The 144,179-nt window shown below is 50.6% G+C and overlaps 5 protein-coding genes across 5 annotated transcripts; 1 reads left to right on the forward strand and 4 right to left on the reverse strand.

Moving 5' to 3' along the window:
- Positions 1–509: 509 nt before the first annotated feature.
- On the reverse strand, positions 510–38,432 carry LOC122364286 (cholecystokinin receptor type A-like). Its single transcript, XM_043334511.1, has 7 exons — positions 38,253–38,432; positions 30,206–31,075; positions 9,468–9,591; positions 8,865–9,073; positions 5,924–6,077; positions 3,904–3,984; positions 510–1,661 (listed from the first exon to the last, which is right to left on the reverse strand). The coding sequence occupies exons 2-7, from the start codon at positions 30,706–30,708 to the stop codon at positions 1,398–1,400; spliced, it is 1,335 nt and encodes a 444-aa protein (XP_043190446.1). The 5' UTR covers positions 30,709–31,075; positions 38,253–38,432; the 3' UTR covers positions 510–1,397.
- Positions 38,433–41,800: 3,368 nt separating this feature from the next.
- Positions 41,801–62,093, reverse strand: LOC122364280 (transcription factor TFIIIB component B'' homolog). The gene is made up of 9 exons (XM_043334504.1): positions 61,847–62,093; positions 55,958–56,532; positions 55,371–55,727; positions 53,636–53,806; positions 52,753–52,963; positions 52,137–52,269; positions 48,416–48,607; positions 44,535–44,687; positions 41,801–43,809 (listed from the first exon to the last, which is right to left on the reverse strand). The coding sequence occupies exons 2-9, from the start codon at positions 56,530–56,532 to the stop codon at positions 42,770–42,772; spliced, it is 2,832 nt and encodes a 943-aa protein (XP_043190439.1). The 5' UTR covers positions 61,847–62,093; the 3' UTR covers positions 41,801–42,769.
- LOC122364281 lies at positions 57,176–61,795 on the reverse strand. The gene is made up of 2 exons (XM_043334505.1): positions 61,518–61,795; positions 57,176–58,949 (listed from the first exon to the last, which is right to left on the reverse strand). Exons 1-2 carry the CDS (start codon positions 61,682–61,684, stop codon positions 57,671–57,673), a joined length of 1,446 nt encoding a protein of 481 aa, XP_043190440.1. The 5' UTR covers positions 61,685–61,795; the 3' UTR covers positions 57,176–57,670.
- A 518-nt stretch (positions 62,094–62,611) lies between the features above and the next one.
- Positions 62,612–70,470, forward strand: LOC122364282. Its single transcript, XM_043334506.1, has 7 exons — positions 62,612–62,694; positions 63,025–63,749; positions 67,133–67,439; positions 67,745–67,854; positions 68,187–68,337; positions 68,660–68,988; positions 69,274–70,470. The coding sequence occupies exons 2-7, from the start codon at positions 63,120–63,122 to the stop codon at positions 69,421–69,423; spliced, it is 1,677 nt and encodes a 558-aa protein (XP_043190441.1). The 5' UTR covers positions 62,612–62,694; positions 63,025–63,119; the 3' UTR covers positions 69,424–70,470.
- Positions 70,471–80,628: 10,158 nt separating this feature from the next.
- Positions 80,629–81,198, reverse strand: LOC122364283. The gene has a single exon (XM_043334508.1). It carries the CDS (start codon positions 81,196–81,198, stop codon positions 80,629–80,631), a length of 570 nt encoding a protein of 189 aa, XP_043190443.1.
- Between the last annotated feature and the right edge of the window lie 62,981 nt (positions 81,199–144,179).

Genomic DNA, 144,179 nt, shown 5'->3' on the forward strand with positions numbered 1-144,179 from the left:
TTTGGGTCGAAAACGGCAGAACATGACGTCACTCTGACGTCATTTCCGGCCAACCTATCATAGCCTTTGGAAAAATATTTGGTCACCTTGTGTAAAATTGATGTCCGGGAGGGTACTGAAAGTTTGGTGACGATCGGCGCAGCGGTTCTGGAGATATATCGAAAAGTCTGGAGGGGGGGCAAAAAATAGCCCCCCCCCCACCAGGTCGCGGGTTATATTCGGTCCCATATATGTGATGTATCGTGAGGAATACGAGAGTCGCAAATCTATAATTTCACTTATGACGTCACTGTGACGTCATTTCAAATGGGATCGACACCAAATTTGGACACACCCTCGGCTAGGTATTCAGAAAGATATGTGCAAAGTTTCGCTTCTCTATCTCTTCGCGTTGCGACGATATCGTCGCAGAAGTAAAGGGGGGGGCAACTTTATGCCCCTCCAGCGGCCGGCGGGTGGCGCGGAGGCCCAGCGGCCGCCGGGTTAATATAGGCATCATGCATGCTTTCCCATACATCGCAGCGTGCTGTGTTGGGTGCAGAACGTTTGCAATATTACTTTGTAGTACATATGTACTTATAAATAAAAAATACTTGCGTCAAATAGTATGTCTATGCATCGAAAATTGCTGTGCTGTGGATGAAATACTCTTAATCTACTGTGAGGACTAGAAATGGGACGAAAACTTCATAGCGTTACCAACACCGGCTAAGTCGTTAACATATAGTAGGTACCATTAGTACCTACGGTTCTACGACTGTCTACTAGTGTCTAGTGTCTATATAGTGGTGCGTGGCTGGGCCAATAGTGTGCTGGTGAGCTTAATTGTGATTATAGTTCACGGACTGAAGCGCAGCAGTATAGAAGGCTCGTCCAGCCTAGGTAGATCTGTAGCACTGACTCAGCAGTCATGCCTATACGTACTAATAGCTATGCAGAAGTGATTCGGCAGTCGCTGTGCTCAGTAGTGTGATTCTAAGTGGACTCGTGTGTGGCTTGAGGGTTCACCTACGAAGTCACCTTCACAGTAGCTGAGTGGGTTCTTCTACCTTACCGCGACTCTGCAGTGGGCCCAGCTGTGGCTCTGCTCACGGTGCCCTCCCCACAGCAGGTGGTATAGCCGTCTACAGTACCGACTCCATGGGACAGTCTGATGCGGCCGTCTACAGTACCGACTCCATGGGACAGTCCGGTGCGGCCGTCTACAGTACCGACTCCATGGGACAGTCCGGTGCGGCCGCCCACAGTACCGACTCCATGGGACAGTCCGGTGCGGCCGTCTACAGTACCGACTCCATGGAACAGTCCGGTGCGGCCGTCTACAGTACCGACTCCATGGGACAGTCTGATGCGGCCGTCTACAGTACCGACTCCATGGGACAGTCCGGTGTGGCCGTCTACAGTACCGACTCCGGGGGACAGTACGTGTGTCTCGTGGAGTCTGCCCCGGTGGGGGCCCCGGTGCGAACCGGGGGCGGGATCGGCTCCGCGGCCGCGGGGCAGGCGATGCCCATCCGCTGCAGCTGGCGACGCATCGAGCGCTGGAAGTTCTTCGACATGAAGCAGTAGACGAACGGGTTGATGCAGGCGTGGATGAACGGCATCAGGAAGAAGGCGATCCGCATGGCGTAGGACTCCCGAGAGTACGTCTCCAGTCCCACCTGCCGGACACGGGCACACACACAAACCGTCTTAGTAGCTGTTCACTCAGTTAGGTGTTTCATATCGCTCTTCGCCAATAAATATAAGATCGCCTCAGCCATTTGGTTGCCGGTCGGAGGACCAAGGCCGCCACTAAGGCACATATTTAGAGTTTGCCATTAAATGACACTGTTTTTAAGATATTTCATTGAAATCCTGCGGCAGGTTTTATAGACCATATCCACAATAAAAAACTTAATAAAGCCCAGGACCTTTCCGTTCAAATTAACGCCTACGTTAGATCTTCGCAGAACGACTTCAATCTTTTCAAATGCGCCTGTTACTGCCATAATTCACAATCAGACCTTGAATGTCTGTCCCATTTACATCAATAAATCTCATCCGATCCAAATTACAGCCGTTCGGCCCGAGGAAACAGTCTGGCTTCTCATTGGCATTCACATCTCCAACAATGGCGACCGGCGGCGGGCGGTGGTTAGGTCGCAGTCGCTCATCAGAGAGGACGCGGTCGCTACCTAATGGTCCACCCCGGCGCGGGCCGTCCGCTCGGCCGCCCGCCCAACCGCTCCGTCAAGCGACAATGCGCCGCTGTCTTTTGATACCGTCCCTGTCCCGAAAGGGCTCAGCGCAGCCGATGGTCGCCTGTCGAATCGAGCCCGAATCTGCCGTGTGATTGAGCCGTTCGACTGTCTAACAAATGTCGGTCCATGGTGCCGTTAAATCACAGCAGATTAGGACAGGTTCCGGCTCGGGACACGGCTCAATGTGTTTGAGGCAATCTTTAGCCTACACCGATCGGTTATTGACAGTTGTCAGTCAGTCGTCAGCTCCCAGATGTCATCCAGTGTCAACTGGGTCATTGTAAAGCCAGACTTCACGGCCTCGTAGCCGTCTTACATTTCACGGAACGTCTTCCATTGTCGACATTCAAAGAAGACGCGACTTCTCACCCGTTTGTTGAAGACATCTCTTCACCGAATCGATTCATAGTTCTCTAGAAGAGGAAGCGGATTAGTCCAGCAATTAAAGACCACTGATTGCATTTTTGCTGTGCTGAGAACTTTGGTCACTCATAATCAATGTTAAGTGTTATCAATGTAAAGGTCATCTCATTTCATAGCCATCAGGCAGACGGACACTGCATAAACCGAGATAAGTTTTCGGCCACAATCTCCGTCCTCAAACCTTGTCCATGTCAGTTAAAGACGTGTAATGAGTCATCAGCGCTGTTCTAAACTCTTCCAGAACAGAAAGGAATCAATACCAACTGCTCGTGAGCATTTCTGCTCCAGTGTTTGACTAATAAATTGTCTTGGTTGGCTGCGCCTTGTATATGCCATTTCATAAACAATATGCTACATATCCCTATCTGTTCTGTACGTCTGAAATCCCGCCAATAATCCAATATGTTTAGACTGTAATTAATGCTCAAATAGCAGGCCTATAGAAGAAATGGCAATCTGACATAATAGCAGGCGATTCCTCTCAGACTCATAAAAAACGCATACGGCGTCGGCATCCCTATTCACAGTCTTTTTAGCGCGTTATAATACGCCCGATACTGGTGAAATGTTGCTCTCACCCAGTGGCGACTGCTTACATTCAGCACCGCTATTATCCATCTATATTCAAGGAATGTATTTAACACAAAAGTGTATCAGTATAATGCGATAATATTTAACGGTCCGAATTTCAAAAGAATAATACCAGCTTTAATGAGGTTAGTGCTTGTGCGAGGAACATGTTTATAAATTGTAGAAAATGTAAAAACATGACCTTTTTTCCTCGATAATTACCAAAACTAATGCTGTATAAATATATACTTTATTTGAAAGAATGTAATATTTCGACCACAGGTCTTTTTCAAACAGTTTCAAATTAGAAAAGATCTCTTCTGCTTTATGTGAATTTTTACTAGCTTTATGTGAAGTGAATGAAGAAAGAATCGCACTAATTTTTTATCGAGCATCGTAGCGTTTGGGGAGTGTGGAGTGTCATCAATCTCTCTATCCCTCTCTCCCTCTTCCCTCTCTCTCTCTCTCTCTCTCTCTCTCTCTCTCTCTCTCTCTCTCTCTCTCTCTCTCTCTCTCTCTCTCTCTCTTTCCCTCGGTCTCCCATCTCTCCCCATTCGCTGGCCACACTACTGCCGACTGGAGCAGATGACATTGCAATACCCCTCCCCTTCAGCAATGCAGCGGTATATCGAACTTGTAGCGGTGGATGAGGGCTCAGCTCACATACCTTCAGAATCACGTCCATAATGAGACGCGGTCCCCAGCAGATCAGGAACAGAGCGATAACCAGCAGCAGCATCTTGATCACCTGGCCGATGAGAAAACAAACGCGATGATTTACCCTGGTAAACGGTGAACTGATCAACGATTCTGAAGCATTTCATTCAAAGAAAAAAGGTATTTGAAAGCATCGCCGTCACTTCAACCATCTGCATGCTGCGCTGGTCGTATTGTATGTCCATTGCCGAGCTCAGCTCGGACCATATCTCGGATGATTTAGCGAAGCGGTTGCTCGTAAGACAGTGAAATCGTGGCTTCCGTTTTCGCAACCACGAGGAGTGGGTGGTAGTAAATCTACGCAGCAATGTCCCAGATGTGTCATTGAAGTCTCAAGTTGGCGATTACGACACGAGTTGACAGGCTAGTTACACCTCGTCACAATTTTAAAGCTCCTCATGTGAAGTAAGAGAGCGAGTCTGATGCAATGAAGTAATTTATCCCGCAGTTTGATTAATAAATATCTTACTCAGGATAAGGCAATATCATAGGCGGCGGAACGATTTGAGACAAGGCGGGGGGGGGGGGGGCACCAGCTCAAGGAGCCAAACCTAGGGTACCCCCAAATCCTGTTTTCTCATCGGATTTAGGCCACTTATTTTTCGTCACAGCCCTGACACGATGATTTTTTATTTTTATTTTTTTTTTACTTAACGAAAATGGCAGTTCACCCCCGTATGTGTGGTTAACTTTAAACTGATCCTCAAGTACCTATGTGTTTGTCTCTTCCTTATTCTCGTTTGATAAATTCCATTAATCCTATATGTATCAAATTACCAAGAAGCCATCGCAGTACTAATCAGTGGCGAATCTCAGGGGGGAGGTCACATGGGTCATGACTTTGGGCCTGGGGTCACCACATGCCTGCCAGGAGCACCACAGGCCTGACAGCCGACAGGGGCACCACAGGCCCGCCAGGGGTACCACAGACCTGCCAGGGGCACCAGAGGTCTGCCAGGGGCACTATCGGCTTCACAGGGAAACCACCGGCCTCGCAAGGGCACCATGGGCCTGTCAGGGGCACCATAAGCCTGTCGTTGGCACTTTAGGATTGTCAGGGGCACCACAAACCTGTCTAGGGCACCTGCGTTCTAACAGGGGCACCACAGGCTCGCCAGGGGCACCACAGACCTGCCAAGGCCCAGGGACACCACAGGCCTGTCAGGGCCCATGGGCACCTAAGTCATGTGCAGGGCCCACCGTAGGCTTGTCAGGGGGCAGGGTAGGTAGGTACCACAGTCTTTCCAGGGGCACCAGCGGCCGAGCAGGGGCACCAGTCATCACACGACTAACCAAAAATAAAGAAAATAAAAACTGAAAATAGGGCACCACCAAAATTAAGTGGCCGAAATCCGTTGCGGTTTAAATTTTGGGTATAGGTAGGGGCACCACTTCGATTCATGACCCTCCCCTTGGAGTTTTCCCGAATCCGCCCCAGGTACTAATGCATGACATTTAAGGGGGCACCTTGCTATTGGTGCCCCCTTGCAGAATTCAAGGGGGGGGCACGGTGCCCCGGTGCCCCCCCCGTTCCGCCGCCTATGGGCAATATGCATATCATCCTGGTATTTCACCATCTCGCGATGTCCTGAATGTGCTAACCAATAGTCCTTGTGTTAACGACGTAATTTCTCACTCCTTACGTATAGTATCAATATACGTATTAACTGGGATCTGTGCCAACTAGTATCAGCATGTATGCAAACATGATTGAGCGTTTATGTTTGGCCGCTCTCCGATCAGCTGCTTCGTGAAGCGATTCTATGAAAAGTGAAACAGAATAACAAGTAATTACAGCTTAGGTGCGCTTCCGGAATCGCCGTCTTTGTTCCATATCATGTGCCAGTTGCAAGTAATCCTGCAATTATACCTTTACAATCTGCACGTCTGAGCACTCGCTATAAAGCCCTCACCCTCACCATAGAGCCCTAATCATTTCGTAGTTTCTGCATCACGAAATCTGCACCTACCTGTTTCCGGGTTTTCATAACGTCTTCTCCTTTGCTTTGGTTCGAGGACACGTTCTTCCTTCCGCAGTAGACTCGAGTGCTCTCCATAGTCGCCACCGGTGAACTGCTACTGGTCGTCGCTTTCCGACTGTTGGGCTTCGCGATCAGTGATGATCTGGGGAATATGCAGACAAATCGTCCAAATCAGGGCTCAGGCACACCATGCACGGATGTGACCAACATAATGGCAAATGTAGGATTGACAATATAGCCGATGTAACCCATCAGTCGAAATCACAACGAAAAAAGATAGACGGAAAGGTTTTGTTGGTAACTTACTTTTGCTTTCCATTGTGAAAGGTCAATAACCAAAACAAAGTTCTAAATATCTAAAAATCTTTAGTTTTATAGTTAAGAACGGCTGGTAGCCCGGGTCCAGGGTGTGATGATAGAAAAACGAACTTGAATACAAATACAAATTCGCACAAATATATTTTGAAGATGTGTAGCAAACTATGAAGTAATGATCACTATCAATATAATCAATTGCAATCAGTTTAAGACATTTCAATCTGGAAACAGATTTTCTTTCCTGTTCATGATATCATGCGAGGATGTTCTCTATTGCCTTTGTTGACCAGATATTGTTTTCATCATGCCTCTTTAAATGCATTTAGATAATGCATGCAAATAAAGAAATAGCACAGTTGAAGCCTTTGTGCAGCGTTTTGCATTATATCTACCCAAATGTCTTCTCACTAAATTTTCGTGCAATAAATGCTGCGGCAAAAATATTGCATATAGCCCTCTGCGAATGTAACACTTTTAACAGCAGCTGCAAGCTTGTAGCGTATCAACAATGAAAATATGACCTCAGATCGCTGAGTTTTTCGCTGCCTGATCTCGTCAGGACAGAGACGGGAGACTGAAGACCCCAGTCAACAGCATGGTAAGCCTGGGCTGCATTTTGCGATCTGCAGCAGCCAGCACATACAGTACATACAGCAGGTGTATTATGGGATCGGCTGTGATAAAGAGTTCGTGTAAAATATGATGTGGCTGATCAATAAAACATACACTTTTGCACATAATATTTCTTTGAATCTGCTGTGTTTAACCGATTGCTAAATGTTATTTCGTAATTCGTTAGATGCACAGTCGGATTATTTGAAAATCCCATCGAGACTATCTATGTCTCTTTCCTTTTGGCGTTTTTCAGATGAATATGTCACCTTGACCCGCGTCCCACAGGTCAGGTGCAGGTTATCCTACGCAGGTAAAAATATTTAACCCGATAAATAAACTCGACCCCAGAGGTCAACGCCTCCACACCCTCACGCGCCACGTGCGGAGCCCGGGATCGTCACAGCGCGACTGTGGGCGGCAGCAGCTGATTTGTGGCTGTACCGCTATCCTCAGGACTGAGCTGGAACCGACCACCGGCTGACGGGCCCGTGAGAGCGGGCACACGGCCAGGAAAGGGGCCGGGCGGTGCGGCGTGCTCACCGGCACAGCCTACCATCGCAGGCGTGTACTGCGGGCTAGTCTACCCTCACTGGGAGACGTGCAGTAGCGCCGGTGCTAACTGTTCTAATTCTAAAATTAAGGTGTCACCGGGTGTATGGTGATCCGAATCAGCCGGTTACTTTGCGGCGTCGGCTGTTATTGCCATTGTCGTCTCTGAAGTAGTCTACTTGTATAATACTATTTCTGATTTCTGATATCTGAGGCTATTGTTATAAAATAAAGTCGAGCCATTGGCTGTAAATAAAAATCGAGCCAAATAAAATAGCTTCTCGTTATCGAATTGCATTTTACATTAATGAACTCTGGTCGTAAGTCTCTGGTCTCTTACTTGTTGGTCCCCGGCCTTGGGTGGTCCTCTTCCCGTGGGCCCTCTCCACAATTCCACATCAACCGGCGTGCGATCCATCCGTGCCAGATCCTGATCTCTTTGGGAACATGGCACAAATCGGCAAGACACTCCAAATAAAAACACCAACGACCTTTAGACGACCGATTTAGCAAGCCCCCTCAAATGGTTTGTCTTTAGAAGAGGCGATAAGATGACGTCAGAGCTCGGCTGACGGCAGCAGAGACGTAGTTTGCTCAGCGGAGGTCCCACTCTCAGCACCGCGTGACGCGGCCCCTGAATCCGTGATCGATGCAGGACGCCACATCGGAACACGCCACTGCGAATCTCCGTCATTTCACAAGAAAAGGGAAGACGATACGCTAAATAATAGGGCGGCTTGCTCGCTGCGTCGGCGGGCTTAGTGTCTGCCTCGGTCTTTGAAATGAAAATAAGATAGGTTGATTGCACTAATTATATAATGACATTCTTTCCATTTTTATGTGTTTCAACATCTGAGTAGGTAATTTGCCAGCAATGTCAAATGAAGCAATTCCGCAAGGGTGACTAGCAGTCAGTGGTGACGTTTACACGATTGCATCGTTTCAACAGAATGGTGGAAACGTGTTCTGGTGGTAACGGCAAGGCGTAGAATAATGAGACAAGGCCCACTTATGATAATGGTACGTTATGCAATGGAAATTAACTCCCGACTAGTGGAAGAATAGTTAATTTGCTGTTACGTTCGCACACTACTTCTGCCATTGTAGCTACTACACTACTACAGCACCCACCGCCGATAAAAATGAGCCTAATAACTCTTCAGGAGAGAAGTGAGATATTTACTATCCCAATGTTTGGTATAGTCGACTACAGAATGATGTTCCACTTTTCACAGGCAATTATTTGCCTGGAGTGGTAGACTGTGCCGCATCACACGGACTGAGCTCATAAATTATAGCTTTGTCCCAATGCTCACAATCGACACGCTTAATTGCGTGATAAACGGCACAACTTAGCGCTCCGGTCAACTGGTAGCTTCTGAGGAGTGGAACATCATTCTGTAGTCGACTATACAATCATTCATCATCATGCGGCTCGAGAACTCACCGAGCACCGGTCATCTGTTTCATGGTTTTGGTCGACTTCCACAGCTCCGAGATGACCCGCGAGTAGAAGAAGATCATGAGCATGGCCGGCAGGATGAGCAGCACGAGCAGCTGGTAGATGGACAGCCACAGGCCCATCGTCTCCTTGTTCTTGCAGTAGTGGATCGTCACTATGGTAACGTTGTTTCCGAAGCGCGCCGGGTGAATCTCCTGTGAGGCAGAGAATGGTCGTGGTAGCGTGAGCAAACAGGGTTAGTGGCCAGAGTTAGCTCTCATGAATCGTACTGTGATACCAGGCTCAGTATGCGTCAAGGCTAGGCTTTTCATTGAAATGTTGGACCTGAATGAGCTATGAAAAAAAAAAATATAGAAAAACTGAATGTTAAATCGAGAGCTTTATAGAGTGGGCACACCTAAAATCTAGAATTTAATTTTGAGCTGCATGATAGCAGAAAAGATGTATTGATATGTAAAAATAAGCGAAAATACAACATGAGTTTATTTATTTTCCTGGCTAGAAGGTTAGTCATTTCAAATAAATCAAAATAAAAAATGAGTAAAAGCATCAGCAAAAAAAAAAACAGCTACCACTAGTCGTAGTTACCTTTGTGATGACCACGGGGGCGGCGAGCACCAGGGCGACACTCCACACCACAATCACGGCCTTCTTGCAGTTGCTCATCGTGCAGAGCGACCGGGACCGCATGGGATACACGATCACAATATACCTGCAAACAACAATCATTTTAATGCATTGTTTTCATTTGATCTGTGCATACATACATATCAATTTCAAGGAGTTTTATTGTGGGATCTGATGCCGGCTGCTACCCTTTCAGAAGCTCGGCTTATATCACGCGACAGGGTAAGGAGTGTCCTCGATTCAGCAACGACAATGGTGCAGCGAGACAAAGCAGCACTGCTATCACAATGAAAGGTGTCGGCTCTGGCACGGGCTGAGACTGGAGAGACAAAACTCACCCAGAGCGCGGGTCAAAGCACACACAGGAGAGCTGCCCTGCAGCGCGAGTGAGTCATGGAGTACTCTGTGGCGGTGTGACAGGGGTGGCAGGCTAGTAAGACTGGCCAGAGGCTGATATCGTTGAGAGAAGTTGGCAAAGAGCGGCAGAAGTGACGGGAGAAGGCAGCTGCTCATCACTACCCTGCCGACGCGACGGCTCGTGTCGTACCGTTAATTACGCTCCGAAACAGAAAACGTACTCTCGTGAGCGAAGCTTTTTGCAACGTGCAAAAACTGAAGGACAGTGGCGATACAATGATGGAGTTGGATAGTTTGAGTGCAATGGTGCTGCGTTTGCTTCCGAGTCTTGGATGTTTTATCCCATCAAGTTTCCAAACTCGAAAGGCAAAATGGGGTACGTTTATTGGTCTTAAGTGTGCTGTGCATGAGTCATGCCAAAAATAGAAGCGAAATAGCGAGGGTCATACTCATTACTCATAGCCAATAATGCAAGACTGCAGCAATGCGTTAAGAGCCATACCTACATACATGTTCAATGAAAATTACCCGACAGAATACTAATGAGATTATAGCACAAATTTCCTTGATAAATGTAGATACTTGTATAGACGTGCAATACTAAAAAAGAACTTATAACATATAAACTTTGCCTACTCGAACACTAAAATGACAATTTCGAGAACAAAACAGTGCCGTCAGACGTCAGTTGCTAATATCGAAGCAACAGCGCCACAATGCTGTGTTAGTCCGAGAGCTCAGCCCTGCCATAACCCTCGCCGGCACAGGCCATTTTGCATCCTTCGACGGCACAAGGGGGGGGGTACGACCTCCCCCTCGCGTTTGGCCCCTGATCGAGCTAGAGCTTCGGAAAAAACGAGCGTATTGCCCGTCACGAGAGGAAGCCGATGATACCCAATTTTAAGGTCCTAGGTCATCGGGTGACCTTCCAGGTCAGGTCAATGACCCGAAAACCGGGAAAATCGGGACCTGTTAGAAAGTCGTAAAGTGTGGCTGCTATGTGGTTTTCCGGGGTGCTGATCACGAATATCGTGTTAGTTTTGACCAGAGATGATGTCTTGAAGCATTTAGACCAGGTCGGGTCAGGTCAGGTCAGGTCAACCGGTAGGGGTTGTGACGGGTATTCGTAATACGTGTCAACCGCCTCTGACAGCTTCGTAACATGTTACGAAGGCACCAAAACTTCTTCGTAAATGTTCAAATGGTTGCTAAATTCGAAATCAGCTCCAAAAACTAGCCTAGAAACATGTAAAACTCGAAAAAGTGAACCGAGGTCACCCGAGGTCACCAAAGGTCAATGACCCGACCTGACCTTCAGGTGACCTAGACACTCACCCTAATGTATGGGAGCAACATCAAATCACATGTTTGAATGTTTGAAACCACGAAAAGCTTGCAAACGCGCGGCTAATGCGAGCCGACATACGCCGAATCGCGATTCCGGCCAAACATGATCTCGGAAAAGAGGTCACAGGTCAAAGGTCATTTGGGTCAGGGTCATGAAATTTTCAGGGTAGGTGTAAAATTGCTCAATGCGAGGGTACTGAAAGTTTCGTCGCGATCGGTCGCTTTTTACGCGAGTTATTCGCGAAAAACCTTAGGGGGGTATGCATCAACCCCCCCCCCCTGTGCCGGCGAGGGTTAACCAGCCCTCCAAGACCCTTGTCAACAATGAGCAGCGCCCATGTATTGCTCGCTATGATGCGGTCCATTGTCCACGTCATGTGTCATTACGGCCCGAAATTACTCCATACCATATAGCTAAGCTGGGGTATGACATGCTGCAAGACCGTCTGGCAACGAGAGAGGCAAGCTGACCTTCAGTGGTCCATGAAATTTCAACGGAGGTGGCTGTAGACGGCGGCATGGAAAAACCGGCTGAAATACAGTACCAACAGGCACCCGGGCGTATATTACGGCTTTAGCTTAGGACAGTTTGAAGATGGAAGAATGAAATACCCTAATAGGAAAATACATGGAATCGGAAAAATACTTGTCTGGTGAACGATGTCGAACAAAGTCAAAAATCTGCTCGTACACAATCCGCCACGCAACTGATGGCAACCAGCGGACACAGCGCCCCGCACCGTCTGTTTGAGAACACGGAGCGAGGGGGCAGACCAGAGAAAAGATATTATTACAAATAGTGCTCCGCATATCTGGCCGCCTTCAGAAGAGCGTGAGGAAAAGAATTAAATGCTGCCATTACTTATTCTGTTCCTTGAAGAGATAAAAGCGTTGAGATGTCTTGAACGACTTGCTAAATAGTGTTCCTCGCTTTCGTGGAATTTAGTGCCTTTCATAAATCAAATTAGTGCAAAAGTTTGAAAAGCAATTTCCGAGGGCTCTCATCTAACTTGCGTTTGAGAACGAGAAACTTCTAATCAGGTCTAATCATCGATGGCATGATGCATCAACTAAACCATACCACCGAGGGCTCATCACCTGGTAGCTAATGGAGCATATCAAAGCAGCACCATTGTGACTAAGTAATGACCCCTCCATCCCGTGTGCACTGGCGCGAACAATGTCTTCTGCAGGGCCGTCGTGAACAACCAGCAAGCCTCTTGACTATACAACCACTTCATCACCTCCTCCCCCATCAGCACTGTGTCGCTGACTCCTTCAGAACGTCTATCCTCCTCGCTATTCTCAGGGTCGGTGCCGCCTGTCGCCTTCCGCCTCGACAGACCCCCTCTCCACCTCCCCCTGCACGCGCCGGACTGTTTCCGCTCCATCACGGCGGCTTGCTCTCGCCATCAGTTAGTGCGGTTAGACAGCGGGGCCACTGCCCCGAGCGAAACCACAGAGCGCACAGTGAGACATGCAGCTTCTCCTATTGTCGCCGTAGCGAGCAACGCCCGAGTCAATGGTGCGCTCACGTCTCAGGCGCGTGTAATAAGACAAGGCGAGCGTCAAAAAATGAACGACATTGTCATTATTAGATATATTGTTCGATGACTAAATCTTTACAGCGCACATCATACTTTCTTACTCTAGAGAAAGCTTTTGCCTAGCGCTTGGAGCCTGGAGGACGACTATTTTCAACGACTCTATGTACAGGATGCAACGATTGCCCCTCATCCACGACCAATGTAGAATAAGTTGGATCTTCCGCAAAGCAAGTTAAAAAATTGAGCACATTTACATGCAAAATTGGCAACTGTATTTGATAAACAGCAGGGTTTGTTTTCAGCGTTTATTTACAGCGCTGAAACAGGACGAATAGAAAGTAAATTTGGCCTTCAGTTTCTTGAAGTGGCGCCCTACAACAAATTTACTTCATCTCTGTATGTACAAATTAGACGCACCATACGCTCATGTTAATTACACGTGAAACGGCGACAGGGAGCCCAGAACAATCTACGTACCGTCTGCCCGTCTGTATCGTAACATCCCGATTTCTTATCCAGGACAGCCAAATACAGCTATCTGCCGTCTAATTTATGGTCGTACTGCTGTGGTGTCCGCTATGACGGCCTGGACGTGGGGGCATGCTGTGCTCAGTGCGCGGCCCGGCCCGGCGTGGACCGTTAACAGGTGCCCGCCGCCCGGCAGGCCTGGCACGTGCCACCTCTACTGATAGAGATCAGTGCTGTTCGGCCAGCATACACAGACGGCCGGGGAGGAGGAGAGACGCGGCGGGACACAACAATCCTACGGGATCAACACGCCATTGACGAGGACTAGAAATCGGGCACAGATAATGCTACAGTGTCGTAGCTTCAGTGGCAGAGCTACTTACTTTAGAATGGAAAATATTTTTTCGTGGGAATACGTAATGAACCTTTATATTGCATCACGATTTCCAAAACAACCAAAGCAAAAAAAACTTTGGAGCATGCATAAAATATCATATAACTGAAATTTTACCTAGTTTATCTCTACTTCGGAGAACATCCATATCCGCTATTTACATATGTATGACTGGCACACAAGCATTTGTTACAATCACCTCTAGCGTGACACCAAAAGCAATTTAGCAAATTTAGCAGTCCCCACCCTGGCAACACACATAGCCTCGAAGCAGCACCAATCACCGCCGACCAGCCAATGCCAGAGACACCGCTCGCCCGTCCCAGCCTGCAGAGGTGACGGTGTCCGGTGGCCTGTCGCAGCGGCACCCAAACAGGGGCGTTCGCCGCCTGTCCGCCGCGACGGCCTCCAATTACCGAGCATCCTATTGTCGGCGGCTGCTCCGATTAATCCGTGCTTCGACCGGCGACTGTGGTCGTCCTCGATGGCCTGGGCCCGCTTTAATGGAAGCCGTCCGCCGGCAAGGATAAAAGCGCTACCACAGTGCAAGTTGCCTCTCTCTCCTAATGCACGGATTTTTTATCACGGCTGAAGAGGACATCAAAGGCCCTAGTAACCGAAAACAAAAAAAGAAAGTGGTGCTTTGCGGGAATTTCTAAGCCCTAGATCGCTTAATGCCTTCCAATTGTGAGAAAAGCTGCGGTGCCTGCGGGAAACCTTTGAACATGTAAGTAATTAGCTTTATTTCTGCTTACACTGAGCCGGCATTCCCCGATACCATGTTTGTAAGCTTCATATAACCAAGCGCTTAAAGATATAGGCAATTTTGGTATAGTCGGATCATGTCGGATTAAATCAAAGTGTATGAAAAATGAATTTATAAAAGAGCTCCCAAGAGCCTGTTTGATGTACATTGTTTAGAGATAATTTACTGGCCCACAATCGAGCACTTCATTCCGTCCGGCGCCCGCAATGGCGCCCACTCGACACTCGACTCACGTAACCGACCCGAGACCAGCCGAATAAATGCAGCTCGTGAATCTCGGACGGTCTCGGGGGCGGCCCTATCGTGGTCCGACCCGCCCCCGCCGCAGTGCAATGGTCGTAGGATCAGTGGCGGCGGAAGGTAATTTTGGATGGGGGTGCAAAATTTTCCTAAGGGGCCCCTCTGGAAGTTTTGGGCCCCCCTCCAGTTTTTTTTTAGTGATTATTATTGATTCATGAAAAATGCAGATTTTGGAAAACTATCCCCATACACACAAGCTGTGTAAAAGGTTTGAAATTGCAGTGTATCTACCTATCTCAAATAATGAATGCATTATGCATAAAGAAGCAAATGCAGCTATTGTTTATCGGTTAATCTTTTAGTCTAGCCACCACCCGCAGCGTCTCAAACCACTTTTCTGGATCCGCAGTGGACCATTGAGTGCCCTACGAGACCGTTCCAAGAATACCGTGTTTAGAAGCCCCTTGGAAACCGACCACATAGAGGCTCCTCTAGAGACCTACATGACTCCCCAGACTGAATGAGCCCTCCGATCAGGATCGGTCCCTTGAAAGTTGCTGAAAGGTTTCAGAAGGCAGTATAGGCTCGAAAGGGCTCTCAGAAACATCGTTTTTTGGAGGCCACAGGAGCCGATGTTTAGCCTAAAGAGCCGGTATGGAGGGCTGAGTAGAGGAAAGGGGTCTCAGTGGGGCCTTCGGGGGCAAGCGTTTGAGCCCCAAAAGTATGTGTGGGGTCTGAGAGGCAGGTAGACCCCTGGGGTATGCACGGGGTCCCAGGAGCTCGCGTGTGAGCCCAACTATTCGGCTGGCGGCTACTAGAACCAGCATGGGGATTCTTAGAAGCCGCTTATGTCCCACAGTTCCTGGGTCATGAGTTCCAAGAGTCGATGTAGGGGCCATGAAAGCCGGTGTAGGGCCCATTGCCCCTATAAGTCCAGACATTGAGACTCTCAGAGGCCGGCGACGGGGCACCAAGAGCAGATAAAGTGCCTCAACAAGCTGACATGGGGCCTGAGAGTCAGTGTGGAATTCCAGGAGCCTGCGTGAGCTCTCGGAGACCTTCGTATTTCGTAAGGTCCACAAAGGTCGTTGGATCCTCTGAATCTCTACTCTGTGGGGCCCTCAGAGGTCAGCATGTCTCCTGGCACCTGCCTGCGTTGAGTTGAGACCCTCTGAGGCCGTCGTAGGGTTCTTCAGAGGCCAGCGTTGGCCCTTGATGCCTTCGTTAGGCCCTAGAAGCCGTCAAGAGGGCCCTCAGAGGTCAGCATGGCCCTGGAACCTGCCTGCGTCGAGGCCCTCAGAGGCCGTCGTGGGGCCCTCAGACGCCAGCGTGGGCCTTTGGAGCTTGCGTTGGGCCTTAGAGACCATCGTGAGGGCCCAGAGAGGTCGTCGACAGGGCCCTCAGCCCATCAGGGACCGTCCTGGGGTCCTCAGAAGTTGTTGTGAAGCCTTCGAGAGGATCAGCAGAGGTCGTCATGAGGGTCCTTGACCATAGTGAGGGTCTTCATGGGCCCTCAGATACCTTTGCAGGGCTCTCAGAGGCCTTGGTAAGACCGCTAGAGGCCATCGTTGTTAGGGCCCTCAACAGACCGTTGTAGGGCCCTCAGATGCCAGCATAGCCCCTGCAGTCTGGCTGTGTTGGGGCCCTCAGAGGCCGTCGCTAGGCCGTCTGAAGCCAAATGGGCCCTCAGACTTGAGTTGGGTCTAGGGCCGTCACGAGGGCCCTTAGATACCGTCGTAGAGGCCCTCAGAGGCCAGTGGGGCCCCTGGAGTCCTGTGGGACCCTCAGCGGTCGTCATGAGGGCCCTTAATGGTCGTTATAGGGCCCCAGGGGACAGAGGTCGTCGTGAGAGCCCTCAGAGATCATCGAAGGGCCCTCAGAGGCCGTCATATGGGGGCCCTCAGAGGCCAACGTAGCCCCCGGAGTCTCCTTGGGGCCCTGGAATCTCTGTGGGACCCTCAGCGGTCGTCATGAGGGCCCTAAGTGGCCGTTGTAGGGCCCCAGGGGACAGAGGTCGTCGTGGGAGCCCTCAGAGATCGTCATAAAAGGGCTCTCTGAGGCCGTCGTGGGGGCCCTCAGATGCCGCGTGGAGCACCAAACGCGGCTCGGGACACTTCTAGGCCGGTATGGGGGCCCCAAAGACTAGCATGGGACGCTCCTTGTCCTGACCATAATTGGATATACCGGATGATTCCACATCAGTGTTCGTTTCCCGATCACTGGTTTTCAGGAGAAAATGTATTGGGTGATGCGACGGGCCCCTTGTACGGATTTTGGGGGGGCAAAAAGATATGTTTGCACCCCCATGTTCTTCGATGGGGGTGCAGCTGCACCCCCTGCACCCCCTATTCCGCCGCCACTGCGTAGGATACTGTCCCGAGCCACGACAGGCTAGTTGGCATCTTCAGCCCGCTGGTCATCCCGCAGCTTCACCAGAAGACCGGCGTAGACGATCGGTCACGTCTTGTCTGACCAGCACGTCTCACCAATCATCTGCCAGTTAGTTGGTCTGACCGACTGCGTGATGCTCGCTAACCGAGCCATTTGGAAGGCGGCTGGTCTGTCTTCCGGCGGACGGGCGCTCACGATCGGCGGTCGGGCGGTTGGGATGTAGGAAGGTCGGGCGTGCCGGCAGCACGAGCGGTGGCACGTCGTTAGCGGTGCATCGTTGCCGACGCGACGCCCGCTAATGGTCGTCGCTGACGCGGAGGGCGGGCGGGCCGGTTAGGATGCTATCGAGATGATGGTAATAGCAAGTCTTCAGAAAAGGCGTCATTAAATGACAAGTGCGCAGAAACGGCCGGGGTGCGAATGGAGTGAGCTCTGCGTGTGGCTGTAATATACTTGAAAGGGTGTTTCCGTGCTTTTTCGAAGTCTTCTTTGGAACTTCATTAGTTTGTTTTTGTTTTTTGTCTTCGTAATCATTTGAAGGCTTTCTCTGAAGTTGTTCTGTGGACGTGTAACATTTGGAGATGCAGTATTTGAAGATATTCTTGGTCTTTGAACGTGGCCAATTGTATCCCGAGTCTAACAAACTCGCTAAGTGCCACAGGTTCAGTCAAACCGTGATCCTGCCACGCCACAAACCCACGCCCTCGCTGTCGCCGTCTGTGAAGCCCACAGGCCAGCCGACAATGGCAACTTAGCGGCCCCCCGGCTAAGAGGCGTTGGGCGAGGGCAGACAGATGCCGGAGAGAGCGAGGGAGAGGGAGGGAGGGTGGGAGGGAGAGAGATAAGCGGAGCGGGCGGGCTGGGGCGGGAGGCACGAGGGGAGCGCGGGATATAGGACAGTCAGAGACGAGCCAGCGAAGGGGACGGACCATCGGTCATGGTCTCAACAATTTTTTGGCTTCTCTCGTTGTGTGACACTCGGAGTGACAGAGAGGCTATGAATAGTGACGGCGAAAGAGGGAGTGGTGGCATGGTACTCAGAAGGGCGGTGCCTTGCGATTCAGCGCAGCGCAGGAGCTGGGAGGCAGAGAACCAACCGCCTGTGACGACTCATGACGCGAGGTTTGTCAGTAGATGCCACTGACTACAGGTAAGCGAAGGGCCGAGTTCGCTGTTGTGTAACTGGCCGGGTGCCGCGACAGCTTGATGGGCGCAGTAACCTGCGCTCTCGAGAGCAGGGATGCTTTTGTGGGCAGACCGCGAGGGCGCCACTTTCCAGCTCTTGGGAGCTTATTGTCATGGCTGTCAGCTGTCGATGTATAATCAGCGTGTAGACAGAATTCGCGCGACTTGCGTCTTTGCGGAGTCACGCGCTGTCTAATCTGGATGGTGTTGTCCGACATCTCGTGCTACAAATCGAATAGGCTAGCAATATCGGCTTGGGAGAGACGGTCGTGGACGTTTTTTTTTTTCGTTGCTTCGTCAAGAGCTTTTGGACGCTTGAAGCGCGCCACCGCGGCAGCTGTGGTCGTGGGAGCGCTCCGTGAGGACCCAGACTGTGGGTTAGCGCTTGCCTGGTCTCCTGTTGTCACAGTTCGGTGACTGGTTGCCAGCGCGACTGCCGACTGCGGCGGGGGAGCGGGACGGGGTCAGACGTCCCTGTGCATATGGAGCGTGGCAGCGGCTGAGGGGCCTGCTGGTTGGTCTTTGACGCCTTTGGGGGCTGGTGGGTGCGGTGCGGTACCCTTGGGGGCGAACGCGGTCAGTGACTTGGTGACCTCGGGTGACATTTTCAGGGCTGATATCAGGTTTGGCCCGTGACCACCTGCACCCTGGTATCGCTGCGCGCTGCAACGGTGCAGCGGCGCTTAACCCCTGCGCGCCGGCTGAGCGAGCAGAGCCGGGTGGGTGACGTCATCGAAGCACGCCGCACGCAGCCAGATCTAGGCGCCGGGCCGGGGCCCTGTTTACGGCCGCTGCCAGCGTGCGCTATCACACGTGCTAATTGGGTTTCCATGACATCCGTACATCCCTATCTCCAACCCTGCCAAAATGTCGTCACATGTGTGACTTCAGCTCGCAAAATGCGATAGCAGCGTGGTAGCAGCATCGAGTGAAATACCGCTCAAAAACGGGAATGGCCCTCCCTTTGTCCGCGCGGTCCACGGGCCCGCCGGCGCCGCGGCGCGGCGGACCGGGCAGCGGAGACCCAATAAAGTAAACAGCCCGGCCTTATCGGTCACGGTGTCGTATGGCGGCGCCCGGCCGCATGGCTCACAGCTGGGGCATGGGTGACTGTCCGCTGGAGTCATGGGACGGGCAGTGGGACAGGGCCAAGGAGAAAGGAACATGGTGTTTGAGGGAGAGTCGAGGGGGCAGTGACCCTTCCGGAACGGGGTGATCGTGGTGGTCCCAGATGATGTCTTATTGAGTTTTTACAGACCTAAAGCGCGCGCAGCGGCGCGCCGTGTCGGTTCGCAGGCACACCACGGCTACCTATCGGCTGTCGCTGTTCCGGACCACGCGGGCTCTGACGTGCCCGCGTCTTTGCGTGGCTTGACCGCCTTTGCCGGGCGAGGAGCAGCCGCGTGAGCGGTCGAGGGTCAGTTTGACCGAGTGGTGCGGGTCGCTGGTTGTTGGCAGAATACAATGCGACGCCGCGGACCGATTAGTGGTGTCATCTGGGATTGGACCTTCGGAATTCCGTTTTGTCTAATGTTCATTTCGGGAGATGGTTGAACAAAGGTTACACTGGCTTGGACAGCTTGAACAATCACTTGCTCGGGGGACGAGAAACGCTATTTCTTCTATCCCTGCTTCCTGGTTGATAAGAATGAGCTTAGACAAGCTTCGGCAGGGTGCGCTGAAGGAGCAGAGCGCCGGTGGCGACCGGGCAAGCGCCGCGGGATGACCGGGGGGGGGAGGGTGGCAGACCGCTACGGGCGCCACTATCGCGGGTCTGACGGGCGGCCGTGGGAGCTCTTGGGAGTTTCCTGCCCTTGAAGGCGACAGTAGCTGTCCTAGCTCTCGAGCTTATTGCCCTTGGGGGCGAGCTTGCTGCTCCTTGGGGGCGAAGGTAGCTGTTACAGTCCTTGGGAGTTAATTGTCTTTGGGGCGACGATGGCTGTACAAGCTCTTGAGGAGCTTATTGCCCTTGGGGACGACTGCGGCTGCACGGACTCTTGGGAGCTTGTTGCCCGTGGGGGCGACGATGGCTGTGCAAGCTCTTGGGGAGCTTATTGCCCTTGGGGGCGACTGTGGCTGCACGGGCTCTTGGGAGCTTTGCCCTTGGGGGCGACGATGGTTGTACGAGCTCTTGGGAGCTTATTGCCCTTGGGGGCGACGACGGCCGTACAAGCTCCTGGGAGCTTATTGTCCTTGGGGGCGACTGAGGCTGTACGAGCTCTCGGGAGCTTTGCTCGTGGGGGCGACTGAGGCTGCACGGGCTCTTGGGAGCTTTGCCCTTGGGGGCGACGATGGTTGTACGAGCTCTTGAGAGCTTCTTCCTCTTGGGGGCGAGCTTGCTGCCCTTGGGGGCGACGGTAGCCGTACGAGCTCTTGGGAGCTTATTGCCCTTGGGGGCGACGATGGCTGTACAAGCTCTTGGGAGCTTATTGCCCTTGGGGGCGACTTGGGAGCTTATTGCTCTTGGGGCGAGCTTGCTGCCCTTGGGGGCGACGGTAGCCGTCCGAGCTCTTGGGAGCTTATTGCCCTTGGGGGCGACGATGGCTGTACAAGCTCTTGGGAGCTTATTGCCCTTGGGGGCGACTGAGGCTGTACAAGCTCTTGGGAGCTTTGCCCTTGAGGCGACGATGGTTGTACAAGCTCTTGGGAGCTTATTGCCCTTGGGGGGACGGTAACCGTACAAGCCTTTGGGTGCTTAATGCCCTTGGGGGCGACGAGCTTGCTGCCCTGGGGGGCGACGGTAGCCGTACGAGCTCTTGGGAGCTTATTGTCCTTGGGGGCGACGATGGCTGTACAAGCTCTTGGGAGCTTATTGCCCTTGGGGGCGACTAAGGCTACACAAGCTCTTGGGAGCTTTGCCCTTGGGGGCGACGATGGTTGTACAAGCTCTTGGGAGCTTATTGCCCTTGGGGGCGACGGTAACCGCACGAGCCTTCGGGTGCTTATTGCCTTTGGGGGCGACGATGGCTGTACGAGCTCTTGGGAGCTTATTTTTCCTTGGAGGCGGGCTTTCTGCCCTTAAGGCGACAGTAGCTGTACGAGCTCTTGGGAGCTTATTGCCCTTGGGGTGACGATGGCTGCACGAGCGCTTGGGAGCTCATCGCCCTTGGGGGCGAGCTTGCTGCCCCTGGGGCGACGGTAGCTCTTGGAAGCTTCTTGCCCTTGGGGGCGACGTTGGCTGTACGGGCTGTTAGGAGCTTTTTGCTCTTAGGGGCGAGCTTGCTGCCCTCGAAGGCGACAGAAGCCGTATGAGCTCTTAGGAGCTCACTGCCCTTGGGGGCGACGATGGATGACTGTATGAGCTCTTGGAAGCTTATTGCCCTTGGGGGCGAGCTTGATGCCTGCCCTCGAAGGCTTCAGCACACGTCCGAGCTCTTGAAGCTTGCCTTTGAGGGCGACGACGGCCGTTCGAACTCTTGGGAGCTTATTGCCCTAGGAGCGAGCTTGCTGCCCTTGGGGGCGACGGTCGCTGTACGAGCTTATGTGAGCTTTGCCCTTGGGGTGACGATGGCCGCGCAAGCTTTTGGGAACTTTGGCCTTGGGGCGACGATGGCTGTACGAGCTCTTGGGAGCTTATTGCCCTTGGTGGAGAGCTTTCTGCCCTTGGGGGCGACGGTAGCTGTACGTGTTCTTGGTAGCTTAGCGCTTGCTGCCCTTGGGGGTGACGGTAGCCCTATTGCCCTTGGGGGCGACTGAGGCGGTACGAGCTCTTGGGAGCTTATTGCACCTAGTGGCGACGACGGCTGTATGAGCTCTTGGAAGCTTATTGCCCTTGGGGCGAGCTTGCTGCCCTTGGGGGCGACGGTAGCCGTCCGAGCTCTTGGGAGCTTATTGCCCTTGGGGGCGACGATGGCTGTACAAGCTCTTGGGAGCTTATTGCCCTTGGGGCGACCGAAGCTGTACGAGCTCTTGGGAGCTTTGCCTGTGGGACCGACGGCAGCCCTACGAGCTCTTGGAAGCTTATTGCCCTTAGGCGCAGCTACTGGGTGCGGCACTGTCGGGAGCCCCCTGGCGCTCGCCGGACGCCGCCGCGCCTGACCCTCAAGGAGCGACACCCAAGGCCGTACTTGGTAGCCGGGAGCGGCCCGGTTCTCTTCCCAGATCTGTGTGCTTTTCGCCTTGGGCGGGAGTAAGAGGTCCGGTTATCTTACCCGATGTTTGCTGTTCGCCCTGTTCTCTCTGTCCGCCGCGTGTCCGCGCCCGCTGCGCCGCGACCGCCCGGCGCGGGGAGGGGCACGCGATATGGGCCGAAGGTCCACCGCGCGGCCACGCGCGGGTCCCGGTCTAATTACTGGATTGGAGGATGCGCCGCGGGGCGGCGTCCACCCAGCTGCGCGCCCCCATCCCTGGTGGGGGAGGGGGAGGGTGCGGTGACAGGGCGGGCGCTTGGCCGGCTCGAGTGGCGCGGCGGCACACACAGGGGCGCTCGCCACCCCCTCCCTCGTCACTCGTAGGGGGGGGGGGGGTAGGCGCGAACGGCTCGGCCATCTGCGGGCAGTGTGCGACGGTTCGCACGTGTCGCGGCGGTGCGGGGACCGGCACTGGATCGCAAGGAGGGCGTAACGCGCTGCCTTTTTCGGCGGGCTGCGTGCCAGCAATTCTTTCGTTTCACAACCGGGCCGCGGGCCGCGGCGGGTGTGAGCTCCGGATGTGTGGACGCGCCAGAGCGACCCGTCCGACTATCTGTATCTGCCGGCGACCTATACGGTCATCTGACCGGTGCGGGCGTTGGGGCTGTGCAAGCTCTGGGGAGCTTATTGCCCTTGGGGGCAGACCGCGTGGGTGCTACTGTCGGGAGCCTGGGGGAGAATGACGGGGGCTTGCGAGCTCTTGGAAGATCATAGTTGACGGTGCGAGGGCAGGCTGCATGTGCGCTACTGTCCAGAGCTCTTGGGAGCATGACGGGTGGCCGTGCGAGCTCTTGGGAGATCATAGTTGGCGGTGCGAGCTCTTCGGAGCTTATAGCCCTTGGGGGCACACCGTTAGTGACTCTACTGTCGAGAGCTCTGGGGGCATGTCAGGTGGCTGTGCGAGCTTTTGGGTGCTCTTGCCCTGGGACATACCGTTTTGGGCGCTGATGTCGAGAGCTCCTGGGAGCCTGACGAAGGGAGCTGCGCGAGCTATTGGGTACTACTGCCCTTGGTGCAGACAGCCAAGGCCACTGTTGTCGAGAGTTCTTGGGAGCCTGACCGGTGGCCGGGCGAGCTATTTGGAGCTTCTTGCCCTGGGGGCTAGCAGCTACGATAGTTTTCTGTCGCGACCTCCAGGAAGCATGACGGGTTACTGTGCGCGCTCTCGGGAGCTCATTGCCCTTGGGGGCAGACCGCTATGGGTGCTACTGTAGAGAGCTATTGGGAGCCTGAAGGATGGCTGCGCGAGCTCGCGAGAGCTTCTTGCCCTTGGGGGCAGACCGCTATGGGTGCCAATGTCTAGAGCTCGTTGGAGCCGGACGGGTGGCTGCGCAAACTCTTCAGAGCTATTGCTCTTGGGGGCAGACCGCATAGGCGCTACTGTTGGAAGCTTTAGGAGCACAAGCGACTGCTCGAGCCGGCGGGAGCCTATTGTCCTTGGGAGCAGACGGATACGGGTGTTACTGTCGGGAGCTCTTGGGAGCCGACGGATGGCCGTGCGGGCTCTTGGGAGCTTATTGCCCTCGGGGGAAGCCTCTATGAGGTTCGTGTCGAGAGCTCCTGGGAGCTTACAGTTGGCTGTGCGAGCTCTTAGGAGCCTCTTGCCGTTGGGGGCAGACCGCTAAGAGTGTTCACAGCGGGAGCTCTATTGAGCATGACGGGTAACCGTGCGAGCTCTCGGGAGCTTATTGCTCTAAGGTTGCTGACGAGAGCTCTTGGGAGCTTACAGTTGGCTATGCGAGCTCCGAGCTCTTGAGAGCATCTTGCCCTGGGGGCAGACCGCTACGTATGTTTCATGCCACGAGCTCTAGGGAGCGCAAGAGAGCATCACGGATGGCTGCGATTTGCGAGAGCTCTTAGGAGCTTAAAGTTGGCTAAACAAGCTCTCGGGAGCTTCCTGCCTTTAAGGACAGGCCGCTTCGGGTGTTTTCCCCTGCGCGAGCTCTAGGGAACATGACGGGTGGCCGTGGCAGCTCTCGGGAGCTCTCCACTTGACTGCGCGAGCTCTTGGGAGCTTAATGCCCTCGGGGCAGACCGCTACGGGCGTTTCCTGGCGCAGCTCAAGGGAGTATGATAGGTGGCCGTGAGGGCTCAATTGAGAACTTGCAGTTGGCTGGTTAAGCTTTTGGGAGTTCCTTGCCCCGGGGGCAGACTGCTACGGGGGTTTTCCTGTCGCGAGCTCAAGGGAGCATGGCGAGTGGCTGTGAGCTCTTGGGAGCTTACAGTGGGCTGGACCAGCTCTCGGGTTCCTGCCCTTGGGGGCAGACCGCCCCGGATGGTTCCGGTCCCGATCTCTAGGGAACACTACGAGTGGCTGTGGAAGCTCTTAGGAGCTTACAATTAGCTACGTGGCCTATTGCGTGGTCGCTCCGTTTGGCGGGGTTTGGCGGGTGGTTCCAGGAGCAGGAACTGCCACCAGTGGGCGATCGGCCTTTACTCAGCCAACAGAGTGTCTAGATCACGGAGGCGTCAGGCATGAGCCCAATGGCAACTTAGCGGCCCCCCGGCTAAGAGGCGTTGGGCGAGGGCAGACAGATGCCGGAGAGAGCGAGGGAGAGGGAGGGAGGGTGGGAGGGAGAGAGATAAGCGGAGCGGGCGGGCTGGGGCGGGAGGCACGAGGGGAGCGCGGGATATAGGACAGTCAGAGACGAGCCAGCGAAGGGGACGGACCATCGGTCATGGTCTCAACAATTTTTTTTGTTCTTCTTTGTTGTTTTTTTTCCTGTCGTGACCCCACTGTGGCGGGTGGTTCCAGGAGCAGGAACTGCCACCAGTGGGCGATCGGCCTTTACTCAGCCAACAGAGTGTCTAGATCACGGAGGCGTCAGGCATGAGCCCAATGGTGAGACCCCGAGAGTTAGGAGCCAGACCGAACACATCTAATTGTCAGTAGGCGACCGGCTCCTGCGCAGCTGTCATTGCAAACGCTTCACTCTGTGACTTGGAAGGGATTCGGGCAAATCAGATTTTGACTGTAGAAAGGAGGCAGCATCTGATACGTTAGTAGCTGAGGTACTTGCCGAACGCGGTCTGGCTCACTCAACTTATCACGGCTACTCTCACCAACGTCAAGCCGTCCCGAGTCTCATGCTCGTACATACCTCCAGCGCCGGAGCGACCTGAGCCCGGGCACTCGACACCGTGAAGTAAACGGCGCACTCGACACCGTGAAGTAAACGGCAAACGCTCTATCAACTGAGCTATGAAACGGACAAACGGATGCGTTTTATTCTGATTTTAAAGCCAACATTCGCTTACGACCAAACCAAGGTCATTAACCATTTGCATTGCTTTGACATTTGCTTGTAATTTGTGGAGTCACTAAACATTATGAAGTTTCATTTCCATTCAATAGGCCAACGCGAATAACCAAACACAAACCAATGCATAATTCGCATACAGATTAGTGCAACTAATCAGCTGGAGACTTATGGTATCATGTCTCATTTTCGTTTCCCGCCAATTCGGTAGATTGCATTTGTCACAGTTTCACAGACCAATCGACCTGTCTGCCGAATTTTCTCTCATCCCCTGCCCTGTAACACTGTTGGGCCGGAGGGACAGGTGTGTTTCGATTGTAAGCCACTCCTTCGTTTGACGGGAACAGTTCTGAATCGCTCGCGTCTCACAAGTGAGGCTGCACAGTGCACACCGTAAGACCCGTATAATCCTCAGCTGGAACCATGGCAAGCAAGACTATAACCATCTGATAAGCAGCCCCAGAAATGCAATGGGCCCTCATTTTCGGTAACAGCTCAATAGACGACGCCTTTGTTGGAGATGGTCTTACTTTTTTACTCTATTCACGGGTAGACTTTTTGTCGGTCGCCAAACATTATGCGCAAGGCGGTGCTTGTTGTCTAAATAAATAGAGATGTGCAATGCATGCAGTTTTCAGTGGTCTCCCAAAATATCGCAGCAATCAGGATCCATTATTTCTGTGTGAATGCCTATGCCATGCAGCGTTATAAGAGCTGAATTGAACACCGTATATGCACACCGCGAGGAGTCTGAGCGAGCTCCGGGTGTTCCCCACGATAATTGGAATATCGAGACTCTCAGCAGGGGGCGGGGGGAGGGGGGGGGGCAGACCGACAGCTTCTGTGCGGGTCGGGTCGGGTCGGTGTCTGTAGCTATCAAGCATGAGATCTTATCTAAAACAGTTCCAGTACTCCCCAGTTCCATCCATACAACTCGTTTTTAGCGACAGCTTTCACTAAAAATTGGTAATTGTGAATCGATACCGCTTCACCGCCATTATCAGATGCGGCGGAGAAACTTTTACCAACAGCCACACTTCGTTTAACTAATTAAAACACGGTGACCCGACTAGCTAACTTCTACCATACTTAACGATTCATGGGACACCACGTCACGATGAATTGCAGATAAGAGCGTCTCGTTTTCGTGCGATAACTCGCAATCAAAGGGCCCGCCGGGTCACACATGTCTGCAGAGGTGAAGACGGGCGGCGAAGTTCGACAGCGCGGCGGGGGCGCTGGGTGGTTGACTGTCTGGCAACAATGACATGAAGCCCCTCGCCATGACTGAGATTAATTGAGGGACTGACTAAATAGGACGGTTAGGCAAGGGACGGCCATGTTTTTTTTTTGTCCAGGTTTATTTGCAGATCGTTGGCATTTAGATCTTTCCTAGCGGTGATTCAATTCATCGAGGATAGCTTCGCATTTGGTGTAGGTAGACCATCTACGTGGCAAAGCAAATTCGTTATAAAATTTCCAATTCCTTTATGGTATATTGCTTATCAAAGATCGATTAACCCTCGCCCATGTAGGGGGGGGGGGTTGGTGCAACCCCCCCCCCTGAGGTTTTTCGGAAATAATGCAAAAACGGCGGCGCGCAGCGCCGCCAAATTTTGGGTACCCTATGGGGCAAACCTTGCGCATCTTTTGATAAAAAAAAATTTGACCGGGTCATGTCAGGTCACGGAGTTATGACGTCACAAAGGGAACAGCCTCCGGCCGGATTTTCACAAACTGAGTGCCAACGCCCGAGGTTTCCTGCCGGTGGTACGGACATCGATTGATGGATCGTGATGAAACTTCCCATGCATGTTGGAGCAAGTATTGGCTATCATATGGTATAAGAAACTTGACCGGGTCAGGTCAGGTCACGGAGCTATGACGTCACAAGAGGAACAGCGTCCGGTACTATTTTTGAAAAGCGCCCGAACCACTATTTTGCTAATTCCTGTCACCTCAATGGGAATATGCAGCAATATTAGCTTCTATAGGGAGCAAATGGACCTTCCAAATCCAAAAATACAATCAGATTTCAAAAATTTAAATTTTGATTTTTCGAATTTCTGCCGCCGACTGTGACCTTGCCGACTTCCGGCGCTCCCAACGCGCCATTTTTAGAGCTAGGGAAACGAAATACATACCAAACGATAGAGAATTGATCAAGGAACACGATAGTGAAGGTTTCAAGTCGATATCTCCCACCGTTTTGCCGCAATCGCCGCGGAAAGTTGAAAAAAGTCTATTTTTCCGAAAATTTGACCTTTGACCGGTCAAAAGTAGGTCAAATGTTGACCTAGGACCAAAAAATTTACCACCAATCGCGAGATCTCGGCGAGAGCAATCCGTTGGTCTTTTCCGCTAAGCTCTACGACGCTCCGTTTTCAAACGCCAAGGGGGGGTCGCACCAACCCCCCCCCCCCCTGCATGGGCGAAGGTGGCAGATCGCCGTTTACGGGCGAGGGTTAAAACGAAATGTCCATTTTTCATACAGAACCATCTAACATAATTTAACAAAAAGGCTGAACGGCGCCTTATCGCCCAAAAGCATTCATGAATATCTGCATTAAGAGGACATCAGCTTGTCGCAGGTGGTGAACGGTTCGCCCGGTGGCATAGAGTGCGGCTTGACGGTATCCCGCGGAACCCCATTTACTGCAGATTAAAATGTAATTAACAGCTCAACAGGCAGTGTCCTCACGCCTACATTACTGCCGGCAGGTGCCCGAGAACGCTGAATAGCCCAGCTCTCAATGACGGAACTTTTCCGGGAATAATTTTGTTATGCTAATAAGCTTTACTTTTCTGACTTCACTGAACAGTCGACTCTCATTTTTGCAAAAGTAAATAGTCATATATGCAACAACACATTTTCTCGATATGAATAATGAGATGCCTGCTTATGACCAAGCGCATAAGAAATCGTCGAGGTAAAAGTCGCATGAGACTAGTGTGAAAAGCTTTCAGAAGCGATTGAGTGAGAGATAGGTCGTTACTAAGGCGGTCCAAAGTCACTGTGAAATGCGATAGCCGGTATACTTGAACGGCCATCAAATGCATTATGCAGGAGATGCAATACTGGAAATTATCGCAGAGCTGCATCCGTAGAAATTGGTGAAGCAGCATTCGACAATGGACGATTCTTGATAAGCAGCGCTGTTTTGGAGAAGGGCTTTACCGCGTCATCAGCCGAGTTCCATCCATCATGCAAGGTATCTTCACACCGTTTTGGTGGTTGTGTCTCAGCACGGTCACAAACGATGGCTCACCTAATCAACCGGTGGCCCCGTTCCACACCACCCACGGTGAGAGATGGATCAATCGGCCTGCAATGTCGGCCAGGAGAACAGCAGCTGGTGCGATCCGACCACCGACCGACCGCTCAGCCGAACGGAATGGATTTCCGCTCCGTGACATTTACTAAACCGGCAATAGATACAACTGAGACTGAGCCACTTTATCCAGACAAGATGATTCTTGTTGAACCGATGTTTGCCCATGTGAGCTGTGAATGTAAAAATGCAATGTTACTGCATTCCAATGCATCTGAAGCGGCTAGCATGCACCAAAGTCTCTGTCATTATGGCAAAATATTCGCATCCGGGCTCGCTGCCTGAAATCTGTCCTATACAGCAGGACAGACTCTTACTTCCAATTAAACCGCCGACGCGCATCGCTTCTAGAGCTGTTTCAGACAGCTCACAGTGGTCAGTAGAGGCACAATGTGTTACCATGCTATTGTTGCAGTGGGGTATTGCCCCACATCGGCTTTAACCTCTCGAGCAAGACCATTACTGCTCTCAACGGTGCGCGGGTGATATAGGCAGAGCCGGACCGCATGAAATGGCCATGGCGAGAAGCATTTGGATCGAGAAACAAAACAAAACAAACAAACAAAAAAAAAAAGATCGAGCGTATTTGTAAAATCGCGAGTTGTGAAATAATTTCGAACTTATGATCTACTGTGTTACGATTCCAATCCCGTATTCACAGCATTGCAAAGTGAAACACAGAAGTTCAAGTATCCCACCTAATTAATACCTAATGCATATTCAGTTGACTTTTTCACAATGAATTTCAATTGGGATGGATCCACTTGGACGGCTCTTGGTTTTCCATACTGGAAACAAGCTCATCAGTTTGAAAATTCCATGGCTTCTTATAATCAGGATAATCATCCTGAAGGCGCCTCGCGTTTGAGCGCATAAACGAGAAACGATGGCTCTTTCAGTGAGCCATAACGACGTGAGGATGAAGTTGAACGCCGTCCACAGCCTTGAACGAAAGGCATTGCATCAAGCTGTTGGAGAAGTAACCCCCGAGGTTCCTTGTCGAAATGGCGACATATGCATGCGTGATGAGCAAAATGCATTCTGCTTTACAAATTGAATTGTTTCAGCTTATTTGAAACGCTGTAAAAAGGAAAACAGCTAAGTGCTGCTGCTGAACCGCTTCAAATAGAGACAGAGTTCGGTTAGGATATATAGACTCACAAGTCACAATTGTGTACTGTTTCTCTGCTAAAACTGTTTTCCATCACTCAGCAATATAGCGCCTTACGATATAATTTCCCTCAACTGAAAGTCTCCCACAACCCCATCCCCCGCCACTCACCTTTCCAGGGAGACGGCCGTCAGGTTGAGCACCGACGCCATGGCCGACAGTATCCCAAAATACGCCGCCATCTTGCAGACTGTCCCTCCGACGTCCCACTGGATGACGAACAGCTCCAGATTCTCCAGAGGCGCGCAGACGCTCAGCAGCAGCAGGTCGGCCAGCGAGAGCGACACCAGAAACATGTTGGTGGCCGTGCGGGACTTGCGGTCGCCAGCCATCACGAACACGACCACCAGGTTGCCGATAACGCCGATCAGAAACGTCACCGAGTGCGTGATGACGGTCGGTATGAAGTACTCGTTGATGACCCAGGGTCGGAGCATTTCCTCCGGGTTCTCCATCTCCCAGAAGTCGAGGTTGTCGTCGGAGAAGTTGTATGCGTCGTACATGTCCGGCGCCGCGGTGGTGGTGGTGGTAGTGTCGTTGGAGGCCATGCTGAAGGACTTGACGGAGGCAGTCGTGATGCCGAGATCTGTCATCTTCGGGCTCGAGACGTTCATGGTGGCGCACTGCAGCCACTCGTGTCTGAGCAGCAGCAACAGCGTCACAATACCGGATCAGAGATCTGGGTAGGGTGATGTCGGGTCTTCTCCCGCTGATTGATGAGTTCCGGGGCGGTCAGGGCTTGGCCGCCGAGCTGATGACCACCACTCTGCAAAGAGCGTGGGCAGCTCCGACTGGCAGCTCCGACTGACAAAACTTCTCCGGCTGCCGGGTCTCGCTGGGACGATGACGTCACTACGGTCCAAAGACGTCACGGCGGTCCAGTGACGTCAGCCGAGTGCGTTGCCCAGCGGTGTGCGTGCGTTGAGGCCAGCAAGCGTCGGAGGTCGGCTCACAGATGGACGGTCGCCGGTGACGGGCGCTCTGGAAGCAACAGCACAGTTGTCAGAGCTGGGAGACCAGCCAGCGGACCGCCCCCGCCCCTGCCCCCGCCCCCGCCACGGGACACCGGAGAATGAAAGCACACAAACGAGCGGGCCGTCAGAACCACTCCGAAACACTGTTGCGGCCCGGCCGCCCGCCGGGCTCCACCGGGCCGGCCGACCGATCGAATTCCACACATTTGTCACACTCGTATTGGCTTTCGAGGGCGGGCACAGAAAATGAATCTGTGAGGTGATGGGATGCTGCGAGCCAATTAAATGTGCGTGGTCCATGAGTGATTTTGATTGATAGCGCAATTAAATGCGGTGGCATATTCATTTGTTTCCTAAAACCTGCTTTACTCATTTTGCGTTACCTTGTTTCGTATGCTCAGCCTAGCTGTATCATTTCTCATGACGAATCAATCCTCTTCACTAGTTTTGACTATTAGATATTGAATTAAATGTTTTATTAGTCTAAATCACACCCGTCGATTGCCAGGGACTAGGGAGGTCGGTGCGGAGGCTGGTCGTAGTAAAGGCCGTCACGAGCCAAACACACGCCACCGAGGAAAAATCTGAGCATCTAATTATAAAAGGTCACCGAGGGAGCCGTTTGCATATACGCAGTCACCTCCGCCACACTTCTCTTGGGCGGTGAATTTCAACGGAGTTATAAGCCGAGGAGCTGAGTTTAGCAGTTTGTATATTTGCGGTATGCTGAGGCAGGACCTTGTCTAACACGCTAACTATTCCTGCCGCAACAATAGCTGCGTCTGTCACTGTTCTGAGCGGTGAGTCGACGCAGTCGTCCGCTGATCTATCGCCGACACCTGTCGCGCCCGCCCCTGTCTGGAGATTTGGCAACAGTTGCCAGCTGGAGGCGCGTCTGTGCGACACGCACAACACGCGTCCCAGCTGCCGCCGCCACTCCTCGAGGGCCGCCGGCCGCCAGCCGGGCCCGAGCCAGGATTTATCAATTGCCAGCGCCGCCCACTCGATACAGTGTCTGTCAATCACGGTCGTGAGAGCGGGCTCCATATATAGAACGACATGATTGACGGTTTCGTCAGATCAAGAGCACTGCTGTCGTTGTGCACTGTAGAGGTAGCGATTTATTGTTCCTGATGATGATATGAAAGATGGTTGGTGAATTTGGACGTGGTGCTCGAAATCCCAGAAATCCTATCCCAAACTCGGAGCAGAACCAGAAAAGGAATAGGCACTGTCGTCTGACCCTTGGCCACTGACCATTGCTGGCGGCTGTGATTGGTCACCCATTTCCCCGTCCGCGACATTTTGACCGTCCTATTCTGCCGTCCGCCGACCTCAGACATTGTCCTATCTCCTGACAATATCCCCCGCTTCTCCCCACCCATCTGTGGCCCATATGCCGTCGTTCGTAGTGTTCCTATGACGGGTCGTATCGGCGATCGTAACGATACGATCGTAACTGCGGCAGCGCTGTGCGACCGTCGCTCTCCGGCTGGCAGTGCCGATTTACGACCGATTCTCCATGTCGGTCGGTAGGTTCGTGGCGAGTGACGGCCCGGCCCGTGGTGGTGTGGGACTGTTACCAGGGGACGGAAAATGCAGTCCAGAAATGTAGACTTAGAGCGACAAACTGCGTGTGACCTGTGGAGCATGATTGACTCATATTCTTTTCGTTTCCATAGCGTAACTCGGCAACATATTTTCGATTTTTATATAAGTGTCATGGAAACATCACTTGACAAACATCCAAATATAATTTCAGAGTAAAAATATATTTATACTCTGAAATTATATTTCGATGTTTGTCAATGATATTATAATATCATTTTGTAACATAAAAAGAGGAAAGAATTGAAATGTTTCTTTTATCACCGAGCTTACATCAGCATGCTTACATCCTGCTCTATATCTGTCACGCTACCGTGATTCATATTCCAGCCATGAACTTGCACAGACGGGACCACAATAGTCGTAAAGGTCACTGCGGAGCTCGCCAAAGGACCATGAAGATAAGGGCAGTCGTTACGGCTGACCGATAACGACAGAGAACTCCGCATGTGCTCGACACTAATCGTCTGTATACAGACATGCACACATACATCAGACAGATAATTTTGTATCGCTATCCATAAGCAGTGACGGGAGCATGCAGTCTACTTCAGTTTCGTCTGAATAATGTTTCTCACAACAAAGCGAAAATACTGCATTTCAGTGATACTTGCCTTTGTTAGAATTTAAATCGCTGTGCTTGTTCACTGCCTGTGCCTTAGTTGACGGTGACGGCCTGGCGACTGGCACACATTTTAAAACTACCTGTATTATTTCTAAGGGAAACATCCCGTCAGAGCTGCTGATTTTGTTGGGCCGCCAGTTTTACAGCGGAGCCGTTTAGAGTTTCCGGTTACGCAGGCCGCGCTTCTCATGAGCCGGTCAGCTAATGAGAGAACTGGTAATGGACCCAGCAGTTAGTCGGCGCTCGGCCTCAGCGCCAGGGACAGAAATGGACCCCACAGCCATAAGATAGGGATGAACAACGACGTGCACGCCAAGAACATTCTGCAAGAGGCTTCCATGTAATAGCTACTTTTTGGCTTGAGGATTTTCAATTTGAAAAAAAAATCACTCGCAATAAAGCTGCACTGGGAAGAGCTGTTTAAAATGTTTTCGTTTCGTCACCGATTTTGTCACTATTTCGTCATCCTATATATTTCCCAATGGAAAGCCTATTAATTCCATCAGTCAGCCCCAAAGCAATTTTACTCTGACGACTGCGTGGCGCAATGACCATTTCGGGAAAATCCAGCCAACGCCCACGCCGACCCGGATCTGTTGTGCGGTCAAATTCCGAAAATGTCACGTCATGATCACCCTTTGAGTGGCAATCAACCCGTGTAAACAGGCCTCTAATCACCGACCCAACACAATCACCGCTCTTGAACTTTTCCGCCAAATTTAGAGACCTTCCCCGAAAGCGACATCAAACTCGAATACAGCTAAGCTACGAAGCTCACTATAAATCCCCATCGCTCCTTCATCGGTCACATACACACTGTTTCCGCGTAACCGGACGCGGCAGGTCGCCATCAGCCACCACCAGCCCCACGTCCGCTCACATAGCCGCGGCACCGTCCTGTCGGGAGCCAGCCGTCTGATTCGTGCTGGGAAGGAATCAGCGCCGCCTGTCCCCGGGGCATCGGTCCACTCTGTCCGGCAGATGAGCTGACCCGACCAGTGACACGAGACTGGCTGCCCTCTGCAGTATCGGCAATCAGAAGCTGCAGAGGCTAGTTCACCTTCGGGAATATGGTCGGGATATCTGACGCACGCATGATTATTTCGGGCGGATCGTATAAGCAAAAAATACACGCTATAGATAGATACTGTGAGAAAGAGCACGAGGGAGAGAGGGAAAGGGGCTGAGGGAGAACTTGTGAGCCACCCAGGACTCCGAATTTTACTTAACATTTGTCGCAAATAACGCCAAAATGAAAATTTACGAGATAAGGTTTGTTATATCCGAAATCACGCGTTTCCAACAAAATACTGTCAAGAAATCCCAATTGGAGTTTCACTCACAGCTCAAGCCAGGCCTCAATTCCCTTAGAACCTTCTCATATATTTCGAAAAAGCTGTTTTCGCACGTATGACTGGCGTTGCGGTGTCCCCTGGGATCCGGTCAGGATCCCAGGGAATGGATCCAGTCTGGCGCCGGGTATGTCCGTATAAGCCGCCCACACCATACGAAGCTGGTGAGGAAGCTCGGAGACGCGGAGGAGACACCGCTGCCGGGTCTCATTGGAGCATAAATACGCCCATTGTGAGACGACAAGGTGCCACCGCTGAGACGCCCGTGTTACTGATGTGAATATCATGGACCGATGGACCGGGCGATGTTGCAGCGATGGCGGCCGTTATCAGAGAGAGAAACCCGAGAACAAACGAGCATGTTTTATTTTATAGATGAGTAAACTCGTTTTAAGAAACGAAAACGTGTAGAAATAATTTAGTGTGATGACGTATTTTAATATCATGCGTCTTGCGCATCTTAAAGAGTCATAGTGAACACTAAGCAATTAGCAATGCTACTTTATGTGTCATTGACGACATAAGTAGGCATTGGTGACCTTTTCACTGCATCTCTTGGTCTAGCTTGAGAGTTATAGTTTTGTCTAGACCAATGATTTTTCACACATCACGTTACTGATCTACATATAAATTACACTTTTCCTTGCGTTGGTTATGATTATCCAGCTCGCCGCTGTGCGAGCAAGCCTTACATAGAGAAACTTAAATAGGCACTCCCATTAAAACACTCCGTAATGTTTAACGAGCTCTATTAATCTATTCATTAACTCTGATTAAAGTTGATTATAAACTTTCAGATCTTTCTTAGCCCTTCAATAAGCCCTTAAGAAACAACTCATATGTTCTTGAACAGTGAATTAATATAAACCATAATCGTCCGTAGAAATTAGTATGAGCAGTCACTCGCAACTGTGGGAAAGTTTGCCAACAAAAACACTTAGGACCAACGATTGAGTTATTCTGGGAATACTGCAAACGGCTTATTGAAAAACTCGGCAGTTATTGTGTGTATGCTGCAGTTCACAACACATTATTTATTTATTTATTTCATGGTGTCATAGACGCTATAATAAACTTTGCTTAGCTCGATACTTGATGTCAAAGTATCATATGAAAAAAACTGCAGTCGGTATACCAGTTTGGCTTTGGCTATACCAACCAAAAAATGTCATTCTGAAGTAAAAATGCAGCTCTTTGCATGTAAGCTATTATACATATCCTTGACAACAACCACAGGTATTTCAGAGCTTATTTCTCGAGCCCTTGATCCGCTATTTCGTAGATTATTGCCTCCTATAAAGCAAAGTATAGAGCGAATCAGCCACACAGTAGCACAAAAGTATACACATTTCACTGTCCGGGGTATAATGAGAAGGCCGTCCTATTCAACGAAACATGCTTAGCATTAGCTAGGTTCGTGTGGTCGTATATTGCACATAATGCATAACATATGTATATGTGGTGCTCATGGGTTAAGTTTGAAAGTGGTAATATGTACTGGTAAGTTTCGTACCTAAACCAGTTAGCACGCATCACAAACATAGCGAAATGCTGAGAATATTTAAGTGGACGATTTAATCATTGTATAACGAAACGTTCCTCCCTATGTCACAAATCAATGTCCTAGCGAGTAGCGTATGCCCATTTCCGCTCCTATAGTGTAGCATTCTTATTGTAGGTTTTCAATGAAGTTGTAGCTTTTTATCCAAGCCACTCTTATCGTCTTATTCAGGTATCTCTTATAAGTGGCATTTTGGTCGAGGGCTCAGCGCTTTCTCTTCCCACTTTTCTCACCGCAAACACTACACACGCCTGAATGCTTATAGGGGTCCGTACTGTCTATCAAACAAAAGTCAAGTTTCATTGAAAATCATCGGTTTAATAAATCAAATCTATTTTAAAAGGCCTTAAAACTGGGCGGTGTTGATTTCAAAGCATTTCATTCCATTCATCTTCCAGAGAAAAATGAGATCCAATCAAAAGTTCACCGAACGAATTAGCACTGGCAAGTAAGAACGAACTTTGATGCTAGCAAATGATAAAATTAACCATCCTTAGATATACTGATGAAATAGCATGCCATCACCTCTGCCAATGATATTCTTTGATCTCAGAGCTATGTCAATTTCAATTAAAAATCCTAAGGCAACATCCCTGCAAAACATAACCTAATAGATAGGTACGTGTTGCGATTCGTATTACGCCATTTTCTATCGTTAACAGATAGCAAAATGCTGCTTTGCTTCAGAATAGCGCCGAATGCAGTTCATTGCTACCTACCCAGAATATACATTCTTGGACGATACCGCGAAAACGAAATACTTCTATCGAGAGTTTTCAAAGGATTTCATGCACGAGGCCTTGGCCGAGTGCATGAAATTCTTTGAAAATTCGAGTTGAATTCGAGATAGAAATATTTCGTCGCGGTAGAGTCCTAGATATTCACGGTCATAGAATACTATGACTGAATACTGTAGATATTATTTCCTGTATGTTTCTTAAATCGTTCGTTTGTAGATATAAAACTTTATCGGAATTCACTGGGATTGTATTGCGTATGCAAGTCCAAATATTTCGGCCAATATTGTTTGGCCTTGGTCACTGGACAACTGGACAACAAATCGTTCGTTATTTGCTTAAAAAGGCCGAAATATGCATAAATAAAATACAGTAACATTAACTACACGTTAAATACTGAAATACTGGCAGTTCTGATTACTTAACAGTTCAGCAAAGCTTACAAATTTTCTTTAAAACAGAAGCCCTCGGTGAAATCAAGCTATCCAAGAAAACCATCCAAGAAAACGTCTCGCGCAAAGTTTTTTGGATGGCTGGATTGCATCAGGATTGCATTGCAAGACTGCATCAAACACAAGCATCAAACATACAGGAAAACACGTCACACGCTTTAGGCATCAGCAATGATCATAACCAGTATAGGGTAGGGATGCAATGAAGGAGGAAGATCGGGAGAATCAATGGAGACTCACTTGTCTGACGCTCCTTAGCAGATCGATTTATATTATGCCACAGGATTAAATTAGTGGAGGAAGTCGACATAGTGAATGTAAGATACGGGAACTTTGACCTTCTCAGATGATCATCAAAGGCAGTATAACCTTTACCGTTTGGTGATGACGCAACGGCCATCAAAAGCATTCACCAAAGTAGGTATTGTTGTCGTATATAAAGACTGGCTTTTTTTGTAACACCGTCGTATAATAAGAGTGTTTATTTTTTATCCATGTTTACTTACACCCAGCATTCGAAGTTGTCCAAAAATAGTTATTTCGTAGCTAACTGGCAATCTTTCGGGCACCAAAGGACCTGGCAGTGTTATAATATTTGACATAAAGCAAAACGTTTGTTTTAGTTCAGCGCTCAGTTGAAATTATATCAACCAGAGTCAGAGTAACTATACATTCATAAGTCCAGTCAATAAAATCGTTCCCGGGTTGTGTTCAAATTACGGAATACCCTGTCATACTTGCAACAGTCGCACTTTAAATGCATTACGCACACAAACACACCTACACGTACACAAGCACGTCGACACACAGGTGTTATCTGCCCGTAATGCGGGCGCTTGCCGCCCTTACCTGTACGAGGTTCAGTGACCCGCCTCGTCGTTCGAGACGAAGTCGTCACCAAGGGCCTGTTGATCTATCTCTTTCCCGCTGGGCGTAGTCCTCTCCACCGTCGTCTGTCTATTCTCGACGAATGCCGACGCTGATCGACGGTGTCGACGAGTCCCGACGGCGGGCGCCGGGGTCTCACCAGGTGCCCGTCCGTCGCCAACCGTCGCCGGCGTCTCAGCGTCGCTGCAGGCGCCGACTGCTGCCTCGGGGCGTCGCCGGGGGCAGCCGGGCGCCGCGCCCGCGCCGACACGACGCAGCTTTGGGGAAGACTGGAGCAGGAGGGATAGGGGGCAGAGAGAGAAGGGATGGGAGGAGGTAGGAGGAATAGAAGGGACGGGAAGGGAAGGGAGAAGTTAAGAACATGGATAGAAGTTGAGGGCCGCGAGGAACATAAGGAACGGGAGGGGTACAGGGACCGGGAGAGAAAGAAGGAACGAGAGTTATAGAAGGAACGGAAGACAAATAAGGAACAGAAAGAGGCCCGAGCTGCCACTTGAGAGACAGGAAGGAGTAAAGACATTAGACATAGATATACAGACGGGTAGAAGGGATGGACCGTGGGATAGCCGTCGTAGGAATACTGAGAGTGAGGGCGAGACAGAGATGATAGGAGTTATGTAGATGTAATAGGCAGAGCACTCTACAGCGGGCAGCTTCCCCCTGGCCCGCTCACCAGCGCTGCTGGAGTGAGCTCCGATACCTAGCAGAGTACGACCGGCCGGTGGTGACGTCACAGCCCCTCCGGCGAGGTCAGGTCGGGTCATTCCCCTGTGCCGGTAGCGACCAGTGCGAGATGCCTCAATGGAACCTTGGGTGGAAAGCCTTCAATGTAGGTATGTATAACAATAAGGCACAGTACCTACCTAAAAATGAAATGTCATCATGGACAAATGAGCGAAAATATATCGAACTTATCTCGGGTTCCAGAACAACTCCGGATCATCAATTTCAGGGTGACTGTGCTTTCGTAAAGGGCGAGCCATGGAGAGGCGCTAACTGAGCCGGTGGAGGCGATGAAAGTTTGTTCTGGTAACAGATGAGCGCCTTGGGTCGCACGGATCCGGACCAAGGTCCAACTGAAGGTCGAGACGACAGTGCAGTGGTCCGCAGTCGTCCCCCGAGAAAGGATATCTTCAACCACACCACAATCTACAATCCCTAAAGTAGAATAACATTAATTAGGAATTGGCCTAATCCAGGCTCTGTAGATAATTCCAGCAGCTACACTTCCACTCTGCCCAAGTCGCAACGCCCCCATCGGCCTGCATCGCTAATACATGATTCCGAGCTCAAGCTGAGAGAACTGTTCGCCGACGTGGGCTGTGTGAGAGAGTATGGAGGGTAAAGAGAGTACATACGAAAGTGTGGAGCGATTGACCTTAACTGTGTTTTCAGGGGCTGACAAATGAGTGCGTGTGTGGGGGGGGGGGGAGGGGGCAAACGCTATAAAGATTATGACTACGTGTGCTGATTCTCTTCATGCATTGCCGTAGTCGGCAATGTTTGAACGCATCCGAAACGGTTGAGCTCGGCGAATCTAACGAAATATGCATTCATTCAGCCACCGATTCGGCTCCACCGGACGTTACCGATCAGACTCGGTCGCTCAGACACAGTCGTCGCTATCAATGACAGACCAAGGTGTTACGGTCAGAATTGATAGTCTCAGGGTGAACCATTTGTTGCAGCTAGCGGCAGTTATCACACAATTCGCACTGTGCAGGATTCGCGGACGGCAAGTGATGGTGGAAAGTTGAGGACGAGCGGTTATACGAAACCGCTGAAGGGGAAGAACAAAGTCATATACAGCTACTCGTATATGGCATGAAATGATATGATGACGCCAAGTCTTGCCTTGGGACATCTTCATGGGCAGGTCAGCCTTTAGAGCTGCGGCTCATCCCAGTCCAGTTGGAGGACGTCAGTCGGGAAGACAGCCGTCGGCGAGAGACGGTGACAGGGCCGTATACGGCGGATCTGTGCCCGTTGACAGATGGCAAACCGACATTCAGTGACGTCATGAGGCGGCAGGGTGAACCAAGTGTCCCCGACAATCGATTTCCCGCTCTAATCGGCTGTCAAACGGGAATTATCATATAGATTACCGGGCCGGCCGGCTGTTTCTGACGACACCCCGTCAGTTTATATTTGCAAGTCGCTTTCTCGAACTCACGAAGATTCTGTTAAATAATTGTATACATTTATGTGGCGGCAGGGAAGCTGACGCGGCGGACCCCGTGCCACGGGTGACCTGGTCGCCAACCCAAGCTGCCCTCACCGATAATGCGGCCCATTTATCGGTGTCTGCTCGGCAGCTCGGATACCGGAAGCTGCTCCTCAGCTGCGGAGAGCCGGCTCACTCACAACCTGATCCGATCGGGGTCATCGGCTCTTCGCTAATCAGCGCACGCCCATGTGGATGGCTAAACCGCTGCCCTCCACTACGGCGCAATGGATACATGAGCTTTTGATTTGATTTTGGCACTTTTCAGCGCAGTGCATTCCGTTGAGTCCAACAGATAAGGAGCTAACTTAGATTAAATTTGAATAAACATGACCTGTGTCGCATGAAAACTTAACTTCGATGTTCTAAAAACCTCGTAATGTCTTTAAACAGGCTACAAGCTTAATGCTAAGAATTTAGTCACCCACACAACATTCCCCAACTTCTACTGCAGACAGGTCGGTAAGTCCTCTCCGTGGCCGAGTGGATAAAAGCGCCGGAAATTCTGCCATACAACTGGAATTGCGCGATCGGGTGGTGGGGCCAGGGTCAGCACAACAAGCTTTGCTTAGTGCGGGCTCTGATTCCTCAAATCCGCCCATTCAGCCATTCGGACTAATGGTCGTCTGACGGCCGGGCGCCCTTCGGCTATCCTCTCCGCCCGGTGTCGTGCGGTACAGTATCTCTCTCGGCTGCAGGCGGCAACGGTAGCCTGCTCACCGGCTCCGCCCAGCGCCGGCGTGCGGCCGCCAATATCGCAAACGACTGGCCTGCGTGCAGTAAATAACGTTTTCTGTGGCTAATTGATAGCGTGTCCGGCTCCATTTCACGCTGGGAAGAAGGCAATATGTGGGCAGCGAGCGGGCAACTTCTCTCCGCATGAAGAGCACGCAGCGTGTGGCGTTTGCCAGCTGGTTAGCCGTTAGGTCTTGGTGAGGGACGTAAGCAAAATGTCGATGGATCTTATGAGCAAACTTGTCTTATGGTTGAGGCAGCGAAACCATCCATATGAAAGAAAGGTAACTGGTTGCCTGCACTAACCAACAGACTACTTCACAGTCAACATGCAGCTTTCTAGTTACCAGGTATTGTCTGAGGCCCTTGCACTAGCTATTGCGTCGTGCCCGGTGTCAGCCGTCTGTTTGCCCCGACATACCAGCCACCCGACCACGGCCGCATGCAAGGTCACGTAACTCGTCACTTTTCAATCGTCTGCAACCACTTCACGCTTAGAGAAAAAAGTGAAAATATATCGGTTGCGCTACGACCTCAACCAGACACAAAGTGCTGCTGCATATTTTATTGCCCAAAACAGAGGTGCAAAATACAATGCATGTTTGACGCTCCGTTCTACACCCTTGGCCACAAAGTTACGTAGTAACTTTGCTCGCTACTCTTACCAGAATGGGTCCCTAAACTTACAACCAACAAAACGATCGAAATCCCCCTCTGTAGAAACTAACACCCAACCCGACGAAAACAGTACCTTCTAACAACCGGTATCCGGCCGTAGGTCCACAGCCAAAAACCATTCACCGCACCATCGCCGAAAAACGTTAACAAAAGCGACTGCCAAACTAGCCAAAATACCCGAAACCATCGATATGTCGTCCAGGCGGACGGAAACATCGTGCAAACCTGACTTTTCGTGACGGAGGAAAGAACAAAGGACCTTAGCTGATACCGAAACAACCATTTTTACGGCTGAAACCACGAGTAAACTGCCAATCATTGGCACCATGCGAGACTGGATAAGGCAAACGGCACAGAACGCCATGAAAACTGACTAGAAATATCAAACGTTTTTGGCAAACGCAATAACAATACTTCGGAGAATACCTTTGTGACTCGCATGGTGGCAATTGTTGACAGATTAAAATGTGTTTTCCTGTGATAATCTCATCTCCAGATCACCCCGGTCTATGTGAACATATCAGACCACCAGCGTCAGATAGCTGGACTCTCATCCAAAGAACGATTCAACTGTTCGGCAAAGTTGGCAAGGTGCATTGCCATCTGCTTAAGGGACACTCAAACGGGACGCAAATACCGTAGATAAAGCTTACAAATGGCAAATTGCATTCAGCTGGTGGCGCTATGTAATAAGTATATAAATAGTCAGCCTGCAGGGATAAGCTGTGTCGCCCCCATGGGGGAATATAATGACGCTCCATTGGTCAGCCTGAGTTGAATTCAAATCTCATGGACGTGTGTTTAACAGTCCGGGTTCTAACTAGGCAGTCGGGGCCGCCAGTTAGCTCTCGGCCGGTTCACTTTCGGTAGATGTTTTCGTCTCGGTGCCGATCGCTTCCGAGTCCTCCTTGACTGTTTCAACTGTCTCCAGTGCTGGGGGTATCGACTTAACCTCGCTCGAGGAGCCATGGGTGACTGATTCAGTGCCCAGCTCGTCCTCACGTGCTAATACAGGCGGCCCACCCGCCTGTTTCCCCACCTCAGTAGCTTCATCACTGTCCTCTTGAACAACAGGAGATTCGCTGTCGTTTCGTTGTTGACCTTCTAATGACTGCTCTGTGCTTATCGTGTCTCCTCGTTCGCTGATCTTATGCAATACCTTGCCACCCTCTCCGTCCCGCGTGGCCGTCTCACCCCCTTCCACATAGTCAGCTGCATCTCCCTCTCTGGTCCCCTCGCTCGGCGTCTTCTCATTGTCTGTCCGAACCTCCTCTGGCGCAGTAGGCTTCTCTGGAGCCGCACCGTCCGTCGTCTCCTCTATCACCAGCTGCCTCTCTTTCTGTTCCGTCGCCGGCTTCGGAGAGACCACAGTGATCTCGTCCTCATCCGGCGCCGTCCCCGCCTTCACATCCTGGGCGCTCGGTTCGTCACCGGCGGCCGGCGGCGGGCCGTGCGCCACGGTGAGGTTGACCTCCGGCGGCTGGCCGGCCGGCGGCTGGACCATGTACACGTGCAGCACCTGGCCGTCGGGACGGTCCGGAGACGGTGACGCGATGATGAGCAGGTTCTGCGGGTTGACGCCGGGCGGCAGCTGCAGTACGCCCGACTGGCCGGCCGGCGGGTGCCACGGCACGGCGCCCTGTGGCACCTGCGCGCCCGGCGCCGCCACCGGTACCAGGGCCGTCGTGCCGTCACCCTCGGTCGTCCAGTCGAGCGTCAGGCCGGCCTCGGGAGGCGGCAGCGGCGCGCCCGCGACCGGCCGCGGCCGCCGCGGACGCATGTTCTCCCGGCCGCGGGCCTTCTGACGAGGCGCCTCCTTCTCCTCCGGCAGCGGCTTCTTGATGCTGTTCAGGATGCTGTTGGCCGAGTTGGCCGCTTTAGCTGTAACACAGAAACAACCCAGGTCAGTCACAACTCGCAGTACACGACTGTTCCTGTGCACAAACAGCGGGATAATGAGATACCTGAGTGGAGTCGTACGACTACGAACGGCGCTCCACAAGACACAACTCCCCTGTGCGTCCACAACGGTGGTCAACGTACCGGAGGGCTGAACTACGAACAAACACAGATCAGCAAGACGCGAAATTGACCGCACCGACCAAAAACATTGGGACGCAGGCAGTCAAAACAACGTGCAAAATGGACTTAACTATAGGACCTCGGGAACTGGTCCCGCGGACAAAAGTGCTGCAGTAAGTCCAAGTTATGTCACCTTTCTTTAACAACACACATTTTCAAAGGTTTAATCGGTAAAACTCAAAAGGGAAAAAGTAAAAGAGGAATTGTAAATAGCTACATTAGAAACACTCGAAAAACAACTATAAAGTTTTATCCAATATGCCTTTCCTTGCATATTGGATATCTGTGATCATTTTAACTCGGATATGACTATAATAAAACGTTTTCCTGACACCGCTCAACAGCAGGTTTCACTAGGAATAAACACGTTGCTGTTTAAAACATTGAGCCCACTCAATGGTAACGGATGGATGCCATTTAGCCCGGACATATGAGATCCTCGTCCTGTCCAGAGAAAGTCTGAAATAAGCATCAGTTGCCGTCCCGGCTAAGTCGCCCGCTTCTATCGCAGTTCGCCCACTGACCTTTGCCGGGCTTGGCGGGCGGCCGGCGAAGGGCAGCCTTTTCATTTTTCAGAGCCTTGGTGTCCTGCTCGCGCTGCTGGCGGCGCTGCTGTCTCTCCGCCTCCTTCTTCTCCTGCGCCTCTGTCTTACATTTTTCCACCGTCTTCTCCCAGACTGCGGCGTGAGAGAGGCAGTAAGGTCAGGCCAGGCCTCGTGACATTCACACACAATTCACTTACACCAAACAAGAAGACAAATAAGTAAATCAGTGACAAGAAGTTACAGATAATTAATATTGCTTGTCACAGGCCACATCAGCCCGGGGGCAGGTCATGTGAAGACAACACAGAAAGGTGGGGTCACGTCGCAATGAGCCATTGTCGTTCATGGCAGCGCAGCAGGTACAGACCCAGTCGAATGGACCATAAACTGCCCGACCAGACGTGATCGGCTTCCCCCCAGGATCGGCGGCCGGTCCGCGCACGATTCCTATCTCCTGGCCCACGCACCAGCTGCCGGCAGTCACCTAACTGATGACCAGGACCAGACCACACCAATCATTTCCCTCCATCAGCGGGTGTTTTCCGATAAACATCCAAGGCGACTGGACAACTGGCTAAGATCTGGCCGGCCAGTCCCCCAGCGCGGGCACGCCTGGTGCTGTCAGCAGTTTCCACCCAATCAATGTGCACGGTTCACCTCCGCCGGCGCTCGAACGGTGAACACTATCGTCTCGCAGAAAGAACAGGCCGGAGGCATAATTACCTTCATCACTCAGCTGGGGAGACCGGCGCCGGCACCCCGCAGCGCCGAACGCCGACGCACCGGGTGATTACGTGCGCAAAATCCTATCTGGTGCGACGCCATCACTCGCAGTTTGTTTAATTCGAAACGATGGCCTGATAAACAGCGGCGCACTAGTGAGATCCAGTGACAAAAAAAAACAAAAAAAACAGAGGCAGCGGGGAAACCGGCCGAAAGAAGCGGCGACGAAGGAACAATCGGCTGCAAAACAATTTCACTCCGAGGTGCCACTCTCCAATAAAGATGGCCATAGTTTCCGGCGCAGCTACTGGCTCCCACTCCGGGCTCCTTCCCGGCGGCCAATGCGTCCCCGAAGAGTGCTCGGGCGGAGAGATAGTGGCCAGCTTTACGGCTGGTGAGACTGCCGGCGGCACAGATCACTGCCTCGCACACTGACCGGCCGACTGCCGACGGACCAATGTCAGGCCATCGAGGGACCATTGAGGACCGCCACCGGACCAATGGAGACTGACCCCTGCGACGGTAATGAGAATCGCCCCAAAATGCACACCCACGAGCCAGCCAAAGCCTTGGCTGGGAGTGAACATCTCCCAAACAGGCTATTTTACGACTCGCCCGGCAGGACGCAGCGTCGTTCCGTGGCAAAATTTCGACGCGAATAGGTTTGTTTACCGGACCAAAGACGCTGCCCGTGCATTGTACGTGAACCAGGATAACGAGGAAGGGCGTACCTCCCGGCGTATTGAGCAGATATTCTAACTAGAGTCACCCAAGAGAGCTAGGCATTGATTACTCCCCGCAACAGACAGGGGAGACAAAATCGCACACAAATAGGACCTCTTGAAAGATAAAAGAATGGGAAACTACGGTTCTCTCGCGAATTTCAGTTCTCGGGAGCTTAAATCCGTTAAAATTCAGCAAGGAATGACTATGCTCGTTTCAGCTCGTTTTTTATTCATTGCCGAATTTCGCAGTCATTTTCCTGTTGAACTAGGTCAATGCGCTGGGTTTGGACCGGGGCTGGCGCCTGGCACCCGCTGTGTTCGGCCCATATGCAGACGTTATTGGGCACCTTTGGGCTAAGGTGACCCGTGACCTTCCCTGGCGCCGCTGCGCCCCACACGGCTCGGGCCATTATTGGTCGACACTGCCCAGACCAGCCCCGCCAGCGCCGGAGCGGCCCAGCACCGGAGCGGCCACGGCAGCCCGCAGAGGAGAATGCAGGCCGGCTGCTAAATACTGAATACCGTCCGGCGGAGTGGAGCAGACGGCGGGGAGCACGGGCCGGTACCGTGTCCAAGTCAATTCTAATAACACAGACACCGACACGGATTGAATGAGCTACTTTGGAGCGGGAGGAACATGGGGCGCGGCAATGATCGAGGGAAAACACAGAGTGTAGGTGTACTTACTCTACATAAATGCATACAAATACACTAGCATTAATAGAAATATCCTGGTCCAAACACAAACCATCGATTGCCTTAGGCTTGAGGATCTCCCAACCGTCGCCAACCGCCGCCAATTGACTGACCCAGGCGTCCGCCGTCAGCAGCGCTCCGCTCTGAAGTTGCTGTCCCGGCCGGCCATCGGGCGCGTTCGGCATTCTGCTGCGCAGCGCGCTCAAGGGCCGCCACCTGACTATCAGCGAATGCCCGACGCAGCATTGTGGACCGAGCGGCGCCCACCCAGGGCCCGCCGCCTGTCGCGCCCGGCTGCGACTGACGTGCCTCCAGATGAGTTTATCGTGCCGGTCCGAGACCGAATACCTAACCCGGCGCGACGCAGTTCCTCCAAACAGCGCGCAGATTCGAATGTTTCAGCTCGGTTTCGACTGCCACTGAAGTACCGCAGCTTAGCTCGATTGTAGTTGTGAGCTTCAGATGCAATCAACTGAAGCCGGTGGACACTCGAATCACAAGCCTAATGAATTAATTAACATCTCACTCCAACTCGCACCGCTCCATACAGTCGCGTTGATTACCATCCAGCCTCTCTGTGTCGCTGTCGAGGTTTCAGCTCTAGGCTGTAAACATAACGAACGGCGGGTGTGGCGGCGGTCGGTCGGCCCCGGCCCGGTCGCCAGGTGCCGGACCGGTGGCTGCGGAACAGCCCAGGGGGTCCTTTACCGTCCCGATGTATTGGCAATAGTGCCGCGGGGAGGGCCGGTTAGTGCTGGTCCGACGCCGCAGGGGGTCAGAGCGGCCACCGAGCAACAGGGAGGCACCAGCCCACCCAGTCAGGGTGGAGTCTCGAACTAAGAGGGAATCAAGCGGCGGATCACGAGATATGAGAAACTTCATCACATCATAGTCACTATCCGACAGTGAGCTCACAGTCCATAATAACGGTATGTTACGCACAATCCACACGCGGCGCAGCAGACGCAGGCAGCAGCTGTGGATCACGGGCGCAACCACGTCCCGAACATTCCGACCCTCGCAGGTTGCGAGCTTCGCGGGCGCATAGGCTCTTAACTATGACAAGTATCCAAGCTATATGAAAATTAAGCTGCCGAGCCGGGCTTCCAACGGTCATCTCACTTCAGCGGCCTTTAGGGTTGGCCAGAGGCACTGCCTGATCCCGACCAGGGGCGTAGCGCCAAAATCTGACGCGGGGCGGAGAGGTCTGTTCAATAACAGGCGAACGAGAGGCATTGTAACAGACAGCGCAATTATTTGAGTGAAAAACGGCGGACGAATGACTGTGCCCGACAGCGGAGAGCATTCTCCGGAATACTTTGATAAGAAGTTGAGCTTTGTTATTAAATATCTTGTCCCTCACGCTCTGAAACTGAGCGCGACTTCAAAGGGATCCTCGATATTGAGAAACTTTTCCAAAGAAAGGCCAGGATAGACAGCATATCGAGTGTAAAATAAATCTGCTGAATGAAACTCGTATTTGCATAAGCTATTTGAAAGCACGTCAAGCGTTACTTCGACGATTTTCACTTCGATAATGAGATTTTATTTTGCTGACGTCCAAACATACGCCACCGAAACATCTGACCCTGTGTGATGTTTAGGTCGATATTAATGCTGTGTATGATGACTTTTGAGGCTCGTAGGTTAAAAGCCATCGTCATAGGTTGTAATTGGTGAAATAAGTGACTGTAACTCTCCCCCGGCGCCACTCACCGTCACCGTCGAAGATGGTGAGGTCGTACTGCATGTTGTCCGTCATGGCGCGCTCCACCAGGTGCGGGTTCTTGCGCTCCTCCTTCTTGAACTTCTTCTTGAGATCGACACGCGTCCGCTGCGGGAACAGCTGCTGCATGATAGAGAAGTCGGTGCCCACCGTACTCAGCGCCTTGTAGAAGCGGGCCGTCTCTGGAAAAATGACAAAACGAGAGTCACTCTAGATGTCCGCTGATAGACGTGCTTTAACCATAGCCAACATAAATACAGTCTCGTGGTGCAAAAACAAGGAAGAAACCAGCAATCTGATTCGTTTTGGGGTTAAGTATCCGGAGTGCGTTGGTCATCAAAACCAGAAAAGACAGGTCGCAACTACAGGTGAGACGCTGGGAATTCACGGCTCACCCTGCACTCAAGTTGACCCAGAGATGCAAGATTTGAGAAGCCCGAGAACAATAAAGGGCGAGGCACCGTTCAGGTATCAAAAGGCCATCCAGGCGGAGAGACCGACTTTCCAACGAGGTCCAGCTGCCGAAATAGAGTCCAACTCTGCGCCATTCGCAGCTCGACAGTCGTCAGACATTGTTTGGTCAACAGGATCAGCATTTCAAACGAGGCCCCACACAACTTAGAGACACGTTCTCCGAAACGGACTCAGCCGCGAGTGGCCGAGATGGCGAGGAGATGAGCGATAGCGATATCTCGGTCAACTTTTATGCTGATATGGGTAGTCCATCAATTGAGTGGGCGGTCTAGTTCCGCGCAGTGAATGCCCCAATGTATTCATTGGTTTGCCTCCTAGGATGCCCATGTCTAGCACGGAGATTCGAAGGCGAACATGACGATCCATGTAATTAATTCAATGCAAAAAGTATAGTTAGTAAACATGCAATTAAGGACGACTCAGTAATGCATTTCACTCATTAGGTACGCAAAAGGCATGTCGTCAAGCCACCCGAACGTCAAATACCTTTTACCATAACTATATCAAAGGTTTTAACTACACCAAGTCTGACGGTCGAACGAATTGCACAAAGGACTATCAAAGCGGCCGAATTCCATCACCACGCACAAAACTCGTCTGAGCTCAGCGGCGCCGATCACAAAGGCGGCGTAATGCCACACCCCAGCAGGGAGCGGCTTCCAGCACCGAGTGATTACCGAATCCATTCTGGCTCCGTGTCTGCGAGTCGAAAAATACGCCAACGGCGAGTCCGAGCTCGAAACGGTAGCGGCTCTCCACCGGGGCCCAGCCGGCCGCCTCACAAGTTATCGATGTCAGCGGTAATGGTGCTGGTAGAAGAGAGAACTGGGCACCTTTCTAAGAGTGGACAAAACATTTTCAGACCGTAAAGAGCAATCAGCAGGTGCGGAGGAGAGAAGTACGCGTACCTTTCAGTTCATTCGTAACAATAAGTAGAACATAGCTGCTGTGCGGTGACCACTGTGGAGAAATAATTAATCCTATATCAACGTAGCGTACCGTGTTATGGCAGTAAGGCACAGGCCAGTGCCTTCAAAGTTCAAATGTCACCAAGTAACGTTTATTCGATTTGCAGTGAATTACCGGTCTACGCACAGTACCCAGCTCGCAAACACATTCTCCCTGTATTCACGTCCACACTGTCCGGCTAACTACAGAGCAGGAACCACGGGGGTGTCAATCATCCAACACAGCTACACTGCACTACCGCTCTTCGAAACCAAAACAAAGACGAACAGAGGAGCCATCACTCGACTGCTACTAGCTGCAAACCATAACCACGAGGGCTTTTTGCGAAGAGCGAATAGGCAGCTCATGACAAATAACACAGTATCTGTGGAGGGGACGCTACTGGATCAATCCAGCTGCATAGACACTTCAGTCGATCGACTACTACATCCAGTCCAGTGTTGGTACCTCCACTCTCAAGTACCCCGACCGCCCCGTCCTGTCCAGTACCGTCAAGTGCGGCCGGCCAGCGCACTCACCGCGCACTGATAACATTGATTATCCCCACCCGAACCGAGCAGACAGGCCGCGAAACAAAGTTTGCGCCTCATCAATCACAGTCTGAGCGTCTCCGAGAGACTGAGCTGAGAGGTTAGGCGAGATAACCGGTCGGGGGATCGGTTAAGTCCACTTTTAGGTATACTACCCTGACCAGTGACCAGAGGTCACCTCTGGGTCACTGGTCAGGTTCATGTCAGGTAAGGTTCACGGACAGTGGGTGTCCACTGCCCGTGAAACCTCTCTGCTCTACGCGAGCGTCCTCCCGATATTCACCAGTTAATGTACGTGAGCCCCTTCTGCCTCAGAAGAGGATCCTCTGAACACCCATATCCCCAGTCCTTATCAGAGGTCAAAAGTGCAGTAGATGTCACCGCCTAGTGTTTACTCAGTACCCACACCCACCCACACAAGTCACGCCACCTTTTCCCCATCAACACAGAAGTGACTGAAGTATTGATATACCTACCCTGGAAAGCCAATGTGATGCTCCTACAATGAGCAGCCCGAGTGAAGTGTAGCATCCTGTTGCGCAATTTCACCGCGATGCCGAGTGCCTTGGGGCACCACGCAACAACGAGAGGCATGTCCTCCGGTGTTTTATGCGACTGGGTGGAGCCTATTCTTTCGACTTGTTTAATCAGCAAGCTTCACAAAACAGATTATGTAATATGCAATTGTTTGCGCCATTCTCTCTGTTGGCATTTGCCTAATGCAAATCTCCATAGTTGCATAAAAATTGAAGAGTACGTGGCTTCGACCATTCTCACGAAATCAACTAAAATATAGGCAAAAAAAATAGTATTCAGTTGTAGGTCGTGCTCATTTTGAGGCAGCATCCAAACGCCTTTCAGTCATGTGCAGGCCAGCTATAAATCACGCAAGTTATCTTCAACTCACGAGCTAATTTGTAGCAATCATGCTTCAACAGACTTTGGAACATTTTGCAACAACACTTGAAGCAGCTCTAACTGCACGTGACGGTAGCGAGAGTTGCCTCTCTGTGATAACGCGCCGGTCACCACGGCTCGGCTCTGTGCCCCGGGCCGGTCAGAGTCGACTGCCACATACTGCTACCCGTAATGAGGCCGCATTTTCAGTCGGGCCGCCTGAGAGAGCGAGTCATCCCCCGGCCATCAAACGGCACGCCTCGGGCTGCTTACAGGGCCGCTTTATTAACTCTTCAGAGAAGTGGCTAACTCTTCATCTCAGTCGCAAATGGAATAACTGTTGTGATAACATACAAGCCACAAACGTACGCAAAACGATTCGTTGGAATTGTTGAGCCGTACAACCGTAAACATGCAGCCTATCACTGCAGCTTACTTGACATGGAAATAGGTTGCTTCTAGTTCAAGGCCAATGGATTGAAAGCATGATCATCAAGGAAGCTCACGCTGTCCACCCACGCTGTGTCACGATCGCCTGGAGACAGGCCGATGACGCCGCAGCTCTTCCACCTTCAGGAACTTTGTCATTGTGTGATCTAGGCCTGATCTAGGCCAATGCCAATGCCATGCATGGTAAGGACGCTGCAGCTTCCGACTTTGACAATTCGCATCAGAACGACGCACCTCTCCCAGTAAACACTGTTACCCGCACATTACAATCCACAATTTCAGACTCGATTATCTCCCAACCACAATCCACCCACCCTCACTACCAGTTCCATCGCCTCGTTAAGTTCGAGAGCTCTATCAGCTCGGCCGGGCGCCGCCGGCGTCCACTAACCTTTGATGCTCCATTCGTCGATCTTTCTCCGCTGCCGGTAGCCGTTAAAGGAGAGCCGAGAGCCGGTGATGTCATTCACCAGTTCCGTGGACATCTCCTGGTCCCGCTGCTTCTGCTGGGTAGTCTGAACCACCTGGGAAGGGGACGGGTCAGAGGTCAGGTATGGGCCAGATGTCAGGTATGGGTCAGAGGTCAAGTATGGGTCAGAGGTCAGGTACGGGTCAGAGGTCAGGTATGGGTCAGAGGTCAGGTACGGATCAGAGGTCAGGTACGGATCAGAGGTCAGGTACGGGTCAGAGGTCAGGTATGGGTCAGAGGTCAAATCAGAGGTCAGGCTGGCTGGAGGGAGCATTTAGAAAGAAAAGAGGTGGTAGCTCGAAACATAATCGACAGAATTAGACAAAGATCACAGTACATCAAGGCATCGGAAACGAGCTAAAGATGGCTAGCTGAAGTGCAGCGGTAAGAATACCTACTTATGTCTTCAGTTGCTACATTGTAAACGGTAAACAGTTCGACTTTTGCCTCAGAACTTTCAACTCCCTGCCTGCCTCAGGCAGGGAGTTCCTCTCCCCTAACTCACCCCTCAAACAAACACACTACCGCCCGCACTCACCAGCGACTTTTCGTCGATGACAATATTGCCGTCTGGGCCGACTTTGAGCTGCGGCACGGGCATGGCATCCTCCTCCTCCTCCGGCTCCGGCTCCGGCTCCGGCTGGGGCTCCGGCTCCGGCGCCGGGATCTCCGGCGGCTCCGGCGGGGCGGCGGGCTCGTCCACCGTCTCCTCAGCGACATCGGTGCGGCAGGAGACCGAGCTGCTCGTGCTGGGATGATGGAGAAGGAGAGTCAGAGGCGCGAGAGGTGACAAATACGCCGTCAGGCATCGGTGCGGCAGGAGACCGAGCTGCTCGTGCTGGGATGGTAAAGAAGGAGAGTCAGAGACGTGTGAGGTGACAAATACGCCGCCAGCCATCGGTGCGGCAGGAGACCGAGCTGCTAGTGCTGAGACGGCGGGGACGGAGAGTCAGAGACGCGAGAGGTGACAAATACGCCACCAGCCATCGGTGTGGGTGAGGGGAACAGAAAGTCGCGAGAAAAGTTGGTCAAAGGGACCCTGCAGCTGTCGAGAGGCGGTCTTTGTCGCTCAACTCAACAGCTATCAGAAAATCTCGCCAGAAATATCTATGAAGTTCGGGGATTCAAGTTTCGATTAAGGCTTCAGGACTCTAATAGACGAAATGGTTCTAAATGTATGATACAGGACGTCTTTGACAGCTACGGCAACAGCCAGTGCTGAACGGGCACGCGCAAATATGAGGCCAACGACAAAAGAAATCGCGTAACTTAACTACGGTGGATCAACGCACTCTAACACTCCTGTCCGACATGAATATAGTTCACGCATGTCGCATAGGTCATGTTGAACATATTAAACAAAACGTCTTTGACCGTCACCCAAGAGTCAGGACCCTAATCCCCTAGTTCACCGGTCGTACCTGTCCCGCCGCTTCCGCCGCCGGCCGGCCGGTTTCTTGCTGTTGGACATAGCCTCCGTGGAGGGGTTCCACACGATCAGGTCCTGCATGCGCATCTTGGAGCGGATCGGCATGTTGTCACTGACACGCTCCGATATCTGGTCTAGCAGCTCGCGAGTGTTGTTCTTGGTTCTGTCGGGAGAGAGTGGGAGGGGGAGAGTCAGGCTTAGTCCTCACGAGGGCGGGAGGGAAGGTCGAGGTGAGGGACAACAGTCGGCAAACGAGACACCGGATCACGCATCCGTCCCATCCAACATACAAATAATTAACCCAACACGTAGAAAAGACAGCGCCATTTCGACAAACTGCACACAACCAAAAAATCATTCAAACATCGGATGACACATAACTACTGCACATAAGAAATCAACAAATACACAACGCAATTACACGGATAACGGTGTATTACAAAGGCGATCTGCCAAGCGAGGCCCCATCTGGAAGACGAGCGGACAACGGACAAAGACACTTCAGACAACACTCGTAACAATCGCCAAGTGCGAATAATCTCATCTCGAGCGGCAGCAACATGTTCAAAGGACATCGCTCGAAACCTATCAGAGGAAGATATTAACAGATGACAGTCATCAAATGGCAGGCTCTCAGAAAGATGTAAGACAAGAGGGAGTTCGTAACTGATTGCCACATTGGTAGCAAATCAACATTAGAAATTCGGCTTCGCGAAACCACATACAGGGGTGGACAAATGTGCCGAGTTGGGGTAGCACGGGCGCGGCAAATCCGCCGCCGCCCTAGCGGTGACTTTGACCTCCGCCGTCTGTTGCGGCTCCAAAGCCAAGCCGGCGTGGAATTAGGAAAGCTCGTGCTACCCCAACTCAGTACAAATATCCACCCCTGACCACATACCAAGAATTGTAAATACATTATAAATTTAACGCTTAACTCTTGTTCACACTTTATATACCCATGAAGGTATAAGACAGATGTCAAGTTAGCAATTTTTCTTCATTTTAGTTAAACCAGCCGGTCTGCAATGCGCAATGTGCATCCCTATATCGAACACCGCTGTGTTGATCCGCGTCATAGAGACGCTCTCCAGTCAGCGCCGCGTCAAATCAGATCGAGTCATAGACGCTCTCGAGTGTTTCGGCGCCTCTTCTGACCGCCACTACACGCGCGCGGAGTGGAGGCCGAGTGTGTCGCGATGAACCTGCGCCGCGGCGCTAGTCAGCGCGCACTGGACTGGATCGGATACACCACTCGGGACAGGCTGATACTCAGGAGTGACGTCATTACTGGCTAACGACCGCACTAACGTTAACAGACTGTGTCCTGATTACGAGTAGAATGACAGTGCTTCAACGTCAGGGTAGATCATTCGAAGTCAGTGGATCTTGCGTAATACCTTGCATGGCAACATTGGTGATGAATGTCTTTGTGGTGAAGGAACTCGCCCTAAATGAAACTTTTTAGCAGTCCTAATCCTTCTGGCTGACTTGGGGAAACCCTGATAATTCCATACGACCTTGAATATGCAAATTAACTCACGAACCTATTCATCGAACTTCGGCTTTAAGAAAGTGTCACCGCCCCAACAGGTTCCATTCAAATTTCCATCGTACCCACCCAGTCATTCAGCTACCGGCGATTGGTTAAGCTCCCGCAATCTCGTGATCGAAAAAGCCCATCCCACGCCACGACGATCCCCGACATCTCCTTCGCGTGCGCTGCTCACTTAGGCGTGTTGAAGCGTTTCCTTAGGAAGAGGTCGGTTTCGGAGAGCAGCGGCGGCGGCGGGCTGCCGGCCGTCTCTGACTCTCCGTCTCCATCTCCTTCTCTGTCTCCGTCTCCGCCGGCGGAGACCGGCGGTGTCGGCTCCGACATTTCCTGATCTGCGCTCTCCTCGGTCTTCAGGGGCCGCCGCCCGGACCGCCTCCCCTTCCGCCGCGGCTCCGGCTCGTCCGGATCATCCGGATCGTCCGGCTCCGGCTCCGGCTCCGGCAGCCGCGCAGAGTCGAGTCGCGGCCGTTTGACCGGCGCTGGAACCACGGCGGCTTCTCCCGTCGGAGCTGCCGACGGTTTTGGCGTAGCGCTGCGTGGGCACAGAGACAGAATGTCAGTGGGGGCAGACAGCGAACCACGCCGCAGCAGAGCATATTATTTAGGACTTCGAACGGGCATCAAGACTGAGAGTCGAGAGAGCAAGCAAGGTTGATTTTTCAACGAGAAGCACAAAAGTAGGAGGTGTTCCAGCTTAGAAAGCTAGCATAAATGCTAAATAATGAGCCTTTAAGCCTATTCAGAACATCGTATTGAACGCACCTGACAGGGCTGGAGGCAGGCGGAGCGCACGCTTTAGGTGTTGTCTCGTCAGCAGCAGGGGCGGTGGCGCCGGCCGCCGCCGCGTTAGCGCCGTCTGGCGGTGCGCTGGTGCTGCCCTCTGTCCGGGCTGGCTCGGCAGCGACCGGCGCAGTGACAGAGCGGCTCACGTCGAGCCGAGGAGCGAGCCGTTTGAAGCGGGCCGGCAGATGGGGACGCGGTTTGCTGGGGCGCGCAGCGGTGGCGGCGGAAGGTGGAACAGCATCTTGGGCGGCAGCGGCATCCGCCGGGGCGGGAGAAGCGGCATCCGCCGGCGCGGGGGAAGCGGCAGGGGTAGGATCAGGAGCGGCGGATGGGGCGACTGAAGGCACAGGTGCGGGGGAGGAAGGATCAGGAACGGACGCAGGATCAGGGCCGGGTGTAGGTACTGAATCAGGGGCGGAGGTAGGACCTGGAGCAGGGGCGGGGGCGGGAGCAGGGGCGGGGGCGGGGCCGGCCTTTCCGGGCTCCGGTTTGACAGCGCTCGGCCGCGCTACCACATTCGGCTGCAGCCGGAGCCGGGGACGCCGGAACGCCATCTGAAACCAGAGGCGGCCGGTGCTGATTAGACAACGACCACCGGCAGACGCGTGCATAGCTGATAGTAGCACGCCTGAAACGGGAGTGACCACTCCAATAGCGGCGGAGGGTAGATACGATCATACGGAGCATCACGATAAACATAACCCGACAACTCTGAATCACAGATGTCAAAACTAGGTAGCCTTGACCAGCCAGAACCTTGCTACATAACACTGACCCTTGTTTGTGCACATTCTGTACATGATGGATGTACCGGTGTATTGTGAATCGGTGCACGATTAAAGATGAAGCACTGACCTCTGCAGCAGGTAAATTGACATCAGATAATCACGGAAATACGCTGTCGTGTATGTCATTGCCAATGATCCAGCGTTAAATAAGTTTGATTGACAAAACGCATGCACGAATTATGTGAATCATCAGCTGGCCAGTTCAATCGCCAAGTTTGCTTGCTGATTAATGATTATCGTGGGGGTAACACAAGGGGAACCGCCGCATTCTGATAAGAAGCAAGCTTCATCAATATATGTGAAGTCCCTTTCATGATGACACATAACTAGGTATCAGCCCAATCAAAATATGGAGTGCATACCAAGAAGATCCCATTTTGATCTTCGTATTTTCTTTTAAAGACCTCAGTTCAGGCAGCTCAAAGTATATTTTATAATTACGTAGTTATTATGGAAGACATACAAGCAAGGTAGTACAAAACAATATCAATACAAACGTGCGACATAAATGAAAACATCACATCACAACGCCTACACAGAGTGGCACAAAACACGGAATCTGACAATGTCTATGCATTATGCAAACGAAACTAGCAAGTTCCAGGTCAAAAATCAATCGTCGGCATAACCCTCGCGACCAAAGATCTCTCGTTGCTCTCGCATGTAGCTGTGAAAGACAAGTGCGTGCAATCTGCGAGGAGTGGATCAAATTCAAGGCACATTGAGCGAAACTTTTATCTTGGTAAGCTGGTGCGGCTCAGAGAATCATTCACCGAGCTCACAGAATCACTCATCGAGCTCACAGACTCATCGAGCTCACAAACCCACTAGCCGAGCTCACAAAACCCACACACCAAGCTTACAGACCCACTCATCGAGCTCATCACTCACCGAGTTCACAGAATCACTCATCCCCTCCTCCGCGCTTCTGCAGCTCCCACGAGCGGAAGCGGCGCGCGCCCAGCGCCAGCTCCGAATCAAGCTCTTCCGGCGGCCTGCGCTCGTCACTGAGCGCCGCCACGGCGAACAGTACCGCCTCCGGCGCCATCACCTCCTCCGCGTAGATGCCGGGGCATTCAGGCCGCCGCCGGCGCAGTCCTTCGACCACGCGCAGCGCGCGGCGCCGGGCCCGCTCGGCCATCTCGCCGAATGCCTCCAGGTCTCCCAGGCAGGAGGAGGCGATCAGCTGGCGACGGGCGCCGCTCCGGTACGCGTCCCGTCGCCAGGAGGGCGCGCGGCCGGCGTGCACTGCCCGCAGGTGGCGGTCGCACTTATCGCTCTCGACAACCTCCAGCAGGCGCGCGGCGTACGCTCGCTGCTCCTCGAGCAGATGAGGCGGCAGCGGCGCGGGCGGAGGCTGTGGAGGTGGTGGCGAGGGCGACACCACGGAGATCTCTTCGTCAGAGCCGGAATCGGCGTCGGTGCCGGTGGGCGAATTCCGTGTTTTGTGTTTGAGCGGAGAGAACTGGAGCGCACTGACAGCAGCCGCCGCCGGGCTCGGAACCTGCGCCTTCTGCGGCGACATCGAGTTCCCGCGGAGCCGCACAATGTAATCACACCTCGTCTTGAGGAATTCCTCGGGGTCGTCCACCTCGCCGCTGGCACGGCTGGCCTCCAGCTCCTCCACTGCCTCCAGCGAGAGGCGGAGCGTCTCCGCGACGACCGGGTCGGCGCTATTAGCGGCGGACTCGCAGCGCACCTTCTCCTCATACGTGAAGGGGCGACAGGACTTGCGCCGCATGCCGATAGGGAACGCCTTTTTGAATTTCACTAGATCGTAAATGAACTTCACCGTCGCCTTCCTCCTCTCCAGCCGTGTCAAGAGCGCGGGGTACTCCACGCCGCGGTATCTGGCGACCACCACGTCCCCGACACGCAGGGTGCCAGCACTGCCGGCCAGCGCCAGCGCCGACTCGTCCTCGCTGTCGTCCGTCGAGTCGAGCTGTCGAGAGTCGTCCGGCTCTTCAGACGGCGCCAGGGACGCCGCCGACAGCCCGTTCACGGGCTCGGCCGCCGGGCTCACGGCGCCGCCCCCAGAGAGGACGGCCGAGTCACCGTTCGCCTCGGCTGGCAGAGGCGGCAGCACGGGGTAGGGAAGCTCCGGACTCGTCTGGCGCGCCGCCGGCGCCGCCGCCCGCCGCCGCCGCGACAGCTTGGCCCGCGCGGCGCGCTTCGGTGACATCCTGCGAACGACCGAAACAGCGACTGACGGCTGTGCTGAGACCCGCTCGCGCGGCGGCAGCGGCGCTGGCAGCTGTGGCGTCACGGCTCGGTCGCAGCCCGCAGGAGGTCCAGCTGACGTACCCGGCGCACTCGCGGTATCAGACGCCGCGCACACAGTATCAGCGCGCAGATGTCGGCAACTAAGCCAGATATAAGAGGCGCTGATAACTTTATCTTGGTGGTGGCATAAGCCTCAACAACTTTTAAAGCCTTTGATAATCTGATACCCACATAAGCCTCAAAACAGTGACAGCAAAAAAAATGCATTGTTGGCGTGAATGTAGCATAACACGAGCGTACACCAAATATCACAATAGGAAGCCTTCAGTAATATAAAGTAACTTATAAGGATTATAAAATTTGAAACTTAGGCCAACGAATTGATAGTTGTTGTTGATCCAATGTTTTGGTGCCCCCAATCATCCAGAGCCTGTTGTGCCTTTTCAAAATTTTAATGGCGTTAAATAGCCCCATCGGGGAACTACCATGTGACCAAATTTTATTGACCAGGGCTGCGTTTCAAGGCAGAGCGCTGCAGTGCGCTGCGCGCGTCGGTGCGTTGGGTTTCCATAGCAATATCAACAAACTTCACTCTGACGCTAAGCTATGACGTCAAACAAATGCTAGCGCACCGCGCCGCCAGCGCCGCATGGATCGTAAGCAACGTCATTCGAGTGACGTCAGGGGTATGCCTTAGCTCCCAGCGCAGCGTCCGCGTCGGGCGGTGAAACAGAGCCCTGGGCGCAACCGATGACGTCACAGGTCAGGTCAAAGACTGCAGACTGCAAAACAGTGCATTGTTGACAAGTTTTGTTGACACTGAGACACTCAGCTAGTGTGCAGTGCCGGTGCCAACAAACCACGACACGGTGAAAATTTAGACATGGTGAAAATTTAGAAGAAAGGAGTGTTGCTTGTCCTAAAAGGGCACTGCACTGACAGCTGAGCCACCCTGCTGGTGAAAAGCCAGTGGTGTTGTTCAAGATTAAAACATGTCTGTGTCTGTATGTCTGTTCTGCAAGTTTCTATGATTTTTTGAACATATGTGGTTTTCAGTCAAAAACAGAAATGATTTGACTTAAATCTCATTACCTGTCTCAACTTTTTTTTGAACAATTAGTCAAACTTCATCACAATAAACTTCCCGAAAATTCCGCAAGACTTCTAACAAAAGCAGGGCAAAAAGTGGGGCATATAAATGCTACCCCAGCAACCTGTGGCATATCATGCAGGGCACCTATTTGTCAAGATGAGGTCTACGCAGAGCATGGGGTCCAGCATGATGATGATCAAATGAGGTCCATGCATGCATGCAGAATTGCAGAGCCATGATGATATGATGACCAGGGAAATATTAACACCTCATTGCAGTTTTTCTACTCGATAAGACTATGATTTCATTACAAAACTCACAGGCATTGTTCAGTGCAGACTGGTTCAAATTTCCACATGGTGTCTCAGTTGGGGAAACTATGAGGCGAAGATCGAAAAATTGATGTCAATAAATACACTTTTTATGACCATATATGGGCATAAATGTAGCCCTCCCTGCTACGGGTGAAAAGCAGTATAATCTGCCGGTAGGTACTTGCAGTATAGCATCCACCTATTGGAGAGAAAAGGCTTCCATTTTCCACTAGCGATTAACGCTAGTTGATAAAATTCGGTGAATTCACTCGAAAATGGCGATCGGAAAACAGCTTTCCTGCAGATTCCGTTCTGGGCGTCACAATCAGCTAGCCATTCCATAAATGGATCGAAGATATTTAATTTCATAATCATAATTTAACCATAATTTGAAAAACCATAAACAAAATTATAGAAATAATGACATTTTAAAACCATGGTGCTGCTTACAATTTTTTGGTGTGTCTGTTTCAATCTGCCATCTTTGCCAATCCCTGACTGACCTTGTATTGCAACTCAGCAATTTAGAACCGCCAGGTGATCGTGCACTGAGTGAGTGAAGGCCTTGTGTGGTTGTTATGATGTCTTGTCGGTGCTAGCGCATGTATCGCTTAGCATGCTGGCTGTAAATGCTTGTTCTGTGTGTTGCATGTGCTTGCCGTTGGTTGGCCCTCTTGTTGCATGAGCTGTCGCCTGACAGTGCATGTATTTTCCTTTCAGTGTGTCTATCATTTCTTCACTTCTACAGAGGGGTGTTCACGGGCACAGTACACTGCTGCGTGCGGTGTGTGCGGTGCATCCAGTAGGCGTGGGGGTAGGGGATGGGTAGGCGGCTCTGACATCACGGCTGCGTGCGGTGGACGGTCTGCTGTGGCCAGTCCCGACCGGCCACAGCGGTCGCTGTGTGCGGTGACGGAAGGCTGACGTAGGGACGCAGTTGGCAGTGGGCGGAGCTTGGAGGCTGTGTGCGGTCCGACCGCACACAGGGCCCGTGAACAGCCCTCAGAATAAACTCAAGCTGAGCCAAGTGCTGCTTGGTTAAATGCTCTGAAAGCTTTCCAACATGGTTAAAACATTTGTATGCCTATTTTTTTCATTTCAATGCTAGGATGTATTCTCACCTGGATGGAAAAGGAAGTTTTCTGATTTTATTACCATACATGGTCATCGCCCGTCCACTCCCGCCGCTGATTGGCTGATCAAAATTTTGTTTGGCGCCTTGTAGTTTCCCCAACTGATGTATGGACTTGTCGCCCTGACCGGAGCGGACTACAATGTCAGTTCCCATGCTTTGCAGGCTGGGTCAACCCAGCCTAAAAATTCAATGAGATCTTGTCTTAAATCAGTAAAGGGTGCAAGACTTTGCTAGAGCATGATGCAATGTAAAACCGAGAAGCCTGGCTTCCAACACAATGACACATTAACATAAGGCACTCTATTTTTACATTACCTTCAAGTTGAAGTGTTCCGGCCTGGAATTGCAGGGAACGACAACGAAGCAAGTTGAAATGCAACGCAATATTGATATATACTATTTCAACACAAACTGAAACATTGGCTCGAAATTAGAAATGAAAATAAAAAAGTCACATGGCAATGGCATCGAAGACTTCCATCTCCCCTTGCATCTTCCCTTCTTCAACGAAAAACACATGCGCGATGCGCGTCGCCACGGTATGGGCCTGTTCCAGCGCCTCCAGTAGAAATTCTTGACTGGAGGCTCTACCAGAGGTTTTACTGGAGTCGCTGGAACGCAATCTGGAGATTTCTGGAGATTGGCGTCACAGATACCAAAAGAATGACGATTGGTCTCTCTTCAAACACAAAATTTGTTTTCAATTTTAAAAAGAAAGATTAACAAGATTATAGCAATGTAATTTTCTTTACAATCAAATTGTAAAATTATCAGTCAAAAGTCCTTTGTTTACATTCGTGGTTGTCACATGTGCGCCATAGTTGTAGACCAGAGCCTCCAGAGAAATTTGGACCTCCCAACTCTCTGGAGGCTACTGGAGGTTTCTGGAGCTTTGGGGAGAGCTTTCTGGAGCTTTCTGGAGGCGCTGGAACGCTCTCTGGAGGATTCTAGAGCTTTCTGGAGGTTTCTGGAGGTTTCTGGAGGCGCTGGAACAGGCCCTTAGAGAACTGCGCGTCGCGTTTCCCAACGTCGCGTCGTCGGCGTCGTTCAGTGACGGAAGCGACACTAGGTCGCAACCTCTAAATTCTTACAGTTGTGATGTTCGCTTATGAAAATCAGAAAATTTACTAACACCACTCACAAACTTTGTTCTTTTTAATAAGGTATAAAAAATCAGATTCATTAGATATATTTTATAATTTTTTTTTCAGCAAATGCAGCCCTACATCTTCAGTTCAAATGTATGGAATAAATCCAACAAGCTCCGACTTCTTTTCTCGGAACGGTAGCATTTGCATTTTGCTAGTCTAACAACTGGATCAGTTACACAAGTGGGCTTGTAAATGAAATATCGAATCGTAGAAAGAAGTATTCATGGTTGCATCTCATTCATTCTGCTATAACTTTTTAAAACTGGTAAGGCCGACAAGACTGTGTTATGATCTAGCTCGCGTCGTAGCTCCTACTACAAAACACTTTTACCCATAATGCAGTGGAGAGCCGACGGTGTTGAGCGTGAAGTTCAGTATGGCGATCGGTGCTCGTTCATTGTGTTGGTTAAAATTCGTTTGGTTTGTTTAGATAACATATGGCTTCGCTCAAACCACAGACGTTTTCGAAAAGTAAACAGTGCATCAAGGATTGGATTTTGACAGCAATTGACCAGCTAAAATTGCGCAAGGCCCGGCCAGACAGGTACCGGATTGCCTATGTTCTCAACAAGCAATTTGGTGTGGATATTGATGCCGTGAATGAAGTACTGGAGCAGATGACAGATGAGCATTCTATTGTTCGAGTTGACTACAAGGGATCAGTGAGCTACCGAGATATCAAAAATTGGCTCCGCATAAGCAAAGACATCGAAGTAATATCCATCTACGCTGGTGCTCTCGTGCTAAATTCGGATCGTGCAAGTGCTGCGCTTCAAGAAGCTGTTAAAACTTTGTCAAAAGTTTCAAAGTCACCCACTGTGACTCTTGCCGAGATCGAACACTATTTCAAGGACAAGAATCACAACCAGTTCACTACCGCGCCTTTGGCCGTCGCCCTTCAGCGGGAGGTCAACGCTGGGCACCTGCTGAAATCGGGGACGAATACGTTTTCCGTTAAGTCTAACAAGAAACTGAAGCAAACCGAAATGCATCGGATGGATTCGCCGACCTCGGATGTGACATCGGATGGGAACGACACTACAAATGAAAACGGGAAACGAGTGAAGGTTCGTATATCTTCAATCCCTCTTCCCTTTCCGTCGCGTTGCTTTACTTTGAGTAGGAAGAAGCTTTTTTATCAATGCTTGTATTCATGAAACAATTACAAACCAAACTTGGTGACTGTGGTGTATTCGCTTGTGAAAGTGGCTGAAAAGAACGATCCGTTCCCGCGGACATTTGGCCAGATTCCTCATTAGTTAGACGCTGCGACTGAAAAAATATCGGGAGCGGCACACGGCCGGATGCGATGCATTGTTAGCAGTGGATATTCAGCTACCCATTTATTGTGTTAGTGCCTGAGAAACAATTACAAATGTGTGCAGAGCGCACTCATAAAATATGCGGTAACAATGTTCCCATGCTTTGGGTGAGGTCCCGCGGATTGGAGAACAAAATAAACCGTAGGAGTACATATGCCGCAATGGTGGCAAATGCGCCGTGTTAGCTTTCAGCAGCTGCTGCCATATTAAAAATATGACTGCCATATTTGTGTCTTGGCGGAGCACGCATTCCTAACATAGAAGAGCCTTCGAACACACTGATGGGGCGGATTTATTTATTCGGACTGCATGTTTGATGCGATTTGTAATGGGAAAGGTTGTGGTCTGCTGCCCGCTTGGCTGGTAGCAATGGAGCGCTAGGCTGTAAAGTGTACCTAAGCTCTATGTTTGGCGGTGGGCACTGGGCAGTCCACTTCATGGAATTAGTTATATGGTTGATGGTGACTGGTTAGGTAGTGTCAGAGTTTACATCATTTCCTGATTTGCCTGCACCTTACTCTTACATACAATATTCTGCATCCTGTCTGATTTTCACAATTCCTGTCTGATTTCGCCTGTCCCATAGCTCAGTTGGTTGAGCGCTGGACTCCCGGTAGCGAGAGCCCGGGTTCGAGTCGCCGTCCGGCGCTCGATATTTGAAACTCCTGACGGAGATGGTCTGCGGTTGGTGGGAGCAGCCGCAGCCAGTTGAAGTCAGTTGAGTGGGACAGGCCGGGTCCGGCTTGAAGGGCACGTTAAACTTTGGCATCTAAATTCTCCCGTTACCCGGAATTGCGCGATCGGACGGTAGGGGTCGGGTCTACGCAACAAGCTCTGCTTAGCGCGGGCTTCGGCTCTGTCACTCCGTCCATTCAAACATTCGAGCTAAATTTATTAAAAAAAAAACCTATAATATTTACCCTCGCACTTGTATGGGAGTGGATGGACTAACCTCGGTTTTCCGCGAATAACTAACGCAAAAAGGGGCCGATCGCGACGAAACTGTCAGTATCCTCGAATTAATCTATTTCACACCTAGATACGCTGAAAAGTTCATGGCCCGGACCGAAATGACCTTTGACCTATGATTTGTTTCTCGAGATCATGCATGGCCGGAATCGCGATTCGGCCTGACAGCTCGCATTGTCCGCACGTTTCCAGCCTTTTTTTGTGATTGTAGACGCTCAGACATGTGAAATGATGTTGGCCCGATGCATTAGGTGGGTGTCAACTGTCAAAGTCACGTTAGTCAAGTCAAATTATCTTGTTTTTTTCGAGTTTTACACGTCTCTAGGGTATTTTTTGGAGCTGATATCGAATTTAGCATCCATTGGAACAGTTACGAAGTAGTTTTAATGCCTTCGTAACATGTTACGACGCCGTCAGTGGTGGTTGACGCCTACTATGGATAGCCGGCAGGACGCCTACTAACTGATCGGAACTGACCTGACCTGACCCGACCCGACCTGGCTTAAATGCATGAAGACATCATCTGTGATCAAAATTAACATGAAATTAAAAAATACACACACACACAAAGCTTCACTTTACGAAGCTCTGGCAGGTCCCGATTTTCCCGACTGACCTGACCTCGGGAAAATCGGAAAAATCAAAAACCGAAAGGCCGCGCGTTTGCAAGCTTTTCGTGGTTTCAAACGTTCAAACATGTGATTTGACGTTGCTCCCATGCATTAGTGTGGGTGTCAAGGTCACCTGAAGGTCAGGTCAGGTCATTGACCTTTGGTGACCTCGGTTCACTTTTTCGAGTTTTACATGTTTCTTCTAGGCCAGTTTTTGGAGCTGATTTCGAATTTAGCAACCATTTGAACATTTACGAAGTAGTTTTGGCGCCTTCGTAACATGTTACGAAGCTGTCAGAGGCGGTTGACACGTATTACGAATACCCGTCACGACCCCTACCGGTTGACCTGACGTGACCTGACCCGACCTGGTCTAAATGCTTAAAGACATCATCTCTGGTCAAAACTAACACGATATTTGTGATCACCACCCCGGAAAACCCCGTAGCAGCCACACTTTACGGCTTTCTAACAGGTCCCGATTTTCCCGATTTTCGGGTCATTGACGTATTCGTATTCGTATTCGTTTATTAGGGCTTTTCCAACAGAGTGGCTATTACGGCCCAGTCAGTACATGTAAATATCACATTGCTAAAAAAATATGCTAAAAACACATAGGTACACACATATATCGGCACAAACATGCAAAGAATAAAAGAGTATAAGTCAACCAATGCTGCACTTTAAAATGCTCCATCAGCTGTCGCCTTGAGGCGGTCGCCGCCACCTCCCGCGGCAAGCCGTTCCAAGCTGCGGCAGCTCGGTAGGGAAACTGCCGCCTGGCCACCGCCAGGCGAACTCGGGGCAACTCGATCACCGCCGGGCCCGCGGCGATGGCGCGCGTTGCCCTCTCGGAGACGGAAGCGCGTGAGGGAAACATAGCTCGCAACGACTCGGGGGCAGCGGCGGCGAACAGAGCACGGTGCACATTGAACGCATCACGACCTGACATTGACCTGACGGTGCACATTGACCTGACCTGAAAGGTCACCCGATTATCTACATAGGACCTTAAAATTGGATATCATCTTCATCGGCTTCCTCTCGTGACGGGCAACACGCTCGTTTTTTCCGCGAAGCTCTAGCTCGATCGGGGGCCAAACGCGAGGGGGGTCGTACCCCCCCCCCCTTGTGCCGTCGAAGGACGCAAAATGGCCTGTGCCGGCGAGGGTTAGAGTTGGGCATCATCGGCTTCCTCTCGTCACGGCCAGCGAGCTCGTTTTTTTCCGCGAAGCTCTAGCTTGATCAGGGGCCGAACGGCAAGGGGTCCACCCCCTCCCCCCTCGTTGTAAAACGCTGCACACAGGCGAGTGTTCACTGTTCAGCTTGTGTATATAGATCGTTCAGAAATGTCTAGGTGCATTGAATTTGAGACGTATGCACGTGAATAGTTGGCATGGAACATTGCTGGCATCCTACTGTACGGTTTGAGCTGCGACTCGGAGCAATGGCATCGTCTAAAATTCTTGAGCTCGTTTGCACTCGTTCATAAATGTTTTTGTTTGCTACGTAGTACGTACGTTACTCCGAAGTCCGTATGCATTTCAGAAAACGAAGGTGATCTTTGACCCGAGCGAGGTGCGGAGGCCGGTGGGCGGGCCGCCGGCACCCAAACGTCTGAAGACGGCCATCACCCCGATGAAGGTTGTTGTCTCGACTGGACGGGGCACCACCACTCGCGCGTCGGCCTCCTCCACGCCGGCCACCCCGGCCGCCGGCGGCCGTCAGAGCGCGGCCGGAGCCGCCGGCGCCGGCTCCGCGGCCTCTGCTGGCCCGGGGAAGCCGACGTGCCACTTCTGTAAGCGGCCCGGACGCCAGGAGGTGGTGCTCGTGTGTCGCCAGTGCAAAACGCCAGGTGAGCGGGACTGGGACGTCACAGGGCTTGGTGCTGCTCGACCGGACACTCGTGCCCCGCACTGGACTCTGTGGTTGAACCTGTGAATTGTGACACTTTTGTAGCAGGACTAGGTGTTTATCGATATTCTAGAGACGTTCAACAAATAATTTAGAATCAGCTTATTTAAATAACACTTTTGCGAAGTCCTTTTGCATTGAACAGCTTTTTTCCAGCCTTACTTCTCTCCTCGTTCTCAATCATTCCCGACGAGGTTGTGTTTGTTTCCGCTGAACTGATCCACCACCCTCACTGCCTCCCCACAGCCCACCCCAGCTGTCTGGGCTACAGTAAACGACTGACCAAGAAGATCCAGGATAAGCCATGGACGTGCATGGACTGCAAGACGTGCGTGCTGTGCCGAGACGTCGGCGGGGTAAGTACAGGGGGAGACGGGTGCGCAGCGGGACGCTGAACGCAGCGGATCGGAATACGGTGAATGTAGTTACTCGTATAATGAGAAACCACGGTGGGAGACACACTGGAGGGGTATGTTTATGGAAGTGTCATCCAACAATTTCAAAACGATAGTCCATAGTTTCATGTGATAAATTTTCGTGGATATTGTCGACACCTTTGAAATTCATGACTCCGGTTCAATAAAACTGTATGCCATGATGAACCGATAAACGATGTTCCTGTATCGCCCCAGTACCCTTTCTCCGTCGCCCTCACTGACACCCGGCCCGGCCGCGTCTCCGCCCCCAGGAGCTCATCTTTTGCGACCACTGCGACCTGGCGTTCCACATGCTGTGCCACCAGCCCAAGGTGCGCCGGAAGCCCAGCGGCGAGTGGATGTGCTCCGGGTGTCGGCGGGGTGCCGGCGCCCCATCCAGGATGGGACGGCCGCCCAAACTCGGTCAGTCACACGCAGTGTGGAGACCAGGGAGAGGATGCGGATGGGGAAGGAATGCTGCGATGTGATAGTAAAATGAGATCGTACAGGATGCTGAGATTGATGGCCATTATTTGGCTTCATAGTTGCATAGTAATATAATTATTTTTTATTACCAGAGATTATTTCAATAGCATAAATGGTGAAATATCGTTACTGCAGACATTTATACCGGATGTGCGATAATTTGTCCGTCGTTCTCAGAAATCTAAATAATAGTTGATCCATGGTTGCACCACATCACAACCTTTGCCTTACCCAGACATGCTCGCGTCTTCCTCCCCAGCCTGGAAGCCGGAGCCTCCCCCCAAGTCTCCCCCCAAGCCGGCCGACTCCAAGCCCCAGTCGGCGCCAGACGCCAAGCCCGTCGATGTAGACGTCAAGCCGCTCAGGACAGCTAAGCCGGCGGCGAGCTCGACCCGAGCGGCGACCACGGCGACCACGGCGGGGGCGGCGGGGGCTGCGGCGGCGACGCGTCTGGGCTGGCCCGCCCAGCTGATGGCAGCCCCCGTGGACCCTACCGTTCCGGATGTATCGGACTGGTCCGTCGCCAAAGTGGTTGCCTATTTCAAACGGCACGGCTTCGAGAAACACGCACCGGCCTTCGAGGAGCATGTGAGTAATGGAGGAAAGGGGACTGGGACGAGAAGTGAGAGGTTTTGGGTAAAATGGCGATGTTGATACGGGTATCGGTTTTGCAATATTTCAAAACGAAGTTGATACCACCGATGATAGAGAGGGTTTGTGGCGTTATGAATGATTTGCGAGCTTACTGCAAATTTACTGGCTTTATTATGATAATACAGACATGGAGGTTTTTTAATTTGAGCTGTGTGGCCCCTTCCCCTTCCCCCGAGTGAGCTAGCAGCCTCTTACCCCACTATCGCTGTCCGCCGACAGGAGGTGGACGGCCCGGCTCTGCTGATGCTCTCCCGACTGGACGTCCTCCGCGGTCTGGGGATCAAGCTCGGGCCCGCCCTCAAGATCTACAACCACGTCAAGCTGCTGCAGACTCGGCGTCGTGCCTGCCTCGACTTCTGCCTGCTCTGAGGAGGAGGCACTGGAGTTCGATCGATCTCGATCGGTTGAGGAAATAGGAGGGTCTGATAGGTTAACTGGACAGTGGAGCTTCACTGCAGGACACGCGGGTGTGAAAAGTGTGAGCAGCGAGCTTCCACGCGGGTCATACAGGGTCAGCGACCAGCGTGTGGGGGCGCGAGTGAGTGTCGCCAGTGACTGTGAGGAAGACTGATCGGTGGCGCCACCTTCCGCGCAGGTGCACAAACCTCTGCTTCTGTGACTTGCCGATAGACGACGGGCTACATTCGAGTTCCTGTTTCCGCTACTTACCGATAGGCGGCGGTCGGCCACTTTGACTTGGTCGTCGGTCAACGATCGTTGGACGTTGATCTGTGTGTGTAATGTACCCGAGAGGCTGAGACGAAACCGCTCTGAACTTCGCTGATGCTGTCTGACACTTGCCGGAGTTTTCCAATGGATGCATGCACGTGTAACGCTTCTGGGCAGCTGACCGCCACACCAGCATCGAACTATCATTTCATGTGATACCCTGGAAGTTGAGAGCAAAGCAGGTTGTGGCATTACCGACTGCAGAGACAGCCCGAACTTTTTGAACAGTGATGCTTTGTGTGAGCGTCATGTTCGGCTAGTGAAAGCCTGGATAGGTACATTTTCGGCGTTATGCTGACGCATTTTTCTCGTGTCCGTTGGTTGCGACTTGCGGTATGCCGAGACGAGAGACGTTCCATTTGAGCTCTTCTCCTGCTCAATTTGAATATGTAAACCGTACCTCTTTTCTAGTTGTCACTGTCATAGGTAAGGCAGAGCTGTGGCTTCATGTTGCCCTCATTCCCTAGTCCAGGGCGGGGGGGGGGGGATGATTGCATCCCGCGTCTTTCTCGAGCCGCCCTCTGCTGAATGCAGGGTCGGCTGTCGACTGTAGCACTGAAGCGCCACAGTAGGAGGCTCGGTCGGCATTCACGTTGTTGACTGTAGCTGGTGATGGCTAACTGATCGCTTTGTATGTATGCCTGTGAATCGCTCAATAGATCGTGTAAATATATGATTTATAAAAACTGCAGTTATTTTCGGAGGATAGTTATGTAGCCCTGTCGCTTTTGCTAGGTGGCAGCACTAACTAGCTGGATAGATGTCGCGGTGGACGAGGAGCTTCTGAGTAACGGCCAATGGGTTCATTGCGTACGTTAAGTTGGGTTCGTTGCGTATCGTATCGAATAAGTCTTATGCTCCCAAGAAGTCGGCCTCCGACTCTTCTTTTCGACTTATGCGACCCGCATATCCTCAAAGCCTAAGCACTCGTTCCGAGCTGGCTTTTTCCTGTTGGTCGTGATCATGACCTAAGGTGATAAGGTCAAATTTCCCAGTTCATTTTCACGGTCCATTAGATCTTATTCGATCCTTGAATACTGGTTGAATTCTATCAATCATTTTTTTCGGCGTCTATATCACTCACTTAACCCGCGCCCCACTTGGGTCTGCATGTAACGCGCCCTACTGGGGGAGGGGGGGGGGGAGCCTAGCCCCCTCCTAAATCCAAAAACACTGGACCGATCGTCAAAATTCAAACAGCGTCTGATAGGACCCTTGTTCACATTTTGGGCTCTGGCCGCTGGCTTACAAGTCCGATCAGGCTCATTTTTAATTTACACACTCGTGAATAGACGCTTTAGATACCCTGAGGGTACCAAACTTGTGCTTTGATTTTCAGGTCAGGTCAGGGTCACCGGTCAGGTCATCACAGGTCACGGAAATATTATAGCATGCGTCGGTTACGTGACACATGTTTTATGATCCATTTAGGTCATATATTTCGAATTTGATGTTTTTTGTGTCATTCGAGGTTATTTTGAGTTGAATTTAGCTTAGGTCAGGTCACTCTCAGGCCAAAAAGGTCAAATTTTGAAGTTAAAATTTTTCAACAAAAATGGTGTGTATGGGATGCAGTTTGAGCTCAGGAACACGATGGGGCTATCTATATTGGTGTACGATGTCAAATAGGCGTACTGAAAAATGATTTGAAAAAAAATTAGGTATAGGTACCTAATTGTGATTGTTTTGCAATAATGCGTATAGCTTGGCCATTTTTGAAGATATTTAGCTAAAAGTTAAAACTTGCTAGAGTAAGTCATAAGCATGTGTTCTATCACAATATTGTGGGACCGATTCCCTTCTTCCATATCATGATAAAGAGAGTACACGTGCAAGCTTTGTTACATAGAAATAGCCGTCACTTTCCCCACGTGTCGGCACCGTCCACCGACCCGGCGGGTCGGCGGACCGGTCCTTCATTGTGCAACCACCCTGCATATAACGCACAGGCACTGGCGAACCCCAATCAGAATCAGAACCACCGTTGCAATACAAGTCTCGGCCCGCTCAGTCGTCTCTCCTTCCGCGCCTCCGCGATAATGGTGGCAGCGGCGGTCGAGGGGACTTGTGCCCCTCACCACGGACCCCAGCCTCTACATCTGCTCTGACATCGCAGACTGGTTAGTCCGTGCTCCGTGACAGTGTATCGCCCCTACGTCGCGTCATCGACTAGGGAGCTGATCATCCTGGACTCGTCATCGTCCAGCAGCACCGTCTCCAGTGAGTAGCTCTGCCCAGCAAGACTATCTGCCCTGCGGCAAGGTCATCAGCTACCCTGGACTACTACGGAGCCCGCCGACAGCGCACGGCTCATCAGCCCGCGCCGTCCTCCTCAGCATCATCGAGTGATGGACACCACCTCGCTGAAGGACTCAAGCTCGGAGGAGAGAAGATAAAACAAAAACTTCAACGCTAAATTCAAGACAAATTGGCACCGAAATCAAGAAAATTCACCCATTATGAACTTTTGCTGTATTTTCGTCAAAAAGTGACAGTGAAATTGTGCTGTGAAATTTGTTTTAACTTCGATGTGTTTCAAAAACCGTACTGTTTCATTATCCGTTTTCGTCAGTGTTCTGTCGTTTGTTGTGCTTCATTGTGGTTGCTCACCCCAAAATTTACGGAGAAATTGCAAGTGCATTTAATTTTTGCCTGCACTTTGCCGTGTCATTTTGACACTAGTAAACGTAAAAAGAGCCTGCTCTCAACGGTATGAACATTCAAATACGTTAATCGTGGTCAATTCACTGAAATTATATTGTATTGATATTCGGCCAGAGATGCCGAGGGCCATGGAGATGCCCAGGGACGGTCCCCGCCAAGAGTGCGGAGGGATCGCCCGGTAGTAGGTGTAATTGTCACGAAACTTACTTATCTGTTCATACCATTTTGTGATACGCTCATATGAACATTTCTTTCTCCGTCAGCTAAACGTTTCCTCTCTTTGTTATGATCGCTTCGGTTCCCTACGCTTCCCTGGGGGAGGGAAGATAATGTGGGACCGATTCCCTTCTTCCATATCATGATAAAGAGAGTACACGTGCAAGCTTTGTTACATAGAAATAGCCGTCACTTTCCCCACGTGTCGGCACCGTCCACCGACCCGGCGGGTCGGCGGACCGGTCCTTCATTGTGCAACCACCCTGCATATAACGCACAGGCACTGGCGAACCCCAATCAGAATCAGAACCACCGTTGCAATACAAGTCTCGGCCCGCTCAGTCGTCTCTCCTTCCGCGCCTCCGCGACAATATTCCGTTTTTTTTCGAAAAGTCAAAAACTTTTTGAAAAAAAAAAATAAAAATATAAATTTTGAATTTTATTTTAAATAATTTTCAAAATTTAAAAATCTTAATTTTTTTATTTAAAAATTTTGAAAATCCGAGATAGCAGTTCGATAGCGCAGTCTATTCTGAGTCCTCTCATGCAAAGAAATTGGATCTATGAGCTCTTGGGAGCGATTGCCGTGGTTCAATGTTTTGCGACGAAATCGGCCGAACATGACGTCACTCTGACGTCGATTCCGGTCGACCTATGCTAGCTACCAAGTTATAGCTTGACACAAGGTGTCAAATTGATGCAGCCGAAGGTAGGTACTGAAAGTTTCGTATCGATACGTTTAGCGGTTAAGAAGCTATTGCAGAAAACGAGAGGGGGCTGTGAATAACCCCCTCCCCCAGTGGGGCACAGGTTAAGAACAGGAGCAGGTGTCATAACACGATAGGTGGGTTCCTACCATACTACGTCGTTGCTAAACGAGGCTCATGTCTAGGACACGCCTGCAACTCTAATAACAGTGTGTGCCGCACCGTCTGCCACCCAGTGCAGTGCACAACAATCGATCGGTTCTGGTTCCAGTGGGATGCTGCGCCTTTTGAACCACGCGGTGGGTCGCGGTCCCATCGGGCTGGTGTCAGTTCTCAGGCTTTTTAACAGCTAATTCCGGTTAAGCTAAATATAAACGGTGAACCGTGCGAGATTTAGCGTCTCCGTCAAATACTTTCATACTCCCGGCTCTCCGTAGTAAAAGATGTACAAGATTTAGAAGACGTTATTATTCAAAACAACATAGGGCCAAAACGACAAACAGACTGCAACAGTTAAAGAATAGACGCGCAACTAAAATTTGGACAAGAATTACCCATTGTGGGGGAATGCTACCCCCAAGCCAAAGAACAGGAGCAGTCACCTACCTCGGACGCTGCCAGCCACGAAGCGCCCCGATAGACGGCGAGCGCTACGTTTTAAGTGGTCCGAGGCGAAAGCATGTGACGTGGCCGGCCCGGGGTAGCGGCCGGCCCCGTCCCATGACGGCGGCTGCACCTGAGTCCTACCCAGGCGTCGCTGACATTACACAGGAGGTAGGTAATCAGGTGTAGTCATTTACACACCCTCTTCACTTCCCAACTAACTCCAAATTGGCTGAGACCTCATCGGGCCGCGGGCCGAATATCATAGCTAACTAAGCAAAACTGCAACCATGATGCTTCAGAGTCTAGTGATGTCAATTACGGAAAATCGGAATACCGATACCAAACCAAATACCAACCAAAACCGTGGGGAAATACCGAAACCAAACCAATTTGGAATCATGATGAAAATACCAACTTTTTACCAATTTTTTAGCCTCTTATACATTAGTGAGGGCTCATGATACGCAACAAAATGCCGATTACACTAGGATTGAAATACCAAATACCAAGTTGGTATCGGTTTGGTATCGGTATACCAAAAAGTTGGTATCCGATTGACATCTCTACTACAAACATTATATATCCATCACACCTCAGCCCCCGTCTCAGCGGTAAAAACATGAGTGGTTTCTATCGTCCGGCGCGTCCGGCATGGTCCGGCTTTTCTCGCTCGGCCGCGGTTGGGGTGTCGATACTGACCGCGACCGATGGCCGACGGCGATGACTGGCCCGTATTGCGCCGTACATACGACTGCGATCTGCGGTCCCACTCTGCGGTCAGGGTAGCGTGGATTGTCGTAGGATAACCGAAACCTGCACGCTATAGCCGACCATTATACTCGTATACAATCGGTCTATAATTGCGAGGCAGGGTTATGGCCTGGGACTATGCACTTTGCCGTATTCAACTAGATAGGTGATACCTGAAGGCTGAAAAGGTGTTAAGAATATTAACTAACTAAATTGTAAATAGGTAAGTGTAGCGGCATTTACCATAGTATTTTGCGTAACGAACATGACCGACATGACATGACCGAGCACACCCGAATCGAAATGAATCCTACTTCTAGGGATTGATCAGTGATCATCGCAAGCGGCAAATTTTTAAACAATACCTAGGCATGGGTCATAAACTCATAGGCCGGAGCCCTGAAGCTGTCCTGTCTCTGATTCCTGGAAACCCTAAATGTAGTTTTCTACTGGGATTCTCAAAACCAGTTTTGTAATAAACACACAAAAATGGACTTCCCGTTTGGCTAGATCGAGATTGTGGCAGGTGGCTCGGCGGGATGCAGCAAATCCGGTGGCTGGAATTCCCCCAGAATTAGCAGTCAATGCAATTTCAACGGAGCATAGTGCGAGGGTGGGTATCACTGCAGACCAACAAATATCAAGATAAATAGACGTGCAATGTGCATGCAAGGAGACATGCAAGCGCGAAACACTAAGTAGACAAGAGAACGGAAATGAGGAAGCGAAGAGAGGATAGAATAGAGAAAGGGAATGAGGAGAGAGAAGGAGAGGGAGAGAGAGAGAGAGCGAGAGAGAGAGAGAGAGAGAGAGAGAGAGAGAGAGAGAGAGAGAGAAAGAGAGAGAGAGAGAGAGAGAGCAGACACAAGATTGAGTACGGCGGGATATAGCCTTTCCGAGAGCCCCTCAGCTCCGTTATTGGCCGTTATTGTCTGTAGAAGAGCATTAGTACATACCAGGCACGGATGACTGGAGCATAAATAACGGACACCGTAAGTCACCGGCCAAGTCGCTGTTCATGGCCACCTTTATAAATGCCGCCGTAAACTGTAAAGGGCCTGAGACTGACCGTCGGGCATCGGTGTTCATGGGTGCAAATTGCAATGCTGACCGCTGACACTATCGCTGAATAATGCAGATAAATTGGCGAGGCAAATTATAAAGGATCGTATATTGCAGCATAGAAACGTCCACAATTATTCATCGTTACTGCTTAATACATAAGGTGGATTGGTTTATTTGTCAGCTTGCCTCGTGCTGGTGTCGCCTTCCATGACTAGTTTAAGTCGTCTTTCCTACCTGAAATATAGATTCAGTAACGCAACCGTTGAACCATGCACAATAGGCGACCAAGCCCATCTCCAGAAGCCTAACAGCTGTAAGGATCGAACAGCCTCGGTAGCTGCAGGAATTGATGACCCATTCATGCCAACTACCTCGCATCTCGAAAACTTCCGACGCTCTTCCCTGTCTCCGAGGTCGTGTATGCTGACATAATCATCCCATACGAAGTGACCTTCGCGAGTCATCGCCACACCATGGAGACGCGTGCACGGCTGAATGATGACTACCACCGTGCTCAGAATAGAGTCGTGTCCCCAGTCGGACTCCGCCGCTTATGGGGATGACTGGGCGGGCCGTGTCAGCGAGGAGACGATCCGAGGCGCGGCGCGGGGCAGTCCAGTGTTGACCCTGGCCATGAACTACACCCACGCAGCAGGGAGGCTATTTCCCGTCTGTCTAGCCTGTCGCCAGGGAATTAGGTGCTCATGAGTCGCGGTATGCGTGTTGAATGCGCCGGGGACAGGTTCTATCAGTCATTCTTTGTCTTTTGGGTGTCATGCTTAAGTGTCCAAACTAATGCTTGGCTATGAGGAGCAGTGAGATGCGTTTTCTTCTCTTGTGAAAATGACTTCCTTCATTACAGCCCCGATGAAAAGCAGCATTCAAACAAAAATACACGTGCCGCCGAAATGTTCAGCGGTTTCAAGGCCTAAAAGAGACCTATCCTGAATTCAAAAAGTGTTTTCGTAAGGCGTGGGAGTCATTTCGGATGATATCATATCCCATCGCGTGGGTCTGCACTGTAGGTTCAATAATGCAAACCACACATTGTCGTGATGAGCGACTTAGCACTCCACGATAGAGCCAAAGGGGAGGGACAATGGGTGCTGTGCTGCTTCTCAGTTCTGCTAAACTTCCCTGATTAATGATTATGCCCCGTCCTGAGTCATCTCTTCATAAAAGCGATGCACATACCGCCATCCGTCTCATCCTAGCAGATAAAAATGCTCCATATATCAGGGCATTTCTCCATAGATCATGCACACAAAGCCGCCCTGAGAGGACTGACACAGGTATTCACATAACTTGCGGTCATACTAAGTTCCCTGCGCTCTGGAGCGGCTTAGTAGTTAGCACAGCTGGCTAAGTCAAGATCACGGTCGTCCGCAGCGGCTTACCGCTGCGGTCCGGGCACCAGACAGACCAGTTCCAGGGCGCACCGACCCGGCCCAGTCTCCGCAGTTAGTGCCGTGCAGTGTTCACCACGGGCCACAAAATCCTAGTCCAGCCCAGCCCAGGCCCATGGGTTCACAGCCCGGCCCAGCCCGAGCCCATTCATAGTAAAAGCGTAAAAGCCCAGCCCGGCCCAGCCCGTCAAAAATGAATGGGTTAAAAATTATTGACACCACACAGGTACCCAAAGGTAGCAAAGAAACAATATTTTGCGAGCCGCATGCACAATGCACATTCCATGCGTGCTTTATTGACTCGTTTGTGAGTCTTGCACAGTAATAAGCTATGTATTTATAGTTTTTGTCTCAGTTGCGAACCCCTGACTCCACTTAACAGTTCCTGGCCCAGCCCATCCACAGCCCATCGATCCTTCATATTTGAGGGCCCAGCCCAGCCCGTAGCCCAGCCCAGCCCGTAGCCCAGCCCAGCCCACGGCCCATTGGGCTGGCCCGGCCCATGGCGAACACTGGTGCCGTGTCTCCCTGAGACAGCTCCGTGTGACATGGACGACGTCCTGTGACAGTGGTGTGACGCGCTCCCCACGCGAGCCGTGACAGGTCACTGACAGTGGGAGAGGTCACTGACCCGAGGTCATAGAGCTCGGCCGTAATCCTAGCTGTGACTGTCAGGTTGTCTGGACGGAGAAGCCGTAAATGTCAGTCAGAATCGAAAGTGCAGTACCGTAAAATGGGGTGTTAAGGGACAGTTTTGAGGTGTTTTGTTATATAACTCCAGAAGGGTTGGGGATAGAAGCATCAACTTGTCAGCATTTTATGTGGAATTTGGTGCTTAACACGCGCAGTGGAAGGGGGGGGGGGCGGATTTCGCCCACCCCTCCTGTTTTTCGCCAATAACCTCGCGCCGCAAGTACAATATCAATGTGAAATTTCGGCTACCTGTCCAGAATTGAATTGCGGATCTTCTCGCGCAAGAAGTAAGAAAATCGGTTCACAACTTTTCTAGTAATAGCGGTGTAAAGTCAAACATCATGCCGCCGCGGCGGCGCGGCGGCGCGGCGGCCGGCGCTAGCCGTTACGCGCCGCCTGAATTGTAGACTGTGCCGGGGCGGGACGGTTCCGTCTTTACATCGCGCTCCTTACCGCTGATTATATTAGATTCGCGTCAAATTCGGTGAGAAGACTGAGAAATGTACAGGCAATCATATGGTTAAAGAATTTTGAAAATCGGCCGGTAACAACTTGAGTTATGAGTGTGTAAACACAAAATTGTGATTGCCGCGTTTCCCGCGTCGGCCGATGCCGCTTCAGCCGGCGACATCTTACCCTTAGCAGGCTTCTAACTTCCATATTTATTGTTGGATTATCTAGAAATTCACCATACATACTCACAAATGTTTGCTCTTTCGTATAGTGAAAGTTTTAAAAAAATCGGCCGGTAACTTTTTGAGTTATCGGCGTGTAAACGCAAAAAAGTCGCCAATATGGCAGATTTGACCACATTTGACCTCATTTGACCTTGAAGATATTGACCTAGGGTCATGAAATTCACACACAACAGAGTTCCCCATGGCCTCCACCTACCCTCCAAATTTCGTCTTTCTAGCTCCAGTGGGAGCTGAGATCTTAGGGGGGGGCGACATCCGCCCCCCCCCCTTCCACTGGGCGTAGTACTCGCAACCCTTCCACTGCGCGTGTTAACATGCCTGCTACATTCTAGTTTTAAAAATATATACATGCATATTATTTTTTCTTATTTTTCATTACTGTCCCTTAGCACCCCAATGTGGGGTGTTAAGGGACACCTATATTATTCCAAGAAATGGTCACCAAATGCCCACAATTGGGGTGTAAATGGGCACACAATCTATTTATTGAAATGTTTTGCATATTCTGTCACAAAACAAGCCAGGTTCATTCACCACTAATGGCCTTTTCAGCCAATTACATGTAATGCAGTTTACGCTTCTGGAAAATGTGCTAATTATAAGGTAAACAAAACCAAAAAGTACCCTTCTGTCATCAACAAAAACCCATTTTGAAGCTAGTCACTTGTCATTATGTTGCCCTCTTTGTTTGGGCATTTTTATGATCACATTTACCTACCACATTTACCTACATCAGTCTTCATTGACCCATCATTGTAAAAGAGTGTTAAGGGAGATTTGAGGTGTTTTGTTATACATATAACTTAAGATGTGTTAGAGATGAAAGCATGAACTTGCCAGCATTTTATGCGGAATTTGGTGTTTTCCATGCCTACTGAAAGAAACTATGAAATTATATTTAGATATTATTTTTTTATTTTTTCTTCCCTGTCCCTTAGCACCCCACATCCACCTCAAAATATGCATGTGTCCGGAAAAGAGGAAGAGGATAATGAATGAATGGGTGGATTTGTATAAGTTTTTCAGGAAACATGTGCATTACATGTGACAATACACCTGTGCATTCATTTTACCTGTACACCTACTAGTTTATGTGGTACACACAGAGTTTTGGAGATGTCTCAATTTTTGAAAATGTAGCATTATTTTCATAACCATTTTTGAACCAAATCACTTGCATGAAAAACATTGCCATTTTGTCCTATAGTCAAGAACAAAACAGTGTCAACTACCACACTCAAGTTTTTATTTAACCTTCTCAACTTAGGAACTTAACATGACTCAAAGTTTTTCCCACGCAACTGTCCCTTATCACCCCACTGTCCCTTAACACCCCATTTTACGGTACATAGCTGAAGCTGCTCGGAGTGACATCCCTCGTTACGGGCCAACGCCATGAGATGATTAGGTGCATTGCAATGCCACTCCTTACGATGTTGTTAACACCGGTTATCTGTTATCTGTGCCTATAAGATATGTGTTAATACCTTGTATGTATTCTTGCATGAAATGGCCCAGATATTTTAGTTCCGTGAGCAGGATTTTCTGTAGATAGCAAATGTTTCGCGACCACCTCAACTAATTCTCTTAATGCTCTTAGGCGATAAGATCAGTACTGCGGGAGCAAAGCAGTCGGACGTGCTAGTTATCTGCAGAAGGGACGTGCATCTCATACCCTAAAACACCGGATAATAGTCAATGTATTTATTTGAATGGGCCAATAATGCCCAATATGCTCAGTTTCCTTATAAAAATGGCGATGTGCATTTCAACGTAGACCTTCCTTGAAGATAAATGTGGAGCGCACCGTCATTGGGCTTATAGACCAGCAAGCGGCATATGCAGCCACATTGAACAAGATAACACCATTTCATCCAGTAAATTAGCAGACATAGCAGACAGGTGATAAAACTTCATTGACCTTCGTGCGTCACAAATTGATAAAAATATCACTTGCCGATGACAACACGGCCATCGAGTCCGTCGTCTTCTAATGTCTGATAGGCATCTGATGACTGCTGTCAGCAGCTGATTGTCCCATCAACAGTTGGCTTTTGGCACTCGGAGCATGTAGGCCACCTCTCTCTGACACCGATGGAGCGCCTCCATCTGGGCCTGCTGGGGTCGACTCAGGGCCGCCGCGCCGCGTCGACACCCGTCCGGCCCGGCCACCGTCAGCACTCCAAAGTCCGTGCACCCCACCATTCCGTCTCCGTCACAGTCGGCCGCCTCTGCCTCCAGGTAGGCGCCGAGCACAGCGCCGGCACACTCGGCGTCTGCGGCACACTCGCGGAAGCCCAGGTAGGCGAATGTGGCGGCGAAGGAGGAGTCGGTGAGCCGCGCGCGCCTCCACACGGCTGCAGAGAGGAGGAGAGGGCCGCAGACGGTGTCAGCGCCGCGCCGGTGACACCCGATGGACGGCGAACAGTTGGAGGTGGCCGTGCACAGACAGGCCAGGCAATAGCGGTCCGGGCGGACCCGCATGGACCCTGGGACAGCAGCACTGGCGACAGCAGCACCCACGACCAGCACAGTCACCAGCAGGGGCAGCAGCAGGGGCAGCAGTCTCAGCAGCGGCGGCGGCGCCGAGCGGCGGCGGAGCGCGGCCATGCTGCTGCCGCGTCCGGCGCACCCTACCGACTGGTCTGGGCGGTATGAGGCCGGGCCGGTCCGGAGCGGTCAGTCCCTCATCATGGCCAGCGTCATGATCCGTTAACACCCCCGCCATTCGTGTAGACGTACTTACAGGCGTTAGTGCTCGTTAACGGCCGCAGATAATGGAGCTGTTCGATCTAATCTTGCCTGGCGTGAGAGTTCCAGGCCGGGAATGGGTTTGAACTTTGAACTTTGATGGATGAGAAACATTTCCTTTAGTACGAGCATGGACATAAGCTGCCCTTGCCATTTCGTTGGTGGATCCAGATAGATGGTATTGACTGGTGCGAGGGGCCTGTGCTCCCCAAAAAGACTTTTTAAAAAGTGTCTCGTATCATCCGCTTTCGCTTCCTCAAGCACTGCTGAGCAATTCATAGTGAAATTTTTACCTTTCAATTCGTTAAGTTTTTTCTTCTTCTTAGTGGGATCTCTTGCTCTGAGTAAGAGTCGAGTCGCCAACGGTTTCATTTGATAGTTTTCGTTCAAGGAAGTGGAGAGAAGGGAGTACAGTCTCTCGTTTCGTAGTAAGGCTAAGTGTTGGTGGCATGGTGGCATGAGCCAGGAGCTGGTCTGTCAGCAGCTGGACATCAGCAGCAGCCAGTAGCACATCTGCCTGAGGCGTAACAGACTGGGGCTTGGTGGCAGACTCAGTCCGGCCTCGATCGCAAAAGGCGCCCTTTGCCAAGTGGTGAGAAGAGTTGTCAAGATAGCGACAGGGAAACGCAAACAGACTCGAATTCTTACCAAGGCAGATAATAAGAGGTCCCACATCATGATTCACCAATGCCCGCCCTTTAGCTTGGTTTTGCTGCCCTTCAAACTGAAAAAGACAATGAAATTGACGGGAAAACAACCAGTCCACCACCTTTGGACTCAGGCCAGGGCGTGTCCACTGGTCGAAGGAAGAGATGAATGAGATGGCCTGGTCGGATGGGAAGCCGTTCGAGCTGCGATATCCGTTGAGCCGTCAAATTGACCATGTGTGGGCTGCCAGCAGCTCGGACGGCGTCGCCGGCGTCAAACATCCGGCCAAAATCCAGACCTGAAGCATGTTCAGCTGCTAAGTAATATTCAAGCTGTTCATGACGCCACAGAAAACCGCTAACAGTGATAAGTATATATTACCGGCGCAACATCCTGGCTAGCGATTGGTTAGAGCCACTCAACCAGGCTGCACAGGTGGGATCAGTTTCTGAACGTGTACTGATGCCTGATTCAAGCCGCGCAGTTTTCATGCGGGGCGGCGCACCACCTTGAAGTCCCTAGCAGAATGATAAGTGATGCCGAGAGGACCTATTTTTCTTTTCAGCTCCACTGGGGGGCCAGCGGCATCACTGCGGGGGCTACGCCCCCCCCCCCTAGCATCTTAGAGGAAGCCCTGGGGGCTAAACATGTCAGGACAAAAAATTGTTCATTTCATACGCTGTGGTAAGGGGCGGGCACGGCGGGCAAATGCCTGAAATGTCCACGCTCTTCGATCCAGCGTGATACCATTTTGATAAACTCGAACATGCACTCCATTGATATGGTCTTTTTTTTACAAAATCACTTCTGTCTATGCTTATGCTGTAAACATTCAGAAAAAGTTAGACTAAAAAACAAGAACCTCGGGACAGACCCACCTTTGGAGAAAATGGCCGATTCCGCTATTAATATTGCGTGTCTAAGACCTTGAAAAGGACTAGCCCTGAGATGGTTTCTGCAGAAGCAGCATTAACCTAAGACGCTTTCTAAGCGGCCTGCCCGGAATTCCCTGGGCCATTTTCTTTGTCTTCGGACTGTTTCAAGAGTCGATATAATATGTGGCATCTAACGCTTGTTTGGCGTCTCCGATTATAATGCAACCATTACACAGCCATTTGATAACATTTTGCTTTTTCGAATCATCTGCTCGGGCTGAGGCGGTGTTTAAGACTGACGATGTTAGTGTTACATAAGCAAATGTGTGACGCGGTTTCCTTCTCATCGGTAAGATGCGATTATAAAAACCTGACATAGAGAAAACGCAATACTTCTCTCAGAAGGATTTGCTAGTAGTGAAATTGATTACATAAGTGTATGGCCAGTGCGCAGAGGCTCTTGGGGACACTTCGCTCTTGAACATCTTGAACAATTTAAACCCGTTAATTATTTCTATCGAGTATTGAAGGAAAGTGCCAGGGGTAGGTAGGGTCGTGTGGGTCATAGTCCCTTCCTGAGCGATGCTGGTCGAAGGTGCATGCCTTAGTATCTAAACTTTAAAAAAGATGTTCCAATGAGCTTCTTGACTGACTTAGCGCATTATCGACTTGAGCATCTCAATTTATCTTTTGTGGTAACTGCGCAAAAAGAAGGCGTTCTTCGACACTGTCAATTTAAGCAAAAGTGTGCATAGTTCCTTTCTTGAGCAAAATGCTGGCTACATGACTAAAAGTTGAATCAAAATGCTTATCAAAACCGAGCGTTGTACTACCACGGCCACTGTGAAGAGCGGCTCATTACGTAACGTCTTGATTAAACCGGATCAATACTTCACATCCTAATGCACGGACACGCGTAACACCAGCTCAGATGCGGCATCGGCGACCCCTAACCACCGTCTGACCTGCTAACGAACCATATAGATTACACAGCGAGCAGGCGGACTGCGGAGACTGCATCGAATGGTGTTAGTCACACAGGACACTGGTAGGCTGTGCCGCAGTACGCCCGGGTCTGCGGTACAGTCTACCTCTCAGGTCTAATAAATCGGGAACTGGAGCAGACATGACAGGCGTTTGTCGGGTGAAAATGTACATGTCACGATTTCGATCAGACGCGAATCCACATTACAATTCCACATGGAGCGATTCTTCTTGCAGTTAGGCAACACCTATTTTATCATAATGCAATATTTCGTCAAAATCCACGAACCAAAATCCGGGAAAAAATAATGCTGTTTGCATGTGAAGTATCCATCATACAACACACAGCTCATGAGAATATGGCCCGTTCTGTATGACCAAATGGGTTTCTTTATGCTTAGTTTGCTGCTTAGAGTTTTATTCATACCCACTCGTTTTGCGGCGCTTGGGTAAACCCAATTTGACTAAACTCATCTAAGTCTTGTACATACCAATATGAACCTAACTAAAAGAGAAAATACTGGAATGAAATGCTAAAAGCACTATTCATTTGAGCGACACAATTACCTATAGGTACATACATGCTATATTGGGCCTAGTTTTTGCTTTTGTTGTGCCCGTTGATACCGGATAGGCCCGTACTTTCGGTCTAATAAGGGCTTTTCGGAGCCGAAAAAAATAAGAATTTGAGGGAGCGTTGCTCTGCGCCATGGTCGAGTCAGTCCAAGGCTGAAGGAGTCATTGGTGCGCCGTCGAGGCTGAGCCCATCTCGAGGGACAGGTCACTCAGCCTCGCAAACGGTCACACATGACACAACCGCACGTGAGCCTGCTTCCGAGGAGCTGCTCACGTCAAAATGATGGTGCCCTTCAGCCCGGAACAAGGGGGTTGAGGTGTGAAGGGGAATGATTTCAGCGTTCTGAGGATGGGCCAGAGCTCTGAGGAAGGGCTATGCTCCTGCAGAGACGGTCAAAGTTAGACAGTAGCGCCACCAGCAGAGGAGAGCTGCACTCGTAGCTACGGAGAACCAGCTATAGGTGTCGTGGCGAGCGTGAGTGCTCCGCTAGTTCCACGGAGGGTCAAATTACTGATACCTACAGCTGAGCCCTGAGGTCCCGAGTCATATAGCCCGAGACCACTTTACACTTACACATGAAAAGTCAAAGATTTTACTTTTGTGCCGAGAACAAAACACTCTTGCTCCCCGTCTCATCTAAGAGGCGGTAGGGAGAGGGAGGAGGCAGTCGTTCACCTCCGCCTTCTTGAGTAGATAATGGTGCAAAGTGGTGCCGAGATGTGAACATTCCTGCTCACCATGTTCAATGCTCATCCATAAAATATTTACAAAAATTATCATCAAAACATCCAAACAAATCCTCATCCATCCATCATCCAAACAAATCCGAATTTAGTTTTAGAGTCACTTTTGAATCTAATGATTAAAAATTGCCGAAAATATATCGTGAAGCAGTCACTTCGTTTTTATTCTCACCAACCTCTATCTCTCTCGCTCTTCTCTCACCTCTCTTCCCCTCCCACTGGCACCATGAAACAAAAAGCTCCGATAACGGAAGTATTCAGGTCGGTCCATGAGCGAGCGCCCTCTGGCAGACCCCGGGCGGATGCCGTCCTCCAAGAATTCGTCGCGGTGCCATGCCGTGTGGCTGACCGTGAACCGTGACCCTGCTGACCTCGCCGGGTCAAAGGTGAGCCTATTGAGCGCGGGGGCGGCCGGTCGGGCACGTGGGATGCCATGCTGCCTGGCCCCTGTGCCACGCCCGCAGCAATAGAGTGGTTTTGGTTGATGGTCACGCTCTGGCTCAGGCACGCCCTAACATGGGCAATGGGGAGGGGACATCGCTCACTGGTGTCATATTTAATTAAGTGTCACCACCAAGAAGCAGCCGCAGGTAAATTCACATGAGTGGACCTTTTGCGTGGAAATGAACTCGTCGAAAAGTTACAAATGGCAACTCTTCACGTCAGTCTGTTGGATTTCACGCATAGTGGCTGTATCTCTTCAGAGGTACTCGTTTTATTGTTTAGGTATGGAAATGTTCGGGGCCAAGGTGAGCCTTAAGGAGCGGGCCTTGACAGCCACCGAAACCGTTTGGTCAGATGGTTAGACCGGTACTGATACGTCTATGGCCACAATCAATTCCGGTGGATACGACATACATACCATGCGGTAGGGGGACGGCTGTGGAATTGATGAGTTTCTACACTTCTTCGACGTATTTAATCTGCCACTTGTCACAGAGAAAAGACACGTAGAATTCGCTGTGTAAGAACCATTTGCCACCGTCTGTATTTCTCAATGGGGAAACAGGTGTAAGCAGGCATCGCGAATAAACGATGGAGAGAAGAGCTTAGCAGTTAAGTGGTAAAAACACCCATTTAAGGTCAGCCCGATGTCGACATCTCGGATCGGAGGATCAGCCGTGCTAAGGAAGAGGAAGGTGTGAGAAGCTCACGGCATGCCGAGTACGTCCGATTGGCGCCCGGGGGAGGGGAAGTTGCAGCACCGCCGTCCGATTCTCGCCATGGGGATGGCTAAACAGCGGGCCGGGTCAGGGGGAGCGTGTCGCGGGGAGTTGGGACGCTGGTCACATCCCTCCGGTGGCCGGTGGGTCCCGTTGGGACGCCGGTCACACATCTCTCGCTGGTGACGTGTCGGGGGACCGACTGACGCAGCCGAGAAGCGGTGCCGGCGCCTGCAGAGCGGTGGGGGGCGAGGGGAGAGGGCCCGCGACGCTCACAGGACTGCACCACTCACCAGTGCTTGCTTAAGTATGTGTTTACGTGTGTTTGTGCAGTGATTTCATGCCTAAATGGAACGGGGACCTAGTTAGGCGGCGAGGGCGACGCTCTTTATGGGAAGGGATGACAAGATAAACAACGATGTAGGGCAATCGTGCGTAAAGACCTGCGTCACATCATTCAAAATCTGATTTGCTTAATGGTTATGCACTCAAACCCAAGAAAACCAATTCACTCTAATTTGTGTGTTTTTGTAAAGATTGCATTTATTGTATTTTGCAGCTATTAACCCACGAGCCGCTGGGAGGGGGGGCATAAAGTTGCCCCCCTTTACGTTTTGTAAAATATCTCCGAAACCTGATGAGCTACGAACGTGAAACTTGGCATAGCTTCAAATGAATACCTAGGCAATGTTTGAGAAAAGTTTGGTGGTTGTAGCACCTAAGATGACGTCACAGTGACGTTATAAAGTTTTGTCGTATTCCGATATGGACCGTTTCTGATGACGCTGAGCATGAAACTCAACTGTAAATGAACTAGACAGCACCTGCTGTCATCCTAAAACATCTAACTACACTTCCATCTAGTTTCTGACCAATAATAGACCCTTTATATTCGGTCCCATATATCTGATGTATCGTGAGGAATATGAGAGTCGCAAATCTATAATTTCACTTATGACATCACTGTGACGTCATTTCAAATGGGATCGACACCAAATTTGGACACAACCTCGGCTAGGTATTAAGAAAGATGTGTGCAAAGTTTCGCTTCTCTATCTCTTCGCGTTGCGACGATATCGTCGCAGAAGTAAAGGGGGGCAACTACATATATGCCCTCCCCCCCAGCGGCCGGCGGGTGGCGCAGAGGCCCAGCGGCCGCCGGGTTAAACTTCACGAATTTGCAAACCCGCAAATTTTACTCATCCTCACGTTTGACCGTAATGCTTATTCCGTATTCACCACAGCCAATATTCCGAATACAATTAGCCTTCATAACGTGTCTAACAACAGCGGTTCGCCTTTGACGACCTTGAACTTATAAATATTTAACAACCGATGAAAGAACATTTAAATCGCTAATGTTTATTCATTTACATATCATTCATTTTCTTAGTTCCGCAAGTCGGGTTGGAATTCCCGGAACAGGGTGGTATGTCTTCCGTAATGTTATTTGACCTTTGCTCTTATCAGCAGGCTCGGCGTATACAACTATATCACAACGGTATCGTCATTACCAACAATACCAAACATGTTGTAACATATGAACTCAATGCATAAATCACCAGATGCGCCGATTTCATCACAATGCCGTTGATATCTCCCTGATCGCGTCATTGCCGTGGCGTGGACTGGACTCCTGCGTGCCCACATCACCGGATGGACCGACCTCTGTCAGGGTCAGCAGTGTTAACACAACCCTCTGTCCACCGCTGGCGGCGTCACATACACGTCCACCCGCCCACACACGTCCACACACGGGAAGTTAACCCTCCCTCCCAGCCTCCGCCGCCGCCGGCGCCGCGGTCCGTCGTCTCTGGTCACCGGCGGCAGGAAGTGGGCGAAGGTGAGAAGACGGGCCGCCAACAGAAACCTGCGCCGTCACCGGCGAGTGACGTGCCCGTGTGCCATGGGGCGCCGCTGTCGGACGGGTCAGGGTCGGGGCAGCGCAGGGCAGAGGGCCCGCAGTCGGTCCGCCGGCCGGCCGGCCGGCTGCCCTTTGGCCGTGCGAACCAGTGGAGGTCGCCGATCGATCACAAATGTGAGATGATTGGAGTGATGCACATAGCATGGAGGTGTGGCGGGCCAAACAGGTGGCAGACCCACACCAAATCATTACATGGTGCAATGGAGAAAAGTCAAGTGAATGGCAATCGTATTTATACCGAAAATAGGCTAGACCGTAAATTGAAGAATGCTGTCTTACCGCACAGTAAGCAAAGATCATGTTCATATCTCCACCGACGCCACGTCCCACTGTGCCACCAATCACCATAGCTCATCTTAGGTGACTAAATGGTCGTGTCACGAGACCACCCGCTCACCAGATCATTCAACAGCGCAAGTGCAGAGAGCAGACGTGCACCTGCTTTGTCAATCGATATCCCCGCAGCGCGCATTCCTATACCTACGTACAGCAGAGCTGACTTGTCCTCGACTGTCTGTCTCTGGGCCACCCAAATCCTCTCGGTTTAACTCCCAGATACTCTATCTAAGCAGGTGAGATGACTGGCATCACTGTTTTTGTGTGAAGATGGTCGGTAGACAGAGAGAATTCCGATGCAAACGGGCAACGACACATTGACTCAGAGCAGTCCACATGTAAGCTTAGGGAATGGTTGAGAGCATTTGTTGATTTTCAACAGTAGGCCGCGTAAACCGGTTATCTCCAACCTAAGTACCTATGTTCTGATCGCAATGCTGAATTATGTAATTGTTTATAAGCAGTTGCTGACATCAGTCTTTTGTTTATCATAATCCCATCCCGTACCTGTAAAGCACGTTAAATGTTTTGGCGGATTTGCAAAGGCCAGTAAGCGGTGCAAGGCATTTTAACTGATTGAATGAATGCAGTTTTATCTTGCAACAAAACAAGATTTTAAGAATGTCATTTGGTAACGGATCAATAACTGGAATTACCATTTAAATTCCTATCAGCTCTTAGCGAACCCACGATGAGAAAGCTGGCACATCCAAATAAAGTCGTGTTACTGGAATAGAAACAATGCTTGATGTTTATGTCATTCATAGCGGCACAGCTAAGTTGAGGGTTCGCTCCTTTTCTCCCTAATGGATAAGCGAAGTTCCGTGAAGTACAGCTTGCGTGAAGTATGCTTGCAAGTGCCACCGAAAGCTCGTGGTTAAGCATCGGGATACGATTTAATGGCCCTCTGTCTCTGAACTTTCAGAACCTGCCACTTTTTTGTTGTATCCAGATGTCGGAGTGGCTTGTATAATGTATATAGACAAATGGTTGATCGTTGCCCACTCCAAACAAAGTGACGAATGTCTGTGAAACTTCTCTCTCATCCGTCCGACTCATTCCGTGAAATATATTCCATCCCTCATCCCATCGACCTTGCCTTCAAGTTGTATCAGATATTTGTATGCATACATATGTACCTAGATTCGGTGAATCAACTTTTGCAGGGTCTGAAGCAGTTATTCCAGTCACGTGATTATAAACAACGATGGGCAGCTGCCGTAGCAAGCGATTATTCGCTTGTATGTACTTCAGACACATCTTTGAATTTAACAGTATCTGCAAATAAAATAACGAGCCAACGCCACTCGTCGGCCGTCCTTGTCACCAATCCTCCCTCCCCTTCCCTCTCCCCTTTCCCCAACGCCCAGGCCCGCACGTGCCGGTGCTGTGTAACGGTGCCCGTGTATTGCCCCCCCCCCCCTCGTCCCGTCCCTCGTCCCGGAGCCGGCTGTGTGGCCATGCCCATGCATCTCCGCGCTGCAAGACGACGCGCGTCGGCTCAGTTTTTGCACCATCCTGCCGATTCCGAAAGGCGGCCGTTTTTGTGCAGTGGTAAACATGTGGGAGGTTTCGTGTCAAGACTTTACGCAACGATACAGGATTCAACAAAAACGCTGCGTAAAAACGCAGCCACCTCATAGAGGGGTGAGTCGGTGTAGGCTGCGTTTCCAACGGTTAGTGCCTAGCGCTTTGGAGCAGCTGCGTTCGACCTTAGTGTTTTCGATTGGGCCGATGAACTTAGACGAACGTAAGACGAATTATCACGTTCATGAATAGTTTTAGTTAAATTCATTTTTTAAGAAACAATAAGGTTATCGTTTCGGCAATGAGTTGTAAAATTGCACACAAAAAAATATTAAAATAAGTTAAGTTTCTAAAAATACATAGAGGTAATAATTGCTAGCCCATCTTCCCTTTCACGAGTCCCACAGTGACTAGCCGCCCACCGCATCGAACTCCGCCGATCTGCCCTGTTCCTGCAGTCCCTCTCTGCTCTCTCACGAAGCAAGAACCACCCTTTCTCTCTATCAACTATCGACTACTCCCTCACGAACCACGTATTAGTCACGAACTGTTCCATCGTGACCACGGCGAGCTCACTCGGCAAGACAGAGTACCGATCACCCGTCTCACAAACTGCCGCCACGACTTGGCTAACTTCCTGACGACAGATTATTTGTATAAGGGCATTTATTGCATGGCCTGCAGGTTACGACATTGCAGATTGACGGCGTATCTAGGCATTACCATCGATTACTGGCGGCTCAGAGCCATGGGATCACATTGCAGTGGACACGGAAATCGAACCGGTCTGGACACTTAATGGCCGCAGAGGATTACGTACTTGTTTCATCAGACGCTGACAGGTCCATCCGCATCTCTTTACCCACCCCCGCCCACCCACACCCACACACATTTTATATTCTTGCGCATACGTTCCTAAATGCCGAACGACAAGACGCTTCCGATGCGCTGCAAGTGCTTGCCTTACCGTATGCGGTAAAAAGACATCATCCGAGGTCTTCAGTCCAGACAGGCACTGCTTTACCGTTTAGGGCCGCATGTGAATTGATTACGGGCCGACCGGAGGGTATGATGTGGCAGGTCAAAGGTCAGCCAGGAACTGCCGGCTAATCGTTCACAGACGTTACGACAGGTAATTGCCATCTCCCCCAGTCAGGTGACCGTTAGCAAGTCGTGTTTTATTGAGGAGGCGTAATGTCCTGGCCAGAGGAGATTCACGCCATTGGCCTTGGATAATTCTAGGCAAGGTGAGACAGGCACGCATCCATTGCTCGTGAAGGAAAACACATGCACGAAATTGAGCCATTGAAACGACCAAGAACTTAGAAGTCACTTTATTTTCATGTTGTCCAAGTGGTCACTAACGGTGCAGACTCTTTTTCTCCAACCAACGGTCCTACTGTTTGATATTGCATAGTGCATATATAAGTGCATGTGGATAAACGAAGTACTCAATGCCCTTCGTCCCCAAATTCCTTTCATTCCATAAGGATTGCATTGCAATCAAACGGATCCAGTTCCATTGTTCCCTCCGCATTGAGGCCAGTTCTCGTAACGCTTACCGTGCCTGTGCTGAGTTGAATCTTTCTATTGTTCGTACAGTTTCATCACCAGTCTGTTAGAAGATGCATGACGCGACTTCACTACGTTGACCAGGCACTAGGATTACTTGCTCCAATGCAACGACAGTGATGGAAACTGAGCGGATATACTCGGTAAACCAACTACAAAATTGGTGCAAGGTACTCGACACTCGTACACCCACGCATTACTACATATATGACACCAGTGTACCAAATGCATTGCGATAGATAAACATAATTTTTCCCAATCATATCGCCTCAGTATAAGCGAGTCGTGCCTGTTCTCCGTATCCGGGGATGTTTATCACGCAATGGTGATAAGACTGGTATGTGGCCAGTCAATCGGTTTTCGCATCGTATACATGACCCACATGACCTGCCCTTTCAGGTCACCAAAGGGGTCTCACCTGCAGACCAGTCTCATCTGAGAGTACAATCCAAGGCAGATCGAAGGACAGCATCACAACCGCTTTGAAAGTGCGTTCGTCGCGCAAGTCCTTCAGACAAACTGAAATATGAAGGCTATTCTAGTATCCCGCAGAGCAGAGGTCCAGCAAATTTAATCCGGTCGCACCAAAGTCATACATGCAGTGAAGGGCTTGAATTTCTTAAGGTGTCACGATTAATAATAATGAGGGATATGATGGCCTAAAAAACACTAACTGTGCTTTGCAGGTGTGAATAAAAGGCACCCTCGACTGGGCTGCAAGGTGAGCTGTCAGTCTGCACTGTACATATAACTTCACCGGTTTTGCAGCGTTGATTCGAAAATTGACGAGTGAATGTAACATGACGTTATGCGGCTGCACTCAGGACTGCAACCTAGACTGGGTGGCGCGTGACGCACCTCGCTCCCTTCTCCAGCAAACAGGGCTTGACACTGACACCGACACAAGACCGACACAGGGAGCAGGGGCTAGGTGGCTGCAGCGGCTAGATCTAGTGTAAAGCCTGTGCTTTATGTCACAGCAAGTAGCAACAATGACAATCCAGAACGTATATAACGGAAAGGGCACTGCACAGTGCAATAGCTTACATATGACCTAGGACCTGCAAGAAACTGGGCAAATATTGACCTGAGACCAGAGGAACGTAAGTTACGACTGCAGGATCGGTATGGGCACCTACTTCGAAATAATTTGGTTCATTTGTTCAACACAGGCATTGGTCGAGGAGATGACACAGAGATGAGATGACAATGACGTAGATGAATTGGCACTTGACATTGACTCCGAATTGAAAAGAATATACCTATATGTATATTCTCTAAATATTTATATAAAGCGTCGACAACTAATTGACACTTAAATTACACCACCTGACACCAGATTGACATCGGCCAGTACAAACCAGACTGTGACACTGACACTATCCTACGTAAGACAGGTGAATCAGCTCAGATTGGAACCCGTTATAACGCAATGCTACAGCTGTGTCTCCATGCCTCCCAGGTATGCGGGGTGGGTGGGTGGATCTCCGATAAACGTCACGTATGGAAATCACAGATTATAATACTTTCACTTTTTAATCACGGGAGGGCTTCTTTTGCCAAAGCCAGGCGTTACAGAGGAGGCTTAATTCTGGAATCTTTGGACCTAACTACTGTTGCGTGATCGAGCTGAACATATGCCTTGATGCTCACACACATTATGCACGCATGCAATAAAGAGATTATCCTTGAACTTGTTACCAACTGGGGCGGCCGCTGACCCTGTGAACGAGTTTACTTGTAAGCTGTTCGGCAATGCGCTGAAAATAAGACTGTCAACTGTCAGCAGAAGATACCAGATAGTAGATACTAAAACAAATAAGATGATCAATGAACAGCAATACTCTGCATCATCCTCAGTTCTTACATCGACTCTATACTTTTGTATCCCTACATGCATTTAAATCTCAACGGCTGCAATAGCGCTATAATCAATCGTCTCTGTTGTATTTATTTGCCACACGCATTCATGCATTCTAAAAGCGTGAAGCTCGACGATCTATCACTTCATATTTCGGTCGAGTAACTACGATGACCTTGGGAAATTCCGGGCCCACTCGCGTACAGGCCCAGCCAGGACCACATTTGCATGTCCCAAAATTCGCACGTCCACTCTGCATATTCGGTGTGGCCGGACTGGGCAGCCCACGCCGCCGGCCGCCGGCGACAGACACCACACATGGGGTACGCACGGTCGGCGCCGCGCGGCTCGTTTGAAAGTCAATCGGAGCTGGGATGCAGCTCGCGCAGCAGAGTGGCCTTCGGCGGTGGGCGCGGGGACGGGCCGCGCTGCAGGCGCAGGGGTCAGATTACGCCACCTGCGACTGACCACCGTCGCCGCCGGCCACCCCGTCCCGTCCCGTCGCGTCCCGTCCCTCCGGATGACCCGACAGGTCCTGCCGGCGACGGCGGTCATGCTGCAGAGGCAGTCCGTCGCGGGGACCAGATACCTCCTTGCCCACAGCTCCTGCAACCTACGGGTGTCCTCTGTATTACAGGAGGGGAGAGGAATCTTCCCACATCCGTGCGTGAGATCGCAGTGCCACGCGGCGTGACCGTGCCACCGTTATCGGAAGAGCTGCGTGACCTCCGGGCCGGTCGGCACGCGGAGGACGCACCAACAGACCGACAAAAACTGTCGGCGACACCGCGTCTGCAGTTCCAGACGAGAGGGAAAGGAAGTGAGGGGATTACGGAGGATAAAGGAGGCGGGCTCATGGAGATCATCGCACGTCATTGCTTCACTGAACGGAGATAAGCGAAATTAAATCATGATGAACGTTGACTGAAAGCATGAGCATCAAGGAAAATGTTGAAAATTGGTCGTTGAAACTGATGAAGAGAGTGACAAACATACCCAATTCAGAACGATGATGAAATAAGGATGTGCGTACAAAGTAATAGTTATGTCGTGATCCATATTTACTTACCTTGCAAAGTATTGGATTTGATTAATTTTTCAAGCACGATATCTATATTGCTAATCGTAGAAAATTGCAATGACCGTCCTTGAGAGCAACGAACTTAGTACTATATAATCGTCTTGGTGAGTGGATTTGCCTCGCAACCGAATGACATGAATGTGTTGGGCGCGCGTATTGAAATATCGCGCAGATTTCATTGCTGCTAAGCCGTGTCGAAATCCACTGATCTGCCTAATCCCCCATCTCTGCAGCCCGGCATTGCGAGTCCACGGCAGCGTCCAGCGTCTCCAGCGCGGCTGACGTGCGCAGTCGGGCCGCGAGAGGTGGCGCTCGCTTTGAGAGCTCCAGGGGTCAATGTTGGCACATCTTCTGTTCACTCATCAGTAGCGACCGTGAGCTGACAAATGACGCCGGTTCTGAGACTCCGAGGTCACGGATGACTCCGGACGGAGTTTCTGGGGGATGACTCTGACTCTTATAGAAGTCCTTGGGTTGGAAGAGTCAGGCTTCTTGTCGGGACAGAAGGGGAACATGCAAGATGCACCTTTGAGTGTCGCAAGGTCGGCCTTGACTACATTCCGGGACAATGGGGAGACATGCGGCCACCAGTAGTCTGAGTCAGTGAGATAGAGAATGTCTGAGTCACTGCCGGGAGACCAGGGATGTCGCACCAGTGCCACTGAATGTCATCAATCGATTCATCCTGGCAATAAAAGCACATCCCAGCCTTTCAAGCCATTGGGGCATTCCACGTCAAATCGAACAAAAATCGGCTGTTTTGCACCTTACCATCAGCGATTTCATTATAAATTTGTGAGCGAGTTCCTTTGTCGCCCCGAACATTACATTGATGTTTTTTGCACATTCTGACCACAGGTCTTCTAAATATAGGGCATCGAATTTTTACAAAATGTTGCATCTTTATATTTTTGAACGACCGTAACTTTGGTTGTACTTGTTTGATTTGAATGAAATAAACCTTACTGTTTAGGTAATTTCTTAAGCATTTGTTTAGAATTGCACCTACTTAAATATTTGACCTTGAAATTTGCTTAACTCTGTTCTTAAGCACAAAAATTGAAATAGCAAAAAACACGTCACCTTCGATTTGGCTAATTTTCATATATTTTATTGCCTACCATATTCTTAACAACCTGTGAAAAAAATTAGAGTGGGCCATTCATAAGTTTTGAAGAAAATGACACATATGCAAACGTATGTTAGCACGCGCAGTGGAGGGGGAAGAGTGAATTTCGCCCCACCCCTCCTGTTTTTCGCCAATATCTCATAGTATTAATGCGAAATTAATTATAGCTACCTGTCCAAAATTGAATTGCACATCTCATCGTGCAAGCAAGAAGAAAATCGGTTCACAGCTGGTCTAGTAATAGCGGTGTAAAGTGAACATCCTGTCGCCGCGGCGACGCGGCGACTCGGCAGCCGGCGCCGACCGCTAGCCGCCGCCTGAATTGTAGACTGTGCCGGGACGGAACGGAACGGTTCCGTCTTTACATCGCGCTCCTTACCGGTGATTACGTTCGATTCGCGTCAAATTTTGTGAGAAGACTAAGAAATATACAGGAAATCTGATGGTGTAAGAATTTTGAAAATCGGTTGGTAAACAATTGAAATATGAACGTGTAAACACAAAATTGTGATTGCTGCGTTTCCCGCGTCGGCCGATCCCGCCTCAGCCGGCGACATGTTACTCTTAGCAGGTCTCTACTAACTGCCGTATTTATTATTGGATTAACTAGAAATTCCCCATACATACTCAAAAAATGTATATTCTTTCGTATAGTGAAGATGAAAAGACGTGAAGATATCGTTGCGTGATAATGTTTTCGTTGAATTTTTGGCTTCATGATGCATTTCCACACGGCTCAAAACTCACCGCAAAATACCGTTTGCCTGAGACACTTTTACTATGGAACTTGAATGCTTGACTACGATGACTATGTATTTCCATTCTCGCAGAGTTTGGGATATCACTTATCAGCAATCATTCATTTCAGAAAGTGTACACAAGCAAGCATGTCTTGACTCTGTCTTTCAAGGTCACGCGCGGTTGCGTGATGTTGATGCATGAAAACGGCGTTTGCCGCGAGAGTTATGAATGGCCCACTCCAATTTTTTCACAGATGGTTAGGAACATTGTGACGGACATAATATGTAAAAATAACCCGAATCGAAGGTGACGTGTTTTTTGCTATTTAAATTTTTCTGTTTTAATTCAAGTACAAAGGCATTTCAAGGCCACTTCAATTTAATTTTATAATTAAAAATCAAAGCCTTATCAATTGCCTACAAGACCCTGTTAATATCATTTTGATACCAGAAAAGGAACCAGAGTTATAGACATTTAAAAAATTGATGTGTGGCATTTTTGGCTATATTCGATGACCTATATCTCAGCGATACTTTATCAAATTTCGAAAATATAATACGTAACTCAGTTTTGAACCATGCCTAGTCTGCCTACAAATTTTCAGAAAAATCGAAGGGGATGACGGATTTCGGTGTTTGATTTGACGTGGAATGCCCCCAGTTGCGATTAACGTTCAATGCGCAATCGCATCTCGACTTCATTAAGTATGTTATTATCACACCCTTGCATTGTCGGTCAGGTGGTCATTAATTTCATGGGAAATGGAAAGTCATTTACCTGCGGAATCCGTAAGTTAGTTATCATGTACAGTGAAGGACCAGTCACCGTCTCGTTTAAACGGAATACCTAAGCACGTCCACGACGCTGGACAGATCACGGTGCAACGTGGACGGGTCCGTCGCAGCGTGATCCCGTCTCCGGACCGGCCCGGCGTCCCCTCAGCCGCGGGGAGCGGCACGACTCTGCCGCCGGCCTTGGCTGCAGTCTGCAGCTGTGGCGGACTGACGCTGCCAGGACCGTGTCACGCTGCAGACGACCGCAGCAGCAGTTACGCCAGCCCCCTCCTCTGACCGGCGGGTCACGCCGGGGAGCTCTGAGGAAGGAAAGAGAGAAGCAGGGGTCACCCTACCTCACCCCGCCTCGCCGCCGGCCGCGGAACCGTCCCTCACGGCGAGCCCATGGCGTGAAACGGTCGACGCCATCCATTAGCGCGACCCCCGCGAGCCGGACGGCACCTAATTGAGGAGGCGCGTGGCCCGACCTTGACGTCCCGTTCGCACGGAGCGACAGAGCTGCGGGATGGCGTGGCCGTCCGTTTACAGAAGTGTGCTGCGCGCTGGTGTCATGTACGTAACTGGAATTCAGCGATAAATGACCTTGATTGCCACGAGAATTTCACTCGGTATAAAACACCAAAGCACACATGCATCATCTCAAACATTGGCGATCGGATCATCTATGAAAGATGATTGAACCAATCAGTCTCCATATGGGTATTCAGTGTTCCAAGATTCTTGCTATCAAGGATGAACACCGTATTCTTATACAGCATTATCATCATTATCGTAGCTATGAATCAGCAACTATATACGTCCAAGGCAACCGGGTACATTCTTGAATGAATATGCCGTACTGTACAAAATAAGCGAACGGGTCGCTGATTAATGCTGCAAGGGCTCTATCAACGGGGTGTGTTGGGCGATAGCTCAGGATGGAATACAAACCACGCCGCTGTTTGGTATACAGCGCTGACGCAGCAACTCTGCAAATGTCCTGCAGGTCCGGCGGCACCGCACCACACTGCTGCGTAATCCGTGCTGTACAGGTCTGGCAATGACCCACTTGGTCGAGAGTGACCGATGACCTTGTTCGGCGGCCGCGGCGACGGTGGGGCTATCGGGATTTTTGGGGAATTGGTGCCGTCAGTACTGGTATAGGCGTGACGTGGGATTGATGCGCCGGGAGTTGTTAACCACCTGCGGTGTCAGACGATTAGTGATTGATTATCGCCTGGCCATTACTAGACAGGTAGATAATGGTGGGCGACGCACACTACATTAATGATAATTTTCCCCTTACTCCATTACATAAAGTGACAGACATTGATACGCAGTGTCTATACCTACTCTAGTGAGGATATGTGTCGTGCAGATTGCTGCGATGGTTGTGTTGCTTTTTCAAAATGGCTCGACTCATTTATTCCGATCAAAATGTCTCCCTTCACTTAACATCGACTGCTCTGCAGCCGGCGTCAGGTCACGTCCACCTATGTCATCAGCATCAAAGCGATGTCATGTCGCATCGTGCTAGGCTGTATCGAACCCTTATTGTGCTTCATACTATGGCCTACCGTGTGTGCTCTCTGTAATCTGTCCCTGTGCCGTGCTGTACCCGGTACCGTGTCTTTGCATTGCAAATACCGTGACGCATACTGCACAGTGCACTGCATGTCGTACACCATTCCGTGTCGTGCCGTGCCATGCCGTGTCATCCCATGCCGTCCCCCTAGAACCGACACCGGCGCCGAGGTGCGGGTGGGCTCCCCGTTTCCGCTCGATCCCGGTCCAATCCGGCGCTCTCACGGTCGCCGGACTTCGTGAGAACGCAGCCCGTGAGTCGCGCCTTTTCAACAATGGAGTGGCCGTGACCTTGGCCGCGGGGGAGATGCCGAGCCGGAGGGATGTCCCGACTGCCATAAACCGGGAACGGAGCGGCCATTAGAGCGCCGCGCGGTATACCGGCTCCCCTCGCCGCCGCACGGCACGGCACGCCAAAAACTGGCTCTCCTTGGCGGCGATCGTGGCACGGCTGAGACGAATGCGGCGCGGCGAGCGGCCTTCACACTTGCGTGCGAGATGATGAAGAGGTTGGGGCTCCTCCTCCTCCTCCTCCTCCTCCTCCTCCTCCTCCTCCTCCTCCTCCTCCTCCTCCTCCTCCTCCTCCTCCTCCTCCTCCTCCTCCTCCTCCTCCTCCTCCTCCTCCTCCTGCTTTTCTTCTTCTTTTTTTACCTTCCTTTTCCCTATCCTCTCCTTCTTTTTCTTTCCTTCTTCCCACTATTTCTCAATTTATGGTCTCCCCTTCTTCCTATTCACATTTTTCTTCCCCTCTTCACTCATCTGCCGTGCGAGGGAACTCTGTCAGGGTAACGGGAATGAGTGGGCGGGTGACGGGGGTCTCCTGCTGTGGGGCGAAGGTTCAGCTTACTGTGAACTCAATCCTCCGTAAAGGTCATTCAGGTGCACTCAGAAAACACTTTGAGAACATTTTTGAATAAGGGCTCATATGAGTGCCAAAACAGGGCTCAAATCTGTATGATTTTAAAATCGGGATCAGTTAGGCGCCCTTTTCGGGCTCAAAGTACATTAGCCCCGAAAGCGGCATCAGTTCGTCTTCCTTTTCGGGCTCAATTCGAGCTGCGTTTTAGGGCTCCATACGACATTCCGCCATTCCGTCTTTTGCTGTTTTCAGTGCCATGTGTTGGTGTACCTACCGCCGTGATTTCAAAATGAATGGTAAGTTATTAGTTATCAGTTATCGCTATCTTTTAGAAAAAATCAAGATGTTGATGCTCATGCCATTTTAATCCCTTATCAATTAAAATTGTGGTGGCATTTGTTCAGAAAAGGTCTGATCTACAATTGTGGCGCTGTTGATACGAATACGCACGGGTTTGATTATTCGTTTTTTCTTGTATTTGCGCCACATGAAAGCATCATATCTGGATTCAGGATGTCAAATAGTGTAAGAATGTGCAAAAATTTTGTCTGGTTCTTCGTGATGATGTGATTGAAGCAATGCTTTCAAGGGTAGGTAAGGATTTTGTTACTTGTTCGTAATGGGTATCTTGATGCTCAACTAAAATTAATCCTAACCTTGCCTACTAACCTATTAAGTTAAACTTAGTACCAATACCTACCAACCTACAACCTATTTGGATCTTTCATATACTTATAACATGCTGCTGCTTCTGCTAACATGCTGCGGAATGCTGGTTGACATGATGGAATGCTGGTATGACAGTGTTCCATTAGGGTGACCGGTTTTGCAGGAAGTTTCGAAAAGTTTTGCTCCCCAGGTCTTATCTAACGTATTTGGGGGTGCTGATCACGAATCCGGCGGAAAAATATAAAATTCGAATTTTTTTTGACCGCCCCGGCTCTTTGAATATTTCCGGTTTTCTCAATTTTTGCATGTTTTTTAATAATATGATGAATGTAATGAAAAAATATGAACAATGTATCGCTAAATGCATGTACCAGTCGATTCGGCATACAGCGACGTCGAAATCGGCACGCGGCCTGCATCACCGGTCTCGCAGGAAAGCATAAGGCTCGGAAGGTTTGCGTTAGTTACCCGATTCTCTCCATAGATGGCGCTGGCGTAGCCGCCCGCCGGCCGGTCGTTGCCGTGCCGTTTACAGCCCCGGCGGTCACTTGCGACCGTCGTGGTCGTTATGCTACGTCTATCAAAGCACGACAGAAATGTTCACTTCATTTTTATGTTACTTCAGACATATTTTAGACCTAATGTTGAATTGGATAAATGACTATCGTGAATTGGCGAAATAATGGAGTGCGCTCGGGAGCCATTTACAATAGCGAGGAACGTAGGTGGATTGATCTGAGTAACATATGACACTTCGTTCACTGTTGATATGAAGTTTATTCACACTATGTAGTCGGGTGAAATGAGAACAAAGTGACTAACATACCTTGTGTACGACACATGGATGAAGCTAATGCTACTTTTTCATTTTGTTTCGGTAGGCCCGTTTGTTCAGAGCGTAGCCGTCCTGTCGGTCTGCGCCAGTGCGCCTGTTACAGCTGTGACTGATTCGGTGGTCAGCTTTACAGCCCTTTCGGTGGACTGGGTATGGCAGGGGGCCCCCGTTTTAAGGGGAGTCTGTAGAAAGTCGCGCAACTCATCCTCGCTCATGTGTCGTACACAAGGGGGCTCAATGTCTCGGCCTTCGTCAACCGCTCGCTGCACGTTAACCAGTTCCGTAGGTATAGTTGTTCGCTTGAACGTTAATTTCCGGCAGCCGGAAGTGCCGAATAGGCTGCTGCTGTGGCGGTGGGGGTGGCAGCTTTGGCGGCGGTCGTGGCGGCGGTGCCGGCGGCGGCGGTGGTGGTGGTGGTGGTGATGGCCGCCGCCGTTTCAGACGACGCTGCTTCTGTTGTGGCGGCGGCGGCGGTGGCGGTGGTGGTGGTGGCGATGGCCGCCGCCTCTGTCGCCCCTGCTTCTGCTGTGGCGCGGGCATGGCATTAGGGCAGATGCAGTCCGCATAATCCAGAGCATTCGTCAAAAAAGGCAGCGACAGGAGCAGCCGCCGTTCCCGCCCCCGCCACAGCAGAAGCAGCGGCGACAGAGGCGGCGGCCACCGCCACCACCGCCACCGCCCCCGCCGCCGCCGCCACAACAGCAGCAGCGTCGTCTGAAACGGCGGCGGTCATCACCACCACCACCACCACCACCGCCGCCGGCACCGCCGCCACGACCGCCGCCAAAGCTGCCACCCCCACCGCCACAGCAGCAGCCCATTCGGCACTTCCGGCTGCCGGAAATTAACGTTCAAGCGAACAACTATACCTACGGAACTGGTTAACGTGCAGCGAGCGGTTGACGAAGGCCGAGACATTGAGCCCCCTTGTGTACGACACATGAGCGAGGATGAGTTGCGCGACTTTCTACAGACTCCCCTTAAAACGGGGGCCCCCTGCCATACCCAGTCCACCGAAAGGGCTGTAAAGCTGACCACCGAATCAGTCACAGCTGTAACAGGCGCAGACCGACAGGACGGCTACGCTCTGAACAAACGGGCCTACCGAAACAAAATGAAAAAGTAGCATTAGCTTCATCCATGTGTCGTACACAAGGTATGTTAGTCACTTTGTTCTCATTTCACCCGACTACATAGTGAGAATAAACTTCATATCAACAGTGAACGAAGTGTCATATGTTACTCAGATCAATCCACCTACGTTCCTCGCTATTGTAAATGGCTCCCGAGCGCACTCCATTATTTCGCCAATTCACGATAGTCATTTATCCAATTCAACATTAGGTCTAAAATATGTCTGAAGTAACATAAAAATGAAGTGAACATTTCTGTCGTGCTTTGATAGACGTAGCATAACGACCACGACGGTCGCAAGTGACCGCCGGGGCTGTAAACGGCACGGCAACGACCGGCCGGCGGGCGGCTACGCCAGCGCCATCTATGGAGAGAATCGGGTAACTAACGCAAACCTTCCGAGCCTTATGCTTTCCTGCGAGGCCGGTGAAGCAGGCGGCGTGCCGATTTCGACGTCGCTGTATGCCGAATCGACTGGTACATGCATTTAGCGATACATTGTTCAAATTGTTTCATTACATTCATCATATTATGCAAAAACATGCAAAAATTGAGAAAACCGGAAATATTCAAAGAGCCGGGGCGGTCAAAAAAAAATCGAATTTTATATTTTTCCGCCGGATTCGTGATCAGCACCCCCAAATACGTTAGATTAGACCTGGGGAGCAAAAGTTTTCGAAACTTCTTGCAAAACCGGTCACCCTAGTGTTCCATGTTTCAGAATTTTAGGTGAATAACCACACATGATGGGGAAAATGTTTTCATCCTAAAAATATGACAAGTGGCTTTATTTCATCTTTGCTAAAAAAATATGTCAAAAGTTTGATTCAACAGCCAGCTGCCAGGTTACGCATGACTTGACAGTTGATGCATCTACTCTACATCATTTCATTTCAGATCCTGTGAAGGTTCTGACAAAATCTGAGGTAAAAATGGCATTATGCAGTTTTGCGGAAAGACTAAATCTATCTCATTTTGTCTTCATATTTTTTTTATTGGGACACCCAATTGAAATCCAATTTTAGAACACTGTGACACCATGCCTGTGTGCCAAGTAAGAGGAAGGGTCTACAAGTATACATCAAGATAACCAATTATGGACAAGTTGAGACTTGAGTCATGAGCTCTTATTTGTGGTTACAATACCTTCAACTGCATGATTTTGCACAACTTCCATACAGGCATCCAGACTGGAAAAGGTTCAAGTCCATACTTATTCTGGTGCTTGAATATGGCAGTTCAAAGATGGAAGGCATATGATGCTACAAAATGAAAAAAATAATTCAACTTACAAAAAATAGGTATTCATATCCATCCTAAACTAAACTAACCTAAACTTACCTAACCTAATCCAACCCAACCCAACCACCCCAACCAGCCCAGCCCAGCCCAACCCAGCCCAGCCCAGCCCAGCCCAGCCCAGCCCAGCCCAGCCCAACCCAACCCAAAACCTACAGTCTAAAACCTAGAGCTAAAACCTGCAGCCCAAACTGGAAAACATCCATATGGTACGCCGGACGCCCGTGAAGCCGTCATGCGCCGAAGTTCGGCGCAAGCTATTTTGCAATTTGCGCTGAAATTTCTGCATTATTTGCGCCGAAGGTTAGTGCCCTTTTGCGTCAAAATTAAGCCACTTATACAAAAAGCACGTTTACATCTGCTGGCCAAGGTTTTATAAACCAGACAGAACGCTCTGGGCCTTAACCACTCCTGACTCCCATGTTTGAGCGTCCAAATTAGTTGATGTTTCCATGGAAGCTGAATACCACAATACGTGTAGCGCACTGTAGCATCGTGCCGTGAAATAAGGCTCGGGACGGAAGTTCCGGGGTCACAAAAATTGGTGTGGCGGTGTTGTCGCGGCTGGCGGGCTCCAGCAAGGGGTTTAAGTTTACGACACCACTCTTGTTTCAGGAGAGGTGTCAGCGATTCGAGACTACTTGGGCATGCGGGCAGCGGGGTCGGCGTGGCTGCCTGCGGCTGCGGCCACACATCTTGGCGTCCTGGAGGCGGAGATGCTGATGGTGGCATGAGTCATCACTGGCTGCCCGATTTCCATGCTCCAAGACTCGCCGTGAGGGCCGAGGCGGGCGTCGTGCCGATGGAGAGATGAGGAGGGATGCGCTGGCATCGCGCCTACTGGCGAAGGCGCTCTCCCTCCCGTCGGAGGACCCGCCGCGTCGTGGCGGAAGCCCCCCCCCAACCGTGACTGAAGTCAGTGACCGGCTGGAGAGAGCGCGGGGGAGCGGTGTGGGACCACTGGAGTGGCGCTGCCCGCCGAGGCGCGCTTATCCACGAGACTGCCCCCGTAGACGCCAACAGACGGCGTCACGGTCCACCTGGACCTGCTGCCGATCGGGGCGTCCGCGACAGCGAGGAGGAGTGCTGCGGAGGCGTGACTGGGAGCGCTCCCCCAGCGTGCGACGTGGGCCTGGGTCGACGGGTCTGCGACCGGGGGAGTAATAGGAAGGCGGCGCTGGGGTCCTCACCGAGCACCCAGACAGTACAACATTGGTACTGCGGGAGGCGGCGGGGAGGATTTGCTCCATTTACCGATCTGAGATGGTGGCGCCCAAAACGGCAAAGCAACATCTCCTGAAGCACCCGTCCTTCGAGGAAGACCCCATAATCATTTGCTCCGACTCGCAGGCGTCGCTGGCGACGCCACGAGGTGGACAAGTGGCCCAGACACCCCCCCCTCATCCCCTAGGTGCCGCCATCTGGGAGTATATGATGGCCCTAGTGGCTGTAGGGGGCCGAAGAATCCACCATAGAAGGAGGGCGGCGATAGCCCGATTAAGCTGGGCGTCCAGTGGAGCCTCGGCTCTTATCATGATTCATGGGCATTGGGCAAGGACTCTGCGAGCACCCCCGTCTCCTCCATCTTCGACGGCACTCCAGTCAGAAAGCTGTCCCCACCCGAGTTTCCCAGCAGCATGGGCCACATGAAACCGAACAGCGCCGAGCCGCTCGACGCTGAGGACCAGGCGAGAGTAACAGTGAAAAGGTGAAACGCTCGAAACGGCGCGCGCCGCCGGCCGAGGGCGCCGAGCCGGCCCAGGCCGGCTGCGGGTCAAACAGAAGCCGTCTCCGCGGCGGCCGCCCAGTGACAGCGACTCGGACTGACGTCGAGGCACCGCTGCCGCCTCCGCCGACCAACCCGCCGCCCAGCAAGGGCAGTTTGAAGGCGGCTGCGCCGGTGAAGGTGGCGCGGCCTGGCAGGGGCCGCGGCCGGCCCACTCCCAGCTACCCGTCCCGCGAGGTGCTCAGTACCACCGACTCGTCCGATTCTGAGGCAGCGCCGTCGGCGGGCCGCCGCCAGCAGTGACGACGACCGGCTGGCGGCGTTCGCGCGGGACTTGTCCGACTCCTGGTACTCGGACTTGCCGCCCAAACTGGACGCCGGCGGCGTGAGCACCAGCAACGCCAATAAAAAGTCCACCTTCATCCGGCTCTTCTCGCACCGTGTCAAAAGGACTACGCCGCGCGGCCGGCCGGCCAATTCGAATGAGCGCAGCGAAGGGCACACGTCCCCGACGGCGGCACTGGCGCCTCCCGCCGCGCCGCTGCCGGCGTTGCTGGCAACGCCGATCCAGGCCCATCGATTTCTACTGTTTTGTTGCCTACGTGCCGCTGCCGCCGCTCAGCCAGCACAATGGCGTGCCGGTGTTGCGCTGTCGGATCGAAAAGCGGCTCGTGCAGCGGACGGACGGGTGCGGCCCGCGCGATGAGCCGCCGCCGCACACCGAGCTGCGCCGCGCGGACGTGAAAGTGGAGCTGGCAGCGGACTGCTCAGTCCCCTCAACGGCGTCGACCGGCTCTCCGGCGATTTGCGGTCAGAAACGCCGCCGCTTCTGGGACCAAGGTGTCAGAGCGCGGCGCTGCCCGTGAGACGTTAAGTTAGCACAGGCAATGTCGTCTGCACTCCTTGCAGTTCATGTTGAATACACAACCATGTTGCGAAGTAATAGGCGCCGGGTTTTTCAGTTCATAGAACTTTTTCCCTGGCTATTACACCCCACAACCGAACACTGACACCTTGCACAAGTATGACTGTGTGTATGAATGTTAATAAATACATGAACCAATGTTGTGTTTTCGGTTCCAGTACCTTCTTTGGGCACCTCGGCAACAAGTAAGTAATCCGTTAGCTTTGCCACACCTAAGATAGGCTCCCACGTTGTTATTTGCTCCCGGGTTAACATAAACCGGTTTAACGAAACTTTTGCATCCCGGCCAAAATTGCCGGTTAACTGTCCCACCGCTCGAGACTGGCGCTAGGCTGGCCGAGCAAAAAAAAAGTTTGTCCGCGGCTTCGTCTTATTCGCAGCTGCTGGACACGGGGGAGGGGGGAGGAGGGGCTGCATCGGACGAAAAGCGGGCTCTGGTATTAACTGGATTTTTTGCCAGCTGACGCCGTATGGTGGCGCTAGCAGAGCTTCTTACATATCAATGCTAGATATAAAAGAATGAATATTTACCAATCAATTTTTCATTTAAAGCCATTTGAAATATTTATGTCCATCCTACTACCGCGCTAAGGTATATCTAAAATTAATTACCTTTCGTGCGTCGCCAGCTGGCCAGCCAGCTGACGCAATCCAGCTTTTACCAAAGCCCCGAAAAGCGATGACGTGAGCCCTAATATTGGCTTCACCACACAATTTGAGCCCTCAAACTGGAATCAGGTGAGCTCGAAAATGGGGATCAGGCTGAAAACTGGTATCATAGTGAGACTAGTTTTAGAGCTTGACACCGATAATGGGTACTGACTGAGCTCTGTTTCTGCGATCAATGATACCGATTTAAGGGATCGTATGAGCCCATGTGGCGCTAGCTCAGAAAGTATTCTCGAAATGTGCTGTCTGTTTTGAATATGGTACATTAGCCCGAAAACTGGTCTCTGAGCCCGAAAATCGGGACACTGTTTTCTCAGTGTGAGTACACGAGTCCATCTGTAGTTCGCACGGAGAGGCACCACGGACGGCAGTTGATGGCCCGTTTGATTCCAGCCTCATGAACATTCAGTGATCCAGCGATATCGTATCTCATCAACACAATGCCCTATCGCGAGAGTCATTTTATAGTTCATGGTTACATCTTTGGCCTGCTAGGTTAGTGCTATCCACCGGAAATAATACTGTGCGACAAATGTGACATCCTATAGGCTTATAGGGTGCATCCAGGCCGCTTTCTTAGGCCGTGAGAAAATCTCGTCCTTGCCCAGGCTCTACCACCAGCCGACATATACAGCTTACCCATGGTAGCGATCATATGCTCATGTCGTTTACATGCCTATGCACCTGATGTTGATCGGTGCGAGCCAATGTTTCTGGCCTAAATCAAAACGCACACTAGAACAGACAGCCACTTGCTGAAGCTACCACAGTCTTAGCCTCCAACCACCCACCGTTACAAATTACAATCACCATTGAATGACGGGCGGGTGCAATACTTCCATGGGAGCACCGACCACAGGCTGACCTTTAAAGGGTTCAGTGGGCCCCAGCCCTGCTCAGACGACCGGTCGGTCACCCGGTAGCTTAGCCGAGCCTCATGTGCTGCAACTGGGGCAGTGAACCGTCTGTTCCCGACACATATCAGATCGGTCTGGAGCAACTGGAGCACCGAACCGGTTTACGGCTCAGCCTTACGGTCGTCTGAATTCCGAGATCAAATCTGTCTCAGCGGTGGGGGTGGGCAGATCATGGGATTTCACCGGTAGTAAGCATCTTTGCGGTGAATTAAACTGAGAACCGTCTCAGTTGATCCGCTTAAATGTGAGAAATGCCGTGGAACCACGGCTGGGCGACTGAGAAATAAGTGGTCGTAACAGTGAAACTCTGATATAACACAGGTCACAGACGTACTACGCCTATTCGTTGCGTAAAAAAAAAGAAATGTAAACGGTCGTCAAGCAATGCGAACGGCTGTTTCTATGTAATACGATACCAAAATGCCTTTACTCTTAACTGTGAAGCAAAAGTATCTTCTCATTGTGCTAGCATTGAGGCGTACACTAAGCAACGCATCTTTGACCTCTGCCTTAATCACTTATGCGCCTTTGCTTCTTTCAGTCAGGAGAAGCTAGTGCTAGTCTTCATGGTAGGTCCACGTTCACAACCTTGTCCGATAAATGTAACGTTTCAATTTGCACACTGTCACGGACGGGTCGAGCAGCGCTCGCTTTAACATGCAATCAGTCCGTGTCAGGCCTCGCCGGTCGAGCCGACGTCAGTCGTTACAGTGCACTCCACTCTGCCGACACTGATGTCCAGCCGTCGGCACGACCGACCCGGCGACCGACGGTCGTGTCAGGGGACCGCCGCCGGGGCACCATCAGATATCCCGGCCTCGTCGGCACTGTCGCAACGCAGCGCACACCTGCATGGATCCTGCACGCGCCGCGCGACGGCCGCTGTCGCGACCCAGCGATGCCCACCCCTCGCCCTGCACAAGGTCACGAAACTATCCTCTGCGCCGCCGCCGCCGCAGCACGGGCCATCCCGAAAAGGCATCGCGCAGCGCTTGCGACACGGACAGGCCACCACTCTTTCTGCCGACGTTGGCACACATGGCAATTGCAATAGCTGGGAGGACGTTTTGCGCGTGGTGACGGTCTTTGTTGTGGTGGGGCGGCGCGTGGGCAGGCGCGCGTGCCTCCCGTCCTCAGCCGGTGGTCGCAGCGCGCGCGGGCGGCCGCACCGGTCCAGTCACCGGTGTTACGCGGGCGGTTGTGCCGGAGCCTCAGCGTCACGCGTTGGACCGCCTCCGACGAGTTTCGCGGCGGTTTGGCGCCGTTTTTCGCCGCCCCGAAGAACGGCGCGCTGTATCAGCTGACCGGGCGCGGGCGCGCGCTTCTGTGACCCGCGGGGAGAGAGGAGGACGGTGCGCCGCTGCAGGAGGGGGGGGGGGGGGGTCTGCAGGGGTCGCCGGACCGCTGTGTTACGACACGGGCCGCCAGGTCACACCGGCCGAGCGGCAGCGGAGGGGAGGGGAGGGATGTGTCGTCATGCTTGACGGCCACTGCAGACCCATCTCAGGGACGCGCGCCAAATCACGTGCGCTGGATGTGCGTGTGACATGGGGTAGGGGAGGGGATCATTTGGTTCAATTAGGCAGTCTTATCAAGCCAAGCCAAGCCAATTAGTAAAATGCTGCCGTGCTCACATAAAATAGTTCGATTTATGAGACCAAATGTGATCGTCTACGCGCATTTTATTATTATGGCAGAGCATTGAAAAAAAGAAGACCATTGCATTATTTAACTTATTAACTTATTTAACTTATTATTAACTTATCCGTTGTATTGTTTAATCACTGATCATTCACTTTACCGCGCATTGAACGCGCATCATGGTTTGACTACGCATGCCTTTTGGCTACGTATGACCCGTTGGCATCGCCAAAAGTATGACGATAGATTCAAATGAATAAGCATACAAAAGCTGAGGCATTTATTGAACATCCCTGAGCTGTGTGTGGATCCTTGCATTGTTAGGAGTCGTATGCAGCATATTCTTCCGCATGCCTACCGACAAATTAATGTCAAATTACATGCTCACGCCGAGACCGTTACTACCTTCAGCTGCCTTGATATCCCGCTGTCACTGGGCGTGAAATGACGGAAGGATATGAGCTAGGGTATACCTTCCGCGTGCCTGAGTCGCAGTCTGTCGGACAGCGAAGGCAGGCAGTGTTGCGAGCACGGCATCTCCGATCACCTGACGATTATCTGCTGAGCGGCGCGTGGCACCGGCACAAACAGGAAACACACGCTGTGACAGGCCCGCGACAGACAGTCAACACCGTGACGGATCGGTGTGCGGCGGCTGGGGAGCCGACAGAATACCGGCGCGTCAAACGATGGTGGTAAAAGGACTGCAAGATGGGAGGCGAACGGGTACAGGTGTTCCATCTCATTGATGTTTGCAGGATGTATTTCTGACACGGGAGCGATTTATATCGAAAATCATTAAAATTTTGTCGTTTAAATGAAGTTTTAGCTTCACTCAAGCATATCTGGAGGCGTACATATATTGCTCAAAGAGAATGGGGGTTGCAAAATTATAAAAATCTTACTTTTAAAGCTCATCAACCCAATTCCCCAACGGTAGATTAAGCAAATCAGCTCACTGGTGAATTAACCTTACATACATTTCACAAGATACGCATTGTCCTTCAGCATAACCACGTCTCACGCTCCTGATCGCCTCCCAGCTCAGCGTCACACATACATACACGACCTCATGTGCGCGTGCATTGCGCCCCCGCCCCCACCATCAGACGGGTGCTGCTCTGTTACACCGAGCCAGTTCCTAATGGCACTTAATGACCGTGGGACGCCCTCGCACAATACCGGAGCAGGCGGACAGTTGAGAAACCTGTCCGTCCCGGTGGCCTGTTGCCCCACAAAGCGTGGCACCCTGTTGTTACACCTCTGCTACTCCCAGCTCGGCGCCGCTTCGTGTTCCCATGCAGTTGCATGCTGAGTACGGTAACCGAGGACGGAATACTGCTGAATAACACTGCCGCTGTAAAGGCAATCATCCAAAGGTCGCTATCGCAATGCATTCGGCAGGGTGTTTTTTAACATCCGGAAAGACAGAAGAAATATAAAACTATTCAGGCATCATTTCAGATGAGTATGTAAGCTCATACAAATGGTTGCACTGTCAAATACATTTCCGGAGCTTAACATCTATAAGAATTTGAACAGCTTCTTATAAATGTGGCTTGTTTTAAGAAGTTATTTATGCACTATTACATCCCTACTTACGGAAGAAACGTGCTAGTGATGGAAATCTCGCATTTCTTCACAAGGAAGTTGTTCCAGTCTCAAGGGTCGCTAATTCGCATTTCCGGGTGCTAGGCTCGTTTTCTGGTTGAACGAAGATGCTTTGTCTTGCTCGTCGCCTCCGCTGGCTCTCCTAGCCATTTGTTTCCTTTTTCACACAGCCGAGGTCAAGTCATACTCTGCGGATGATGCAGAACCAGCCGATTATTTTTTGCTAGCCCGCGCTTAATTCGAATAGCAGATGAAAAGGAGCGTGTTTATGGCAAACTCTTTCTGTTATTGGAAGACATGACGGATGTTGTTCATTTTGTTGGACACATGACACATATTTCTAATTATTTGCAGCAATAATTGATGCCACTTAAATGTCATCAAAAGACAAAAATGTAACCTTCTTCTTATAAGCGATACGTTTTTGTTGAGAAAGTAAAAACAATTCAGTCGGTTTGGCAGCCGACTTTCCGTTTGCAACTTATCAAATGATATTGCAATTTGCAATTTTTATCTGTCATTTTTGTGTATAAAGTTAAAAAAGTAGCGAAATGTCTGCTAAGCTTCACACCATAACCAGCGACAAAATATTCATTTTCAGCAAAAGAAGTCGTGGAATTCCTGAAGCCCTCCAAGTTTACGTCTACGTCCACATACGCATAACTTTTTTCTGTTGTGAAATGCATTTACAACACTAGCTCATTTTTTACGGTACTAGTGTTGACAAATTAGGATCAACTAAATTCGCATAACTGCTAGTCAAAAGCCTTGAAACTCGCTGAAACGCGGTGGCATTTGGCTACCGGCGCGGCAGCTCAGAAGGGATCATCTCTTCATGACATGTGGCAAACGCTTCCTTGGATACGCCGCACCGCTGCACTGGTCAGGGGCGCAGTCCAACGCCTCCACGGCTGGGGGTTCGGCCCTAGGAATGTGGGTAATCCTGACATTGGGCAGATCATGCATCTGTCAATTTGCATGACGACATGCTTGAGCAACAATAGTGGCATTCTCTGCAACTGCAACACTGTGGAGACTGTATACCCAGGGACACAAGGACGACTCATCCAGCACAACCTACGCGTGTGTGCTCCACCTTTTGCTTATGGTTTCCATATCTCTTTGAACAGATTGTAGCCTGCTTTCTGCATTTGTGGTTCTAGCGTATAACTAAACATACCTAGAGCAATGTGTGTAGTACACAAAAACGAATGTGCAATAGACATGTAGACTCATTGGTTAAGTAATTCAATATACAGATGAATATTGAGGCAGCTTCGCTATGCTAACAACTTAAGTTCATTGATCAACTGCTCATGTTTTATGATTACCATGAAAAGATATTCAGCAATAAGCATCTTATCATATATATCAGATGTTCCCTGAGTCTTGTTGACCAGCTCTTAGCACCCACAAACAATGACTCATAGTTGTTCTGCTGGACTGCAAAATGAATTTGAATATTTGCTTAGCATACCGATCAATTTTTCAGCGAGGGTACAGATGTTTCAGCATTTATAAGGAAAATGCCCAGATGGGGATTAGGAACGCTTGGTAAAATCCCTCTTGATAGCCCAGACGATGCTAAAATTTGCAACTATGTAGGTATCTGATGCAAGAAAAATTACCAGTGACCTTTTACATGTATCTGCCTGTCATAAGCAATGAATTATAAACCCTAGTAAATGGCAGCTGTGACCTTGTTCAGCGCAGCAAATCTCGCTCTTCCTCCTTGATCTGAGCTGATACTGCGAATTCCATGCTCGGGATTCTTTGTAAATTGCCATCACTTTGCTAATAGTTTTGTCAGTCACAGCCCTGCCTGCTTCTAAGCAAGGATTAGTATTCTATATTATATAACCTACCTAGGCCATAAATGCCACCGGACAAGCCACCTATACGGTTAAACGCCCAACAGACACGGAGTTCATCTCTTGTAGTGCCAGTGCAACGCAGTGCACCGAGGGAAGAATAACCACCTCTGCAACATTTTTACATCATGTCCTAGAGGTGGCCTTTGATGGTGCAACGTTGAAGAGATGGGAGCTAACATATATCTGCCCGTTCTTTTTGTTTCTGAAATTACGGCCTTAAATCCTTCAACACTTCTACGACTCCCTGAGCTTCGTAACAATGAGACATTCATTGCTCGAAACGGTCTTTGCATTGCAAGGGGTACATTGTTCTGCGAGGATCATGGCAGCTAGGTTTTGCGCTGTGACTTTTTAAAACATCTCATTTGGGAACTAACGATCCTGAAATTGATTGCAGGCAGTTGCAGCAGTACTTTTCATGGACTTGGGCACTGGCCAGTCCTTGGCCAAACGCATCCCGGACCTCTTGGTGCTTAACACATTTGTCAAACTTCTTACACAGCCAAACAGATTGATTTTATATAGTTTCCACCCCTGTCAACTGGTCATGCTACTGCGGGTGACCCATGTTACACGCCTTCTCTGTTGCTCCACCATATGTCAAAAGTCTGCACTGTCACAAGGGTGGCCTCTCCCTGTGCAGTGTGCACTATCCCAATCTCTGCTGTCTGAACTAAATGAATCGCGTAGAATGCGACTCGTGGAAGCACAACACATACCTCCAGTCTGGGATAGGTTAACGGCAAAAGTACGAGTCTAAGTCACCATTATTCATGCACCACTCTCCAAGGCCAAAGGGCTAGGCCAGTTGACGAGTGCCGAACATTGCCGAGCGCCTGCAGCCGAGCCCATCCCCACATGAGACTGATGACACCCACGCGAGGGCACACGGTCACACGTCATTCAGGACAGGCGCAGAAAATTCGCGTCACGTTGTTACTAGTGAAATCGCGAATCTGAAGACTAACGTGTCTATGTAGAGGTAACGCATTCAATGAGTCTTAATTACTGAATGCTGATGGCGTTGATCAATTCATCAGATAAGCTCGTGCGATTCATCATTGAACAGCGTGCTGCATCATAACTACTTCAGAACTTCACGGTGCTGCCGATATATTGTGACAGGAATAGCGGCAGAAGCTGGAAAAAAGGACAAAAAAAAAACACCACCAGAGCACTAGAACGGAACATAAATATAACTTTTGAAGCCAGAACGCTAGGCTAGAAATGTTTCGCATATGACAGAGAGATAACTGAAACAAAATAAATGATTCTAGCAGCGCGAGTTTGTAAACAAATAACTTCGTTATGCATTGGTTCGAACTTTGGATACCATTAATGCACATTGCACATAGACTGAAGTCCGACAGTACCCGTCAAGACCCCCTTCCCGCTGCCGGTGACTGACAGTCCTCTGTGACGGTCGGGCGGTGGGTGGTGGCCGGCGGCGTCTAATCCCCTCCTCGGAGACGGGAGCGGCCTGGCACCGTGTCACCGGTCTGCGGACCGAGAGTCGGCACCGCCGGACGGACCGGCTCCGGGGGCACCGTCAGAAGACCATACAGCGGCCGGCGACACTCCCAGCTATCTGCGGGACTTCCAGCGCCGCGGGCTGACGGACGACCGGCCGGGACCATGGACGGCTGACCGGCGCGGCGCCTCGACCCTGGCTGGTGACATGTGTGGCGGTGGGCAGCTGTATGGAACATGTCTGTTTGGATGGCCGGACGGCTGACTGGGACCCCGGGTGGTGACATGATGACGGCGAACACCTGCAGGCTAGTGACCTGGGGCCGTATACACGTCGATCATTTTCGTAAGAATTTTCTTACGCATGACCTACTTCTTAAGGAGTTTTTTAATCAGGTGAATTCCGTGAATAAAAACTTAAGAAATGTCGACGTGAATACCAAATTATATTTACGAAAGAGAATCGACTTACGAAGTCGACGTGAATACGGTCCCTGGACTCTGGATGACCGATCGAGACCGCAGTGGTGATATGGCGAAGTGAGCCTGATCGGTGACATGGACGGCGGAAGACGGATAAGGATTTCGGCTACTGGCATGGCTCCTGTACGGGAACTGAGACTATTAGGGGAAGTTGGGGCAATGCCGGAGTTGGGGCAAAGCCGAAATTCGAGATACCAGCATCTGCGATGCTGGGCTCCGCATCGCGGGACCGCAGGTTGTTTGAGCAAGCACCTCTGTAACGCCGCAAAAACGCCCGCCGCCAAACGAGAGGATGAGCCTTGCACGTGCCGACCGGAGCGGGTGTGCTACGAACTGACGTGCACTGCACTCTACTAACCGGTCTCTTGCGGTGTGCCAAATTTGAGTGCAATCGAATCGGCCGTTTTCGAGATCTGGAAGCGACACCCTGCACGTGCGCACGTGCAACCTGGGTCCCAATTGACTTGTGCACGGCACTCTATTCGCCGGTCTCTAGCGGTGTGCCAAATCTGAGCACAATAGGCCCTCCCGTTCTCGAGATCTCGAAGCGTCGCCCTGCACGTGCGCACGTGCAGTTGCACCCCAATCGTGGCGCATGGAAATACATACTAAATGACTGGTGCACGGCGCCCTACTGATCGGTATCAAGCGCTTTGCCAAATTTGAGCACAGTCGGCCCAGCCGTTCTTGAGATCTGGAAGCGTCAGCCTGCACGTGCGCACGTGCCAAATGGGTCCCATCTGACTTGTGCACGGCACCCTACTCGCCGATCCCTAACGGTGTGCCAACTTTGATCACAATCGGCCCAGCCGTTCTCGAGATCTGGAATCGTCACCCTGCCCGTGCGCACGTGCAGCTGCACCCGAACCGTGACACATGGAAATGCATTGCCCGGCGGTTGCCTACATCCATCCCAAGTATCAGCGCAATCGGCAAACTAAATACAGAGCAATTAGACTTGTTACCAAACCGACGCCTCTTCGTTTTCCACGTGGCACGTGCATTAGGGGTCACCCATACGCATCGAGAGTAGCGCACTACGTGGGAGAAAGGAAGAAGCTATCCCACACAAAAGACCGCGAGTGAATCGGTCAAGCAGTTGTGGAGCTATAACCTTTGCAAAGGCTCCCCCGCAACGGCCGACTGCTAATATTTAGCAATTATCAGTGTCGCGTCCGCACACGGGAGGTATCCCCGTCACCTGTTCGTATACTCTAATGTGGTTGGGTTCAAGTCACAGTCGAGCCCTGCTTTTTTACAACTTTTCTTGAAAACAACACATTGTGCAGTGACGTTCTATACGTCGTTGGGAAGAGCATCAAAAGTTGTATATTATATTAACTTTTCTCTTTAATATATCTGAAACGTAAAAAGTCATTAAGCAACAAAGACACTCTCATTGACTTTCCATGTTAAAAAGTGTCATTTTTAAACAAGCTTTAAAAGAAAAAACGATTTTGCACAGCTTAACGAAGCACAACAGCATATACTATGTTCCTTCCTCAACAACTCTCGAATGTTTGGACGAAATCGTGACACATAATTTTGTACAGTGCGCGAATGAAAATAGCTCTGCAAAATTGTCCATTCACTTAACATGGAACACAGCATAATTCCAACTTTGACCTCGTGCAAGGAAACGTTCCGAGATTCTGACGGGTATACGGCGCACACTGGCGTGTACCGGAACTTGTTTCCCATAAAATGCTGGGATGAAAACCACCCCTTTCTTGGCTCGTTTTTCCGCCATTCCCGATGGCGCAAAAAGTGCCCCAAACCCCCATTGACTTAACATGGGGAAAATGGAAACGCACGTGCCACGCGCAAAAGAATTCTGAGCGAGTAGCGACCGGTACCAGCAGCTAGATCGCCTCCGCGAGCCCATGCTCTGAAATTTTTACGAAAATCGTTGCAGTAGTTTGGGCAGGTAGCAAGGTGCCCCAATCCGCGGCCAGACATGCAAAACATAGCCCGATGAACGACTGCTCCGGTTGTTTTTCAATAGAAAAACACAATTCTAACGAATAGTGTTTGTCTTTTCAAACAACCTGCGGTTACCAGCATCTGCGATGCTGGGCTCCGCATCGCGGGACCGCAGGTTGTTTGAGCAAGCACCTTTGTAAACCCGGCCGTTTTCGAGATCTGGAAGCGACATTCTGCACGTGCGCACGTGCAGCCTGGGCCCCAATTGACTTGTGCACGGCACTCTATTCGCCGGTTTCTAGCGATGTACCAAATTTAATCTGAATCGGCCCAGCCGTTTCCAAGATCGGAAAACGACCCCTACACGTGCGCACGTGCAGCTGCACCCCAACCGCGGCACATTCACTTACTGACTTGTGCACGGCACCCTACTAACTAGTCTCTAGTGGTATGCCAAATTTGAGCACAGTCGGTCCAGCCGTTCTTGAGATATGGAAGCGTCAGCCTGCACGTGCGCACGTGCAAACTGGGTCCCATCTGACTTGTGCACGGCACCCTACTCGCCGAGTCCTAACGGTGTGCCAACTTTGATCACAATCGGCCCAGCCGTTCTCGAGATCTGGAAGCGTCACCCTGCCCGTCTGCACGTGCAGCTACACCCCAACCGTGACACATGGGAATGCATTGCCCGGCGGTTGCCCACATCCATGCCAAGTATCAGCGCAATCGGCAAACTAGCTACAGAATAATTAGACTTGTTACCAAACTGACGCCTCTTCGTTTTGCACGTGACACGTGCATTAGGGGTCACCCATACGCATCGAGAACAGCACACTACGTGTAAGAAAGGAAGAAGCTATCCCACACAAAAGACCGCGAGTGAATCGGTCCAGTGGTTGCAGAGATATAAGGTGTGTAAAGGCACCCCACAGGCGGCCTACTGCTAATATTTAGCAATAATCAGTGTCGCATCCGCACACGGGAGGTATCCCCGTCACCTGTTCGTATACTCTAATGTGGTTGGGTTCAAGTCACAGTCGAGCCCTGATTTTTTACAGCTTTTCTTAAAAACGGCACATCGTGCAGTGACGTTCTATACATTGTTGGAAAGAGCATCGAAAGTTGTATATTATATTAACTTTTCACCTATATATCTTACTAAAGATAAAAGTTATAGAGGAATAAAGACGCTCCCATTGACTTTCCATGTTAAAAAATTTAAATTTCAAATAAACTTTATAAGAAAAAACGATTTCTGCCAGCTTAACGAAGCATACCAGCATGTACTACGCTCTTTCCTCTACAAGATATCAGAGTTTGGGCGAAATCTATCTCTAAAATTTTGTACAAAGATCGAATGAAAATGTCTCTGCAAAGTCTCGACATCGCCGTCCATTGACTTAACATGGGACACAGCAAAATTCCAACTTTGATCTCGTGCAAAGACACGTTCCGAGATTCTGAGGGGTATACAGCGCACACTGGCGTGTACCCAAACGTGTTTGCCATAAAATGCTGTGATGAAAACCACCCCTTTCTTGGCTCGTTTTTCCGCCATTCCCGATGGCGCTAAAAGTGTCCAAAACCCCGTTGACTTAACATGGGGAAAATGGAATCGCACGTGCCACGTGCCACGAGGTTTTAAGCGAGTAGCGACCGGTGCCATAAGGTAGATCGCCTCCGGGAGCCCATACACTGAACTTTTTACGAAGATTGTACATTTCGTCTAGGCCCCAATCAAGATGTCTCGATTCGCTGCCAGACTTGCAAAACATAGCCCGGAGAACGACCGCTCCGGTTGTTTTTCAATAGAAAAACACAATTCTAACGTAGAAAAACACAATTCTAACGAATAGTGTTTGTCTTTTCAAACAACCTGCGGTTACCAGCATCTGCGATGCTGGGCTCCGCATCGCGGGACCGCAGGTTGTTTGAGCAAGCACCTTCGTAAACGCAGCAAAAACGCCCGCCTCCAAACGAGAGGATGAGCCTTGCACGTGCAGACCGGAGTCGGTGTGCTACTGACTGACGTGCACGGCACCCTATTCGCCGGTCTATAGCGGTGTGCCAAATTTGAGTGCAATCGGCCCGGCCATTTTCGAGATCTGGAAGCGTCACCCTGCACGTGCGCACGTGCAAGCTGTGTCCAATTGACTTGTGCACGGCACCCTATTCGCCGGTCTCTAGCGGTGTACCAAATTTGAGCTTAATCGGCCTGGCCGTTCTCCAGATCCGAAAATGTCACCCTGCACGTGCGCACGTGCAGCTGCACCCCAACCGTGGCACATGAAAATACATACTAACTGACTTGTGCACAGCACCCTACTAACCAGTCTCTAGCGGTATGCCAAATTTGAGTGCAATCGGTCCAGCCGTTCTTGAGATCTGGATGCGTCAGCCTGCACGTGCGCACGTGCCAAATGGGTCCTAACTGACTTGCGCACGGCACCCTACTAACCGGTCTCTAGCGGTGTACCAAATTTGAGCTCAATCGGCCCGGCCGGTTACGAGATCTGGAAGCGTCACCCTGCACGTGCGCACGTGCAGCGGCACCCCTACCGTGGCACATGAATATACATACTAACTGACTTGTGCACAGCACCCTACTAACAAGTCTCTAAAGGTGTGCCGAATTTGAATGCAATCGGCCCAGCCGTTCCTGAGATCTGGAAGCGTCACCCTGCACGTGCGCACGTGCAACTTGGGGCCCAGCTGACTTGTGCAAGGCACCCTACTACGCGGTCTCTAGCAGCGTGCCAAATCTCAGCACAATCGGCCCAGCCGTTCTCGAGATCTGGAAGCGTCACCCTGCACGTGCGCACGTGCAGTTGTACCCCAGCCGTAGCACATGGAAAGGCATGGTCCGGCGGGTGCCTACATCCTTGTGTGGTTTCAGCGGAATCTCCTCGGAATTACCGTGGTATGGTCATTACAACAAAAGTGACACCTCTCCGTTTTACACGTGTCACGTGCAGTGGGGGTCACCCGCATGCATCGTGCATAGTAAACTGCTTGTAAGAAGGGTATACCCTACCCCACACAAAAAACCGCAAGTGAATCAGTCCAGTGGTTGCGGAGATATAACTCCTGCAAAAACGTCCCCACGGCGGCCGGCTGCTAATTTTTAGCATTAAATCGCATCCTTCAATGAGAGGTATCCCCGTCACCTGTTCGTATACTGTCTGAGCCAAGATCATATATAGGTCTGAGCTCAAATCTCGATAGAGTCGTGCTTTTTTACTAAATTTCTGAAAAACGGCACAGCGTGCAATAACGCTCTATATATCATTAGAAAGAGCATCAAAAGTTGTATATCCTATCAACTTTTCACTTAAATATATCTTTAACGTAAAAAGTTATTAAGCACCAAAGACGCTCCCATTGACTTTCCATGTTAAAAATTTTCATTTTTAAACGAGCTTAAAAAGAACAAACGAATTCTGACAGCTTAACGAAGCATAACAACATGTTCTATGGTCTCTTCTCAACAGGTCCTGAAAGTTTAAACAAAATCGTATCATATAATTTTGTACAATGAGCGAATGCAAATGTCTCTGCAAAAACGCCCATAGACTTAACATGGGGAGCGAAAAAAGTTCAACTTCAAAGTCGTACTACAAAAAATATCGACTTCTTACGGGTATACAACGCACAGGGGCGTGTACCTGAACGTGTCGGCCATAAAATGGTGTGCAGCAAACCATACCTTGACCTGCGATTTTTCCCGCTATTCGCGATCGCGCAAAAAGTGTCCAAAACCCCGTTGACTTAACATGGGGAAAATGGAATCGCACGTGCCACGCGCAAAAGAATTCTGAGCGAGTAGCGACCGGTGCCATCAGGTAGATCGCCTGCGGGAGCCCATACCCTGAAATTTTTACGAAGATTGAGCGATTCGTCTAGGCCCCGGTCAAGTTGCCCCAATCTCAGGCCAACTTTGCAAACATAGCCCGGAGAAGGACCGCTCCGGTTGTTTTTCAATAGAAAAACACAATTCTAACGAATAGTGTTTGTCTTTTCAAACAACCTGCGGTTAGGTCCCATCTGACTTTTGCACGGCAACCTATTCGCTGGTCTCTAGCGGTGTACCAAATTTGAGCTCAATCGGCCCGGCCGTTCTCGAGATCTGAAAGTGTCACCCTGCACGTGCGCACGTGCAGCTGCATCCCAACCGTGACACATGAGAATACATACTAACTGACTTGCGCACGGCACCCTACTGATCGGTGTCTAAAACTGTGCCAAATTTGAATGCAATCGGCCCGGCCGTTCCTGAGATCTGGAAGCGTCACCCTGCACGTGCGCACGTGCAACCTGGGACCCAACTGATCTATGCAATGCACCCTACTACGCGGTCTCTGGCGGTGTGCAAAATTTGAACTCAATCGGCCCGGCCGGTCACGAGATCTGGAAGCGTCACCCTGCACGTGCGCACGTGCAGCGGCACCCCTACCGTGGCACATGAAAATGGATCGCCTGGTAGATGACTACCTACATGCCAAGTTTCAGCGCAATCGGCCCAGTAATTACCGAGTTATTGCACTTATTACAAAACTGACACCTCTCCGTATTACACGTGTCACGTGCAGTAGGGGTCACCCGCATGCATCGTCCATAGTAAAATACTTCTAAGAAAGGTATACGCTACCCCACACAAAAAACCGCAAGTGTATTGGTCCAGTGGCTGCGGAGATATAAGTCGTACAAAAACGTCCTCAAGGCGGCCGGCTGCTAATGTTTAGTATTAAATCGCATCCTTCAATGGGAGGTATCCCTGTCACCTGTTCGTATACTGTCTGAGCCAAGACCATATATAGGTCTGAGCTCAAATCTCGGTAAAGTCGTGCTTTTTTACCAAATTCCTCAAAAACGGCACAACGTGCAATAACGTTCTATATATCATTGGAAAGAGCATCAAAAGTTGTATAACCTATCAACTTTTCACTTAAATATATCTTCAAGGTACACAGTTATTAAGCACCAAAGACGCTCCCATTGACTTTCCATGTTAAAAATTTTCACTTTTAAACGAGCTTAAAAAGAACAAACGAATTCTGACAGCTTAACGAAGCATAACGGCAGGTACTACGGCCTATTCTGAGTAAGTGTTGAAAGTTAAAACAAAATCGTATCATATAATTTTGTACAATGAGCGAATGAAAATGTCTCTGCAAAAACGCCCATAGACTTAACATGGGGAGCGAAAAAAGTTCAACTTCAAAGTCGTACTACAAAAAATATCGACTTCTTACGGGTAGACGGCGCACATGGGCGTGTACCTGAATGTGTCGGCCATAAAATGGTGTGCAGCAAACCATACCTTGACCTGCGATTTTTTCCGCTATTCGCGATCGCGCAAAAAGTGTCCAAAACCCCGTTGACTTAACATGGGGAAAATGGAATCGCACGTGCCACGTGCCACGAGGTTTTAAGCGAGTAGCGACCGGTGCCATCAGGTAGATCGCCTTCGGGAGCCCATACCCTGAAATTTTTACGAAAATCGAGCCACAAGTTTAGGCCCCTACCAAGTTGCCCCAATCTCAGGCCAACTTTGCAAACATAGCCCGGAGAAGGACCGCTCCGGTTGTTTTTCAATAGAAAAACACAATTCTAACGAATAGTGTTTGTCTTTTCAAACAACCTGCGGTTACCAGCATCTGCGATGCTGGGCTCCGCATCGCGGGACCGCAGGTTGTTTGAGCAAGCACCTCTGTAACGCCGCAAAAACGCCCGCCGCCAAACGAGAGGATGAGCCTTGCACGTGCCGACCGGAGCGGGTGTGCTACGAACTGACGTGCACTGCACTCTACTAACCGGTCTCTTGCGGTGTGCCAAATTTGAGTGCAATCGAATCGGCCGTTTTCGAGATCTGGAAGCGACACCCTGCACGTGCGCACGTGCAACCTGGGTCCCAATTGACTTGTGCACGGCACTCTATTCGCCGGTCTCTAGCGGTGTGCCAAATCTGAGCACAATAGGCCCTCCCGTTCTCGAGATCTCGAAGCGTCGCCCTGCACGTGCGCACGTGCAGTTGCACCCCAATCGTGGCGCATGGAAATACATACTAAATGACTGGTGCACGGCGCCCTACTGATCGGTATCAAGCGCTTTGCCAAATTTGAGCACAGTCGGCCCAGCCGTTCTTGAGATCTGGAAGCGTCAGCCTGCACGTGCGCACGTGCCAAATGGGTCCCATCTGACTTGTGCACGGCACCCTACTCGCCGATCCCTAACGGTGTGCCAACTTTGATCACAATCGGCCCAGCCGTTCTCGAGATCTGGAATCGTCACCCTGCCCGTGCGCACGTGCAGCTGCACCCGAACCGTGACACATGGAAATGCATTGCCCGGCGGTTGCCTACATCCATCCCAAGTATCAGCGCAATCGGCAAACTAAATACAGAGCAATTAGACTTGTTACCAAACCGACGCCTCTTCGTTTTCCACGTGGCACGTGCATTAGGGGTCACCCATACGCATCGAGAGTAGCGCACTACGTGGGAGAAAGGAAGAAGCTATCCCACACAAAAGACCGCGAGTGAATCGGTCAAGCAGTTGTGGAGCTATAACCTTTGCAAAGGCTCCCCCGCAACGGCCGACTGCTAATATTTAGCAATTATCAGTGTCGCGTCCGCACACGGGAGGTATCCCCGTCACCTGTTCGTATACTCTAATGTGGTTGGGTTCAAGTCACAGTCGAGCCCTGCTTTTTTACAACTTTTCTTGAAAACAACACATTGTGCAGTGACGTTCTATACGTCGTTGGGAAGAGCATCAAAAGTTGTATATTATATTAACTTTTCTCTTTAATACATCTGAAACGTAAAAAGTCATTAAGCAACAAAGACACTCTCATTGACTTTCCATGTTAAAAAGTGTCATTTTTAAACAAGCTTTAAAAGAAAAAAACGATTTTGCACAGCTTAACGAAGCACAACAGCATATACTATGTTCCTTCCTCAACAACTCTCGAATGTTTGGACGAAATCGTGACACATAATTTTGTACAGTGCGCGAATGAAAATAGCTCTGCAAAATTGTCCATTCACTTAACATGGAACACAGCATAATTCCAACTTTGACCTCGTGCAAGGAAACGTTCCGAGATTCTGACGGGTATACGGCGCACACTGGCGTGTACCGGAACTTGTTTCCCATAAAATGCTGGGATGAAAACCACCCCTTTCTTGGCTCGTTTTTCCGCCATTCCCGATGGCGCAAAAAGTGCCCCAAACCCCCATTGACTTAACATGGGGAAAATGGAAACGCACGTGCCACGCGCAAAAGAATTCTGAGCGAGTAGCGACCGGTACCAGCAGCTAGATCGCCTCCGCGAGCCCATGCTCTGAAATTTTTACGAAAATCGTTGCAGTAGTTTGGGCAGGTAGCAAGGTGCCCCAATCCGCGGCCAGACATGCAAAACATAGCCCGATGAACGACTGCTCCGGTTGTTTTTCAATAGAAAAACACAATTCTAACGAATAGTGTTTGTCTTTTCAAACAACCTGCGGTTACCAGCATCTGCGATGCTGGGCTCCGCATCGCGGGACCGCAGGTTGTTTGAGCAAGCACCTTTGTAAACGCAGCAAAAACGCCCGCCGCCAAACGAGAGGATGAGCCTTGCACGTGCAGACCGGAGTCGGTGTGCTACGGATTGACGTGCACGGCACACTATTCGCCGGCCTATAGCGGTGTGCCAAATTTGAGTGCAATCGACCCGGCCGTTTTCGAGATCTGGAAGCGACACCCTGCACGTGCGCACGTGCAGCCTGGGCCCTAATTGACTTGTGCACGGCAGTCTATTCGCCGGTTTCTAGCGATGTACCAAATTTAATCTGAATCGGCCCAGCCGTTTCCAAGATCGGGAAACGACCCCTACACGTGCGCACGTGCAGCTGCACCCCAAGGCACATGAAAATACATACTTACTGACTTGTGCACGGCACCCTACTAACCAGTCTCTAGTGGTATTCCAACTTTGAGCACAGTCGGTCCGGCCGTTCTCGAGATCTGGAAGCGTCGCCCTGCACGTGCGCACGTGCAAAATAAGTGCCATCTGATTTGTGCACGGCACCCTACTCGCCGATCCCTAACGGTGTGCCAACTTTGATCATAATCGGCCCAGCCGTTCTCGAGATCTGGAAGCGTCACCCTGCCCGTGCGCACGTGCAGCGGCACCCCAACCGTGACACATGGAAATGCATTTGACGAGCGACACCTACGGGGTCGTGCGGCAAAAACTTTCTCTGTCCGCGGGCGCCACTGCAGCGACACCTGCCGTGTGGCTCCAACACTATTGGCTCAGTCTGTGCGCCCACGCCGTGCCGCGAGCACCGATCCTACGCGGGGCGGGTGCCTACAACCATGCCAAGTATCAGCGCAATCGGCAAACTAACTACAGAGTTATTAGACTTGTTACCGAACTGACTTCTCTTCGTTTTGCACGTGGCACGTGCATTAGGGGTCACCCATACGCATCGAGAATAGCACACTACGTGTAAGAAAGGAAGAAACTATCCGACACAAAAGACCGCGAGTGAATCGGTCCAGTGGTTGCAGAGATATAAGGTTTGTAAAGGCGCCCCCAAGGCGGCCGACTGCTAATATTTAGCAATAATCAGTGTCGCATCCGCACACGGGAGGTATCGCCGTCACCTCTTCGTATAGTCTAATGTGGTTGGGTTCAAGCCACAGTTGTGCCCTGATTTTTTACAGCTTTTCTTAAAAACGGCACATCGTGCAGTGACGTCCTATGCATCAGTGGAAAGAGCATCAAAAGTTGTATATTATATTAACTTTTCACCTATATATCTTACTAAAGATAAAAGTTATAGAGGAATAAAGACGCTCCCATTGACTTTCCATGTTAAAAATTTTAAATTTCAAATTAACTTTAAAAGAAAAAATGAGTTTTGCCACCTTAACGAAGCATACCAGCAAGTACTATGCTCTTTCCTCTACAAGATATAAGAGTTTGGGCGAAATCTATCTCTAAAATTTTGTACAAAGATCGAATGAAAATGTCTCTGCAAAGTCTCGACATCGCCGTCCATTGACTTAACATGGGACACAGCAAAATTCCAACTTTGACCTCGTGCAAAGCCACGTTCCGAGATTCTGAGGGATATACAGCGCACACTGGCGTGTACCCAAACGTGTTTGCCATAAAATGCTGGGAAGAAAACCACCTCTTCCTTGGCTCGTTTTCCCGCCATTCGCGATCGCGCAAAAAGTGTCCAAAACCCCGTTGACTTAACATGGGGAAAATGGAATCGCACGTGCCACGCGCAAAAGACTTCTTAGCGAGTAGCGACCGGTGCCATCAGGTAGATCGCCTCCGGGAGCCCATACACTGAACTTTTTACGAAGATTGAGCGATTCGTTTAGGCCCCTACCAAGTTGCCCCAATTCGCTGCCAGACTTGCAAAACATAGCCCGGACAACGACCGCTCCGGTTGTTTTTCAATAGAAAAACACAATTCTAACGAATAGTGTTTGTCTTTTCAAACAACCTGCGGTTATGCACGTGCGCACGTGCAGCCTGGGCCCCAATTGACTTGTGCACGGCACTCTATTCGCCGGTTTCTAGCGATGTACCAAATTTAATCTGAATCGGCCCAGCCGTTTCCAAGATCGGGAAACGACCCCTACACGTGCGCACGTGCAGCTGCACCCCAACCGCGGCACATGAAAATACATACTTACTGACTTGTGCACGGCACCTTACTAACCAGTCTCTAGTGGTATGCCAAATTTGAGCACAGTCGGTCCAGCCGTTCTTGAGATATGGAAGCGTCAGCCTGCACGTGCGCACGTGCCAAATGGGTCCCACCTGACTTGTGCACGGCACCCTACTAGCCGATCCCTAACGGTGTGCCAAGTTTCATCACAATCGGCCCGGCCGTTCTCGAGATCTGGAAGCGTCACCCTGCACGTGTGCACGTGCAATAGCACCCCAACCGTGACACATGGAAATGCATTGCGCGGCGGGTGCCTACATCCATGCCAAGTATCAGCGCAATCGGCAAACTAACTACAGAGTTATTAGACTTGTTACCGAACTGACACCTCTTCGTTTTGCACTTGGCACGTGCATTAGGGGTCACCCATACGCATCGAGAGTAGCACACTACGTTTGGGAAAGGAAGAGGCTATCCCACACAAAAGACTGCGAGTGAATCGGTCCAGTGGTTGCAGAGATATAAGGTTTGTAAAGGCGCCCCCACGGCGGCCGACTGCTAATATTTAGCAATAATCAGTGTCGCATCCGCACACGGGAGGTATCCCCGTCACCTGTTCGTATAGTCTAATGTGGTTGGGTTCAAGTCACAGTCGAGCCCTGCTTTTTACAACTTTTCTTCGAAACGGCACATCGTGCAGTGATGTTCTATACATCAATGGAAAGAGCATCAAAAGTTGTATATTATATTAACTTTTCATCTATATATATTACTAACGATAAAAGTTATAGAGGAATAAAGACGCACCCATTGACTTTCCATGTAAAAATTTTTCATTTTCAAACGAACTTTTTTAGAAAAAACGATTTCTGCCAGCTTAACAAAGCATACCAGCATGTACTATGCTCTTTTCTCTACAAGATATAAGAGTTTGGGCGAATTCTATCTCTAAAATTTTGTACAATGAACGAATGAAAATGTCTCTGCAAAGTCTCGGCATCGCCGTCCATTGACTTAACATGGGACACAGCAAAATTCCAACTTTGACTTTGTGCATCGAGGTGTTACGAGATTCTGGCGGGTATACGGCGCACACTGACGTGTACCGGAACGTGTTTGCCATAAAATGCTCGGAAGAAAACCACCTCTTCCTTGGCTCGTTTTCCCGCCATTCGCGATCTCGCAAAAAGTGTCCAAAACCCCGTTGACTTAACATGGGAAAAATGGAATCGCACGTGCCACGTGCCACGAGGTTTTAAGCGAGTAGCGACCGGTGCCATAAGGTAGATCGCCTCCGGGAGCCCATACACTGAACTTTTTACGAAGATTGTACATTTCGTCTAGGCCCCAATCAAGATGTCTCGATTCGCTGCCAGACTTGCAAAACATAGCCCGGAGAACGACCGCTCCGGTTGTTTTTCAATAGAAAAACACAATTCTAACGAATAGTGTTTGTCTTTTCAAACAACCTGCGGTTACCCCAATTGACTTGTGCACGGCACTCTATTCGCCGGTTTCTAGCGATGTACCAAATTTAATCTGAATCGGCCCAGCCGTTTCCAAGATCGTGAAACGACCCCTACACGTGCGCACGTGCAGCTGCACCCCAACCGAGGCACATGGAAATACCTACATACTTACTGACTTGTGCACGGCACCCTACTAACCAGTCTCTAGTGGTATGCCAAATTTGAGCACAGTCGGTCCAGCCGTTCTTGAGATATGGAAGCGTCAGCCTGCACGTGCGCACGTGCAAACTGGGTCCCATCTGACTTGTGCACGGCACCCTACTCGCCGATCCCTACACTGAGAAAACAGTGTCCCGATTTTCGGGCTCAGAGACCAGTTTTCGGGCTAATGTACCATATTCAAAACAGACAGCACATTTCGAGAATACTTTCTGAGCTAGCGCCACATGGGCTCATACGATCCCTTAAATCGGTATCATTGATCGCAGAAACAGAGCTCAGTCAGTACCCATTATCGGTGTCAAGCTCTAAAACTAGTCTCACTATGATACCAGTTTTCAGCCTGATCCCCATTTTCGAGCTCACCTGATTCCAGTTTGAGGGCTCAAATTGTGTGGTGAAGCCAATATTAGGGCTCACGTCATCGCTTTTCGGGGCTTTGGTAAAAGCTGGATTGCGTCAGCTGGCTGGCCAGCTGGCGACGCACGAAAGGTATTTAATTTTAGATATACCTAAGCGCGGTAGAAGGATGGACATAAATATTTCAAATGGCTTTAAATGAAAAATTGATTGGTAAATATTCATTCTTTTATATCTAGCATTGATATGTAAGAAGCTCTGCTAGCGCTACCATACGGCGCCAGCTGGCAAAAAATCCAGTTAATACCAGAGCCCGCTTTTCGTCCGATGCAGCCCCTCCTCCCCCCTCCCCCGTGTCCAGCAGCTGCGAATAAGACGAAGCCGCGGACAAACTTTTTTTTTTGCTCGGCCAGCCTAGCGCCAGTCTCGAGCGGTGGGACAGTTAACCGGCAATTTTGGCCGGGATGCAAAAGTTACGTTAAACCGGTTTATGTTAACCCGGGAGCAAATAACAACGTGGGAGCCTATCTTAGGTGTGGCAAAGCTAACGGATTACTTACTTGTTGCCGAGGTGCCCAAAGAAGGTACTGGAACCGAAAACACAACATTGGTTCATGTATTTATTAACATTCATACACACAGTCATACTTGTGCAAGGTGTCAGTGTTCGGTTGTGGGGTGTAATAGCCAGGGAAAAAGTTCTATGAACTGAAAAACCCGGCGCCTATTACTTCGCAACATGGTTGTGTATTCAACATGAACTGCAAGGAGTGCAGACGACATTGCCTGTGCTAACTTAACGTCTCACGGGCAGCGCCGCGCTCTGACACCTTGGTCCCAGAAGCGGCGGCGTTTCTGACCGCAAATCGCCGGAGAGCCGGTCGACGCCGTTGAGGGGACTGAGCAGGCCGCTGCCAGCTCCACCTTCACGTCCGCGCGGCGCAGCTCGGTGTGCGGCGGCGGCTCATCGCGCGGGCCGCACCCGTCCGTCCGCTGCACGAGCCGCTTTTCGATCCGACAGCGCAACACCGGCACGCCATTGTGCTGGCTGAGCGGCGGCAGCGGCACGTAGGCAACAAAACAGTAGAAATCGATGGGCCTGGATCGGCGTTGCCAGCAACGCCGGCAGCGGCGCGGCGGGAGGCGCCAGTGCCGCCGTCGGGGACGTGTGCCCTTCGCTGCGCTCATTCGAGTTGGCCGGCCGGCCGCGCGGCGTAGTCCTTTTGACACGGTGCGAGAAGAGCCGGATGAAGGTGGACTTTTTATTGGCGTTGCTGGTGCTCACGCCGCCGGCGTCCAGTTTGGGCGGCAAGTCCGAGTACCAGGAGTCGGACAAGTCCCGCGCGAACGCCGCCAGCCGGTCGTCGTCACTGCTGGCGGCGGCCCGCCGACGGCGCTGCCTCAGAATCGGACGAGTCGGTGGTACTGAGCACCTCGCGGGACGGGTAGCTGGGAGTGGGCCGGCCGCGGCCCCTGCCAGGCCGCGCCACCTTCACCGGCGCAGCCGCCTTCAAACTGCCCTTGCTGGGCGGCGGGTTGGTCGGCGGAGGCGGCAGCGGTGCCTCGACGTCAGTCCGAGTCGCTGTCACTGGGCGGCCGCCGCGGAGACGGCTTCTGTTTGACCCGCAGCCGGCCTGGGCCGGCTCGGCGCCCTCGGCCGGCGGCGCGCGCCGTTTCGAGCGTTTCACCTTTTCACTGTTACTCTCGCCTGGTCCTCAGCGTCGAGCGGCTCGGCGCTGTTCGGTTTCATGTGGCCCATGCTGCTGGGAAACTCGGGTGGGGACAGCTTTCTGACTGGAGTGCCGTCGAAGATGGAGGAGACGGGGGTGCTCGCAGAGTCCTTGCCCAATGCCCATGATAGAGCCGAGGCTCCACTGGACGCCCAGCTTAATCGGGCTATCGCCGCCCTCCTTCTATGGTGGATTCTTCGGCCCCCTACAGCCACTAGGGCCATCATATACTCCCAGATGGCGGCACCTAGGGGATGAGGGGGGGGGGGTGTCTGGGCCACTTGTCCACCTCGTGGCGTCGCCAGCGACGCCTGCGAGTCGGAGCAAATGATTATGGGGTCTTCCTCGAAGGACGGGTGCTTCAGGAGATGTTGCTTTGCCGTTTTGGGCGCCACCATCTCAGATCGGTAAATGGAGCAAATCCTCCCCGCCGCCTCCCGCAGTACCAATGTTGTACTGTCTGGGTGCTCGGTGAGGACCCCAGCGCCGCCTTCCTATTACTCCCCCGGTCGCAGACCCGTCGACCCAGGCCCACGTCGCACGCTGGGGGAGCGCTCCCAGTCACGCCTCCGCAGCACTCCTCCTCGCTGTCGCGGACGCCCCGATCGGCAGCAGGTCCAGGTGGACCGTGACGCCGTCTGTTGGCGTCTACGGGGGCAGTCTCGTGGATAAGCGCGCCTCGGCGGGCAGCTCCACTCCAGTGGTCCCACACCGCTCCCCCGCGCTCTCTCCAGCCGGTCACTGACTTCAGTCACGGTTGGGGGGGGGGGCTTCCGCCACGACGCGGCGGGTCCTCCGACGGGAGGGAGAGCGCCTTCGCCAGTAGGCGCGATGCCAGCGCATCCCTCCTCATCTCTCCATCGGCACGACGCCCGCCTCGGCCCTCACGGCGAGTCTTGGAGCATGGAAATCGGGCAGCCAGTGATGACTCATGCCACCATCAGCATCTCCGCCTCCAGGACGCCAAGATGTGTGGCCGCAGCCGCAGGCAGCCACGCCGACCCCGCTGCCCGCATGCCCAAGTAGTCTCGAATCGCTGACACCTCTCCTGAAACAAGAGTGGTGTCGTAAACTTAAACCCCTTGCTGGAGCCCGCCAGCCGCGACAACACCGCCACACCAATTTTTGTGACCCCGGAACTTCCGTCCCGAGCCTTATTTCACGGCACGATGCTACAGTGCGCTACACGTATTGTGATATTCAGCTTCCATGGAAACATCAACTAATTTGGACGCTCAAACATGGGAGTCAGGAGTGGTTAAGGCCCAGAGCGTTCTGTCTGGTTTATAAAACCTTGGCCAGCAGATGTAAACGTGCTTTTTGTATAAGTGGCTTAATTTTGACGCAAAAGGGCACTAACCTTCGGCGCAAATAATGCAGAAATTTCAGCGCAAATTGCAAAATAGCTTGCGCCGAACTTCGGCGCATGACGGCTTCACGGGCGTCCGGCGTACCATATGGATGTTTTCCAGTTTGGGCTGCAGGTTTTAGCTCTAGGTTTTAGACTGTAGGTTTTGGGTTGGGTTGGGCTGGGCTGGGCTGGGCTGGGCTGGGCTGGGCTGGGTTGGGCTGGGCTGGGCTGGTTGGGGTGGTTGGGTTGGGTTGGATTAGGTTAGGTAAGTTTAGGTTAGTTTAGTTTAGGATAGATATGAATACCTATTTTTTGTAAGTTGAATTATTTTTTTCATTTTGTAGCATCATATGCCTTCCATCTTTGAACTGCCATATTCAAGCACCAGAATAAGTATGGACTTGAACCTTTTCCAGTCTGGATGCCTGTATGGAAGTTGTGCAAAATCATGCAGTTGAAGGTATTCTAACCACAAATAAGAGCTCATGACTCAAGTCTCAACTTGTCCATAATTGGTTATCTTGATGTATACTTGTAGACCCTTCCTCTTACTTGGCACACAGGCATGGTGTCACAGTGTTCTAAAATTGGATTTCAATTGGGTGTCCCAATAAAAAAAATCTGAAGACAAAATGAGATAGATTTAGTCTTTCCGCAAAACTGCATAATGCCATTTTTACCTCAGATTTTGTCAGAACCTTCACAGGATCTGAAATGAAATGATGTAGAGTAGATGCATCAACTGTCAAGTCATGCGTAACCTGGCAGCTGGCTGTTGAATCAAACTTTTGACATATTTTTTTAGCAAAGATGAAATAAAGCCACTTGTCATATTTTTAGGATGAAAACATTTTCCCCATCATGTGTGGTTATTCACCTAAAATTCTGAAACATGGAACACTGTCATACCAGCATTCCATCATGTCAACCAGCATTCCGCAGCATGTTAGCAGAAGCAGCAGCATGTTATAAGTATATGAAAGATCCAAATAGGTTGTAGGTTGGTAGGTATTGGTACTAAGTTTAACTTAATAGGTTAGTAGGCAAGGTTAGGATTAATTTTAGTTGAGCATCAAGATAACCATTACGAACAAGTAACAAAATCCTTACCTACCCTTGAAAGCATTGCTTCAATCACATCATCACGAAGAACCAGACAACATTTTTGCACATTCTTACACTATTTGACATCCTGAATCCAGATATGATGCTTTCATGTGGCGCAAATACAAGAAAAACGAATAATCAAACCCGTGCGTATTCGTATCAACGGCGCCAAATTGTAGATCAGACCTTTTCTGAACAAATGCCACCACAATTTTAATTGATAAGGGATTAAAATGGCATGAGCATCAACATCTTGATTTTTTCTAAAAGATAGCGATAACTGATAACTAATAACTTACCATTCATTTTGAAATCACGGCGGTAGGTACACCAACACATGGCACTGAAAACAGCAAAAGACGGAATGGCGGAATGTCGTATGGAGCCCTAAAACGCAGCTCGAATTGAGCCCGAAAAGGAAGACGAACTGATGCCGCTTTCGGGGCTAATGTACTTTGAGCCCGAAAAGGGCGCCTAACTGATCCCGATTTTAAAATCATACAGATTTGAGCCCTGTTTTGGCACTCATATGAGCCCTTATTCAAAAATGTTCTCAAAGTGTTTTCTGAGTGTAACGGTGTGCCAACTTTGATCATAATCGGCCCAGCCGTTCTCGAGATCTGGAAGCGTCACCCTGCCCGTGCGCACGTGCAGCGGCACCCCAACCGTGACACATGGAAATGCATTGCGGGGCGGGTGCCTACAACCATGCCAAGTATCAGCGCAATCGGCAAACTAACTACAGAGTTATTAGACTTGTTACCGAACTGACTTCTCTTCGTTTTGCACGTGGCACGTGCATTAGGGGTCACCCATACGCATAGAGAATAGCACACTACGTGTAAGAAAGGATTCTAACGAATAGTGTTTGTCTTCTCAAACAACCTGCGGTTACACGTGCCACGTGCCACGAGGTTTTAAGCGAGTAGCGACCGATGCCATCAGGTAGATCGCCTCCGGGAGCCCATACACTGAACTTTTTACGAAGATTGTACATTTCGTCTAGGCCCCCGTCAAGTTGCCCCAATCTCAGGCCAACTTTGCAAAACATACCCCGGAGAACGACCGCTCCGGTTGTTTTTCAATAGAAAAACACAATTCTAACGAATAGTGTTTGTCTTTTCAAACAACCTGCGGTTATGTAAACGCAGCAAAAACGCCCGCCGCCAAACGAGAGGATGAGCCTTGCACGTGCAGACCAGAGTCGGTGTGCTACGGACTGACGTGCACGGCACCCTATTCGCCGGTCTACAGCGGTGTGCCAAATTTGAGTGCAATCGACCCGGCCGTTTTCGAGATCTGGAAGCGACACCCTGCACGTGCGCACGTGCAGCCTGGGCCCCAATTGACTTGTGCACGGCACCCTATTCGCCGGTTTCTAGCGATGTACCAAATTTAATCTGAATCGGCCCAGCCGTTTCCAAGATCGGGAAACGACCCCTACACGTGCGCACGTGCAGCTGCACCCCAACCGCGGTACATGAAAATACATACTTACTGACTTGTGCACGGCACCCTACTAACCAGTCTCTAGTGGTATGCCAAATTTGAGCATAGTCGGTCCAGACGTTCTTGAGATATGGAAGCGTCAGCCTGCACGTGCGCACGTGCAAACTGGGTCCCATCTGACTTGTGCACGGCACCCTACTCGCCGAGCCCTAAGGGTGTACCAACTTTGATCACAATCGGCCCAGTCGTTCTCGAGATCTGGAAGCGTCACCCTGCCCGTGCGCACGTGCAGCGGCACCCCAACCGTGACACATGGAAATGCATTGCGCGGCAGGTGCCTACAACCATACCAAGTATCAGCGCAATCGGCAAACTAACTACAGAGTTATTAGACTTGTTACCGAACTGACACCTCTTCGTATTGCACGTGGCACGTGCATTAGGGGTCACCCATACGCATCGAGAGGAGCACACTACGTTTGGGAAAGGAAGAAACTATCCCACACAAAAGACCGCGAGTGAATCGGTCCAGTGGTTGCAGAGATATAAGGTTGCGCCCCCACGGTGGCCGACTGCTAATATTTAGCAATAATCAGTGTCGCATCCGCACACGGGAGGTATCCCCGTCACCTGTTCGTATAGTCTAATGTGGTTGGGTTCAAGTCACAGTCGAGCCCTGCTTTTTTACAGCTTTTCTTAAAAACGGCACATCGTGTAGTGACGTTCTATACATTGTTGCAAAGAGCATCGAAAGTTGTACATTTTATTAACTTTTCACTTTGATACATGTGCAACGTAAAAAGTTATTAAGCAAAAAAGACGCTCCCATTGACTTTCCATGTTAAAAAATTTAAATTTCAAATTAACTTTATAAGAAAAAATGAGTTCTGCCAGCTTAACGAAGCATAACGGCATGTACTATGCTCTTTCCTCTACAAGATATAAGAGTTTGGGCGAAATCTATCTCTAAAATTTTGTACAAAGATCGAATGAAAATGTCTCTGCAAAGTCTCGACATCGCCGTCCATTGACTTAACATGGGACACAGCAAAATTCCAACTTTGACCTCGTGCAAAGACACGTTCCGAGATTCTGAGGGGTATACAGCGCACACTGGCGTGTACCCAAACGTGTTTGCCATATAATGCTGGGAAGAAAACCACCTCTTCCTTGGCTCGTTTTCCCGCCATTTGCGATCGCGCAAAAAGTGTCCAAAACCCCGTTGACTTAACATGGGGAAAATGGAATCGCACGTGCCACGCGCAAAAGACTTCTTAGCGAGTAGCGACCGGTGCCATCAGGTAGATCGCCTCCGGGAGCCCATACACTGAACTTTTTACGAAGATTGTACATTTCGTCTAGGCCCCAATCAAGATGTCTCGATTCGCTGCCAGACTTGCAAAACATAGCCCGGAGAAGGACCGCTCCGGTTGTTTTTCAATAGAAAAACACAATTCTAACGAATAGTGTTTGTCTTTTCAAACAACCTGCGGTTACCAGCATCTGCGATGCTGGGCTCCGCATCGCGGGACCGCAGGTTGTTTGAGCAAGCACCTTTGTAAACGCAGCAAAAACGCCCGCCGCCAAACGAGAGGATGAGCCTTGCACGTGCAGACCGGAGTCGGTGTGCTACAAACTGACGTGTTTGCATCCTACGCTTTGCGAGTTGCGACAAACGTAGCACATCTCGGCAAACGAGGCGCCTCTTTGCTTCTCGTTTTAGCATGCATCCCTCCGCCAAATAATATCCTAATCGGACCATATTTGGCAAAGTTGTGGACGTATTGCGTTTTGCGGCATAAATGGCGCATTGGACAAAGGTGGTGCATTGCGGCAAACGCGGTGCATTGTTATTGTCGTTAGAGCATGCATCATAACGCCAAATCGCATCCTAATCGGACCATGTCCGACAAAGCTATGGACACTTATCGACTTGCGGCGAAAATGGCGCATTGTGGCAAATGTGGCGCATTGCGGCAAACGCGGTGCAGTTGTCCTTGTTAATTTATAATGCATCCATCCACCAAAATCTAGTCCAATCGAACCATATTTGACAAAGTTACGCATATTTAATATTTCGCTATGACGTATCTCCGCCACGAAGGTGCCCACCTTCGCACGTGTGCCACGTGACTACTGGTGGTGTAAGCAGGACTTGTCCCCTCACTGATTGCACCATTTCAGTGTTCCTGGCTTGTGCTGTTTTCGTGCTATAAGGCCACAAATCGGCAAACACACGATAATCTGGGAGGTACACGACTCAAACACGTAGCCACGTGGCGCGTGCCGGACCTCTGATAGCTTCACCGTTCACGCCACGTGATGACCCATCGACGTGGCCATCAGCATGTAAAAGATGATCCCGGCCGGTGTCACCGTCTCTGAACAGTGGACGGCTAAACTCGAAAAACGGGAAAATTTAGGGAAATTTCACCTTCCGAATATATAATTTCCCCAGAATTTTCAATTTTTCATTTTACAAAAAATCCGAGATAGCAGCTTTGTAGCCCCCTTCATTCTGTGCCTAAACCCATTTTCAGATCGACCCTATCATAAAAACTGACGGCCTGACGGCTATTTCCCCCACTCCTTGCATTTCACAATGCTAGTATATTTAAGCACCAAAATTGACCCCGTGCCACGGCACGTGCATTAGCACGTGCGACACGTGACCACTAGTGCGACAAGCTGGACTCATCTGCTCACCGGCTGCACTAATTTGGTGTCGCTAGTTGAAGTCGTTTCCACGCCATAGGACCCCGAGTAGGCCAATGTCGGATTTTCCCGGAGGTTACCCCATCAAACACGTTTGCACGTGGCACGTGCTTTTCAATCGCCCCATATCTGACCCATACCATGTGGTAGCCAACACCACGGGGCACAACATATTGGAACATTTTCAAAATCTAACGTGGAAATTTTTTGCAAAATCGATTTGAAAATAATTTTTCGAATTCGCCATAGGCTCAACATGGGGTAACTGTTTGTGACGATTACCCGAAATTTTGTCAATTATATTTTAAGTAATTACCACCGTCAGTTGGGGTGCCAGCCCGAGATTCGACCCTAAAAATATCAGCAAATATAATTGACGAAATTTTTCGCAAATCGCATTTTAATTTTTTCCCATGTTAACCCTATGGGAAAATGCACGTGCCGATTACCCCAAAACGGGCCATTATATTTCATAACGAAGCATAACAACATGTTCTATGGTCGTTTCTCAACAGGTCCTGAAAGTTTAAACAAAATCGTATCATATAATTTTGTGCAATGAACGAATGAAAATGTCTCTGCAAAAACGTCCATTGACTTAACATGGGGAGCGAAAAAAGTTCAACTTTGACCTCGTGCAAAGACACGTTCCGAGATTCTGAGGGGTATACGGCGCACACGGGCGTGTACCGGAACGTGTTTGCCATAAAATGCTGGGAAGAAAACCACCCCTTTCTTGGCTCGTTTTTCCGCCATTCCCGATGGCGCAAAAAGTGTCCAAAACCCCGTTGACTTAACATGGGGAAAATGGAATCGCACGTGCCACGTGCCACGAGGTTTTAAGCGAGTAGCGACCGGTGCCATAAGGTAGATCGCCTCCGGGAGCCCATACACTGAACTTTTTACGAAGATTGTACATTTCGTCTAGGCTGCGACCAAGATGTCTCGATTCGCGGCCAACTTTGGAAAACATAGCCCGGAGAAGGACCGCTCCGGTTGTTTTTCAATAGAAAAACACAATTCTAACGAATAGTGTTTGTCTTTTCAAACAACCTGCGGTTACCAGCATCTGCGATGCTGGGCTCCGCATCGCGGGACCGCAGGTTGTTTGAGCAAGCACCTTTGTAAACGCAGCAAAAACGCCCGCCACCAAACGAGAGGATGAGTCTTGCACGTGCAGACCGGAGTCGGTGTGCTACGGACTGACGTGCACGGCACCCTATTCGCCGGTCTATAGCGGTGTGCCAAATTTGAGTGCAATCGACCCGGCCGTTTTCGAGATCTGGAAGCGACACCCTGCACGTGCGCACGTGCAGTCTGGGCCCCAATTGACTTTTGCACGGCACTCTATTCGCCGGTTTCTAGCGATGTACCAAATTTAATCTGAATCGGCCCAGCTGTTTCCAAGATCGGGAAACGACCCCTACACGTGGGCACGTGCAGCTGCACCCCAACCGCAGCACATGAAAATACATACTTACTGACTTGTGCACGGCACCCTACTAACCAGTCTCTAGTGGTATGTCAAATTTGAGCACAGTCGGTCCAGCCGTTCTTGAGATATGGAAGCGTCAGCCTGCACGTGCGCACGTGCAAATTGGGTCCCATCTGACTTGTGCACGGCACCCTACTCGCCGAGCTTTAACGGTGTGCCAACTTTGATCACAATCGGCCCAGCCGTTCTCGAGATCTGGAAGCGTCACCCTGCCCGTGCGCACGTGCAGCGGCACCCCAACCGTGACACATGGAAATGCATTGCGAGGCGGGTGCCTACATCCATGCCAAGGATCAGCGCAATCGGCAAAATAACTACAGAGTTATTACACTTGCTACCGAACGGACACCTCTTCGTTTCGCACGTGGCACGTGCATTAGGGGTCACCCATACGCATCGAGAATAGCGCACTGCGTGTAAGAAAGGAAGAAGCTATCCCACACAAAAGACCGCGAGTGAAGCGGTCAAGCGGTTGTGGAGATATAACCTTTGCAAAGGCGCCCCCACAACGGCCGACTGCTAATATTCAGCAATAATCAGTGTCGCGTCCGCACATGGGAGGTGTCCCCTTCACCTGTTCGTATATTCTAATGTGGTTGGGTTCAAGTCACAGTCGAGCCCTGCTTTTTTACAACTTTTCTTGAAAACGGCACACCGTGCAGTGACGTTCTATACATCAGTGGAAAGAGCATCAAAAGTTGTATATTATATTAACTTTTCACCTATATATATTACTAACGATAAAAGTTATAGACGAATAAAGACGCTCCCATTGACTTTCTATGTTAAAAATTTTCATTTTCAAACGAATTTTATTAGAAAAAACGATTTCTGCCAGCTTAACGAAGCATACCAGCATGTACTATGCTCCTTTCTCTACAAGATATAAGAGTTTGGGCGAAATCTATCTCTAAAATTTTGTACAAAGATCGAATGAAAATGTCTCTGCAAAGTCTCGACATCGCCGTCCATTGACTTAACATGGGACACAGCAAAATTCCAACTTTGACCTCGTGCAAAGACACGTTCCGAGATTCTGAGGGGTATACAGCGCACACTGGCGTGTACCCAAACGTGTTTGCCATAAAATGCTGGGAAGAAAACCACCTCTTCCTTGGCTCGTTTTCCCGCCATTGGCGATCGCGCAAAAAGTGTCCAAAACCCCGTTCACTTAACATGGGGAAAATGGAATCGCACGTGCCACGTGCCACGAGATTCTGGCGGGTATACAGCGCACACTAGCGTGTACCCAAACGTGTTTGCCATAAAATGCTGGGAAGAAAACCACCTCCTTCTTGGCTCGTTTTCCCGCTATTGGCGATCACGCAAAAAGTGTCCAAAACCCCATTGACTTAACATGGGGAAAATGGAATCGCACGTGCCACGCGCAAAAGACTTCTTAGCGAGTAGCGACCGGTGCCATCAGGTAGATCGCCTCCGGGAGCCCATACACTGAACTTTTTACCAAGATTGAACGATTCGTCTAGGCTGCGACCAAGTTGCCCCAATTCGCTGCCAGACTTGCAAAACATAGCCCGGAGAAGGACCGCTCCGGTTGTTTTTCAATAGAAAAACACAATTCTAACGAATAGTGTTTGTCTTTTCAAACAACCTGCGGTTACCCACACTGCACTGCACGTGCGCACGTGCAGCCTGGGTCCCAATTGACTTGTGCACGGCACTCTATTCGCTGGTTTCTAGCGATGTACCAAATTTAATCTGAATCGGCCCAGCCGTTTCCAAGATCTGGAAACGACCCCTACACGTGCGCACGTGCAGCTGCACCCCAACCGTGGCACATGAAAATACATACTTACTGACTTGTACACGGCACCCTACTAACCAGTCTCTAGCGGTATGCCAAATTTGAGCACAGTCGGCCCAGCCGTTCTTGAGATCTGGAAGCGTCAGCCTGCACGTGCGCACGTGCCAAATGGGTCCCATCTGAGTTGTGCACGGTACCCTACTCGCCGATCCCTAACGGTGTGCCAACTTTGATCACAATCGGCCCAGCCGTTCTCGAGATCTGGAAGCGTCACCCTGCCCGTGCGCACGTGCAGCTGCACCCCAACCGTGACACACGGAAATGTATTGCCCGGCGGTTGCCTACATCCATGCCAAGTATCAGTGCAATCGGCAAAGTAACTACAGAGTTATTAGACTTGTTACCCAACTGAGACCTCTTCGTTTTGCACGTGGCACGTGCATTAGGGGTCACCCATACGCATCGAGAATAGCACACTACGTGTAAGAATGGAAGAGGCTATCCCACACAAAAGACGGCGAGTGAATCGGTCAAGCAGTTGTCTAGATATAAACTTAGCAAAGGCGCACCCACAACGGCCGACTGCCAATAATAAGCAATAATCAGTGTCGCGTCCGCACATGGGAGGTGTCCCCTTCACCTGTTCGTATACTCTAATGTGGTTGGGTTCAAGTCACAGTCGAGCCCTGCTTTTTTACAACTTTTCTTGAAAACGGCACATCGTGCAGTGACGTAGTATACATCAGTGGAAAGAGCATCGAAAGTTGTATATTATATCAACTTTTCACCTATATATATTACTAACGATAAAAGTTATAGAGAAATAAAGACGCACCCATTGGCTTTCCATGTTAAAAATTTTAATTTTCAAATGAACTTTATTAGAAAAAAACGATTTCTGCCAGCTTAACGAAGCATACCAGCATGTACTATGCTCCTTTCTCTACAAGATATAAGAGTTTGGGCGAAATCTATCTCTAAAATTTTGTACAAAGATCGAATGAAAATGTCTCTGCAAAGTCTCGGCATCGCCGTCCATTGACTTAACATGGGACACAGCAAAATTCCAACTTTGACCTCGTGCAAAGACACGTTCCGAGATTCTGAGGGGTATACAGCGCACACTGGCGTGTACCCGAACGTGTTTGCCATAAAATGCTGGGAAGAAAACCACCTCTTCCTTGGCTCGTTTTTCCGCTATTGGCGATCGCGCAAAAAGTGTCCAAAACCCCGTTGACTTAACATGGGGAAAATGGAATCGCACGTGCCACGCGCAAAAGACTTCTTAGCGAGTACCGACCGGTGCCATCAGGTAGATCGCCTGCGGGAGCCCATACCCTGAAATTTTTACGAAGATTGAGCGATTCGTCTAGGCCCCGCTCAAGTTGTACTGATTCGCTGCCAGACTTGCAAAACATAGCCCGGACAACGACCGCTCCGGTTGTTTTTCAATAGAAAAACACAATTCTAACGAATAGTGTTTGTCTTTTCAAACAACCTGCGGTTACAACCGTGACACATGGAAAGGCATTGCGGGACGGGTGCCTACATCCATGCCAAGGATCAGCGCAATCGGCAAAATAACTACAGAGTTATTACACTTGCTACCGATCTGACACCTCTTCGTTTTGCACGTGGCACGTGCATTAGGGGTCACCCATACGCATCGAGAGTAGCACACTACGTTTGGGAAAGGAAGAAACTATCCCACACAAAAGACTGCGAGTGAATCGGTCCTGTGGTTGCAGAGATATAAGGTTTGTAAAGGCGCCCTACAGGCGGCCTACTGCTAATATTTAGCAATAATCAGTGTCGCATCCGCACACGGGAGGTATCCCCGTTACCTGTTCGTATGCTCATTGTGGTTGGGTTCAAGTCACAGGCGAGCCCTGCTTTTTTGCAACTTTTCTTAGAAACGGCACATCGTGCAGTGACGTTCTATACATCGTTGGAAAGAGCATCGAAAGTTGTATATTTCATTAATTTTTCACTTTGGTATATCTGCAACGTAAAAAGTTATTAAGCAACAAAGACGCTCCCATTGACTTTCCATGTTAAAAATTTTCATTTTCAAACGAACTTTATTAGAAAAAACGATTTCTGCCAGCTTAACGAAGCATACCAACATGTACTATGCTCCTTTCTCTACAAGATATAAGAGTTTGGGCGAAATCTATCTCTAAAATTTTGTACAAAGATCGAATGAAAATGTCTCTGCAAAGTCTCGACATCGCCGTCCATTGACTTAACATGGGACACAGCAAAATTCCAACTTTGACCTCGTGCAAAGACACGTTCCGAGATTCTGAGGGGTATACAGCGCACACTGACGTGTACCGGAACGTGTTTGCCATAAAATGCTGGGAAGAAAACCACCTCCTTCTTGGCTCGTTTTTCCGCTATTGGCGATCGCGCAAAAAGTGTCCAAAACCCCGTTGACTTAACATGGGAAAAATGGAATCGCACGTGCCACGTGCCACGAGGTTTTAAGCGAGTAGCGACCGGTGCCATAAGGTAGATCGCCTCCGGGAGCCCATACACTGAACTTTTTACGAAGATTGTACATTTCGTCTAGGCCCCAATCAAGATGTCTCGATTCGCTGCCAGACTTGCAAAACATAGCCCGGAGAACGACCGCTCCGGTTGTTTTTCAATAGAAAAACACAATTCTAACGAATAGTGTTTGTCTTTTCAAACAACCTGCGGTTATAGAAAAACACAATTCTAACGAATAGTGTTTGTCTTTTCAAACAACCTGCGGTTATGCCACGAGGTTTTAAGCGAGTAGCGACCGGTGCCATAAGGTAGATCGCCTCCGGGAGCCCATACACTGAACTTTTTACGAAGATTGTACATTTCGTCTAGGCCCCAATCAAGATGTCTCGATTCGCTGCCAGACTTGCAAAACATAGCCCGGAGAACGACCGCTCCGGTTGTTTTTCAATAGAAAAACACAATTCTAACGAATAAGATCGCCTCCGGGAGCCCATACACTGAACTTTTTACGAAGATTGTACATTTCGTCTAGGCCCCAATCAAGATGTCTCGATTCGCTGCCAGACTTGCAAAACATAGCCCGGAGAACGACCGCTCCGGTTGTTTTTCAATAGAAAAACACAATTCTAACGAATAGTGTTTGTCTTTTCAAACAACCTGCGGTTACCTGCCCGTGCGCACGTGCAGCGGCACCCCAACCGTGACACATGGAAAGGCATTGCGGGACGTCTCGATTCGCTGCCAGACTTGCAAAACATAGCCCGGAGAACGACCGCTCCGGTTGTTTTTCAATAGAAAAACACAATTCTAACGAATAGTGTTTGTCTTTTCAAACAACCTGCGGTTACCTGCCCGTGCGCACGTGCAGCGGCACCCCAACCGTGACACATGGAAAGGCATTGCGGGACGGGTGCCTACATCCATGCCAAGGATCAGCGCAATCGGCAAAATAACTACAGAGTTATTACACTTGCTACCGATCTGACACCTCTTCGTTTTGCACGTGGCACGTGCATTAGGGGTCACCCATACGCATCGAGAGTAGCACACTACGTTTGGGAAAGGAAGAAACTATCCCACACAAAAGACTGCGAGTGAATCGGTCCTGTGGTTGCAGAGATATAAGGTTTGTAAAGGCGCCCTACAGGCGGCCTACTGCTAATATTTAGCAATAATCAGTGTCGCATCCGCACACGGGAGGTATCCCCGTTACCTGTTCGTATGCTCATTGTGGTTGGGTTCAAGTCACAGGCGAGCCCTGCTTTTTTGCAACTTTTCTTAGAAACGGCACATCGTGCAGTGACGTTCTATACATCGTTGGAAAGAGCATCGAAAGTTGTATATTTCATTAATTTTTCACTTTGGTATATCTGCAACGTAAAAAGTTATTAAGCAACAAAGACGCTCCCATTGACTTTCCATGTTAAAAATTTTCATTTTCAAACGAACTT

The sequence above is a fragment of the Amphibalanus amphitrite genome, unplaced genomic scaffold, assembly GCF_019059575.1.
Source record: "Amphibalanus amphitrite isolate SeventyFive unplaced genomic scaffold, NRLGWU_Aamphi_draft 000666F_arrow, whole genome shotgun sequence".
NCBI classification, from domain to species: Eukaryota; Metazoa; Arthropoda; class Thecostraca; order Balanomorpha; family Balanidae; genus Amphibalanus; species Amphibalanus amphitrite.

Excerpts from the sequence above, each read along its gene's own strand:
- LOC122364283 (XM_043334508.1), bottom strand. The coding sequence starts at position 81,198 with ATGGCCGCGCTCCGCCGCCGCTCGGCGCCGCCGCCGCTGCTGAGACTG.
- LOC122364282 (XM_043334506.1), top strand. The coding sequence starts at position 63,120 with ATGGCTTCGCTCAAACCACAGACGTTTTCGAAAAGTAAACAGTGCATC. Across the intron at positions 63,750-67,132 it reads AAAACGGGAAACGAGTGAAG|AAAACGAAGGTGATCTTTGA; the intron begins GTTCGTATATCT and ends TATGCATTTCAG. Across the intron at positions 67,440-67,744 it reads TCGCCAGTGCAAAACGCCAG|CCCACCCCAGCTGTCTGGGC; the intron begins GTGAGCGGGACT and ends GCCTCCCCACAG.
- LOC122364286 (XM_043334511.1), bottom strand. The coding sequence starts at position 30,708 with ATGAACGTCTCGAGCCCGAAGATGACAGATCTCGGCATCACGACTGCC. Across the intron at positions 9,592-30,205 it reads ACGGCCGTCTCCCTGGAAAG|GTATATTGTGATCGTGTATC; the intron begins GTGAGTGGCGGG and ends TGTTGTTTGCAG. Across the intron at positions 6,078-8,864 it reads AAACAGATGACCGGTGCTCG|ATCATCACTGATCGCGAAGC; the intron begins GTGAGTTCTCGA and ends CATATTCCCCAG.
- LOC122364280 (XM_043334504.1), bottom strand. The coding sequence starts at position 56,532 with ATGGCGTTCCGGCGTCCCCGGCTCCGGCTGCAGCCGAATGTGGTAGCG. Across the intron at positions 53,807-55,370 it reads AAACGCTTCAACACGCCTAA|AACCAAGAACAACACTCGCG; the intron begins GTGAGCAGCGCA and ends CTCTCCCGACAG. Across the intron at positions 52,964-53,635 it reads CGGCGGAAGCGGCGGGACAG|CACGAGCAGCTCGGTCTCCT; the intron begins GTACGACCGGTG and ends CCATCATCCCAG.
- LOC122364281 (XM_043334505.1), bottom strand. The coding sequence starts at position 61,684 with ATGGGAACTGACATTGTAGTCCGCTCCGGTCAGGGCGACAAGTCCATA. Across the intron at positions 58,950-61,517 it reads AAACTTCCTTTTCCATCCAG|GATGTCACCGAAGCGCGCCG; the intron begins GTGAGAATACAT and ends GGTCGTTCGCAG.